General features: G+C 38.1%; 8 protein-coding genes and 1 long non-coding RNA gene across 16 annotated transcripts; 5 read left to right on the top strand and 4 right to left on the bottom strand.

Moving 5' to 3' along the window:
- Window positions 1–14,383: 14,383 nt before the first annotated feature.
- On the bottom strand, window positions 14,384–20,558 carry LOC113116034 (uncharacterized). The gene is made up of 3 exons (XR_003293967.1): window positions 20,005–20,558; window positions 16,283–16,347; window positions 14,384–15,952 (listed from the first exon to the last, which is right to left on the bottom strand). It is a non-coding gene; the product is annotated as an uncharacterized LOC113116034 (long non-coding RNA).
- Window positions 20,559–20,662: 104 nt separating this feature from the next.
- Window positions 20,663–38,324, top strand: mms22l (MMS22-like, DNA repair protein). Its single transcript, XM_026283860.1, has 25 exons — window positions 20,663–20,805; window positions 21,155–21,352; window positions 21,436–21,561; window positions 21,654–21,706; window positions 21,802–21,889; window positions 21,964–22,141; window positions 23,725–23,818; window positions 23,911–24,041; window positions 24,124–24,237; window positions 24,313–24,489; window positions 24,577–24,639; window positions 24,773–24,892; window positions 27,421–27,656; window positions 30,290–30,799; window positions 34,563–34,750; window positions 35,002–35,152; window positions 35,240–35,370; window positions 36,237–36,376; window positions 36,454–36,610; window positions 36,736–36,905; window positions 37,040–37,251; window positions 37,379–37,545; window positions 37,677–37,773; window positions 37,856–38,023; window positions 38,161–38,324. The coding sequence occupies exons 2-25, from the start codon at window positions 21,177–21,179 to the stop codon at window positions 38,234–38,236; spliced, it is 3,723 nt and encodes a 1,240-aa protein (XP_026139645.1). The 5' UTR covers window positions 20,663–20,805; window positions 21,155–21,176; the 3' UTR covers window positions 38,237–38,324.
- A 4,167-nt stretch (window positions 38,325–42,491) lies between these two features.
- klhl32 (kelch-like family member 32) lies at window positions 42,492–60,675 on the bottom strand. Of its 5 annotated transcripts, none has more exons than XM_026283863.1 (12): window positions 60,457–60,672; window positions 59,558–59,786; window positions 58,756–58,829; window positions 57,447–57,627; window positions 53,343–53,450; window positions 51,907–52,005; window positions 50,833–51,048; window positions 47,196–47,922; window positions 46,990–47,048; window positions 45,720–45,912; window positions 43,566–43,660; window positions 42,492–43,483 (listed from the first exon to the last, which is right to left on the bottom strand). In XM_026283863.1, exons 3-12 carry the CDS (start codon window positions 58,776–58,778, stop codon window positions 43,322–43,324), a joined length of 1,863 nt encoding a protein of 620 aa, XP_026139648.1. In that variant the 5' UTR covers window positions 58,779–58,829; window positions 59,558–59,786; window positions 60,457–60,672; the 3' UTR covers window positions 42,492–43,321. The 5 variants fall into 5 exon arrangements, with proteins under 5 accessions (XP_026139648.1, XP_026139646.1, XP_026139647.1 ...); XM_026283861.1 differs by having other exon boundaries at window positions 58,756–58,871; window positions 60,457–60,671; XM_026283862.1 differs by lacking the exon at window positions 60,457–60,672 and adding an exon at window positions 60,081–60,187 and having other exon boundaries at window positions 58,756–58,871.
- Window positions 60,676–61,482: 807 nt separating this feature from the next.
- Window positions 61,483–63,996, top strand: LOC113116037 (calcium homeostasis modulator protein 6-like). Its single transcript, XM_026283866.1, has 2 exons — window positions 61,483–62,368; window positions 63,318–63,996. Exons 1-2 carry the CDS (start codon window positions 61,829–61,831, stop codon window positions 63,744–63,746), a joined length of 969 nt encoding a protein of 322 aa, XP_026139651.1. The 5' UTR covers window positions 61,483–61,828; the 3' UTR covers window positions 63,747–63,996.
- A 677-nt stretch (window positions 63,997–64,673) lies between these two features.
- LOC113116038 (calcium homeostasis modulator protein 5) lies at window positions 64,674–67,851 on the top strand. The gene is made up of 2 exons (XM_026283868.1): window positions 64,674–65,394; window positions 66,483–67,851. Exons 1-2 carry the CDS (start codon window positions 64,837–64,839, stop codon window positions 66,870–66,872), a joined length of 948 nt encoding a protein of 315 aa, XP_026139653.1. The 5' UTR covers window positions 64,674–64,836; the 3' UTR covers window positions 66,873–67,851.
- A 1,430-nt stretch (window positions 67,852–69,281) lies between these two features.
- LOC113116042 (RWD domain-containing protein 1-like) lies at window positions 69,282–72,066 on the top strand. Its single transcript, XM_026283873.1, has 7 exons — window positions 69,282–69,478; window positions 69,893–69,958; window positions 70,495–70,625; window positions 70,737–70,880; window positions 71,360–71,492; window positions 71,583–71,645; window positions 71,763–72,066. The coding sequence occupies exons 1-7, from the start codon at window positions 69,406–69,408 to the stop codon at window positions 71,873–71,875; spliced, it is 723 nt and encodes a 240-aa protein (XP_026139658.1). The 5' UTR covers window positions 69,282–69,405; the 3' UTR covers window positions 71,876–72,066.
- A 395-nt stretch (window positions 72,067–72,461) lies between these two features.
- Window positions 72,462–84,522, bottom strand: LOC113116041 (amine sulfotransferase). The gene is made up of 7 exons (XM_026283872.1): window positions 84,399–84,522; window positions 76,833–76,994; window positions 74,789–74,997; window positions 74,487–74,613; window positions 74,312–74,406; window positions 73,226–73,406; window positions 72,462–72,626 (listed from the first exon to the last, which is right to left on the bottom strand). The coding sequence occupies exons 1-7, from the start codon at window positions 84,403–84,405 to the stop codon at window positions 72,496–72,498; spliced, it is 912 nt and encodes a 303-aa protein (XP_026139657.1). The 5' UTR covers window positions 84,406–84,522; the 3' UTR covers window positions 72,462–72,495.
- A 235-nt stretch (window positions 84,523–84,757) lies between these two features.
- Window positions 84,758–93,876, bottom strand: LOC113116040 (ubiquitin carboxyl-terminal hydrolase ZUFSP-like). Of its 3 annotated transcripts, XM_026283871.1 has the most exons (8): window positions 88,260–90,810; window positions 87,909–88,047; window positions 87,660–87,828; window positions 86,369–86,555; window positions 86,118–86,280; window positions 85,466–85,629; window positions 85,092–85,312; window positions 84,758–84,973 (listed from the first exon to the last, which is right to left on the bottom strand). In XM_026283871.1, exons 3-8 carry the CDS (start codon window positions 87,681–87,683, stop codon window positions 84,926–84,928), a joined length of 807 nt encoding a protein of 268 aa, XP_026139656.1. In that variant the 5' UTR covers window positions 87,684–87,828; window positions 87,909–88,047; window positions 88,260–90,810; the 3' UTR covers window positions 84,758–84,925. The 3 variants fall into 3 exon arrangements, 1 of the variants encoding a protein (XP_026139656.1); XR_003293969.1 differs by lacking the exons at window positions 84,758–84,973; window positions 85,092–85,312; window positions 85,466–85,629; window positions 86,118–86,280; window positions 86,369–86,555 and having other exon boundaries at window positions 87,683–87,828; window positions 87,938–88,047; window positions 88,260–93,876; XR_003293968.1 differs by lacking the exons at window positions 84,758–84,973; window positions 85,092–85,312; window positions 85,466–85,629; window positions 86,118–86,280; window positions 86,369–86,555 and having other exon boundaries at window positions 87,763–87,828; window positions 88,260–93,876.
- An 884-nt stretch (window positions 93,877–94,760) lies between these two features.
- On the top strand, window positions 94,761–106,464 carry LOC113116039 (importin subunit alpha-6-like). 2 transcript variants are annotated; one of them, XM_026283869.1, is made up of 15 exons: window positions 94,761–94,785; window positions 95,440–95,515; window positions 96,580–96,713; window positions 96,893–96,994; window positions 97,556–97,655; window positions 97,741–97,835; window positions 97,926–98,057; window positions 98,188–98,276; window positions 100,931–101,030; window positions 101,176–101,339; window positions 101,432–101,513; window positions 101,588–101,713; window positions 102,001–102,128; window positions 102,768–102,946; window positions 104,636–106,464. In XM_026283869.1, the coding sequence occupies exons 2-15, from the start codon at window positions 95,512–95,514 to the stop codon at window positions 104,821–104,823; spliced, it is 1,623 nt and encodes a 540-aa protein (XP_026139654.1). In that variant the 5' UTR covers window positions 94,761–94,785; window positions 95,440–95,511; the 3' UTR covers window positions 104,824–106,464. The 2 variants fall into 2 exon arrangements, with proteins under 2 accessions (XP_026139654.1, XP_026139655.1); XM_026283870.1 differs by having other exon boundaries at window positions 101,432–101,510; window positions 104,636–104,919.
- The last annotated feature ends 1,836 nt before the right edge of the window (window positions 106,465–108,300 follow it).

Here is a 108,300-nt window from a genome sequence, read left to right on the forward strand (position 1 = left end):
AATCTGTGTGTGTGTGTGGTGCGAGAGTGTGAGCGTGCATCTCTGTTTGTGTGTGTCAGTGTCTCGCTGATTTTATCTTCCTTTAGTTTCATTCTCTCCCTATATTCTCTGTCCCGAAGGTATATCAGCGAGAAGACTGCAGAGTAAATTGTCCCAAATTGAGTTCCCTCTCCTCGCCAGAGACAGGCCACATCTCTGCCGTTTAGAGGCGGTGAGAAAAAAAAAGGGAAAAACAATCTTGGCACAGTCAGGCTCTTAACAATTTTCTCTAATTTCCGTCTCTCTCCCCCAAAGTAGAGTTGCTTTTTAACTGATTCTCCATTGCTTGTCCCTCTCTTCCATCGTATTTCTCTCTTCCAGCTCCCTTTGTCTACTACGCCATCTATCTTCCCCCTCCCCCTTTCTTCCTCTCTCTCCTTCAGCTTGTGTTCTCTCTCTAGCTCTCCTCCCTGACACACTACCCATCACAGTGGACCCCCAGGCGGTAGAGTCTCGCTCTGACAATAATCACACAGTAAGTTTATAATGCTGCCAGGGCCGAGCCTAGCGCAGCGCACACTGCTCCCTCAGCTCTCCTACACCCCATTACGCTCAGTAGGAGCTGAGCTCAGGCTAGCCCAGGCCTGCGCTGATGGATAGCGGCAGGGAGATCTCTAGCACACTCCCCCATGCTGTGTACAGGGTCCGCGTCTGGTCACATGTGGCCGCAATGCTAAGGCTAGTGGACCAACTAAGTCTGTCTCCATTCAAGCTGTACTAATGCCGTTTAGCTCCCGCTGTCTGGCTGAAAAAATGATCACACACGCTTTATTTTACATTGTCGGTACGTAATTGTGAACAAACTTGCAGCACACTGAAAAACACTTTCATTTGACAGCGATAAACCCCACTGTGAGAGTCATTCTAATAGCATAGGCTTCCTTTCAAAGTGTTTTTGCTCAAATGTCAACTTCAATGACATGCTTGCCATCCTCAGAGTATATTATACTCTTTCAGCATGACTGACTCCAGTATAAATGACTGACTAAAATACCTGCAAACTGTAAAAGTATCTTCCAGAGATGAGTATACCTCACAGAAATGACTGTAACAGCAGGCCGTCTCACAGAGATCCCTGACTAAAATAAATGTACTGAGGCTTAGACTACGAATGGGGTAAAATGTGTTGGGGTAAACTGTGCTGGCCCCTTAATCTAGCATGTATTATTATTATTGAGCCTAAGAGACTATATATTTAGATAGGCGCTTCATATACAGATGACTATGATTATTATATATGCAAGTGATAAAAGTGGGAAAAAGTTTTTAATGTTAGAAAAACACTACCACTATCAACTAAAATGGATATACATTACATGTAGAAAAAGTGGCAGTTTACCCTGCTCACTCCATCTCACAAACACCATGCAACCACCCTTACAAACCTACTATGAGAAAGGCATTATACTTTCTTTTTACTGTAGTAAAGTACCACAGAAAAAAATATATATTGGTAACTACAGTATAACCATCTTTTATCTAAAAAGATACACTTCCAGTCCCCATAACATTTAATCCATTGGCCAATTATTTCTTGAATCGGTGAGTGAATGAATACATGAAGAGAGATTTGTGGAATTGTGGTGAATCATTCATAATCAGGAATGTGAATTAAGAATCTGCCTGTTTTTTATTTCATTGGGAAATGTCACTAGGCTATATTATTGTCCAGCTCTTTATATAAATTTGGATAAACAAGTATGTTCAACTTTATAGTCATGTTGGGTGATACTATAGCATATCTCAACTGCTAAATTGCTTGTATTGATGTAAACTGATATTAAGATATCATGGTCACACTTTATTTTAAGGTACAATAACTACAACTTAACCTTCAATAAACTCCTAATTTGCCAATTATTAATAGTTACTTACTAAGGTAGTAGTATTGATTATGTTTTGGGTATCGGGATGTAGAACATGGTCATGCAATATAAATGCTTTGTATTAATAAACAACCAATATTAATAGGCATGCTAATAAGCAACTAGTCAGTGAGAATTGGTCCCTATATTAAAGTGTTACTAATATTATAAACAAAAACATTTTGAAAAGTGCTCTATAAATAAATTTGACTTGACCTAAAAGAAATTAAGGACAATCGATTTTGCCCTCATGCTACCTTTAAAGGGGGCTACAATGGTGCTATATGTATTAAGAGTTGTTCACAGTGTTAAAGAGAGGGATTCTCATGCTAAACATGGCCAAATGGTGGCCGATGGTGGAACTCCTTATATGAGCCTTTCTCTCGGAAAAGAGAGTGAGACCATGCACATCAATGCGCTTCATCGGTAAACTGTCGGCAGCGCTGCATAGGATTTGTTCGAGAATTTCTCCAAATAAGTGTATTTTGGGATGTGAGGGAAAGTTTACCGTGTTCAGAAGAACCCAGCATTACATGAACAGTGGATGCAGTTTGTTTTTACGGGGCAGCAACGGACTGTAGCAAGTGCCTTGCAAGTGCAAGTGTTCTGGTCATTTTAGTGACGAATGGTCCACGCTGGATTTGCACATCATTTGCTATTAAAACATGGATCGGTCCCTGTGATAAAAGACCCAATTTGTTAAAGTACAACTGCATTAGATTTCTAGATAGATGTCTTTTGCTGGAATTCAGCAAATAAGTGAATATAGTTAATATATGTTAATGGAAACAATGAGAAACATCAGTATTATAGCTCCGCCCACAGTACTTTCTGGATATATGAAGGATGCAGTACTACTCTATAGAGCTGTTGTTGGAAATAGCAAACGTGTTTTAAACTTGAAGATACAAGATTGAGATAAAACAATCCATCATGTCGCAAATCAAATAAGTCATCTATCAGGTTATGAGAATCACAAGCACCCACATATACAGACATCCCACCGTAGGCCAATATGAATCCAGTGCGAGCCGTGTTGCCACAGATCTCTCAATGCTAATGAAAGCAGTTTGAGGAAGTAATCTGATTCATGGTCAGCAATTAAATGTAGGAGAGGACTGTCACTATCAATTACACACGCCTTCAGTCTCTGCATCTCGGCCAGGATCGGCCCTCAGACTGCCATCAAAACACTGATCGTCTCCATCAGCTCCTGCACAACACACACACTAATCATATCTGGGTTTAATGTGATAATCATATTTCAGCCTGAACGTTCTCGCAAATGGGCGTATCAGTGTAACACAATGCAAACGCACCCACAACATTAATTACAGTAGTGTTTGGTAAGTTGTTATTGTAGCCATGAAAATGGCTCTGTATTTACACAGTCTAGCAACGGTCTCTAGTAATAAATCAAACATTAGATTATTTAGATTATAAAATTTAGGGAAATTGAACTCTTGGATGATGCATTCTCATCAGATATTAAAATACCTGTGATGTCAGTTTTGTCCAGGAGTGAATAAGGTCTCCATCTCTAGCACAGAGGGACAGTAATATCATGGTTCTTTGATATACCATAGGTACTGTATTAATGCCATATTTATACAAGTAATTTCATGAGATGGGTGCATTTTGAACAGGTCATTTTTAAATGAAATTATATGTTTGTAGCTGCAAATAAAATAAAATACAATAAAAAAGCTTACTCCACTCTTTCTATCATGCAAACACCCAAAATGGTGGTAGTCTTGGTACAATGATGATATCAGAGGCCCATTTCAGAAGTGAAGTGAAGTGAAGTGAAGTGAAGTGACATTCAGCCAAGTATGGTTACCCATTCGTGCTCTGCATTTAACCCATCCAAAGTGCCCACACACAGAGCAGTGAACACACACACAATGTGAACACACAATCAGAGCAGCCATTTATGCTGCAGCACCCGGGGAGCAGTTGGGGGTTCGATGCCTTGCACAAGGGCACCTCAGTCGTGGTTTTCTTTGAAGGTGGAGAGAACACTGTACAAGCACTCCCCCCACCCACAATTCCTGCCGGTGTTCAGACGATTTGTCCTACGTGGTCAGATTTTCCTACCTCCCACTAAAACAGTGGGTAGTACAATTCCACAACGAAAAATGCTACTGTAAAGATATGGCTTATTAACGTCTACACCTACCACAACCCTAATCATACCCTTACAGTACTGAAAATACAGTAATTATGTGTTATATTCGCGGTTGTAGCTAGAAGGGATACAGCTACAGGAAACCAACAATAAATATTATTTTCTACCAATTACATTTCGTTTTTATTAAAGTCTACACATACCCCAACCCTAAACCTACCCTTACAGTAATGTACAGTAATTGATGTGCGCGTGCGCAGTAAACCCGGGTAGGAAAATCTGAAAGAAAACCCAGAGTTTCCTTTAGTCTCCTCCCCCTTTTTAAAGCGTAAGCGTATGTTTAAAAACCTCATTTATTCATTCAAGCTGTAAAAAATGCATTTCTTAGTGAGTATTTTGGAATTAAGTGCATTAAGTGCAACAAGAAAAATAATTTTAATGCAAATGGAAATAAGATTACCGTATGGAATGGAAGGATGCAAGATGGAAGGGTAGTTTGCAATATATGCTGTAACCACCAACGGAGCTGTTAAAATCATTTGGTCATCTTTATTTCTCACAAATACAAATGCAACAGTTTTTTTTCTTTCTATTGGATTTTAATATTCTCCCAATACTTGGTTACTCCCAATTGTGGCCAACTCCGCTTCATCTGTTTTTCATTATTTTTGCAAGCCTTCTTGCTGTTGGCTGCGTAGAAGTCAGATGTTAATTTAATTTACTCTAATTAATAAATGCAACAGTTTGGATTAGAGAACATTTAATTATGTGAAAAGAGCACTGGAATGTGGAAAAAGCTGCTGCGCATTGAAATAGACACTGAATGATATTTATTTAACGTCAAGTGATTGTAAAGTCATGTAGCCAACACTCATGAACCTTTTATGCTTTAAGCTTAACCTTGATTTTAATTATATTTTTATACTTAATTTTCACTGTTTTTATTCTTTTGCCTGTAGGATATCATAAAAAATAATATTACTTAAATAATGTATTGTTCTTCCACTTTTTACCTTTGATATTATAACAGTAACTAAGAATTAGAGTTAGGTATTGACTCTTAGGTATGCGGACGTCTTGTTGTCAGGTGCTGTTGCCATGGTTAATTACATTACATGGTGAATCATAATTTCAGGAGCTCTATTGATCATGGCTTTTCATAGTCAGGTGCACGTGCGAAACTCAGAGTCAACCAACTCAGAGTCGACTAAAGTAACTCAATTCAGCTGTTCTGAACCCGAAAACTCCTATCTCAGGGTAAAACAACTCCGAGTTGGTTGAACCTCCTTAATGAAACTACTCAATGATAACCTTATTTATAGTCAATGATACATACAACAATATATATTTTTTGAGAGAGAATTGTATTGTTGTCATATAGTATTTAAGGCATATTATATTTAATTTGATGAAGTGGTGCCTATAATTTTAATGTAATGATACACAATGTTTTTAAGCATTAACAAAGTGTCAAAACAAAACAAAACAGGCCTGTCATGTGACTTCCTCAGTCTCTTTCTAACAAAGTGGTGTCAAAACAAAACATTACAAAAATCGAAACTGCAGGTAAAACCTGGCCTATGCCATGTCCAGTTCTCATTTCTATGCGCTCTTCCCCTTTTTCTATCTCTCTTGACTTTTCTGAGTGTTACAAATGGGGAAAATCCATAAATATCACCTGGTTTGAGTGTATACATCTGCAAAAAACAAACTCTCAGGAATGGAATTGTACAAAAAAAAAAAAATGTAATCCATTATTTAGATGAACCACTCTTCTGCTTTCTGAAGTTTTAGGGAAAAGTCTGCATCAGCTGCATTGAACATGAAAAGTCCACTGGAAAGAATAAATCAATATCTGGCTCATAAACAAAACACCGCTAAAAATTTTGTTACTACACTTGAACCAATAATTGGTCTTAAATACAGCACCCTGAAATGCCGCCTGATAATTGAATACTATATAAAGGAAGTCAGGCAGCATTAATGCTTCAGCTATCCTGCGGTTCAGAGACCAACAGGGATCGGGTTGTGATGAATAATTCTAACCCGGCACAGCTGAACTCTGCATGTGTGTGCCAGCGCTTCATACCACACAGGTATTTTACACTCCTGACATGTCTATCAAGCCGCTGCCAGGAGCTGCTCCCGCTGTCAGATCTAAAAGATGACAGGAGGGAAGGAATGTGCGAGAAAAACAACAAAATAAACAAAGACATCAGACCTCGCGAAGGGGAGAGGCAGAACTCTATTTTGCAGTCCCTGCCTCTTGTGTTTTGTGTGAGTGTGGCTGTTGCTGTATACCTCACACGCTTGCTCGCCGCATCTTGTTTCTTGTTCCCCCACAGAAACCATAATCATAAACTATTTGGAACACATGTCCCCTCAGGGACATACAGACACATACCGCGATGCCACGGCCTGTATGCCGGGGCCGCTCTGTGGACTGCAGTGCACACTGTAACAATATACACACGTCCTGTAAACATTCACACACAAGCAGAACTAATGCCACTCTTGCTGCTGCTGTGGAGGTGCCATGGACATGAAGTCTGGAGATGATGATGCTGTTTATGTTTGAAACAGGTCTGTGTGAAACAGAAAGAGACAGAGGGATTAGAAGAAAAACTGATTCGTTTTCATTTTAATAATCTGTTTGAAAAGCATGTACAAAAACTTGTACTGTAATGACAATGATTAATTTAATTGCAAGTACATTTGTATTACAAGAACATTAAATATAATATAAAAATAGAATAAAAATATATATATCTTTACTTACTCTCAGGCTATTCTAGATGTATATGTAGTTTGTTTCTTAATCAGAACAGGTTTTGAGAAATTTAGCATTACATCACCAACGGATCCTCTGCAGTGAATGGCTGCCATCAGAACGAGAGTCTAAACAACTGATAAAAACAACACAATACTCCACACCAATCCAGTCCATCAATTTACGTCTTGTGAAGTGAAAAGCTGCATGTTTGTAAGAATTCTTTCATTGATGGACTTGAGTCATGTGGATTACTTGATCCTGATGGCACCCATTCACTGCAGAGGATCTATAGGTGAGTAAGTGACTTAATGCTAAAATTCTCCAAATCTGTTTGATGAGGAAACAATCTTATATTGAATTGCCTAAGAATGAGAAAATTTTCATGAAATGTTTTGTGTGTGTGTGTGTGTATGAACTATTCCTTTAAAGAAATTTAATATAATGTGGGTAAAAATATTTAGTTAAATACTAATGCCCATCACTATGATTTGATTCAGATATATGAATCAGGCAGCAGGGTGTTTATTAAAATTTTTGTGTGAATTTGTTTAATCATTTCAACCTAATTGAGAACCCTATTGTTTTGTGGCAGATAAATAGGGAGAGATGATGATGATGATGTGCAGCTCTTTTGAGGGCAAAAGAGAAGGCTAATGATGAAGCCATTTTGGTCTTTGCCTCCTACCTTCAACCTCTTTCTCTCTGTTGCTGTTTGTATCCTCTCACACTTTCATTGAATATTCATATGCATCTTTAGCAGGAGGTGAACTGAAAGAAGAACTTTGCTATGGGGTTCAGAGTCTTTATATGAAATCTCTTGTAACATTACATACGTAACATTGTCTTTACTGTCAAGTTTGATCAATTAAATTCATTCTTGTTGAATAAAAGTTTTGTTTTGTTTTTTTAAATCCCAAAACTTTTGAATGATAGTGTAACTAGTTGTGGAGTGGATCATCATCAATCCAGATCAGAATATGAGAAGTGAACATAATTAAGATAAAGGTTACGACAATAATAGCAAATAACAATAGATTTCTTTTAAAAATAAGCATTACCTCCAGGACATGTTCAGATGCTCTCAAGAGTCAACTTGACCTTCAAGCTCCTCCGTGATCGACTGCCAACTCATACACAGGATTCTGGTATAAAACACCCCAATTTTCAATATCCAGTCAATTCCTGATAGCTCAAATCTTGTCCTGTCATCAACTGTTTCTTATTGAGCAGCATCCTGTTTTACTCATAAATACGACACAATACAGAAGCCAAATGAGTTGCAGAGGCCATTTGACTTAGACTTACCCACATACTCTTATATTCTCAAATCATACTTTATAAAAACCAGCCTATTTTTTCCACCACCACTATATTATTCAAGGTCTTTTCTTCTGGTGCTCAGGTGTATTGAATTAAATGCTGAACAAATGACTGTAAATTTATGTAGATTAACATGCATTACCTGAGTCCAGATGTGTTTATCTGGGCTACACACTTTCTTTCATTCTGCATAGATGTGTGTGTGTGTGGAGTTTTATTAAAGACAGGACTTGGGGGTGGCGAAGAGCTCTCGGTAATTTTCCTACAAAGTGCTTTAATCCATCACACGGCCAACATGTGGCCTTTCCAGTCATACATCATCTCACCCTGCAGAGAGCATACAGCATCAGCTCTCTCCCGTTTCTCTCTCTCTCTCTCTCATTCACTCACACATTCTTTCATTCGCTCTCTGTCTATAAATCTATCTCTTCTGCCTACAGAGATGTAGACAAGTTTCTGTCTCTCTGTAGCCTCAGTCGGAGTGTTGCCCTCAGCACTTTTTCATCTCCATCCCTCTGAAAGAACACAACAGGAAGAAACAGCAAGTACATCGAGGGGAGAAATAAAATGGGGGGAAATACAGAAAATAACAGACGGAGCTAAAGAAAGAGAGGCGAAACACCACACTGTGTGTGTGTTTGTGTGTGTAATGGCGTTCCCTCCCTCCTTTCTGCCCCGGCCTAAACCTGTCTCCATCTCCACTGCACAGTAAATGGCACAGCCGCATCTATCACACAGCTCTCTGTAATAGAACACAAGCTCCCTCACTACCATTAGAGCATTGCCATGTGTCCACATGATTACACACACATATACACGCACACACGCTCCATTTTTCACTCTAAATGTGCTGTATATTTACAGCGTCTGACATCCACCAGAGCATTCACAACATTTGCCCTGCATTTGATGAGATATTATGTGAATCTAAAAAGGCTGATGGTGGGATGTTCGCACATGTTGGATACAACTGATTGAAATGTTCCTAGAAAAAAAAAACTGTAATAAAATAAAGAGGGGAAAAGTTTCAAATGCACATCAACACTTAAAGGCACAATGTGGATTTTTTTCACCGCTAGAGGGCGCGTATTCAAAATAAACAAAGACCAGGTAGCATAACGTAGTTTATTGACGCTGTGACTGAGTGTGGAATCATGGGAGTTGTTGTCTTCATCACCACAGCTGATGCAATCCGACGGACTCGGGCAGAAATCATGTTCATGGATGAATGATTTATTTTACATAGTAAAATAAAGCAGAGTGAGGCTGAAAGCTGTCGAAGCGAAACAAGGACGACACATGGCTCGAAAGCAGCGAAGCTTTTACTATGCCACATTCGACCGCTTCCACTCCTTCCGGTCAAGCGTGTGTGGGGAAAAAAGTGGCAGCATTTTATCATACTACATCGTCATCGGTCTATTAAAACGCACAACATATTAAAGCATCTTTGGTTTTTCCATATGTTTTCTACAAAACCTGAAATCGAGGGGTTGTGATGTCAATGGCAGGCAACACAATGACAATATGGACACAGTCCGTGTCACTACTTAAAATTGCTTATTTAAACATTCTTCCAAACATCTGTGATATTGTAATGTAATTAACACAAGTCAGCAAAATACTGTTCTAGTAGTTTTTGGATATTTTAATAAAAATCTTACATATTGTGCCTTTGATATCAGATAAAGAGGACAGGTGAATCCAAGATAAATGGCGAAACTGGTGAACGGAAATAGCCAAAACATATGTGAGAATCAAAACACAGATTGACAGATCATATCTCAACTATGAAACTATGAAAACAGAGAGGATGCAAATTACACTCGCACAAACAGCACACGGTAGAGGATGTAACCTTGCTTTCATACCGCTGTTGATGTTCTTTTCATTTCTTTTTTTATTATACGAACAAAAGAAAAGAAATCTAAAAAAAGAGGGTTGTCATTAAACATCCCATGTAATGATTAAACAAGTGCAGTTCTCATACATGCATTGATGCATTTACAAAAAAAGTTTACTTAAAAAATGTGCATTAAAAAAATTACAATTCTGACAGTCTAATAACACAAAATAAGTTCCTTCACAATCAGCTGTGAAAGTAAATAATAAATGTCATTAGAAAGTTAGAGAAATTATAAATGCATAAATAAATAATAATACTCTACAACTATGTCTAAATAAATTAACAGTCAAACACTAAACTGAAAACCAATTGTTTTGAATTGTGCAAGTGAATTTAGGCATCACAACATTATAATGTACAGTATGAACATAAAAGCCACAAAGAAAACAATATATCTCGGGGTGTGTAGTGATCAAAGACAAGTAAAAGACAGGTGTGTGGAGAGCTGAACCTCTTGATTAGGTAATACCTTGTCCCATACACACTAACCCAAACAGTGCTGAGGAAATTGCATGGTAATGATATGCTAATGAAATGCTAATCTGGAAACACTGTTACATATCAGAGGTGTGACAGGATTTCAGTCAGACTCTTCACCACTGGGTGGGAAGTAAAGACCTCTGTCCCACTGTGAACACAAACACACACACACTTTCAGCTCTCCGTATACTCAAAAGACAGGTTCAAAACAAGTTAAACAGAAACTAGCGGTTTCAGTAAATGCACAGTGATGCACATATATCGGGCAAAGACAATGTAAAGGACAATGCTTTCCTGTTTGGTTAATTTGCATGTATTTATTTGTTCATGTTTAAATAGTAAAATGATGCAAGATTGGTAAGTGATTTTCACACTAGTCATGTTATGTTTAATACAAGTCTAGTGGAATACTTTTGCAGTGGCGAAAAAAATCCAAACATATTCCAATACAATGCCTTGCTTCATAGATTCTTCTTAAAATATATTTTTTTAGCATTTTCCATCAGTGTTGCTTTTTTAAAACAACAGTTGATTTAACTGAAACACTCTTTTTACTTTAAAGGGGTCATATGATGCGTTTTCAGTTTCTCCTTTCTCTTTGGAGTGTTACAAGCTCTAGGTGCATGAAGAAGATCTGTAAAGTTTCAAACCCATAGAGATATTCTTTATCAAGTTAAGACTCTGCCAGTGTCTACGTCACTATGTGTAAATATTTGTGTAATGCCGCCCAAATGTTCACGAAAAGAAATGTTCACGCGTGTTCAGTAACCGCAATTAGTGTTGAAGCAGCCATGTCAGGGAGGTGCTGACCGTATCTAGGTGAAAGCAAAAGCACTTATTTGGCCTTCCGAAAGTAGATGCATTTAGCAATTTTTAAGATTACTTACAACAGAACAGCAACGCATTTTATGGACGACTGTTTCGTTAACCTAGGAGAGGAGGTCATTCTGACTTTGCTATGACAATATAGCAATTCTGAATCAGCTACTGTAAGTATGTTTTGTTATTAGTTTAAGTATTTAGTATTGGCTGTGCAAATGGAGTTTTGCGTGTCGTGTGTGTGTGTGTTTGCGCGCGCACGCTTGTGTGTGTGAGAGAAAGAGAGAAAGGGTCACATCACAGTGGAGTCAGCTGTCTTATCCTTCCGTGGCTTGTGTACTGCAAACACATACGATTTCCATCACTGTGTCTGTCATGTGACTCTGTTCCACTTCCGGGCTTGAACCGATGATAAAACTAAGGACATTATTAACTGTCTTTACATTTATTTTGAAAGATGAAGCTTGCGATTATGGAAAGGGCATTACATTTCCAATGAGTCCTTGCAGTGTTCGGCCAATCACAATGCACTGGGTCAGTTGGCCAATCAGAGTAGACCTAGTAGACCAGAGTAGACAGAGTAGACCTAGTAGGACCTACAGTAATGTACAGTATTTGAAAAATAATGTGTTTTTTGAACATTAAAGCATGTCAACATATGTTACACCAAATACACCAAATAATGATCTTTAAAAAAAGCATCATATGACCCCTTTGAACCAAATTCAAAGATTCACAAGCACACACTCAAACAATGACCTCTTATAGCACTTAACTAGCACATTGTGAGGGTTTGCATCTCACAAATTCGAGCATATGTGTAGGTCTCAAAAACCACCGGCTCTCACGTTCACCAGAGGTCGCATTGTGCACAAGTGTGAATGTGTACATCTGCACTGCAAAGGTGTCAGATATTTTCCTGGCCCTTCAACTCAAACCTCAAACCCATAATAGCTACCATTATCTGCCTGACGTGCGTCTGCGTGCTTGTGCCCACACTTCTCACACAACACACAGATCCCATTTCAACCCAACAATGCACAAACAACCTCTGGAACACTTCCTGACATGTGCCTGGACACTCATTACCACACTGTAGGATGATTACTGACTCATAACACGCACTAACAATTACACACGGATTGCATTACGGTACACACAGGTCCACGATTCAAGTCTCAGACTACACAGAAAACCTTCATATAAACAAACTCTCCTCTGTCTACACCTGTTTATTTAAGCCTTGCGTCAGCAGGTTTCAATGGGGTTTTCATTTAGCCTGCCAGTGTGTAAGCTGCTACGTTCAGAGATTTTAATATCGCCCTTGCAGACGAAGAGATTCATCAGTGACCTTTTATGATGGGACTGAGGAGGCTGGAAATGGTGACATAATGTCACCGAGAACATAATAAATCACATAAAATAAAAGCAAGCTCACTTTGACATCATATTCAGCCCATAACTGTTCCGAGTGAGAACAAACATATTGTAATGACCTTCAAATGCACATGACGTCGTTGAAAGGTTTGAGGGAGACGTTAAGCGCAAAGTGCTATGGCCGACTACATGGTGAGAGGATGTTAGCAAGATGGGGTGAAGATTTGCTTCACAGAGGGGTGGCGGCTCTGAGGCGCTACAGCCTATATATGCTATGGACGCCTTTCTGCCAAATCCCTCTATTACGACAAGATATGATCTTTCTTCCTGTGGCACAGCTGGTCAATCCCCATATGAATGTGAGAAGATTTTGTGGCATATGTAATGAAGCATATGTCAAAAGCCGCAATTCTGCCTTTACATTGATCTCAAACAAGGCGGGCTGACTGTACACTATTCCAGTCATTACACAGCTACCCACCACATGCATAAATAAATATTATAAATATGTATATATTTTTTTTTTATCATATTACCCGTGTATTAAACCAATCATAAATCTTCCACTAAAAATATTCTACTACAACCTACCAAACAATCAGCACTGTAACAAGACAAACACTGTAACAATATTAGTGTTAAATTAAAGAGATCATGAATTGAGAAATCTAATTTTCTTTGATATTTTGATATGTAAGAGGTCATTGTACTATAAAAACATCCTGTAAGTTTTCAAACTCAAAACTTAATTTTTAGTCCAAAAATAGCTTTTATTGACACCAAGACAGACAGTTGAGTGCATGAATGCAGTGATCTGGTCATTGCAGTTCATGATATGATCCCTTTAATACTGAGGTCATTTTCATAACTTCATGATGATGGGAACTGCTTTGGGTTTTTTTAGCAACCTTGGTTCTGGAAATATTTTTCTCTATAAGGATTTTAAAATAAGTCATTGTTAAAGAGTTATCAGCCATGAACCAACTAACCAGCTACATGGTGAATCACATTGCAAACTCAGATTTGAAGCAAAAACCTTTTTGAGAACTGGGGGTGGAGGTCAAAAGTACAAAACTGTATACTTAACAGCTTTAATGAAGAAAAGAACATGATCCAATTGTGAATGACAATCAAATGAACACTGACAATGTATTTTAAGTTTAGTGCAAAGAATTAGTGCAGGGAGACTTTCGTACATTATTCACAATGGTTCATGGAAATGGACAGGCACTAAAGTGTTATTTCAGCACGATTTACTCTAATCAGTGGAGACTTTGTTGCAGAATCATGGGTAATGTAGTTTTCCATTAGGAATTTCACTGTTGTACATCATTAAAAATCAGTTCCTCTATGGAGAAAATGAATAGGATTTTTGCATCCAGAACCGACTGCAGCACTTTATAGAGAGCGAGTTTGCTGTGTGACATGGAGACATGAAAAATAACATATGTTTCAGTTATGCATGGTCATGTGAGATACCAAACACTGAAATATCTACATTCCACAATTGACCAGTGCATCAAGTATTCCTGAGAACTGTTGCCACATTTACAACATATTTAAACTCACAATTTTCTGCATATTTAAATCTTTAGCTCTAACTTTTTGAATATACGGAAAGGTACTTCTGGATAATAAGGGAAAAGTAAGCATTTATTTGAGAAGGAAACAAATTATCCTTGATGGTGTCCTTGGAGATACTTTTGGTATAAAACCTTTCAAATGCAAATGTTTTCAAACAAATTATCAATATATAGAGATTTTGAAAGTGCCCATTTGATAACCACTCAAACCCTCAGTCTTAGCCGTGAAGGGCATGTTAATATTGCAAAACAGGATGAGCAGACATAACCCATTATAGAGCATAAGCTAAGGGAAATGGAACGAGCAGAATTTGACATATTTGGCCAGTTGAGGACAGAAATCACCAGTGACACAATTAAATCAGACTTAAAGGAAATTTAATGTCAATGACATTTAGCACCAGCCTAAGGCGACAGGTAAAACAGTCCAGTCAGCCATTTCATTGCGAAAGAGCTCATGGGACTGTTGGGATGCTGGAATCGAGGATTAATTGAAAACTAACGTAGTTCTAAAACATGCAACCAATTCAGAGCAATCACTCACTGTCATTCTGCACACTGGATTTACGTTAACATACAATATGTTTCACAGGGTAGACACACAACAGGAGGACGATCCCATGATTCTGAGCAACTCATGCTGGGTCAGAGGTTATGTTTAATATAGGTGGACGTAACAAACCTGACCTTCAAAACAAGTCAAAACACAAGACCAAGACACGGCGAGGAACTTTGATGGTCAAGACATTTTGTGTCCTCACACCTCACTTGGTGACAGCGAGAGAAGGCGAGGATATCGAAGGAGACGTGACTGAGAGGGGAAACAGAGCTCAAGCTGGGCCAGGCAGCAGGCAGGCCAGCAGGATGCCTTCACCCTCCAATAAACTTCAGCTAAAGGTCAAACAGATGAATTATTCATTATTCAAGGTACAGCCAAGGCCAGTATTGGCCTCCGTCCTAGGCTGGCCATTTTAAAGTGTTTTCGATGGGGGGTTAAAAGGGGAACTGCAGTGTTGTGCAGTTCGATAGCAACCAGAGTGCATGAATCGCTTTACGTGCAAGCACCAAACTTATAGCACAAAAGGCTAATGCTAGACACTATATGCCTAGGCTTTCATTACAGACACCTTTGAAATAATACAAGTGAAATGGTTGCAAAGGTTTCTTAATAAATACCTGAATTAAAGTGGGCATTGTGGGTCAATTTGTGCATAATGATTGGAGTTTTAAAAATTGATCATGCCCCATGTCGGCCCATGTGTATGTGTGCAGCTTGTAAAGGGCTTTTGATCAAATATGAAATATTCAAAACCCCAACTGTAATTTGATGAGGTCAGATATCCTCAAAATGGGAATAACGTTAGCAGTCAGCACTTTTCACATTTCTGCTTATAAAAGACCCTCAGTAAACGGATTTAAAAACGGGAGGGGAAAAAACAGGGGTCTGGGTTAGTGTAATAAAGGCTGTTTAAAATATGCGCTGACCCGTGAGATGAACTATAGTCCGTGTTGCACGGCCAGCGATCTCTCGACCGCCTTCCCTTTCCCCCCTCCCTCCGCTGCCACTGTGTTCCGGTCCCGCGCTGCCCTCCGGCGGCCAAACAGTGCAACTGCACCGGTGTGTGGGCAGCAGCAGCAGCACAGCGGGCCTCTCCAATCCATGCCCTGCCATTCACAATGGTGTCAATTAAGAGCTGCGAGCACTCTTTCTTAAATACATACATTTAGTGAAGCCTTTCAACAGTTCAAAAGGACTGATGACTGGTTGAAATGCATTGATTGGCTGAAGGGGGGTATCACCGCTGGTTCCGAACAAAAAGTACAGTCCTACAAGTTGGCCCATTGCAATTGAGTCGTATTATGTCAAGAATGTACCCTGCTTAAGCTCAATGTTAATATGACACTTTAACAGGTCTATGCTAAATGGATGGAAAATACATTTATCACTAATGTGGGCCAACTGGACAGGCATGATGAAAGAATTTGAATACCTACATCTTTACACCAGTGTTTTTCAAAGCTGCGGACATCTCACAAACCAGGGGAACCATGGAAAAATTCTAAACGGAGAACAAAAAACTAATTGGAAAAAAGAAATATGATAGAAACAGTGAACATTGATGTATATTTCCCATTAGTTTTCTCAATATTTCTTAAAGAATTAATCGTTTTTAAGCCTCGCAAGGGAATGAACAGCGAGCCATCTGTATTAAGAAATAAAATATAACAAGACCGATATAATTATTATGAAAAGTGTCCTGAGATTCTGAAAAGACTCTTTTACAGTAAAAAACTGAAATAAATTTATAAAATATACTGAAAGTAAAAAGAGATAAAGGTTGGGCTGAAAAAAAACAAATACTGCACCACATGAACATGTTCAAAAATGATGTGATGAGAGAAAAACAGCAATCAAACGTGTTTGACTTGCATGTGATTTAGACCCATGATATGCTGAAGTAATGCAGTGTCTGAATTGTTTTAGTCTACTGGTTTCAACATTCTGCTCTTGAAAACACCCTTGAGTTAAAAGGCAACAAAATCAGAACCATGATCTGAAAAGTGAGAGTTTGTGTATCCACATGAATATCTGTACTGGGCATATTCACTTCTGAAAATGCTTATGAACTGGAGAGTCCATTTGTGTTTCATGCATATTTCATGTAAAGCACCGTATAATAAACAGAGGAACAAAGGAGCAAGAGTAACATTCTGAATTGAAAGGGGATGTTTCAGCAAAGTAAAGAGATGAAAGAGTGATATTTGCTGGTAACATGCAGGTATGAATACAAAGCTATAAGCAAAGGTGGTGTGTTGGAAGTGTCTAAAAGTACATTTTTGGGTAACACTTTAGAGTAAGTTTCCATTAGTTAATGTTAGTTAATGCATTAATAAACATGAACAAACAATGAACAATACATTTATTACTTGTATTTATTAATCTTTGTTAATGTTAGTTAATGAAAATACAGTTATTCAGTGTTAGTTCATGCTAATTCACAGCATATTAACTAATTTTAACGAGCAAAACTTTTGATTTGAATAATGCATTAAATGTTTGAAATGAACATTAACTAAGATAAATAAATGCTGTAGTAGAAGGATTGTTCTTGCTTAGTTCGTGTTAGCTAAAGTAGTTAACTAACATTAATAGAACCTTATTCTTAAGTGTTACCAATTTTTGTAGCAGTATTCGTAAAAGGATAATACTAATTTAAAACTGATAAAACAATGAACAGCATGAACAAATATTGAAATTGCTAATAAATAATAATCTAATCTATTAAGGGTAGGCTTCGAATTTATTTTGAGAATAAGGAAAATGCAATTGCTTTTTTGAATTTAAAAATCCATTTTGTGATGCAGTTAGATACATAACAAAATTATATAATTTCTAAAGTAAAACTGTGCTTTCAATACTTTTCAGTGCTTTTAAATGAAAATACATTTTGAATTTCAATGTACAGACTTTTTTACAAAAGCATACAATCTCGCATTGCACGTCGTAAAACAATCTGAAAGTTTTCCCTAGAAAGATATGTTTCTTTCATACAAACACTACCTGTCCGCCACAGCAGCAAAATCCTGAAGTCCATCACCTTAGGTCACGGTTCTCTGACAGAAACGAATAACAACCACCCACACAACCTCTTCCTACACACTCTATCTACAGGTTTCGATGCAAATGTCTTTGGAAATAAGACACAGTGCTATCGCTAGTTGCTCTTGGCATGCAAACGATGCAACTTTACCTTCACTAACCATCTGCAGGGCTCCACTTTATTCTTTGCACAGAGTTCAGAAAGCACAGACAAATATTGAAAATGAAACAAGAGTAATATTTAGGTCTACTTTGCATAAACATTATAACAAAGAAATTAATGTTAAAAGGAATAATTTATGGACTGATTTGAGATGTTTCAGATTTATGGTTTAGAAGAGAACGGATGTGATATGAAAAAGCACATTCAAAATCATGTACTACATCAGTATTTCTGCGTGCATTTCAATACGGATGGAGTTTCCCTGCTCATCAAAATCGCCCAGTCAATCTTTCTGTAAAGCTGGGGCCTATTCCCACTAAGCTGCTCAGCCTGAGGAAGTGAGGAAGGAGGGGGCCAGGGGTCTGCCATACAGATGATCCATACCACAGAGCCAACATTCAGCACAAGTGTCCCAGGGCCTACAGGGACTCTGATAAAGCACCTGGACATTTTTATAGACAAACTACTTATTTTTCCCCCCTCATATCGCTTAGGACGACTGATAACTTTATATTTCTCTAAAGCGCTGTGCTGAAATGGCTAAGGAAAAGGGCCTTTCAGCAGTTTAATTGATCAAGACGAAGCCATGGGGGGCACCTTCAGATAAAAGAGACGGGAACGTTTTGAAGTACAATGGTGGAATCTTTTTTTGGAAGGAACCCAATAAGGAGTAAAATAGGAGTCATTACTTAAACTCATTGTGGAGCTTTAACTGTATGTCACTTTTAAAATACGCTTTTGTAGACCTATTAGAGACAGGGATTTATTCTGTTGAGTATTTCTTTACTTAACCCTTATTGTTTTTTCTTTGTATCTTGGGGGAACAGACATGGGGGCAACAAGCAAGCGGGTCCCATTTGTGAGAAAATATATTGGGTCCCTGCAACTACTCAGTTCTAATGACTTGGTATGAAAAATCTGGCATCAGCTTGCCATCTTTAACTAAAGGTATTCCAGCATAGTTTTAATTAACTTGACCTTCAGGTAAATGTGGATATATGTTGAATGTGTTTTTCATATAAAAGGTACAAATTGTAAAGGGGAAAGGTAGATAGACAAGTCTTACTGCATTGTAAAACAGAAATTAGCATAGAATATTTTTATGTCCATTGCCTTTTAATGGTTAACTAAAGTAGAATAGTTTTTGCAGTGAAAGTTCATTTAAAACGGTCAAATAGTTTAAAATAAATTAATGGTTTTAAATAGCCATAGGATGCCATAGGCATGCTTTTCCAGTCTGTTTGGAATTCTACTTTGTATTTGCCCTTAAACTATTCCTTGTTTTCTAAAGGCTCATATCTGTTGATAATAAAACGAAATAGGCTATACATCTGTATGCTCCAAATATATTGCAAAATATAGACAATAGCTCATCTCATCCTTCCAACTGCTGTGAGTTAACGCACACTAATCAGCATATTGCATGACACGTCCTAGTGCTCTGATTACACAGGAACATCATTTCATTCACAAATTATGGACGTAAATTATTCAGAGCTAATAGATTGAGACAGACTGCCGCAGCCTTAGGATAACCTAATCACTTCACTAAAAAATTGCTACAAAATGGGACTCACTTGAACATTTTGACTGTCTGAAAAATATGGACAGCAATTTCAGTGTTGTCTTAGTAGGGGGGCTTAGGTTTTGAGACACAACCTCTGTTTACATTTTGCAAAAAAAAAAAAAAAAAAAAAAAAGCAAAAAATAAAATTATTTTATTATATATTATATATTATATATATATATATATATATTATTCTCTCTACATGCATGCAAGTATTTAAAATATAAATAATATGCAAATGACATTCATTTTCAATGCAGTATTCTTGTTAGACATCACAAAATCACATCCAGAGAGGGTGGAGAGTGTTTTAGCGAGATCTCTCCTCCCTTTCGGGCAGCGAAAACAATGGTTAGAGTCAACATGACTTTAATTGTCTTTCTTACCTTCTGTCCGTGCGCTCGCTGGGCTGTAGCTACAGATTTTACCGCAAGACGAAACCATAATTCGGACAAAACGAAGAGGCTACAAAATGACATCAGTTCGTCTTTTGTCGTAGATTAACAGCTAAAACGGACGACATATGTTGCTTTGACATGCTGTTACACCCGCATATAAATCTAGCCAATGAGACCTGAGCGTCGAATAAACGATGATCAAATCGAGATATCTGCATTGAGATGCGGGACTGAAAAGATGCTTTTAAATGTATGCATGGTGATGGCCAAAGCTGCAGCACGCGGATATGCATATGGAAAGCGGGATAGCCCTGGGTCAAATTTTTACTTAAAAGTGATGTACTGGTTATTAATTAGAGCGGAGTAATGTGGGTCAGACCAAGGAACTTAAAAGACCTAACGTTAGCCTATTAATGCATCACGATTCAAAATCACCTCTCCTATTTCTTTAGTGCCAGTCTGCATCTGTGATTTAAACGGCAATAACTAATTTATTGCATGTAATGTCAATATATTGTCGTTTTATCTGTTTCGCGTTCTTTAATAAGTTTAATTACTAACAAAGACAAAATACACACAGTAACTTTACGACGTTTCAATCCCTATTTGCTATGCGTTAACATTACAGGTTCCGACCACGCCCCCGGAGAACTTCTGCCCAATCAAAGAGCGGTTTGAATGATCGACACTTCCGTGCGCATGCGCAGTGTTGCTCTGACTGTAGCGCGGGAGTACAGTGGTACAATGGGAAGGACGTTCATAGACACAGCAGTTGTCAACAGTGTCGAAGTAGGTGTTATTATAGAAGTATTAGATCCTAAATGACTAATATTGTTGTATCTGTTAAAAATGGTAGGTTTCGCTTTCTGCTGATACAATTCCCAGGTCAATAACTCACAATATAGCGCTGTATATCTAAAAAAAAAGAGAGTGGTTTTCACTGCTAAAAAACAACAACAACGGTGTATCCAACCTAAGATACTTGCTGGTCTTTCCTGATTTACGGCTGCCTTAAAGCCTAGCCAATACCATATTTGTGTATGTTAAATGGTTGTTTGATTAAATTCATTTGTCTAATTCGTGGTTAAAATATTTTTTATCGCATTATTTTCATTATCTCTTTCGAAACTCTTCCCAGTGGTCTGTTCCATCCTGTTGACATGGAGGAGGAATTCTCGCAGTCCCTCACCCCGCCTGTATCCCCATCTGCTCTGGATCATTATGGTGAATCTACTCCCAGTCGGCCTCCCTGCTTCACCTGTGCTTATGAACCAGGTAGAGAAGAGACAGGACGACTGTCATCAAATGGCTACATCAGCAGAGGAGCCCTGAAGAGGTTATGAGTCCTGGTGTTATAATGATGATATAATCTGTGTCAACCTGTCTGTTAACCTTACATCCTCTTTTCTCTATGTTTAGGTTGCTGTTAAAGCTCGATCCAGCTCCTGCGGATTTTGAGGGGGACATGGTTGATATTTTTGACTTCCCATGGGTGACAGAAACAGCGCTGGTAGAATCTACCAAACTTCTGTTTGGCTTGTTCAGGTAGGAGTGCAGGTGTGTTGGCTCTGGAGGATTGCCATGTTGTCTGCTGAAACAAGAAGTCTGCTAATTTGACAATCTGTCTTTGCTTTCAGACAAAAGGTGTTCAAACTGGAGACACTGGTGCAGTCCAGCTCACATGATTTTGGTAAGCATCTGGAGACAGACTTTTTGGGAAGTGGTGTTACAGTCTGACAGTACTTTGCAGCTGAAATATGAATAACTATATTTTGACGATTTCAGGTCAAGCGAGCAGTCTTCATTATGAGGCAGAGGAACTCAGACAGCAGTGTGTGCTGTTCCTCAGCTATATCAAGGTCTTCATTTACAGGTACAGATTGCTGTGGCTTGGTAGTAGCTAAATAATATCAGAAACTGGTTTTCACGTTGTGTTTTGCTCGCCAGGTTTTTGGAGCCCTCACAATCCCTAGATGAAGGTCCTGTTCATCCCTTTAAAGATGCGGAAGCTCAGCTGCCCTCAGTCTTGGTGGAGGAGCTCTTCAGTATCACACAGCTTATTGGACGAATCAAAAATCTGCCAGCCAACGTCCAGAGTGCTCTTACGATTCAGCATCAGGGAAAGGTACTGCAGAACACACTTGTGCCAGCTAAATGATATCTTTTATCCTATTGATGATATTCCTAAATATCTGGTTATATATTTACTAAATGTCTTAACAGGATAGTTCACCAAAAAATGAAAATTGTCATCATTTAGTCACCCTCTAGTTGTTCCAAGCCTGTAGGAATTCTTCTTCTTCTTCTGAACACAATCGAACACATTTTAAAGAAGGTGGGTCACTAAATGGTTAATGCTCCCCACTGACTAGCATTGTATTATTTTCTGTTTCTAAGTTCATGAGGACCAACAACTGTTTGGTTACCCACCTTCTTCAAAATATATTTTTATGTTAAACAGAAATCTCATACAGGTTTGGAACAGCTTGAGACTAAATGATAACAGAATTTTAATTTGTTGTTGAAATATTTCTTGAATAGGGAGATTTTATTGTTTTTTTTGTTTGTTTTTTTAAAGGAACCATATTTTGACTGAACTGCCATTGTTGCCAAGCACTAATAGGTTAAAAATGTTAAATGCAATTAAAATAATGTTGTTATGTTATATCAACACAAGAAGGGAGATATATTTTATTTTCAGTATATGAACATATATTTATGTACAGTAACAATACTTAATATACAGCTACATTCTTTTACACAAGACAATACTCCTTTAAAGCTGCAGTAGGTAACTTTTGTAAAAATATATTTTTTACATATTTATTAAACCTGTCATTATGTCCTGACAGTAGAATATGAGACAGATAATCTGTGAAAAAATCAAGCTCCTCTGGCTCCTCCCAGTGGTCCTATTGCCATTTACAGAAATGCATCCGCTCCCGGTAAGAAACAACCAATCAGAGCTGCGGTCCGTAACTTTGTTTGTGTTCAAAATGTAGAAAAATGTATAATAAGCGAGTACTCCATGAATCCATTTTCAAACCCGTGTTTTTAGCTTGTCCTGAATCACTAGGGTGCACCTATAATAAGTGTTTATATTCGGACTATTTTAGTTTGCTTCGGGGATACCGTGGCAGAGTAACCCAGGATCTTTGTGATTCTTCATAGACATAAACAGAGAGAAGTAGTTCCGGCTACGATGTTTTTCCGCAAGACGCAAGCAGTTCTGTTTATTAACCGCTAGAGCGTCAAAAGTTACCTACCTAAAAGTTTGATTTTCTAAAGTGTTTAAAATGTTTTTGAAAGAGGACTTTAATGCTCACTACACATATTTGATTAAAAACAAAAATAATAATAATATTAGGAATTAATACAGTTTAAAATAACTTTATTTAAACACATTTTTAAAATGTAATTTGTATTTTAATGGCAGTGGCTGTAATGGTTTCATTAAAAGGAGCAGTTTGAAAACATTTTATGGAAATGAAATCACAAATTAATCGCATCTTTATCAGCATTTTTTCTCTCTCTTTTAAGACATTCAGTCACCCTTTTAGCCTCTTTGGATGGATTTGATGGCCAAATACAGAGTGGTTTAAAATGAATACAACATTGATCTGCAACAAAAGAACATTTTATTATATTACTCTCCCTAGTAGTGAAAGAAAGTGGCATAAGGAAAAAAAATCTAACCCCCCTTTGCAGCTCTTTCCTCCATCTTGGCAATTATTGCATCTGCACCTGGACATCCACTGGTCTGTTCTGGAGATCCTGCACCTGTTGGAGCAAAGGATGATGGGTAAGTTTCAGTAGCTGTCTCTAGATTGCATATGTGGTCCTGAATCTGGGACTGTCATACTAACGAGTGTTGGGTCCTGGTGATTTTGAAAGGTCAGGTAGTTTATGCGCACCAGTTCGTGAATTTGACCGGCGAGACGCTCACAAACATCAGTCTGTTTGAGGACCAGGTCAACAGCCTGCTCTGTGATCTCATTGGCCTGGCCATGAACAAATATAATAAGGTGTGTGTTTTATAACAAACCTAAACATTGTGTTGTATAGGTTAGGAGTTAGAACAGTCTTTCCTTCTCTCGCTCTGTTTAGGTGAGACCAACAGAGACTTTGACCACCCATCACTATCACTGCCTGTGCACAAAGGAACTATGGATCCTACTCATACATTTACTAGAGCACAGGAGCAAAACCATACACACTCAGGTTAGCGCATACACAATCTCAGCATAGATGGTTGTTTCTTATGATTCTTGATTCTGATTTTTCTTTTCAATCCAGTCTTTTTGGAGTTACGTAAATGCCCTGCTGCAGACTGTCCTGAAGGGGATGCCTTCAGGAGACCGTGACCCAGGTCTCCCCATACACTGTAAAGACCCTGAGGGCTTCACCTGGTGGCTGCTCACACACCTGGCCCAGATTGGGATGCACAACCAGAACGGCATTGCTCAACAGGAGGTAGATCAACACAAGCTAGTAGTGCATTATGAGATTTTATTCATTTTATTAATGAATATTACATTGGTGAGTTTGCTGCTGTTTCAGAAACAACTTGAGGATAATTGGAACTTTGTGATGGGGCTGCTGAAGTCTAGCTGTGATCCAAAGGTGATTAAAATAATATTGCATATTCCAGTTTATTATGTGTTTACTTGGCTAATATGCTTGTTTATGAATAGCATTAGATATCTTTTTGCGCAGTGCACATTGTGAATTCTGAAAGGTAAATATTAATTTTCAGAAAGCTGCACAGGAGGAACAGATACGAATGATTGTTCACTGCTGCCTCAGCCTCAGCTTGATGTGGGCCCCAAATGTCAGTGCTGTCACAACACTCTGGGAGTATTACAGCAAAAATCTAGTAAGTCATTACTGCAATTATTTCGGTTATTAAAGCCATGATGTACAGTGGGATTAAGAGTTTTTCCCCATTTAAATCTGAATAAAAATATTGTTTTAAGAATTTAAATTATTATATTATATTATATTATAATATATTATATTATATTATATTAATTCAAACTTGGGGTGTCCATATCAGCTCATTACTGTAAGATCACTTAGACATTAAATATTACTTCTGTAACTGGATACATGACATACTGTGGGACCCAGCATTCCACATTTTTCTCCCATTTAAATCTGTAAATAAGTTTTATAAGTTAAAATTAATTAGTATTGATCATTTTAATGAATTAATTATTACATTTATATTTATATTAACTTTTAATGTCTATATCAGCTCATTACTGCAAGATCACATTCACAATTTAATTTAATACTATGTTTTAATAATTTAAATTCACTCAAGCTGTTGTTGTGCTGATAATATAATTTATTAATTGGAAAAATGTCAAATGAAAGCATTTTCTCTAGTGATCTCTACAATACCAGCTGTAGTTTCATAGTGACTAGATTCATGCTGAATCAGATTTTTTGCAGGTTTTCTTAGAATCAGAATTTGAAGAGTGTATTCAATACATTGAAAAAAACATTTGATGTGGCAAATTTTCATGTTGCGATTAATTGCTAATGCTTTTATCACGGTATACAGTATTATCACAGTATTGAAATCTAGTTTAAAAAAGTGGTCATAATACATTAAAATAGGTTAAATAACGTTTTTCTTATAACAAAAAATAACTGAACATTTAAATACAATAAAGCAATACAGAAAAATGTTATAAAAAGTTTTACACAGATTAAAGTGCAAAAGAACTATAAAGACCAATAGGTATCACTTTACAATAAGACCTTATTAGTTAACCATTATTCCATCATTCACAATGAGCAATAGCTACATTTGCTATAGAAGTTATTAATCTTTGTTAAAAAAAATACCTAAGATTAATGAATGTTCAGAATAATTTTTCATTGGCAGTTTTATGTTAACTCATGAAGCCCTACAGTAAAGTGTGAATTAACCATAAAGAATCAAAACAATATCTAAGGCATGTAGTCCAGATAAAAAAAATACAAATAAAAAGTCTGAAAATAAATAGCCTATTAAGACTAAATATTGTATAAGTACTTGGTATATAGGTACATAAGTACTTGGCGCTGTGATGAACACCATAGCAAATCTGAATGGCTATTTAAAATTATTTAATTATGTTTTAGAAAGTAGTGCAGCTGCTTTATTTATGGGGTTTCCAGGGTAACGGCTGCATTTTATTCAGTTTAGCGCCATCTACTGTCAGAGAGTGAGTGTATAATTATTCACAGTATTTAGAAGTGCCCACAATAAAAATATCTTGCATATTCATTACCGTGATATATTGGATTACCGAATACATGAACATGTTACCCTCTACATTGCGAGTAAATTATCTAATATTAGCCAATGGCTAATAAATTCTCAGATTTTACTCGCCAATGTGTTAATTGGAGGCTAAGTATAAGTTTAGTACAGATATATTTTCACTAGCAAACACTCTGACTCTGACTGAGGGCTTCAGAGTTACACTCTCCGTCAAGCGATCTGTGATATTTCAAAGTTCATCTTGATGGATACGCAGCGCACCTGTATTTGATGTACCGTAAACTCTAGTGTGAAGGCGCACAAATCTCTGTCGCTTCCTCTCACGCACATGCAGAGACCGAGAGAGAGAGAGAGATTGAGTGAGTGAACTGACTACATTTAAACAATATCCTTTGTTGTATTTTCCTGTCAAAAATGCCGTTCCTATGGAAGTCTTCAGCCAAACAGCCGGGTTTTCTGGTAGTGGGTGGTGTTAATACGCAAACCCAATCTCATTGGCTGGGGATCACCTATTATCGTCCCTGTTTTGATTTCAGCAAATCAGTTCAAGCTAACGCACAAAACCTGATTAATATTCATGAATCCAGCAGCTTATTAATCCTTAGTAATCCTGTGTTTTATAGTTCTTATTAATAGAATTCGTATCATTATTATCCTATCAGTTTTTTCGTTAGTTTTTTCACAATTATTTTTTTTTGTCAGAAACATTGAATGACAAAAAAACAACCACCTCTGAAGTTAAAATGTTCAATTAAAATGACTAATATGCATTCAAACATGGTTATCAAATTTACTTCTAATTAATATTAAATTAAGTTATATTAAATAATACTTGATTATTATAAAGCTTGACTGACTGATATCAAAAGTGTACTGATGTTAAAAGTGTATTTAAAAAAAAACTGCACCATTTTCCAAATATTATATATATATATATATATATATGTATGTATGTATCAGTCTGGCAAGTAAATTCAAATATTTACTAGCCAATGGCGATTAAATTGCCAAGGTGTCTGTTGAGGATTGACATGTCTAATGTGGACTGTACTAATGCTTTATCAGTGTGAAAGACACCCTTCAGTACTACTTCTAATTCTGAACTCTCTTCTTTTATGTGTATGCAGAACAGCTCTTTCACCGTGCCCTGGTTAGGTGTGTCAGGGCTGGGCAGTATCAGCAGGACTCCTCTCTGTCTGCTGCAGCAGGCTAAGAGCTGCTGTAGCCCTGCATCTGTCGGCTCCAACTCTCACACGCAGCTCTACCGCTCAACCAACTCCTTCCATATCTTCCTGCATATTCTGGCCCTTCACCTGAGCCAGGAACATGCTGGCGGCGCCCCCTGGAGACAGATCAAGGGCAGGTGAGAATGAGCCTTGAGACTCGCACCTATTTTCAAAGTTTAGACCTTGTCACCCCTACGTTCTGGTTTCAAATCAGTCTGCAATTCAGTTGGTCTGGTGGAGCTCCGGTAAAAGGCTGAAACAGACAGAATCTGGATAATAAATTTTTCTGTCTGGATCATGCTCAGCCGTGCGGCAAGCACGAAGGCTAATTAGCTAACGAGCATATCGGTTAATTCACCTTAACGCAGGCGTTCGGGCTTCCAGCAGTGCCATGTCGGGGGCTGACTTGGCCGGCTCCAGGACCACCTCCTCCTCCCCAATACATGCACAAACACACGTGCCACATGGGGAGGTGTGGGCTGCGCTGATGGCACTCGGGCTTGGAGCGCGCTCGGTGGGAGGCATGGCGCACGGTGCATTAATGAGATCGGCAGGGAGCACGTTCAAGCTCGTACTCTGGGAATGAGCAGCATCTGCTCGTGGCAGGCAAAAAAAAAAAAAAAGCTGTCCATGATAAACAAACAAACAACTAGGCAGGCACAAAAAACGCAAACAATATCTCGACTGCCTTCCGTACATCTTTGGCTCATTCTCTATCTCAGGTCAGTCTCTAAAAGCTCGCATCACACTTCCGTGCACCGCATCTATCTGTAGCGGCGACGCGGCTCGACTCCCCGCAGCTTTGCGTGATGTGTTTTTGTCCAAACATTAAACGGATGCTCAAAGGCCTGCTTGTAGTGCAGTGTGTTTGTTGTGGAACCTGCAGGGTTCTGTTTGGGCCAAACAGTCAACAGTAGAAAGAAGGCCGGGGGGAGCGGAGGGGGTCAATATTGATTTCTCCTTCTGTGCTGCAGCAAATTGAGCCGCACACGACAGTGCAGCTACCACTGTGTGCCTGAGTGTTTTTGACATTTAACATGGTCTTTTAAAGGCATTTCACCGTGGTGCCCGGAGGATCAAACAACACTCTCTCTCACACAGACACACACACATAAACAAACTTGCTCATGCTGCTCACAGGCATAGCTTTCCAGGAAGACTGAAAGTCTGGAGGAGGTTAGCGATGAGTTGAGTACTTAGGTTGAAACGTTTGATCCTGATGGACCCCAACAGCTTTTCGAAGCTATGGCAGCATTTGTGTGGTGGAAATATCATTGGAATGAATTAAAAAATTTATATTAGTGCAAAGTATCACCAACTACTCATCACAATATAAATTTCACAACAGTGAAGTCCTGAAGTCTAGGATGATTTTGAGAATCTGGTATTTTAAAAACAAAAAAATTATCATTTTTATCATTCGTTGTTATTAGGGCTGGCCAAAAAATTGATTTTTCGATTAATCTTTTTAAAAATGAAATCGAATCGATATCGATTTTCAAAAGCAGTGAATCATTATTTTCCGGTATTTACTTCAACATTTAAAAGCAGATCTGATTAATGTGAATCTTTTCATTAGTCTTCTCCACTAGATTTCACCTTCTTATTCACCGTGTGCACTGTTACAACAGAAAGCCTGTTACTCATTCAGTGCTCATCATGGCGGAGGTACTGTTGACAAGAACCAAGAACATCACGCGTAATGGCGTCATAATTCTGCAATGAATTAATGAATTGTGGATAGTGCAACGCACGGTTTTGTTTACACGAATGCAGACGACGCTCCTGGTATTTTCATCCTCTGTCGACAATGCTACTACTACTACTAAATATGAATAAATCTTTATTTTTAAAGGAGTAATCACGTTTATTTTCTTTTTAATTTTAACAGTAAACCTCTGTTTGTTCAGAACATTTTGTCCAAAAAAGGGGGGGGGGGTTCATTTGATTAGGATAAATTAAATAGTTTTATGCCTTCATCTGATTACCAGAACAATTAAGAAGAACATTTTATAAGGCCTTATTATTGTTTAAAAAACGACCCTATACAAAAAAAAAAAAAAGAAAAGGTTTAAAATACAGGCCTTAATTTGGCTCTTAATTTGTTTTTATAAATTCATCATTTGTATACTGTTGATTTTTTTACATTTCAATAGCATTTGTATTAAAACTATATTCACTGAATGTAATAAATTATAATAATTAAAAAAAGAGAATCGAATCAAGAGCTTGTGAATCTAAATCAAATCGAATCAGGACATCTGAATCAATACCCAGCACTAATTGTTATGTTTATTATATCATTTAGGGCACAACAAAGATGACCCACATTACCTATGTTTCCATCCAAAGTTACAGATTAAACTTTACTTAAAATTGGAATATCGCACAAAACATTTGTGAATAAAGCACCGTTCAGTTGAGGAGAACAAAATCATCACTTCCTGATAAACGTTCTAAATATATATAAAAAAATGTTTTTGCTGTAGTAGGGGAAGGCACTGTATATAAAAATGTTTGTATACAGAAATAAATAAATAATTATATACATATAACAAATATTATATTTGATGTATGCAAAATAATAAAATTTTACTAGCAAACACTAGATTTTAGACTCCATACATTGAGAAATTTCATAAAACGCTTTAGATTCAGTACAATCAGTAATTGAACTGTAGGAAATAAGAACATAATCAAATTATTGATTGATTGTATCTGCACAGTGTTTATTCCACATTATGACCATGTCTGTCTCATGTGTCCACAGACTCTACTCAAAGTTCCACCAGAGGAGAATGACGGAGCTCTCTGACACAGGCCTGCTGCACTTCCTGCTGCTTTTCCTGGTCCTGGCGCAGTGTGCGGAGCTGGAGGATGTGGCCAGCCGAGCGTGCGACTTACTTGCCATGCTGCCCGCTGACTCCACGCCCCCTGCCCTGCGTGCGCTGCAGTGGAGGGGCCAGCTGGCTCTCATGCTATTGTATTTGGAGAGGGGAATGGATGCTGGCGCACTTGCGGGGCAGTTGGCCGCCTACTTCAGCCAAGCGGCCCGCGAGTTCTACCTGAAGACCACCGAGCCTTCGCGCAAGCTAGCTCTCTGGGCACCACTTAGCTCGTACCTGGAGGGGGTGAGCGAGGTGTTTGAGACAAGTCCTAATCTTACGCTATCAGAGGAAAGGCTTCTGAACGAGGGCTTTGGACTGCTGCTGCCTGCCTGTCGTCAGTCCGAGCTCAGCTCCGCTTTGGGCTTCCTGCAGACACTGCTGGCACAATTACGGTGAGAGCACACACCAGCTTTACTTTAGACGTTAAGATGTGTTGGTTCCTCAAACACACAGCAACCCCTCGTCCCACCCCCAAGTGATCCCAGAAGCTTGCCCAGACCCTTGCCCTTACGCAGCTCAAATCTCTCCCCTGCATCCCTTGTATGTTGACAATGGCTTGATTGTGCAGTAATTACAACATAGTGTGGAGATAAGCTTATCCGTTGTGCACAGAGCCCCTGTAAGGTCCCCTGTGCATCTCTAGGGGCCCGCAGCACCCGGGTCAGCCCGTACAGGTGCTGGAAGAGAGCTGTGTTGAGTTTCGGCCCATAGGTCCGGTCCTGGCTGGAGACAGCTGAGTGTGGACTAAACTGAAAGGAGGGACGAGTTCATGGCAAGGACATCGGTGTGCCTTACACGTATAACACGGTCAGAGGTGGCTAGAGTGCGACTGAATAAGGTGTCTAAGGTAAAGGATCCACTGCTTAAGTCTCCACTCCTCTCATTTGACCCAAATCAAACTCTGAATCACTTTAACACTACTAATTCCCACAATTCCCAAGCAGGATCTGTGGGTGGGAGGCCACTGATTTGCACATTAATGAACGTTAAAACTGAAGCAAGCAAGTTTTTCCCAAACAAGCTCACCAAGATCCCTCTGACCCAGTTTAAAGAAACGGTGCGCTCTTCAACGTGTCCTTCAAATTACTCTTAATTTCACCGTGGTTCTGTTGTATCACTTTTATTAATGCGTTTTCACTGACACAATTAATGCGTTATTATCTGGTCCGGTAAATTGAACCCTGGCTTCATTACGGCTGTTAGGTTGGAGATGGCATGCGCAAGCCTTACATGAATTAGCCAGCACGCGGCTACGGGGCGATGTAAGGCAGACTGTAACTGACGGATGATTCGCGCAGATAACACAGGCCAGGCTCTAGTCACGCTCTAATTCTCCTCATCACATTCCCTGCCACGATCCTCTGTGTGTGTGGGCAGTGAGATCGCAATGGTGACCCCTGCAGCACGCTGGCGTCTTTGCCAAGTGACTAATCGAGTTCTCGCCAATCGATTAATCCGGTTCCTTCCCGCTGCGCTTTCACCGTGCACGCCGTCTCCCCTCAGGAGAACGGAGAGCACGGTGACACTGAGGGTAAGAAGGGAGGTGGTGAGAATTATCTCTGGTTCTGTGTTTCTGTTCAGCACAGCAGGGGCTGTTTGTCAATCTCATTTAAGAACAAAAAACTGTTTTTATTCATTTAAACTATTAGGACAAACTGGCTTTAAAAGGATGCAAGAATTGTGGTGAATTGAGACTGAAGGTTTATTAATGAGTTGAATGTATTCAGTGATTCACCTCTGACTATTTTTAAAGAACTAACAGGGTTATATTACATCACCGCTATGAACTATGATTTTCTATTTTTAGTGAGTTGCAGATGGTAAATCCAGATATTCTCATTCTTGAGCGCTTTTGTTTGGATATAAATCTGTGTGGTGCAACGGGAGTCTTCAGTGTTTTTGAGGAAGAGAAGGACATTTTTAATTATTTTGTCAATATTTAGGAGCACATTTGCACAAGATTTATTGGGAAAAGTGCTGTGCAACATTCAATTGAATCATTTTAAATGAGTAATTTGTAATATTTTCTAGTTTCAATTTAGTGAGAGTAAAGACATTTTGGAGCAATGGCTGCTGAACATTTAGAAGAGAGATATTACATTTAAATGTATATTAAAATAAAAATTATTTAATAGTTATATTCCACATTCAAAAGTAAAAAAAAACTACATTTGCATATAGCTAATAAACAAGTTAAATTTGATTGTTGCTTTTTAAATTTAGGATTAATGTTGCTGTTAATTAATATTTCGTATGCTTGCATTACATTAATTGTACTGAAATGTTCCCTAGAGCAAACCGGGCCTACAGCCTCACTAATGGGAATTTCACTCAATAACTCTTCACTACACAGTTCAACCCTTCAAACGTTGACGTTGATAGCCAAAAACCTTCAAATGGTTTGACATATTTAGTATTGAAATGGAAATCAAAATGTTTTCTTCTGTTTTCACGAGCACACTAGCATATAGATTAGCCTCAGAGCTTATAGACACAGACTAAAAGCCACGAAACTTGATTTGGATTTCAAGTCGTCTGTCCCCGCTCTGTTACTTGCTATTTAAAAGCCATATTAAGTTATACTATAACACATGCATGGTCAGAAATAAGCACCATTGCTTAATGTCACAGTGAAGGACGTGCTCCTCCATCAACGGGGTGTGTGTTGAGCGATACGGAGATATCAGAGCTTACGCACAGTGTCAGATGGCGTGCTCGTGATGCTTATCTGAGTGTGTGATTCCATGTGTCAGTTTACACGAAGGCACCCGGCGTGATGGTGTAAGTCGGTGTGTATGTTCCAGAGGTGTGTGTTCAAAATCTGTGCTGCAGTCCGGGAGAGATTAAACGAGTGTTCAGATGGTACAGGGTGTGTGCGTGTAAGACGCCGCAGTGAGGGGATTAAGTGGGGTCTCTGACGATGTCTTGTACAATGAGGGTTGATGGGTGTGAAAGGCCCATTCCGCCGCGGTAACGAAGCTAATGAATTCACTCTCTAATCGATTGTCTCAGCTCTCCGTGGATTAGATGCAACCTTGCTGGAAGGCGCGAAGGTGTGTGCGTGAGCGTCACGTGTGCGTGCACGCCGCGGCCCTTTCCCGGCGCTCTCACTTTCATCGCTGAGAATGACAGGACAGGGGGATCATCTCCAGTCTAAATGAGATTACAGCCCCTTCAGCTGCTTATCTGAGCTAATGCCAGCCGCTGCAGAGCCAGACTCGTGCTCTCAGCCTCCCATTCAGACCCAGCCTCACAGCTATCGCCAGGCCACGGAGGAACCGCTCGCCCCACACCAGCACACTCCATCTAATCCCTCTGTCCGGATAGATTCACAGTGAAAAGAGGGCAGAGGGGCCGGAGATAATACAGACAGTGAGAAAGGCTGCAGTCACATTTAAGAAGGTTGGAAAGAGAAAGGAAGATTGAAACAGAATGGATGAATCTGGATAGATGAGATGGGGGAATGAAACACAAGAACTGACTTTAGGAAGACAGGGACAATTATTTTGAAGCTCCTGACACTTCACTTAATCTAATGACACCACGATAAATTTCAAACTTGTCTAAAATCTGTCCGAGCAGTCATCAGGTGTGTGCACTGTCCTGATTATGGGGGGAAATGGGAATGGAAAACCACATCAAACTGCTCCTCACTTCGGCTTAACCATTGTCTCATCCATTTTTCGTATTATTTTAAGCTCCTTTTTCTCCTTTATAGTACAAGAACACTCACACTCACACTGCTATTATATAAAATATTAAGCAGTACAACTATTTTTTACATTTTTTAAGAAATGTTTCTCAAGCAACAAATCACCATATTAGAATGATTTCTGAACGATCATGTAACAATGAAGACTGGAGTAATGGCTGCAGAAATACACCCTTATTTTTTATCAAATAAATTTAGCCCTGTGAACATTAAAACCTACTTTCAAAAACATTAAAAAAAACATTTGCAAGTGTATTTATAATAGTTACATAATATTAATGTAATATATGTAACTGCTATCAATTTATTATAGATGGTTATTCACTGTTTTGTTGCTTCTGGAGTGATAATTGCATAAAGTGCTCACCAACACGACATCCGAAAAACTGCGAGTCTTCAAGTGTGTGCTTGGCATTAATCTGTTTCTCTGTTTCTCTCTTTAGGAGAGTTCACCAGCGCTGTGGCCAGCCGTCTCACTCTCTAGACTCTTTCAGTTGGGTTCCTCTCCCCAGCGTGGCTAAAGAGCGCCACCAAGCGGTGGCAGCAGCACTCTGGTCTCACTTCTTCCCCTTCCTGTGCAGCATGAGGCTTTCCCAGACCCCCCCGCCACAGCTCGCGGACGCCGCAGCAGGTCAGGGAAATAGAGAAAATGAACTCTTGTTCTCTCGGGGGCTCTCTTTGCATGGCTGCCTTTTCTCTAAAAGAGCTGAATAGAAGGGAATTGTATGAATGTGCAGTGTTTTTTATTTTTATTTTTTTATTATTATTGATTTTGAGAAATATTATGACCTGCTCTCACTTTCTTGCCCTATAATTGTAGCTATTTTAAGGGTAGAAATGTGGGAATGAATGTATAAAAATAATAGTATTTTATGCTATTAGGCTTCACATTGTTGGCATTAGACATGCCTGGCTCTGCCCCTCAAAACCTACAGCCCCACCCCATCCAGTCCATTATGCAAAGCTTCGGCTGGGATGAAATGCTCCACCCCCTGCTGGTAACCCACTATCTAAATCACCTGCTGCAAAATGGGTGAGTGTCTTTTGTCCATTTACTCTTTTTTTTCTCCAGTGCATAGTTGGACTGGTTTTACTGTGAGCTCAAAATTCTCTCTCACAGAGAGCTGGTCAGTTGGGTAAGCTCTGGGCCAGGTTCAGGTTCGGCCCAGGCTTTATGTGTGCGTGCCTGGATCCGCTGTGTTCTACAACAGTACCTCCATAAAAGCCAAGATGCTCCAGATACAAGAGCAGGTAAAAAGAGCTCATCAAGTCACAGTGGGCATGGTATGGCAAGTGGTTAAAGGGATAATTCACCTAAAAATGAAAATTCTCTCATTATTTACTCAACTACATGTAGTCCTAAAACGGTATGACTGGTTTTGGGTTTTGTAAAAACAAACCTGATGTATTAAGAATTTTTACCAGTAAAATTGTCACTATCCTGCACTTTACACTTAAGTCCCTTTCAGGGAAATTCATATGTGACCCTGGACCACAAAACCAGTCTGAAGTCGCTGGAGTATATTTTTAGCAATAGCCAAAAAACCATTGTATGGGTCAAAATTATAAATTTTCAGAATCATATAGTCCAGTGCGACTTACATGTTTTTTCCCTCATCATGACATATTTTTGGACTGATGCAACTTATACTCAGGTGCAACTTATAGTCCGAAAAATACGGTAATTAAAATAGTCTATGTGCTCTCGGATTTCATCAAAAATAGCTTAATGAACAAAAGTCTCACAGGTTTGGAATGAGGGTAGGTAATAAATAACAGATTTTTCATTGTTGGATGAACTATACCTTTATATATCAGGGAGTTATGCCCAAAAACCGACTGGAGCACAGCACTAGATAAAGGACTAAAGTGAGTTTCAATGTATTGTGATCAAATTCACCAAACTGAATATTCAACTAAGATTCAATCCTCTTAGAAGAAAAATACCTACAGAGGAAACAACATGTGCATTAGTAAATTATGACTAAATTATGCATTTACATTTTAATGTATGAATTATTCCTTCAACTCTAATTTGCTAACAAGTGATAGCGAATCGGCATTATTAAAATGATTTGGGTGTGTCAGAGAGAGCAGCTGTGGTATCGTGTGTACAGGCAGAAATCTGGATGAACAGCTGGCCGAGTTAACCAGACAGGTTCTGCGACTTCCAGAAGTGGAGTCTGTGCTGCAGAGAGCCGGCCTGCATCCTGCTGCTGCCAAAGATCCCAAACCTGCAATGGCTGTGTTCATCAAGGTACACACACTCAAACCAGAAGCTCTAACATAGAAGCCATACTGCATCTCCGACACTCTGTATTTGTAATTTATTAGGCTGTGGGTCGATCATACTGTGAGCTCCAGCTCCTCTCTGAGCGTTCTTCAGCGGTGTCCCGAGCACTGGAGTATGTAGGAGACATCCTCAAATATATCAAGCCTTACCTGCTAAACAAGAGCCGGGAGGGTCTACAGCTGGCATACTGGACTGCAGGTGAGTGATTTTAGACATAATGTACTCTATCTTTTGTTGAATGTTGGATTTCACTTGAAAATGCAAAAATAAAATGGCACTTAATGTGTACTGTAAGCTTATTGTAGTTTTGTAAATTTTTTCAGGCTACTTGGTCAAGCACTGGAGCCACCTGTTGGCCACCTCGAAAGCTCAGCAGCTGCTCTTCCGCATTGTAGATGTGCTGTTACTGTCCCACGCTCTTCTGCAACAGGACAGTGGAGCACACACTCAAATGCTTTCTGCCCTCAAAGAAAGCTTGCCTCTGTTCCTGCAGGTTTACACATCTCCTAATCCAATGCATACTCTGTATTCAGACTATTGAAAGCTTTCCCTGTATCCTGAGGTCATTGTTGAGGAAGTTCCCTGGCTTTGTCATACATGTAACTAAGATTGTCTTGGTATCTTCAGGGTTTGTCAGTGGCGGTGAGTGTGTCCCAATCTCAGGGGGCATACCTAAAGCAGCAGCTGCACAGTGTTATTTCCCAGTACCTGAGCCGCTTTCTCCCATCCACACCCTCTACTGGAGCGGTGGTCAATCATCCTGTCCTGCTGGCAGCCTGCGAATCAACACCCACTCCACAGGGGGAAAGACTCAGGAGGAGCATTCTGCATGTGCTGAGGTATGAGTCATGTGATTTCATATTTATCTAAATGAACACCAGTAAAAATAAAAGTCATATAGCTTCTTCATAGTCGTGAGTATAAAAGAAGATGAGCAACCTTTTAGGGATAACATTGTCTCTGCAGAGAGAACTTCCTCCAGTTTAAAGGTGTCGCTCCTCCACCTCGACTCGCTGCTGTTCTCTCTTTCCTGTTGGAGCTCCTGAAACGGAACAATGACAGAGATCCTGCCTTACTCACAGTTCCGCTTCCTTTGGTGCTGCGCTGTCTGATGCTGGTCAACGAACCACAAGGTAGACAAGGATAATATAAATTTACATATAGCATTTATTTAGATATAAAGACCTAGCTCCTGATAAAAAAAATGTAATACAATGTATTTGATTGTTTTTATTGAAGCAAATCCCTGTTGTGTTTCTCTCAGTAAAGAGGCTGAGCACGGAGGTTACGCAGCTTATTGTGGAGCGGTGCACTGCTATAGTAGGAGAGCAGCCATGTGAACACACCACTACTATTCTACGGTAAGTTACCCACATTGGTCAGTGCTGCCTTAGAGACTATACTCTTTCATTCTGTTGTTACCTATTTTCTTTTCTTTCCCAGGGCCTTCGTGGAAGAGAATGAAGGTGTATACGACCAGCAAGTGTATAATGTTCTAGAAGTTGTGGCTGTCCTTCACCCCTTCACAGTGACGGCCCTTATTCCCTTTCTGTCACTGAGCCTTAGAAAGACAGAGTGCAAGAGAGGTCTGGGAAAAAATACCTCACTCAGGTACAGCAAAAGTAACCTATATGTCAGCTGAGATCTGTGAAGAAACTTGAGCTAAAACCAGCACTATCCATTAGCATTCCCGTATGCTTTGTTCTATGCTTCATTTTCTCCTTCTTGAAAAATCTGTCTTGTTTTAGGAATGGCTATAGGAGGCTGCTGGCCCTGCTTGGAGACAGTGGACAGGCTGAGATGATTAGTTTAGAAGAAGACTGATTTGAATCAACTCTCAATACTCTTTTGTAAAAGGGTTTACATGGTGTAGACTTTATAGTGGATATTGTGAATAAACTTTGTTTGAATACCCTGTGTTCTGTGCTTTGTTGCTGGTTTAGGGAATCAAGCTATGTTTGTAGTGTGTTAAGGGATACCCCATAAGGCCCCAATACTAGATACAAAAAAAATTTAGATAGTCATTAGTCCCAGTTTTATACGTTAACCCTCTTAAACCTTTCAAGTGAATCATATGCTGTTTTCTGAAGGAATTACAGACAGAATGAGTGACACTGGCAGAGGGAATTATCCCAGCTGGCACTAACTAGACATCGATAAAGTGTAAAGTTAACGCTGGACCCTAAAGGCCATTGCACACGGAATTCGAAATTTTTGCACGTAAAAAAATATGAGCTTACGTTGTGTTAATCACTGTGTTAAACACTGCCTCCAATACTTTCGTCTGTCATAAAATAAAATAATTTCAGGTTCGATTTTCTGCTTTTTCCATCCGTAGCATCCACTAGGATAGGAAAGGCTGACAAAAAAAATAAAACGAATATTTCAGACTCCGTGTGCATAGACTTTAAATTCCGCATGAACTGAAAGTTACTGCCTAATTTATTTCATTGTAGTGAAGTATTTCAATCTGAAAATGAATAATGAATAGAGCTATAGAGGGCATGGTTTTATGTTTGTGCTCCTCCTCTCTCTGTCACTCATAGCAATTTAACGGTTGGAGGGGTGCAGGGTTGCCAACTCTCACGCATCTGGCTGGCGTGACACTTACGCTTGGACTTCAGCGTGAGATTGATGCTGAAAGCGTGAGTTTCACGCCAGATGCGTGAGAGTTGGCAACCCTGGGGGTGTGTTTAAGGATATTCTGCCCAAGCTGTCAAACTGACGTCATAAGAAAAGCAATGGCATTCCAGAGCTGAAGTTAATGTTCAAATTTTGATTAAAGATTATAAAGACAATCATTTTTTTTTCAGCGGATTAACTTGCATGGATTAATTGTTTACATAAAGATCCACAATGTGTGCCAGCAAAGTAAATAAAGTCATTTTCATTCCATGTGGACCTTATGTTTTCAACATTTTGGTTTGTCAATTTAGACGTTGACTTGGCATTGGATTTTGGTTACCTCACAGTAACCTAAAACAACAAAATATCTACGTCAGCTGATGGTCTTGGACATCAAATTACCCAATGCTGCAACCAAAGTAACCAAATATCAATGTCTTATGTCGTTGTGTGGCTGCTGGATAAGATGTGGGTGCTAAATGCAGTCCTTTGGCGGTCTAACATGTGCAGTCACTTTAAGAGGGCCTCACGTCGAAAGGACCGAGGGGGAACACTGCAGCCCACACCCAAGTGAAAAGAGCTATACAAAATTAGAAGGAGGTGTGATCTTTGGGTGGAGAAGCAGGGAATATGCTTTGGGAGATGGAGGGTGCTCATAATTCAACTGAAAACTTCTTCGTATAAAACACTTTTACAGCACTTTACAGCATGCCATATTTTTTCATCTTTTCACTTTTTGTATTTTGTTATAAATAATCAGAGTCTGACAGCCCCTCCCCCTTATGTCATAATTTAAGCTGTGACGACATTTCACATTTCGGGCAAACACAGTAGAACAGGGACAGGCAACGTCGGTCCTTGAGTGCCACTGTCCTGCAGAGTTTACCTCTAACCCTAGTCAAATACACCTGAACAAGATAATTAAGAGCAGATTGGTTGAGCTAATGATTTAAACCATTTAGATCCAGTCAGTCACTTCAATTGGAGGTTTCTGAATGAATCTGTCCTTAACAAAATTAAATGATTCCAAGACTTACAGGTGTTTCTCAATAAATTAGAATGTCAAGGAAAAGTTAATTTCAGTAATTTAACTCAAATTGTGAAACTCATGTATTAAATAAATTCAATGTACACAGACTTAAGTAGTTTAACTCTTTGGTTCTTTCAAATTGTGATGATTTTGGCTCACATTTAACAAAAACCCACCAATTCACGATCTCAACAAATTAGAATATGATGACATTCCAATCAGCTAATCAACTCAAAACACCTGGAAAAGGTTTCCTGAGCCTTCAAAATGGTCTCTGACGATCATTGACACCCTTCACAAGGAGTGTAAGTCACAGAAATTCATTGCCAATAAGCTGTCTGTTCACAGAGTGCTATATCAAAGCATCAAAGCAGGAAGTTGATTGGAACAAAAAAGTGTGAAAGAAAAAGATGCATAACCAACCGAGAGAACTTCAGCCTTATGAGGATTGTCAAGCAAACTGGATTCAAGAATTTTAGAGAACTTCACAAGGAATGGACTGAGGCTGAGGTCAAGGCATCAAGAGCCACCACACACAGATGTGTCAAGGAATTTGGCTACAGTTGTCTTATTCCTCTTATTAAGTCATTCCTGAACCACAGACAGCGTCAGAGGCGTCTTACATGGGCTAAGGAGAAGAAAAACTGGACTGTTACCATTGGTCCGAAGTCCTTTTTTCACATGATGGCAAGTTTTGTATTTCATTTGTAAACAAAGGTCCTAGAGTCTGGAGGAAGAGTGGAGAAGCTCATAGCCCATAGCTCATAAATGTTATGTTTCCACAGTATGTGATGATTTGGGGTGCAATTTCATCTGCTGGTGTTGGTCCATTGTGTTTTTTGTAAACCAAAGTCACTGCACCCGTTTACCAATAAATCTTGGAGCACTTCTTGCTTCCTTCTGCTGACCAACTTTTTGAAGATGCTGGTTTCATTTTCACCTACCCACACTGCCAAAAGCACCAAAAGTTGGTTAAATGACCATGGTGTTGGTGTGTTTGACTGGCCAGCAAACTCAACACACCTGAACACCACAGAGAATATGTGGGGTACTGTCAAGAGGAAAATGAGAAATAAGATACCAAACAATGCAGATGAGCTGAAGGCCACTGTCAAAGAAACCTAGGCTTCCAAACCACCTCAGCAGAACCACAAACTGATCACCTCCATGCCACGCCGAATTGAGGCAGTAATTAAAGCAAAAGGACTGTACTAAATGTACATTAAATAAACATACTTTCCAGAAGGCCAACAATTCACAAATTTCTTTTTTTTTATTTATGAAGTATTCTGTTTTGTTGAGGGTTTTTGTTAAATGTGAGCCAAATCATCACAGTTAAAAGAACCAAAGACTTATACTACTTCAGTCGGTGTGCATTGAATTTAGTTTAATACACGTGTTTCGTAATTTGAGTTGCAACTGTATATTAGTGACTGTTGCCACCTACTGGCGGTTTTAGTTTTATATTTAAAACATTTCATATTTTCAACCATTTTTATTTCTATATCAAAATTATTTATATATATATATATATATATATATATTATAATATTATATATGCAGTTATAATTGTATTGCAAATGCATTCATATCACCTCAGCAGCATGTCGGGCAGCGCTGTACAAATAATACATTTTACACGAAGCTACTCAAACCACAAACAAGAACAAAGATAGCGATTAATCTGAAATTCAATATTTTTACCATCACATCTAGAAAGAGGCTACATTAAGCTTTCATATGGTATTCTGCTATCAATCAGCACTTTTCTGGCAACTGCACAGACTAGTAATCAAAATCAGTCATGAAACCACAAATGTGACACCTATGGCTCCCTCAATCACCTTCACCCCAAACCTTTCCTTTAACTATTCATACTGTTTGCAATCTCCATGCAATTCTGAGCACAAATTGCCTAGAGCCTCTCATCACTCTATACCTCCTACCCTTCTTTTTCTCCCTTTTCTCCATCCCAATCATTCCTTCCATTTCCATCTCAGCTCTCGGTCCTCTCTTGCAGCCGGCACGCTCACACATCGCCCCGCAGTGTGGCACAGGCATCACACTTCATTAGAGCAGAGCCATCAAATGAGCCACACTGTCTCTCTCACCTCTTAGCCCCGTCACGTCGAGCTTTCATTCTCTGAGCTAATCAGAGTAACTATTTAATACGGATTAACAGTTATAAGGTATGTTACAGTATATGGTGACAAATTAGCTTACTTCCAAATTTTAGTGAGCAGCCTTACTATTGAACATATATATTGAACAAAATTACTAAGACCTACGTTTTATCTCCCCTGCCATATTTTAAGTTTCTCACTGAGTCTTTCAGAACTTCACCAGTAGAATAGAAATAAAGCTTCTGGGAATAAAGCTTTAGAGAATCTTTAGTTTCAGAGATTCAATGATTCAAGAACTCACTATCGTTAATCTTTATTCCACAACTGCATAAATGTTGTATTTATTAGAGGCATTATGTAAAAAAAAAGTGTGCCCTTACATGTTTTCTTATGGAAAGGGTGGTGGGATGGAGAACAGGCAAGATGCCACCATTGACGCAGATTTTGAAGTTGCTGTGTGTGCACTTGTCGTCATCTGTGGTCATACACATTCAGTAAACAATTGTACGGTCTTCATCCTGAGTTTTGATAAAAGTACAGTTTGTCACAGGCTGAGAAATGACAGTGGCAGAACATCAAGGTCAGAATGGAGAGTGGATGGAGTCCTAAGAATGTTTGATAACAGGTCATTAACACTTCGGCCCTGTCCCAAATGCCGCTCTTGCGTATTTCTTTTGATTTAATTCTGCATGGATTGTTGAGTAAAGTTCACCGTGAGGTATGAACACCCTTTTCATGTTAAAATGATAAATGGGACAACCAGAAATCTTGTGTACTTGACGGACCACAGGTTTACATCAAGTGCACCATTTGGGACTGGGCCATGAAGTGGCTCTTAATCATTCTGACAGATTTACACACTGCTTGTTAAACTGTATTAGCCCGGTGCAGCACCACAGCACATCCAGTTCAGAAATGCATGAATGTCAGTGAAGCCTGGCGATAAAAAACTCTTTAACTTCTTTTCGAAGGTTTTCACATCCATCAGAACACTGGCTCTACGAGATCAATGTATGATCAACAACAGTTTCAGCCACCAGTCACAATTTGTGGAAGTACAATGGGCTCTGACATGATTTCATTGGTTCATAGTGTGTTTGTGGGAATGTCCTTGAGTTATGAGCACAGAGGTTAGAGAGCTCCTATCCTGTGATGTGGCACTTGTAGGGTCTGCAGGTTGGGGCAGGTGAAGTATGGTGCAGGCAAAAAACATGTCGCCACTCCATTCGAAGCGAATGGGAGCGTCGGCCCATAAAAAACCTCCTCTTTCCCCTTGGTGCTCACATCTAGCACCTGCCAAACAGACAAATGATGGCATCTCAACACTAATTATCCAACATGTCATTCAAACATATGCACTATTCAATCCACTTACCTGAATGCAGGCAAGTGGTTCATTTGTCCAGATTGAATATCCACCAACCACATAGATTCTGTCATCATGCACGGACACTCCTGCCTCATTTTGGCCTAAAAGAAGAATATAAAGAATATTTCTCTTATAAAAGCAAATGTTTTATGAACCTTTAAGCACTTGTGAAGAAACTTTTTCTTATATTTTGAAAGTATGAATATTTTTTTTTATCCTTTATTTATTTAGCTTGGATGACTTTCATTTCTCTACCAAGGCTCTGATTCTAAAAACTTCTTACCAGCTAAACTAGGTTAATTTCTGCATATATTTTTCCTATCAAAAGTTCATAGTTATTGAAGAATAAAAGTTTAATAGGTAACATACTGCACAATGAGAATTTATAAAAAAATATATATATACACAATATGATACCATTAAAGGAGTAGTTCAGCCAAAAATGAGAATTCACCCTCACTCCATTCGATATGTATATGGGTTTGTAGAGATTCTAACAGCTGATTTTAAGAAATGTAGCATTATATATCACTTGCTCACAAATGGATACTCTGCAGTGAATGGGTACCGTCATAGCTAATTAAAAAAAATCAAAATAATCCACAAGTAATTCATTCCAGTCCATCAATTAATGTCTTGTAAAATGAAAACTACATGTTCATAAGAAACAAATCCATCATTAAGGCATTTTTACTTTAAACAGTAGTTTCTGGCCAAAATTCATAATATACTGACATATTTACTTAGAACTGTCTTTTTAAATGGTTAGACCATTTTCACTTGTAAATGATGATTGATGACTGGAGAAAACAATACTATGAATAGAGGCACTCATATTTTAGCCATACCTGAAGCAACGGTTTCAAGTTAGAAACATCTTTGGCTCCACAAGATTGACAGACTTGAATTGTGTGCATTGTCATGGCGCCCATTCACTGCCTAGGATCCATTGGTAAGCAGTGATGTAATGATAAGTTTCTCAAATCTGTTCTGATAAAGCAGCAAACTCATCTACATCTTGGATCACCTGAGAGTTAATTAAGGGATTGAGAGAGTTCTTTTTCAGCAAATTTTAATTTTTGGGTGTACTGTTCCTTTAAAGCACAATGTAAATATCACAGTATATGAATTATTCAGTACTAGTGATGCGCGGGTCGGCTTTTTTTTTCCAACCCGCGGGTCCCGCTTGTCTGAGTATACAGGGTCAGTTGGCCAAGAATGTAAATCTCGATCAGCAATCAGTAGATACAAACCGAAATGTTTAATTTTGCAAGAAAACCTTGTGCTTTGTTCATCTGAACAACTTATTTAGACTATTTATTTAATGCGATCATGCACACACTTTAATAAAGCCAAATCAGTTTTTGTCACAAGTAAATACGTTTGTTGACTTAAGACATAACACATAAGACACTCTTTTTCGCCACCTGCTGTGGCGTATTTGTGTGATATGGAGAAATGGTCACTGAACGAATCAGTGAACGAATCTGAACGAATCATTTTGGTGAACGAACTGAAAATCAACAAATCTCTTGAAATAATCAAAATTTCCTCCACTAAATTCCACGCAACATAAATTGATAAAAAAAATATATATATTTAGTGACCCGCCCCACTAATAAAGTGCCAATTTCTTAACCCGACCCGACCCGCGGGGCCCCCGGGTTATGAGACGACTTCGCGCATCACTATTCAGTACCATATTAACTATCCTCAACTATCACACATGGCATCACCTTAGTACATCTGACAGGTGTACCAGTCAGGGGAGTCTGGGCCTAGTGGTTAGAGAGTTTGACTCCTAACCCTAGGGTTGTGGTTTCGAATTTCGGGCTGGTAATACCACGACGTAGGTGCCCTTGATCAAGGCACTGAACCCCCAACTGCTCCCCGGGCACCGAAGCATAAATGGCTGCCCATTGCTCCGGGTGTGTGCTCACAGTGTGTGTGTGTTCACACTTTGGATGGGTTAAATGCAGAGCACGAATTCTGAGTATGGGTCACCATACTTGGCTGAATTTCACGTCACTTTAAAGTAGCACTAATACAATATAGTGCTTCAAAACAAAAACTGTATATGTAGAAATGCTAACTTTATGCAAGAATTGTTGAATACACATTTCTATTACATGGAGTGTGTGTGTGTGTGTGTGTGGTGACCTGTGAGGAGACTGAATGTGCAGCGTGTCCACTGGTCCATGTCTATGTCATAGGAGTCAATGTGTCTAACCAGGATGCGGTCATTGTTGTAGTCCAGATCGTTCCCCCCCAGCACATACAGATGCCTTTTTACTGCCGCCATCACATGGTACACCCTCCTCTGCAACATGGGACTGCGTGCTAACCACTGATTCTATGACAGAGGGAATTACAAAAGAAAGAAAAACACACTTTAATTAGTTAATAATAATAATAATAAAATAATTTCAAGCTATAGAATTAATTGAAACATTTAACATATTTCTTTAGCATATTCCAGTGCATGTGTGCGTGCATTTATTTGTGAGAGGTGTGTGTATACGCAGAGATTGCACGAGCAGTGGTGAGTGAGAGTGTGAATATACACGTGTGTGTTTGGCGACCATCTGTTGAGGGTAGTGTGGGTGGGGGGTTGCTGTTCCTGGCAGGTGAATGCAAAGCCACTTTGAATACCAATGAGCCTCTGCCTCCTGTTCTTTCCTCCCCTCTTCTTTCTTTATACCTCTCCCTTTGAAAATGCTCAGTTGCAGTGACCACAGAAGTTCTACGATACTTATTCTTATGTCTTTTTAAATGTAACATTAATAAATTACAGTGGTGGGTAGAGGTGGGTTTTTTTGTTTTTTTGAGCATTTGCCCAATGTGAATTAATATTTAATTTCTATTCAATGTTAAAAGCACTTTGTGTTAAAGGCGTATGCAACACCATTGACCTTAATCAGGGTAGATGCCATATTTCATTTTTCACAAATAGATGCACAATCCTTTCAACAGGTTGTAATGTTTTTACTTTGTTGTCAATCGTTTAGTTGATAAAGCACTAAAATATGTCTTAATTCTTGGTAATACAAAAATAAAATGTATAATACATTGTTACTATAATTTGGTAACTACATCAAGGTGTATGAATTATTCATAATTATTAACCAGCAACCATTACAGTATTTTTTTTTATATTTATATGAATTAAAATAAGTTACATTATATTTTTAGTAACTAAAATGTATGTCTAAAAAGTCTGTATTTTAAACAAATAACTCATTATATCTAAATGCTTTAACATGTCTATATTTATATTCATATAATTTTTTCTTTATTAATAAATATATTTAATATATAAAAAACATATTTTTCTGAAATATATACATGCATGTGTGTTTTTTCTTTTTTCATAGAGGAGGAAGATGCACTACCCAACTACATTGGACTCATATAAATACCAATATTTTACCTGTCCTGAGTCATACACCATCAGTCGATTCTGGTACTGAGCGGTGTTTGTGACACCACCTGCAGCAGAAGGAGTCATCATTATATGTTAAAAGCATTACTACAATCAGTTTATGTCTTGGGCCTAGAACTTCTGTGAGAGTCTTATACACATTGGGAGATGTCTGATATATGCCTGATATTGGGCTAAATGTGATGTATTATTACCTGAGACCCAGATCAGCCCATCTGCAACACAACCTGCATGACAGGACAGTGAGCGGTCAAACGGTTGCACATAGGTCCACTTGTTTCTCTTGGGACAGTAGCGCTCCACACTGGGCAGAACCTGCCTCAGTTCATTCCTCCCCCCGATGGCGTAAAGATACTGTCCCAGAGCTCCCAGCACAAAATGCTCCCTGCACGCCTTCATTGGTGCAATATCAGTCCAGCGGTTCACCCTTGGATCGTACCGGCACGCCGTCCTCACCGCACACGTCCGTCCGGTAGCGTGTTCCACCTCCCCACCGGCCACGAACAGGAAGTTCCCCATAACAGCCACACAGTGGTGACTTCGTCCAGCAGGCATGGGTGCCAACTCACTCCAGTTCGAACCCCCGGCAACGCGTAAGTGCTCCTGCGCGGAAGGGTTGAAGAACCGCAGTTCCCGCACACGGCTGACCTCCCGTTTGCGCCCGCCGGCGATATACAGGGTCAATGACTGAAAGCGCGGCGTGGTCCGTGCCGTCTGACGTAAAGGCTGTGCAAATACAGACTGGTGGTAGTCCAACGCCTCCTCCACCAGGGCGGCGACAGTGCTGCTGGAGTTGAGGAAGGGGTGGCTGTTAGCCACACGGTGCAGGGCGGAGACCTCCATCAGGCCATAGCGCACGTGTTGCAGCAGTTCCTCCATGTACTGGTATCTGCAGTCGTGCTCCAGCCAACGCACCAGCAACTAAAGCAGGGCAGAGTGGCTCATCAGTATTCAGCACTGATTCAGGATCAGGAGATCACACTGCTCATATTACAGGCTGCAGCTCACACCATCCACACAATACCGCCTGTCTACGCAGAGCCAACACTTTGTATCATTGCATGCTAATGCTTAAGATACTGTGTCTCTATATAGTGATGAAAAGACAGCTGCAGATGAGATGGGGGGGGGCTCTGTGAGCACACACACACACACACACGTACATGAGGTGTGCGTGTGAAGCATGCACACATACACACTCCGTCGCAGCCAAGGGAGTTAGACAAAGGGGAGTTAATTGAACTTGAGAGCAATCTAGACTGTTTAGCTGCAGAGGCATGCGAGTACGGCAGAGATGGCTGGAGATAAGCGATGCCACTCTTTTGGAAACAAAGTGGCTTTTAACACAATCAGCCCTGAGACAGAGAACTTATTATAGAAGCCCGAGATCATGGGCCACCACCTCTAGACGTCTCCTACACACAAATGGCAAATTTAAATGCTTGTAATATATTTTTCTTGGAGTATTTCATGATTACATTTTACATTTTAATGGCACAACATAACTGGTTTGATTTCATTACGCTTACATAAAATGTTTTACAGTACATTAATTGCAGGAAGGTATTTTAAGGAAAAATCAAGGAGCTTAAGGTAGAGTGTGTTTTTTCTGCACCACTAACAGAACCGAATTGCAGAGAAAATGACTGCTACCAGAAAGGTTTCCCAAACACTCTCCCCTTCTGCCATTGGTTGATAAACAGGAAATCCTGCCCCCAAACTGATTGAGATTATTTTGCTCTGATAGATGCAATAAATAGAGCCACTTTTGAACTCCTTAACCTACTTATGCACATTAGGCATCAAGAAATTTTAAGCCTATAATTATCTTCCTATTATGGCTGATAAAAGATAAATGGCCAGTAACTAACATTTTATATAATACGGTCTACTTTTTTGTTTGAATAAAACTCAGTAAAAAAAATCAATCAATCAATCAATCAATCATGCTCCAATTGAATTAAGGATATAATTATTACTTTTTTACTCATATAAAAATTATGTTAATTACCAATAAGCCTTTGATTAACTTTATGTTATGGCTGATAAGAAATAAATAGCCAATATATGTAATATTTTATTATATATTTTAATATTGTGTTTGTTTTTTTTTTTTTTTTTTTTTTTTTTTTTATAAAATGCAGCAGAATACCAAATCATTTAAAAAAAAAGTTTACTCACAATGTCTAATGCCAATAAGCATATAACAATTAATATGTTATGGCTTAAAAGCAAATAATTGCTGATATATAAAATTCTATAGAAATATAAAATACTATATTGTCTAAACAACTTACAAATATTTTACAATTATATATTTTTAAATGCTATTTTTGAATTTAGGCATCAAAATATTAATAGATTGCAATATGAGAAATGTATATTCATGTATTATTATGGATTATAGACTGATCAATTCTTAATGCTTTTAAACACTGATTACCTTGAAGTAAGCACCACTTCATAATTGCATGCACAATTAAAGATCTAATATTGGCCAAAATATTCAGTATGATATCTGTTAAATTAAAAAGTCAAATGATAACCATTGGTACCTATATCTATATCTATATCTATACCTATATAGGTACGTTCCTAAATAGTCACACAGTTAAGTTTTAAGTGCACATAGGTTTCAGCAAAACCCTCCTGTTCCTGTTCGGCGCCATTAGTCATGTAACGCTCTATTGTAGTTGTTTTTTCAACCCTCCTTCTTTTTATAGCCAACAGAAAAGGAGAAAGAGAATGAGTGAGAGGAAAATAAGAGAGGGAGGGAGAGAGAGAGAAAGAGTGAGGTGTGAGCGAGACAGCGTCTGTTGACTGTGAAGGTCACACTGGATCAGAGAACTTCCTCGGGGCAGAAAATAAATGAACACCCCCACCCACTCCCGCACGGAGAAAGACAGACAGAGGGTGAGTGCAAGAGAAAAAAAGAACAAAAAAAAAAACAAAGAGGAAGATTTGTGATTTCCAGAGCGTTAGACTCGGAGAACTCTGCATGACAATGACTGACAGCCAAACTATATCGAGGGTAGCATTGGCGAGCGCACGTTCGGACCAGTGGAAGGCAGCACCAGCCCCTGTGCCCATCACGCTTCCGTCTGATGCCCAAATTAACCTTCTCTGCAAAGTGAAGGAGGCCCAAAGCAGCCTAATCAGGGCCTGATTATGGCAGCAGCGACTGGTTAAAGGGTCAGGGTAATTGTGCCATCAGAGGCCTGATTGTTTTCAATCAGTAGGGCGGCTGGAGTGACAGCTGGGGGATTGAGGCGCTGATGGAGCCACGGTGGGCCTAATCAGAGAGAGGCTGGGTGTGGGGAGGGGGGTGGTGGGGTTGCCTGATTGGTGCAAATGAATAGTCACACCACAGCCCCCCCCACCAACTACAGCCTCCGCCCGTGTGTACACACACACACACACACGATCGAATTGTCCACACACCTTTTTCTCTCACTCTTCCACCATAAATTAAACAGGTGGCGTTTGTTTGTGAATATATTCTTAAGCATTCAGATTTACTTAACAACACATTATATTATACATTATTATATAGTATTAAATTATAATATATTACAAATTATAGTGAAAACCTGAACTAAAAATGTTGCCTTAATAGACCCTTGCATTAATGGACCCCTCTTAGTAGTTGGGTAAACTTCTACAGTGGTGAACGAAGTCTACAACATTCCCCAAAATAAATAAAAAACAAAAGCATTTCTATGACTTTCCAAAAGAGGAAAAAGACTGAATACAGTGGCCAGCTAAAGTTTTCCAAATTTGGAAAAAACAAAAACAATAACAATAAAGTCTACGAATCTGCGGCCCACACACCTGCCATATCTCCTCCTCACCGAGGGAGGTGAGGCGGTCGCTTTTTAGCACTTCCCTGAGGAGCCGATAAGGTAGAAGCAGAACTTCCTCTTGTCTGTTCCTCTGCAGCTCAGAGAGGTGATCCACCAGAAAGCTTACTACTGCTTCCTCTAGGGCCGGCAAGTGGAAGAGATCTGCCAGTCTGTATAGGTCCAGGTAGTTCAAACTGTTCAGCTCCTTCAGGCACAGATATAAATACAGATACACAGTCAGAAGGGCTGTTTTATTCATGCTAAAGTCTATGAACACAAACTCCTTGACCATTACAGTCTAACATGAAATCTTATATGCCCTGACTCGAACACACAAATGCAAACATTAAGATATCACCATGAATGCAGTTGTTAAAATATTGTAATACAGTAAATAGTGTAGTTAAAATAAATGATTACAGGACGCTTAAGAGAGCTGAATTCAAACAAAATGTCGACAATATCCATAACTGTAGTCTTGAGAATTCTAAGTTAAAGGACGAATAACAGAGAGAGAAATCCACTCAGGATGTTCCACAGAAGCATGATTAGGAAAAATGTCATACACAGAGACTGACTGCCATCTACTGGTTAAAATGAATAATCAGCACATTTTAAATGTAGTGATTGTCTGAGTTAATTTATGGGATTTTCTGGGCTAATTTATGGAGAAAACCTATGGAATTCTGATGAATCGGCTGAAAATCCTTAAGAAATAATGACTAAGATCTCTCACACAAAGGCTTCAGGAGAATATAACACAAAATCATACATAGTCTTCTATAAAATACTGTTATTTCAAAAAGCATACAGTTATTTATGTCTTTTTGAAGCTTAAAAGCTGTACACATTAATTGTAATCAAACTGAAAAGAGCATGAGGGTGAAGAGATGACAGATTTTTATTTCAGAACTACTCCTCTAAGAAGTGAACAGGAAGCAGCAAAATCGCAGCACTTTCAAAAAACAAAATCTAAACACAGTGATGATGTAAAACAAAGATCTGATCACACAGTGAAGTTCTATGTAGTACCTTTCAGGGCAGAAATGACTCTTCAACACACCTGAATGAGATAGTGAGAACAGAGGCTGAGCAGTTCCAGCAGCTGAAGGTGGCTTCCAGCAGACAGGACGTCCTGTATCACTCCTGGCTCCAGCATGATCTACAGACAAAGGACCGGAGTAAAACTATCCTAAAAAACAACAACCTTGCAAGCAGGGGTCTTTGACCTTTTTCATGCTAAGGAACCCTTTGTGAAGAGAAAGATGGAGCAGTGACCTTTTATTAAATATTTTATAAAAGCATTGCATTTTAAGCCAGCTCTATAATAATATGTATAGCAGACTACTATATTAAATGTCTTCACATACTTTATGATCCTTAGATTGAAAGCCATTAAACTATTAAACATTATATGATCATACAAATACGGTCTCGTTTTAATAAAAATGATATAAGGAAACACACACACACACAAAAAAAAAGAATAAAGAAAGAAAAAATATTCTTCTCAAAGCGGCTTAAGAGCTAAATCAAAATAAGCCACAAAATGTGTTTCACTCTCTGTGCCACAGATGGTTAGCTCAGATCATGCAAAAAACTGTATTTTTCAGGCTGGTGCAGCTAAAGCACATGTGCATCCAGGAACAAAAATGCAGGCAACGGGTTATTTTAACTGTGAAGGATAGTGAGTGCTACAATTTATCTAATTTAGTTACTGTACATCTAAAGTTAGGAGTCACTAAGGTTTTATAAATGTTATTGACAGAGGTTTATTATACTGGCCAAGGGTACATTTTTTTTTTGTATTAAAAATACAGTAGGAAATATTATTACAACGGAAAATACAATTTTCAACTTCATTATATTTAAGAATGTATTTTAAATTTAGATATTGCAATGATTATTTACTATTGTTTCATTTTTCAATGATTCTCAGATAAAAAGAAGGTTCAAAAGAACCCCATTTATTTGAAATAGAAATCATTTATAACATTATAAATGTCTTTACTGTCACTTCTGATCCACTACTGGCCAATATGATACATATTCATTTATATTTGAAAAAATAAATTTGAGCATTAGTATATATATATATTACTGAATCATGGGTGGCCTTATAATATATCTGCTAGCAATGCTATAATTTAAAAGTTGTATAGCAACAGAGAACCAAACACAAAACTAAACTAAAAAAGTATAAATGTATGTAAATATTCATCTAAAAACATGAACTCACAGTTCACAAATGTATAGTGTGATAAACTCAGGATTACAATTAACCAGAATTAGATGTTCAAGTGTGTAAGCCCATTTGTGAAGCTCTAGAATAAATATTATTATTCACAAGTATTTCACTTATCTGCTCCTACTTCGAGAGGGTTTTCATAATGGGGTCTTTCCAGAACCTAGAGACCCGTCTTTGCTTGAGGCACAGTCAATTTCATTTATTTTGCATGCTCAGGCTCTATGTAGCTGTGTGGGCTATGCTGAATTTACCTGGCCTGTGTAGGCGAAGTCCAGTGCGTGCTTCAGTCCCACGCTAGTCACACCCTGGAGAGTTACCTCATCTGCCTCACTCTCCACCATGCACAAACTGAACATGGCCTGAAGAGACACACACACACGCACACACACACACAAACATATAAGCAGGATTCACTACAGAACTAGAGTAGAGTAATTTAGCATCCTTTAAATAGGCTTTAAAACCAAAACATCAATAAACTCTTCATTCAAGTCTAAAGAGTCTCGTACTGAGAATGAAATTGAGTCCATCACCATCAATCAGTGCGTACTTCAGTTTCACACACAAAAAATAAAGAGAGCAAGAGGCCAGTGCTGTCCCGCTGTGTTCTCTGGCAGGAGTACACTAATCAAAAGCATTGATTACTGTCACAGAGCGAGCGCAGGATGGTCAATGAACAGAGCCCATGGAGGAGAGGAAGCCAAAGCACATTGGATCATCATTACAACAATCAAATTCAACTGATCAAACCTAACTGCTCCTAATGATGAACATCGTGCTGAATAAAAAAAAAAGTGTGATTTATCTATATACCTCTCAAACTCAAGGAGCAATAACTCTCAGATGCAGATTAAGTCTGGTTCAGGATAAAAATTTGTATCAGTGCATAGTCCAGTGAAAGAATCAATAGACATCTAATATAGGTCTTGGCTCAGTCTGAAGCCTCCGTGTGTTAAAATTAGATGCCAAGTGTTTATCATCTTATCTCGGTCACCCCCCCTTCAGAAACTTTTCCCTAAGTAGTATCTCACAATTGAAGTGCCTGGTACAAGTGTAGCCTGTTTTCCTATTTTTAATTTTAAGAGCAGCACTTATTTAATGCCTGACCTCGGCCTCAGATTCAGACTTTCAAAAGAAATCATTAGAGATGAGATTTGTTGACGCTACTTAGAGAGCTCCTTACTGGGACACTAATGCCCAGAAGCAAGACTTGCAGGGGTTTTCTTGCAAGGGGATTGTGGGTTCTAAGCATGACCAGTCCTGAGTCATATGCCTGGCTGGATGACTTCTGTTCTGACCTTGCAAAAGCACAGCATGCTGGTCGGACAGCAGCTTTGCAGGCTAATTAGTTTACAAAACTTGCTTTTTGAGCCATATGATAATGCAGAATCATTCAATGCCTCACATCAGTGTTTGAGGCCATACTGCACTGTTATTCTTCAGTTACCAGGCAATCATATTTCTCATGAGCTGTGAATCCAAGTTTTAAGTCTATACAGTGAACCACTAAAACTATGGCAAGAACAAAACAGACAAAAACAACACACAGCATTACCAGTGTAGTCTGATTCACAAATTACTCTTATGAGCTGTTTTTAATAGTTCAAAGAGATGAATTGTGGTTACAGAATCATCATCAGAACTTACTTGTGTCATGATTTTTGCTGATGTCATTAACTGTTTAAGATATACTTGTATCTTTAACAGCGTCTTAACAGCATTTGTCGAGATAGATAGATAGATGGATAGATAGATAGATAGATGTTTACTCAAAGAGCTTTGCTATACAAACATCTTTGGACTAATGTGTAATGTCATTATTACAGTGTTTGTCTTTAATGGTAGTGCCACAGGCACTGATTACACCGTTCACATTTATTCATTAGTGCCGCTGATATGTTAAAGCTCGAAAGGGTGCAATATCCTGTCATTTGTGCCAATACGTAAACTGGTATAGGTTTTATATATTCTGAAGATAATGCGACTGGTATTGAACTGTATAAACTCTGAGTGTTTTCGTCTATACATATAATGGTTTTGACACCATCTTTTTGTGTTTCAAATAACAAGTCTCTCCTTAAAGGGCACCTATTATGCCCCTTTTTACAATATTTAATATTAGTCTTGGGTGTCCCCAGAGTGTGTCTGTTTAGTTTCAGCCCAATATAAAATGTCATGTTTTGGGTGTATCTAAACAAAAATAAATGTTTTGTAGTGTATCAATTTAAATGCAAATAAGCAGCATTTTCCCACCCCGTCTCCAGAAGAGGGTTTCTGTATACGCCTCTCTGCATTGCATATCTACAGTAATAGATAGCCGGTAGAAGCAACATAACTGAGAGCAAGAGAACCGGGGTACAGCCGTACATATGGGAACTGCACTATTAGAACTAATCTCACGCTACAAACTGAAGCAATATTTTTAATTTTGCATAATAGGTGCCCTACTAAGGGTTAGTTTACCCAAACATGAAAATTAGCCCCTAAATAACGCAACCTCAAGTCATCCTAGGTGTATATGGCTTTCTTCTTTCAGATGAATCCAGTCAGTATTATATGAAAAATTTTCTTTGATTTTTTAAGCTATTTGATGTCACTTAGTGGGTGTTGCAGTGCTTCAGTCCAAAAGAAGTGAATTAAAAAGCGCACATCCATTAAAAATAATGTCTCACATGGCTCCGGGGGGTGAACAAAGGCCTCCTGTAGCGAATCAATGCTTTTTTAATCAATGCTGTTGTACACAGAAGCAGCTCTGGGCAGATGACGTAAGGAGGTCCCCTTTGTGCATGCATCTCTGGATGGCTGGGCACTTTTTATTTAACTTATTTTGGACTGATGCATTCAACACCCACTGAGTGGCATTAAACAGCTTGAAAGATCAAAGACCATTTTTAATATAACTCAGACTGGATATTTCTGAAAGAAGAAAGTCATATAAACTTGATGATGAGTAATTTTGGGGCTAATTTTCATTTTTGGGTGAGCTAACCCTTAAACAAGCCCTAAAATTGTAGGTATAATTCATGCACAAACAATGCAGGACCAATTTCGAAATAGCGGTCGACCGATATATCGCCATGGCCAATATTTGGCCACTTTCAAATATCGGCATCGGCCGATAAGTTTTTCTGCTTGGCCGATGTGTTTGAGCTGGGACTTTTATTTTTGATGACACTTTCTTGTTTGCTGTCAGCATTAAGCAAATACGCATTTACATAATTTAAGCAAATCTTAGAAAAATTGTGAACTGAACTTCCTTACTTCCTTCTATTTTTATAAAATAATTATCTATTTATTTGTGAAAAATACATTGTCATCTAAAGTATGCTTATTTTACACATTTATTTTTTTTAACCCATTGTCAAATGATTTCCAATTTCGTAAAAAATACATAAATAAATAAAAAATTATATAGCTTTATATTGGTCCCCTGCTTTCCAAGATATTGGCATCGGCTGTCAAAGAACCAATATCGGTCGACCACTACTTACGATTTAGGGTAAATTGTCTAACTCAAATAATTTTGTTATTACCAAGGGCTAAAATCAAAAACAGAGGGATAAAAATCTTATCATTCCAGCCCAACGGAGGTAGAGAGCTTCCAGGAGACATATAGAGATAAATATACCTGCCCTATTTAATTCTGTTCTTTGAACAGTGCAGATAATCTTTCTCTTGCAGAGCTGGACGTATGTCTTCTTTGTATGCTTCTGAACAAACCAAAATCTGATATGGTTTTCAGGACACTGCCGACTTTTCATTTCCTGTCTTGCGTTCCATGTGAACTGTACATATTTGGATCAGGATTGCACTGCTAAAAAGGAAAATCCTGTAATTTTTTACTCACTATCATGTTGTTCCAAACTCGTATGACTTGTGTGAGGGTCTAAAGAATATGTTAACAGTATGTTAAACATTTGAATGTATGTTAGGGTTAGGTTGACTTTTATAATAACTGACCCTTATCTAATAATTTTTAATTTTGTATGTCACAACTATAGCTTCATATCTCATATCTCTTATTGTTCATAATTTAGATTGTCAGATTAGATTGTTATATTGGTAGCTTCCTGACTGCTCTCCACTGTTGTATCATAATAAAGTCAACAATAATAAAAACAAAGATAAAAAAAATAATAATTCTGACTATTTTTATGTCATAATTATGATGTACCAAAGCATGATTTCTTTCCTATCTGGTGGAAATGGGCTAACAAAAATATATATATTTGGGAGAACTATACTCTTAAAAGATGCAAGCAGAAGTGTAACATACTGTAGAAACCTAGAAACTTGTGTGGCAGACACTCATTGATCATGTTTCATGAGATGGAATCTCTAGTGTAAAATCTCACCCGGAAGTAATCACTGCAGGCTGCCAGGACTGCCTTGTGAGCATGGAACTTCTGCTCCCCGGCGACCAGGGTGACATCGCAGAGCAGTCCGTCCTTACGCTGCTGATTAAGGGCAGAGAGGACAGAGTCCTGGTGGGATTTGGATTGACACAGCCTCTGTCCTGTCAGCATGTCCTGAGAGCTGAGACACAAGAACAATGCTGCAAGACAAGTCTATGCTTGGAAATCATGAACATCTCATCATGGAATCCTGTGACCAGAAACAATGAAGTGTGTATGTGTCTTTCTGCCTGCCACTGAACATACACATACACTAGGTCTATATCAATATATCTATTCAGTAAGTGAGATGTCATTGATTCTCACTGCTCCCGTGGCCCTGAATAGCTCTTTCCAGCTCAACACATTCATATTTAGCTCACACTCTCTCAGTCTGTACACTGGAAAAAAAATCAAAAATAAATGTTACAAAAAGAATGCATCGACGTTACAGTAAACTTGTTTATTTTTTGTTCAAAAGGGTACTGTACATGTAATTTTATTGTAACGATTTTAAGATAAATATAAATTAATCTAACAATTTTAAGTCTAAATGATAATGTTTTCATATATTAATTGCAGGCAAGATTATATTTATAATACTTTAGCAAGGCAATATATTCACTTTTACAATAAAATTATATTATTATAAGTAAAAAGCATGAACCTTCTTTGAATTAATATGGATATGGGCATTATCAAAAGTTGCTGAATGAACCAACACATTTGTAGGTATTTTTTGTTAGTTATGTGCATAACTGTGTGCATAAATGCTTCTTGAAATATACATGATTTACCCTGATGGCATATGTGGGTGACACTGTGCTCTGTCTGTTATTACTGACAACAGTTGCCGGGGTGGGGGTGGAGGGCACTGCTGAAGTCATCATGTTGCTCTCCATTTTAACTAACTTTAAGTGTTATTTTCACTATATTTTGCAGCTACAAAAATATTTTAATAGCAGTTCATTTAAATTTTTTATCATGTTAATCTTATATGTATAGGTATGAATTGTAGAATATAGTCACCAAAATGCCTCCACAGAGTAGTAAATTGAACAAAATTTTTTTTTACAGTATTAGTTAAAACAAAGTAATACTGCCTTGGGAGATTTGGAAGACCTTAAACATACTCCAGAGCTCTTTTAATAAAGCTGACCTGTCACAACACCTCCCATTAAATCCAGCGGTGTCTACATCAAATTAAAACTCACCAAAGCACTGAGGACACAGTCACCTCTCGAGGTAGACTGAGGTTTGCAGAACCTACCTGGGAGGAGGCTCAGAGGGCATGCTCCTGGAGGGGAGAGGAGGAGGAGGAGGAAGGACTGCTCCCTGATGATACTACAAAACACCAGACAGGCCCGACTGAGCATATGCAGCACTCTACAGTGATAGAACAGAAACAGCTAAGACTGAGAGTGAATAGGGACACAGCCTATATATCAGAGAAGCCTCTGATAGCTTGAATATCTGAGCATCTCAGTGGAGCTACTGAGATGAAGAACTTTTAAAGATTTAAACGATTTGCTTTTGTAAAACAATAAAATATCCACTGAGAAATGTATGTGATGCATATTACATGCTATATAAGCATTTATTACAACTAAGCACATTTCCTCCCACAATTCATAAACTGTAATACATACAATCATTATATAATATGTAAATTGTATGTATACTTTATGATAGCACTTGTTGCACTAGCTTTAAGCTGATAAAAATAATACTAATAAAATGTTTTACATTTTTAAACATTTAAAAATTAAATTATGTTAAAACAACAAAGAATTCAATAAAATAAAATCATTGTGTGATCAGACAGGATGACAACTGCACACTAGCTATAAATGAAACCATCCATGGATATTAAATTAATGAGAAATTTGGAAATGAAATGTGCATAACTGTATAAATTAAACTGCATAACCATCATAAATACAGGCTCAATTTTCTGTATGAAAAGCAAAGGAGTGAAAGTATGACCAGAAATATTTTTGAGAGATTCACTCATGGAAAATGCTCATCCAAAGCACAACAATTAAAAGAAATATAATAAAAACACCACTCACCCTACTGAAGCACAATGTGTTTGGATACAAAACAGCTAGAGGCAAAGTTCATTCTGATCCAAAATCAGTCTGTGACGCTCCTCTCATAAAGCCACATGTGATGGTCAAATGGTTTCAAGGCAGAGAGTAGGCAATCTGATGCAGGACTCATTGGAGCCTAATGGCCCATCCTGTCTGAGGCATCCCAGCATATATTGATCTGATTACAAAATGACCTTCAGCCAGCAGACTGTAACGTTAGTCCATGGCCGATGGAGGAGAAAAGAAGAGGGAAAAGAAAAGACATAAGAGCCATAATACAAATATCCATGATACAGTATGACATATATTTTCTCTACAGCTTGGTGTGTCACTCAAATGGTCCCATGTATCATCTTTAGCCTGTCACTGACCTACTTAACCAGAATACACCCTTAATCCATCAAAGCAGAGGTGGCTGAATAACAGTGTAAGTCAGATACTGTCGCGTTAAACACAAAGTGCAGGTTATATTACTAAAAAAAATAATAATAAAAACAACAACCTGTAGGCGGATGTTATATTGTCCATTATTTGTATTATTTTGACAAGTTAATTGTCACGAACACAAAGCAACACTGTCACTAAATGCAGATTAGAGTGATTGGTCGCCTTCACAATCACTTTTGAACCTCAACTGTCAAAGGTCTCCTAGCAACAGAGCAGAAGCAAGAATATTTGGGCAACAATAAATGTAATCCTCACTGAAGACCCGCCCAGCTGCAACCTCATAACATTCATCTGTGAAGTGTTTCAGTAACGTTACATCCATTCAGCATCCACCCGTCAATACACTGTCTAAACGCTTCTATGTGTTAGAAAATACACATGGTAAAAATACAAACATACACCGGGCTAAAAAGGGCACGCACGCAATGTACCTTCGCGTCCAGTGTCCTCTTCTCTCGGTCGAACAGATTTTATCTGACGTCGGGTCACTTGGTAACTTTGACTGACCCAAACAAATTATCTGCATCGCCCACGGGAGAAGAAACTGTGCAGAGACTGTGGATGTAGCTCGTCACGTCTGTGCCCGACGCATCTGAGCTACTGTAAACGCTAGTCTTAATCAGTCCCCGCCCCTCGCGGTCACATGCGCGAGATCATGTGTGTCGACGAGGCGCCAAGTATAAAGCGCAAAAACATTGTGAGATTTTCTTATTGGTTTTGAGTTAAGTATATTAGGGTATATGATATGTTGTTTTACAACATAATTAGTGAATAAATAGGCCTACACGTTAAAAAATGTACAATTATTTGTAAAGATTTATAGATTTTAACAAAAAAGCCAGCCACATGAAACTCCCTAATTTAAATTATTAGGATTAAAATATTAAAACATTTTATTGCATAAAACCTGTGAGTCATTTATAAGCTTGGCGACGACGAAGTTTTAAGATGATATTGATTTATACTATTTTTTCTTTTGTTTTTTTCAGAAATCACACTTTTAAAAGTATTTCAAATTAAAACAATTTAGGTCATGTTCAGGGCCCATTGGAAGTTTGCAGAGGCACTCTAGTGGTGGCCCCTGAATGAGAACCACTGGTTTATACTGTAGCCTACTATAGTTGAACTAATAGGCTTGGTGACCTTGGACCACAAAGTAGCACAAGTATGTATATTATGTATATGTTTTTGTAGCAATAGCAACAAAATGAATGAATTATGCCGATGAAGAAAAAAATGTGTTCCATGAAGATTTTGTAAATATCCTACAGTACAAATATATAATTTTTAATTAAATAAATATTTTTTTTATTAGTAAAATGCATTTAACTTCATTTGGACAAATTTAAAGATTGTTGTTTTTTGCACCTTCGTTTTATCTCGGCCAAACATTGTACTATCCTAACAAACCATACATCAATGGAAAGATTTTTTATTCAGCTTTGATGTACATGAAAAAAAGACCCTCCTGTTTTTGTGGTGCAGTCTCACACAGACTGCATCATCACACGTGACTGAAAACATGTTTTGCATAGAGTTCCACATTAGATTGCCTTTAAATTAAACTACTGTGTACATTTAACACTTACGTTGTGTTTTTAGTTTCTTAATTTTTCATAAAGTCAGTTTCCCATTACAGCTGAAAAGCTAACATTAACCCGTTCTTCTTAAATGAAGTCCAATTTTGTATCCTTTTATTGTCCGCACGCTTGAAGGTAACACTCAGTATCTAGACGGAACTGAGAGTCATTGTCGTGGTTTATAGTTTAAGAACAGAGAGCCTACGGTCATCAGCTGGCAGGCATGGATAAGTTCAAACCTTTGCTAAGCTTCACTCAGAAACAGCAGACCAATTTAGGATTCGGATTGATCGCTCTTATAACTGCTGGCAGCGAGCACATCTTCTCGGTCTTTGCTTTTAAGTGTCCTTGCAATGATTTGAATTTCGTTTATGGCAACGTCTGCCTCCTCGTACCCGCGCTTGCACTGCTCATCTTAAGTTACATGTTGAGCAATAAAACATGGAAATTGTTCACGGGTCTGTGCCTTAGGAAATCGAGGTTATGTCGTTTTAAACACGCGATTGGCTTTTTGTGCGTTTTTCTTCAAATCACCACGACAGCGATGGTCGCTCCTCTCAGCTGGATCGCAGTTGCTCTACTCAGAGGGGTGTATTTCGAGTGCTCGATGACTGGCGCCAACATTACACTTTTTAGACGTCAGCTTTGCAACGAAAAGTTTCCTCACTGTCGGACAGAGTTGGAGAAATTCCCGTGTGATGGAACCTCGATTCCGCAGAGTGAGAGAGTGGCTCTGCTGTCCATCATACGCGCAGAGTCGCAGGTAAGCACTGAGCAGAAAATCACTTCTCTTAGATTTCAAATATAAGACTCGGACAGACATGAGAAGTTTTACTTGTGACCTGACTTGGACTCAGGAGGCCTGTTAGTTGAATTGGGATTCGACTTTTGAGAGGATTTTTTGTCAGACATTGTCGGGGTACAATATGCATACGTTGAGAATATTTAAAGACATTTTAAATACCTTTTTGTCATGTATTTGTGATGCGTACCTAATCTGTAATGTAATTATAAATAATGGAAATAGTTGTGTTTCTTCAATGCACTGACGCTGATTTAAATCGCTGGAGCATCAGGGAAATCAAGGAATGCTCCCACCTAGCTAACAAAAACGTTCTAAGAACGTTTTTCCAACGTTTCCATTAAGTCAGGAAATATCCCGTTTTTATATATATATATTTTTTTTAAAAAACGTTATTTAGGTTAAATTAATGTTATGATTTGAATCCATTTTATCAAAAGTTAAAACGTTTCAGAAAAAAAATCCATGAACCATGTTTAAATAATTTAAAACCAGATGAAGTTAAACAAACTAGAATTATAACTGTTCATAAGTTTGAAAGAACGTTGCCAAAATTCTGATAACGTTTCCTGTTAGCTAGGTTTGCAAACTTTAGATCACTCCGACTAACTTGTAGTCTATTATTCATAGTCATGAACAAAAATCTTTAGGTCTAACACAAAAAAAATATTTTTAAATGCATTAATAAAGGAAATTTTCTCATTGACATTTAAAAAAAACAAAACAAAAAAAAAAACAAAGGCAGGAGTGGCATTTACAGGCAGAAGCCTAAACGTCCTTACCTCGTTTTAAGGTCCTCTACAGTCATCTTACCAAATCTATAGTGGTACTGTATCTTTAAAACATCTCAATTTTATTTTTCAGCAAATATGTCTCTTAATATTTGAATAATTCTGGAAAATACTTCTAGGTACTTGGTTGGATCCTGATAGGCTCTGTGATGGCGTTCACTTTTCTGCTCACATGCATGGCCAGATGCTATTCTCCAATCAGTTACATGCAGCTAAAGTTTTGGCGGGTGTACACTCAGAAGGAGAGTGAGTTTTTGGACAGCTATACAGATAAGCATGCTGAAAACCTTGCAAAGAGAAACATATCAAGTTTCTTTGATTTAACCAAACCCATTCCTATGAAGAGTCCACCCAGACAGGCCTGGGAGAAGATATCCTCCTTTTACAAGTTCCGAAGCATGGACAGATACTACAGCATCCTGCACAAGTATGTGTGCACTTGTGAGGACCTTGAAAATCCAGCAGTAAGGCCTTCGGTGAGGTCTGAAAATGATTTTTCAAACCCAGCAGCACTTGCTTTTGTGGATGAAGGCAAACTGGTCCTGTAGGCGCTGTCTAATTGATAGCTTTTCATGCTTTACCCTGTTATTATGGGCATAAACAGAGCTGTACTTGCTGCTTTATTTTCTGTGGCTTTTACAGTGTCTGTTCACTGTCCTTCTTGAATTGCTATTTGATATTTTCTTTTGAATACTACAATTGTATGATTTTAACATTACTGGGGTTTTGCTGTATAATTAGAATTTTGTCTGTCAAGATATTTTTATATATGAACAATAAAAAAGAGCTTTTTCATAATTGTCAGTTGTTTTCCTCATTCATTAGTATTTGAGCAGCTGTGCCCTGACCATTTCTAAAGGACTGTACGAACAAACAGTTACATTATATGCTAGGCTTTTGGTGTCACTTCATGTTGCATCATGCACATAATGATTAGTGATCTCATATTTCAACAGGCAGCACTTTCATGCTTTTTTCATGAAGTAATAATGTATCATTTGAAAATTACACTGCTAAAAGCTCACTCAAAAAAAAAATCAATATTCATTAAGTTCTACCATTTGCGGTTAGCGTTAAGGTTTAAAATCTTTATGGGAGAAGTGCAGGGCACAACAGTCAGCACTAGAGCAGAACAGAAACCGTCTCCTCATACAGAACCAGAATGAATCACTTCCTTTTTAACTAGTTTGAAGCATTATGTTGCAATACACCTCTGTTTGAACCAGCATGCATGAATCCTCTTTTCCAGCCTCTAGCTTTCCAAATTCCATTGCTAGCAACCTTCAGATTCTGGAATTCCAATCATAAAAAGCACACTGTGTGGCCTGTATTGCATTGTTAGGATTTTATATGTTTGACTGCTGTTGCATGATGTGTAAATGTGCCCAAACACATCTGTAGTCTGTTGTGACTTCTGGCAGAACCTGATGGGCTGGTTTAGGTCACGGTCCTTCACTGCATGGGAGGAGAAAAGGATGGACAAGGGAGGGATTTGATGAACTGTGGGGAAACCAGAGACAAAGAAGGAGGAGATAAAGGAAGTGTTGAAAACAAAGTGAAAATAAGAGACCGAGAAAAGGGAGTGCCGTAGCAGAAATCATCTCTTTCAGTACAGCAGCTTCTTTGAGTGTTCGAGTCATGTCTGTACCAGCTATGGATTCATTTAAGACTGTCCTAAAATTCCTCACCAATCAGAAGTCCACCATTGGCTACAGCTTCATGGCTATTTTTACAATAGGAAGTGAACGAATTTTCTCCATGGTGTCTTTCCAGTGTCCGTGCAACCCTAAACAGAATTTTTCGTATGGATTAACTTTTCTGATCGGCCCTGCGGTTGTCTTGCTGACGATTGGACTCTTTGTTAGTACACCTCTTTGGCGGTTATACACTGGGTGTTGTCTCAACCCTTTCAAACTTTGCCCCAAGGGTAACTTTATGGGATGTTTGCAGGTGTTTGTAAAAGTGCTATCTAAAGCCTGCATTGCCCCTGTCATGTGGCTTAGTGTAGCACTGTTAAATGGAACTTTTTATGAGTGTGCTGTTAGTGGCCTTAAGGAAAATATGGTGATCCAAATTTTCTGCAAAAACAAGACACGTGCATGCCAGGACGAGCTCCCCAGAGTACCCTGCACCAAGTCCCAGCAGCCTCCGAATGAAAATATGGAACTGCTGTTGATGTTACGAGCCCAGTCACAGGTGAGCATAGACTGTTAATGTAAAAAAAAAAACATTCTTATACAGTATATGTATATGTGTGTGTGTGTGTGTGTATTTTTTTTCTGGAATACTTAATTAAAATTGGTCTATCACAGTACTCAGCAGACTGATATTTCCTAGTGTTTTTTATCGGCCATGGTAACTGTTGATCAGTCCATTCATCTTATGCTATTTTTTGTAACACAACAGACTATACTCTTGTGTAATCGCAACTGTCACCATCTTGTGTTGTAATAAAATGACCGAGATGATTTCATTACTGTAATGTTGGTGCAATGTTCATCATGTTGCTAGGCTGATTTTTTACTTTTTTGTACATTGTAGTGGACAAATTTTTTCTTAGCAGAAGCTTTAAAGATGATTGGGAATGTTGCATGAAGAGGCAATCACAGATACATTTTTGTGAAATTTTGAGTGCAAAAATTTGTTCAGTGTCTTTTGACTTTGCAAATTAAATTAGTTAGAGTTAGGGTGAAGGGTTACTGTTTGGTGTAGCCGTTCATCAATGTGATTGATATGACCAACAAAACTGGTTTGGGGGAAAAATCTTGCCTGTATACCATAGTCAGGGTAGCGCCATATTGAAAGGAATAATTAAAAAAAAGCTTTGAGGGAAAGAAGTACACTAGTGTTCAATTGACTGAACAGGTGTTTACCAGTGTACTGACTGGGCAGCTAGTAAACTTATTTTTAACCTTAAAAATGATATCTAACACGATTCAAGTTTATTGTCCCTCATACCGAAGTCACTTTTTAAATCAAGCATCTTTCTGTTGGTCAGCATGGCACATTAGCAAGCAAAAGTTAGCCAAGCAATGATGAATTTGATCTTGATGGCAAAAGATTTCCCCCTGGCAAATTTCACAAACGGTCACACAATTCACTGCGCAGACCAACAGAAAGCTGTTTAAAAGTGATTTCTGTGTTAGTTTTGCTTCATGCTTCACTAAAATATTCACAAATACAATTGACCTTTTTGCATGCTAAATTTCGATAATAATGATTTGTTATAATAACTTAAAATCATTCCATCTTATAACATTCAACTGATTTATCTATGTTTGCAGATCCTCGGCTGGTCCATTATTATCATATCGGCAACAGTAGCCCTTATTGGAACCTGCTTTAAGAACTGTCGTTCTAAAGTAAGCTACCTTCAGTTAACTTTCCAGAAGATCTACATGGAGAAGGAACAGGAAAGGTTTGAGGTGTTTGCAGAAGATTATGCCACCAAACTGGCAGAGAGAAACCTTAAGAGTTTCTTTGACAACAAAAGCCCTGAGCCATTTCCCTTTCCAAATCACAATGCCTGGGAGGAGATCTCTGCTGTATACACTTACAAGGAACGTGAACAGTACTACAGCACACTGCAAAGATATGTGGAGCGTGCAGATCGGGACTACAGCCCCGAGAAGCATCCTGTTCTAGAGGGGCAAGAGTTCATAGAGATGACATAATAAGAAATTAGATTTTTGTGGCTACAACCTGTACTGAAAAGTGTTGACAAAGTGGTTGTGGCACAATTAAACCTGCAAATACTTTGTACAGTTTTAAACTTCTATATCAGTGAACCAACACTGATCTCAGATCTCAGGTTTTACAAAGTCAGAAAATTAAGAAAAAAAAACACTTCTCATGCAGGGCATTTTCATTTAGGCCTTGTGCACTCTTTGAATCTGTATAGCTCTCTTTCTCCTCTTAAAGTCTTATTCACCGTATCCTTATAAAACAGGTAGTGTGTTTGATGCACGTTTATGCATGATAACCTCAAAAGATTTTGGTGCTGAGATTTAACTGTCCAGCACTGATTCAAATCTACAATAAGGTCCCAATGCACTTATGTTAACCAACAAAATATAAAACATATAAACCGCAATGCTTATTTCCTTTGGTTTTAAACAGATGATTTGAAAAACAGGAAACCCACAAACAAAGTGCCCAACACACATTTCTTCATTAGTTTTTACCCAAAAATCAGCTCTGTATAGTGATCAAAAATGAGTTTCTCTTAGCATGGCTGTTCTAAAAAGCATAGGACCAATTACTACACAATATCACAAATATAACACATAAGGTGGGGGTTTCCGGCTTGTCTGTGGTATGCATTTCCTGACCTGTCGTGAAAGAGAAGTAAATATACTCAAGTTAATAGTCAGTGAAAAAAATTACAACAATATTATTTTATATTAAAACTGTGCTATTAGATGTAAGTTAAGTGTGAAAAATATTGCTTAGAAGTAACACAATGTAGCCTTATAACTATAATGACATTAAAACTGAGTCAAAGCCACATCCTTGCCCTTGTGTACAAAGCTATGAGATACAGCGGCTGACCTGAGTTTGAGTTCTGGCTCGAGGTCCTTTCCTTTAAAAGCAAAGCCACAGGCAATAACAATGGCAAAAAAAAAAAAAAAAACCACACACACACACTACATATAAGTTGTACTAATAATACTGTTAAAGATCATTTATATTTGTGGATTTGACTTTGTACCCAGAATATTAATAAAGCGTTCACTAAACTGAACTATAAATGACAACTCATATTAATAGGAACCACAAACACAGTCCATCTGCCTCATTTGATTGAAATGTAAGACAAATAAACAAAATGTTTTGCTTGTGTGTAGAAGCAATGCACATTAAACTGTTTATTTATATATCCTATAATGTTTTTTTTTTGTTTCTGCAATTTTGTACTGAATGCTAATACTTTTTGTATTTGTTTCTTTTCTTGCTTTATGTATTTATACTATATATTAATTTTTGCATTTATATTATGAATGTATATTGTTTACGCTTTGATAAAGAATACAGAAATTTTACCTTCTTCTAACCTTCCTAGTTTGTTCAACTGGTAAATGGCCAATTAAAATGTATTGGATAAGAGTATAAGGTATGTTTGTAAGCTTAGCCTCGTCCATGCCTTACCATGATGGCAGTGTTCAAGCTAATCTAACTGTAACAATAACAGCCTGTTACAGTAGCTACTTTCTAAAGCTCAGGTGTATTAAGTGAATTATGAAATTAATCTGGTCCAAACTGTTTCAACAGGCTTGGAGAGAAAGAACTGTACACAAAACCATATCAAGAATAAGGAAAGGCCTAGATTTTTGATCTTGCTTGTATAATCAATAATCAATAAAACAAATCTTGTAAAACAAATCAATAAAACAAATCTTCGACCAGTGTCTGCCCCTATGAAACAAAAATATATTGCAGTACATTGGAAAATAGCATGTAATATATTAGGCATATATTCTTATATATTGGATTTAATATGTATTTTTTTCATATATATTGCAATATATTGAAAGCGGCAATCATTTGTATATTTTGCAATATATTATAATATATGCATCATCAATATATTATTAAATGTATTCAAATAAATAATATATTAGAAAATAAAAAGGGAAAATAATATATTACAATATATCACAATATATTTTGAGAAATATATTGGTAAATATATTTTCCTTTTGTAAGGGTGATTAAACCATAAATCCCAATTCATCCTGTGAAAGGTTCTTTGCAGCTAAATGGATAAACAAAACTACAGATTAATAAGTAATAGTAGTAAAAAGTAAAAAGACACGGATTATAAATTGATTTCTGTTAACTGGGATTTAAAACTAATATAATGCGTGTATTTATTCACATATAGTACATACAAATTTTAACTTGCTTAGTGAAAAGGCAGTTTAGTTGAAAGTTGCTGGATCGCCAGGCACTATATAATCCATGAGAGAATCAAGCCTTTACACACGTTTATTTTTCTACATAATTACTTTTACATACAGCCTTTTTGTAATGGCTTCAAGAGTGTGGGGCATAAACAACTACAATGGTAGTTGCAGAGCAAGTAAAATTCACCACCCAGACCAAGCTCAGACATTACTGATGATCGCAGATAACATCGCTGCTAACCGGGCCTTAGCACACGTTTCTTCCATGCAGGCTCTAATCGATGGACATTTGTGACATAAAATGACAGACTACGGCGAAGAGCAAAGGAATGAACTAGAAGCAATAGAGTCCATTTACCCAGACTCATTTACAGGTAAGAATGGCAGAAAAGTTTATGTTTTGTGTCTTTAAATTCGCCACGTTGTCCGTTAGCTGACTAACATTAGCTTTTCATGAAACAAAGTTAGTTAACATACGAGCGACTCGGTCATCTCTTTGATATCATTCTTCATCGAAACAGATTAAGCTGTCGAAGGTTAAAAACCAAGTCACAAATTAACTGATGGCCAGCAATAAGATATCAAGCAGAAGTTGTGTCAGATTTATGTTTACGTGCTGCTTTGAATAAACTGTGGAAGTAGTAATGTTACTGGGTCAGTCTGTGGTCAGTGGTCTGGTCACTCATATCTGTTTACTTCCAGTCTGTGGGGAGTGATTAACTATAGCGAGCTCTGTATATGTCAGTAGTTTGTTTCTTTCTTTCCTTACAATATTTTCATTCACGCAGTGCTTTCCGAGAAGCCCACGAGCTTCACCATCACAGTTACTTCTGATGCGGGAGGAAATGAAGAGAGTAAGTTCATATGCTTTATTAAATGTGTCAGTGCACATAATATGGTAAAGTTTTTTTTTTTATGTCATTGACCCTGTGAACTGATATATATGATACCTCAGGCTTTTATGGCTTATACAGTGTGTTATAGAAGAATAGGAGGAGGAAAAAATACTGTACAAAATGAGCAAAAAAATGCGATTTAGTGCAGTTGTTGTCTTGCTGATATTTTTTGTAAGATGAAATTCTGATATCTTGTAAGTAACTTATACAGATATAGATATCACTTGTCACTCTGAATCTTCAGATAATGCTTAGTTTTATGATCAAAGCTCTGTAGTTTTGATGTTGGGCAAAATGTATAAGGCAGTTCGGTATGAAATCAGTTTCCACAGATTGTAGATCAAAAAGACGAGTATCACAGAAGGTGGACAGATAATTGAGCGGCCATTTGTGTATCAAATATGATACATAAGTAGACTGTACTTTTAGGGTTAAAGTGTAGCTCAAAGCAGCAATCTCAAAATCCCAACATTACTGATTTCTGTCTGTTTTAGCGGTGGAGGTGACTCTTAAGTTTACATATGTGGAGAAATATCCAGATGAACCCCCTCATTGGGAGATCTTCTCACAGGAGAACCTGGAAGATTCAGACACAGAAGACATTCTAACACTTTTAAAGCAACAGGTCTGCACACGTGACATCTTACCCTCCAAAAACCCATTAACAATTGATAAAGTGCACATACTGGTAATTTTTTGTCCTTTAGTCCTTCCTAATAAACTCTTTCTTTTGTAGGCTGAAGAAAACTTGGGAATGGTTATGATCTTCACATTGGTCACAGCTGTGCAGGAGAAACTCAATGAAATAATTGACCAGCTTAAGAACAGAAGAGAAGAAGAGAAACTAAGAAAAGAAACGGAGGCCGAAGAAGCTGAGAAGGTCTGTTTTGAGCATGTTTTCTGAATGTAGAGGAATAGTTCACGCCAAAATGACAAATTACTGAAAATCTACTCACCCTCAGGCCATCCAAGATGTAGATGAGGTTGTTTCTTCATCAGAACAGATTTGGAGGATTGTAGCATTATTACATCACTTGCTCACCATGTGAATGGGTGCTGTCAGAATCAGAGTTCAAAAAGTTTTTTTAGCCATAATAAACAAGAACTTTTGAACGGCTGTCAGTGAAGGCAAACAATGAGTGTGGTAAAGGTGTAATTACAGCTTCTAGCAGAAGGGGGCCATGAAGACTAACAAAAGGTTGACCACTTGAGTTGAGACAGACCCACCTAACTGTACTCAGATGTTGCTATTGTACACTTTATAGAATGAGTTTGCTTTGAATATAAGGTTTGTTATTAGTTACATAGCTATCATTTACATCAAAATGAAATGTTGTTCTTTTGTTTTGTTTTTCTTAGCGTGCATTCCAAGGCACTGTGGTCACAATTGAGAACTTCTTATCATGGAAAGCAAGATTTGAACAAGAAATGATAGAACTAAAGAAGAAAAGGCAGAAAGAAGAGGAGCAGCCAGGAAAGGGAAAACTTACAGGTGAGTTAAAAACTTATGAAAAGCAGCATATAAACTCAAAACTGAACCACTTTTTCTTATGTTCTGTTTATTGACTTTTTCATGTTACAGGAAAACAGCTCTTTGAGACCGACCATAATCTTGACACATCAGATATCCAGTTCCTGGAGGACGGTAAGCACTCTTAATTATTATTCATGTGTTTCTAAGTTATATTAGGATGCCATTTGCTTTTTGAAACGTAAGCTGGATTGTCCTTCATAGTTGTCATTTTCTGCTCTTTTCTTCTAGTTGGGAATAGTGTAGAAGTAGATGAGTCACTGTTTCAAGACATGGATGATTTGGACTTGGAGGAGGATGACCCTGATTTCAACCCACTGGATTTAGGCAGTGATGAAGACTGAATTGTGTTAACTCTCCACTTGACATGACTGATTTAGATGCCAAACAGCCTCATGGAGCAGGACTTCAGCTCACCAGTTCTAAACACAAACTTTTTTCAGTCACTACCATCTGTGTTGCAGCATATTTATCAATAACTGTCAAGCCCAGTGTCATTTGTCACAATTCATATTATTAAAACACCATTCTCTTATTCTGCTGAATGGCTTCATTTACTCAAGATTTACATTAGGCTGATGTTTCCCAGAGATGTGACCTGGCAGGTATTACAACCTGAGTTCGACTGCAATCATTCATAGTCTGTCTATATATAGTAAAAGCAATTAATAAGTTTAGCAAAAAGCTTTAGCTTATTAAATCAATTTTTTTTTTTTTTCAGAAAAATGAAATCTCAGAAATCGGATGAAAATTCTTCTTCTAAAGAGTTTCTGATTAACATTAAATTTATAATGTGTGTCATTATGTACATATTTGGGATTCATTTCGGTTTTGACAATTTATACAATTCAGTAAACAAATAAGATATTTGTTGTACTGTTAATATTACGGCTGAGAAGGATTAGGCTTTTTTTATATATTTTTTTTTTAACCCTGCTGAGTACACAGGATGAGACTGAATAAATCATGGTGTGACAAGATCACTCATGTCCCAGACGAAAGAAAGAGGAAAATCTTTCATCTTCTCTTGGTAAACTTCATCAAATCTCTCATTCTGAGCCACAGTGAAGTAATTCTTCCAGTCACCAACAGTTCCTGTTGAAGAGTAAAGCAAATAGATTTAGTTATCTAGTCAATAACTCAATTCAACAGGTAAAAAACATTCACATTACTCAATATAAAAGATTAGTGTCTGTATTCTGAAAGTTTATCTTTATATCATTGACATGTTTAAATCAGATATAATTCTTACATGTATTCAAGGAATGATAAGATGGGTGGGAAACACATTCAAGAGATGCTGTGGTTTGTAGGAGTCTTAAGAGACAGAGATAATCAACCCAAAACTGAAAGCTGTACACACAGATAAAATATAATTATTAAGTTCACTATGAGTAAAAATCCTTGTGATTATGAAATGAAGATTCTGTCATTATGTTTTCCAACACCTGTGACTTCTAAGAAACACAAAAGATCTGAATCAGCAGCCACCATTTACTTTTACTGTAGGGAAAAAAGGCTGACAGTAACAACTGCGTCATCAGACTGCTTTAGAACAGCATGAGGGTGAGCAAATGACGACAGAATCTCCATTTTCACAAGAATTTGATTCTGGTAGTTTACTGATGGAGAACTTTATAATTATTCTTAATCTGTTTGCTTGAAACAGTGAATTGGAGTGAGATATTATATACCTTTCCTCAGAAAGGCTCCCAGCTGGTGGTTCAGCAGGAGGGCAGGGACATGCTGGTAATTGGCCTGAGGATTGGTCTTCATATTTTTGAAGGTACTGTGCTCAACAACATCATTCAGCTGCTGTGGTGTCAAGTTTGTCCCCAAGAATGAAACAATCCTCTCAACCACTGACCGCAAGTCCTGTAAGCATACACTGTTGATAAGTTACAGTAACAATTCTGGACTGATCCTCCTACACTGAGGTTAAGAAATGTACAGGTTTGTGGTCAGATATTTAAAGATTTTTTTAATGGTTTTGAAAGAAGTATCTTGACCAACACAGCATATATTATTGTGTTATTCTTAATCTGGTATTATTTTACTTATAATATTATGCATAACTATGACAGAAAGCAATATACTGTCCCAAATACTGGATGTCATGAAGAGGGTCAGATGTATAAAGGCCCTCCCATAGGGCAGTACTAGTAGTGTTGAACGGGATTGGACACTGGCCACTGGGAGGTCCTGGTAATATTCCATTAAGTTGTATCTGCGACCTAAACTGACCTCTGAAATGCACCTGTGAACTAAAATAACCCTGTGAACTTTGGGTGATTTCCAAATGCTGACATCAGTAGTAAACAGACGTGGGGGGATGTCTCACGTGACCATAGCCAACCAATAGGGAGAGATTGTTTAATTGTTGACTTGGCCGAATTCCACCATTAAGAGAAATATAGTGATAAGGGGTGGCAAACTTGGCAGGCAATGCCAATTGAAAACCAGAACTACCAAATAAGGTATAGAGATAAGGGTATAAAAGGAGTGCACGGACAGACAGAAGATTCAGATGCAGTGCACGGCATCTCGGCTTTGTTGCTTTGTTACTTTGAGAAATAAAGTCTATATTCTGACACCTGGAACTCCGTCTCCCAAGCCTTATTAATTGAAGAAATTCATCATCAGCCCTAAGACACGACATAATCTGATCAAAAATGGTCTCTGCAGGTTTTATGAGGGTAAATTTAAGACTTATTCAGAGCTCTTCAAGAGAAATTAAAGAAAGTTAAAGGAATAAACGTATAGAAGCAAACCAGTCAAACCTTGATCATCTCCTCATATGTAATGTACAAAAAGTTCATCTCATCACTTTGGGAGCACCAGCCCTTGATATGCTCAAACCAGCAATTGCCAAAAACTGAAACAAATAATAATCATTAAGGGTTGTTGATCAGATAGAAACTGCAACTTAGATTAAAGAAAGGGTATTTTGTTTACCATATCCATCCATGAATTTCTCAAAAAAGTCTTCAAAGTCTTTTGGGGTCTCCAGCATATTGGCAAAGTTGTGAAAATGGAAGTAAGACACCAAAACATCCTTTGGATTTCTGGCCACATAGATGACCTATAAGTCATTAAGAAGTGTAAAGAGATAATGTAAACATTATGAATAATAATGAATAATTTTAAGGAGACTGCAAGAAAAAGCAGCGCTCATAATTATTCAGTCCATTGGTTAGTCTTGATCATTTCAATGAAGCCATATAGATGCAGTGACACCTTAATAAAAGTGATCTCACCTTGCCCTTCTTTTGTTTCAATCCAAGTGGCATGAATCTGTATGGTAGATGAGACACATGGATCCTAGGGGAAGGGGCAGAAACAAACTGTTTCTCAGATTTTAAAAGTTCCATCCATGGGATACGGTCAGAATTCAGCTGATCATTTATCGCTGTAGCATCTCCCTTAACCTCTATCAGACAGAGGATTTGCTGCAACCAAATAGTACCTGCAATGACAATCAACAGAAGGAAGAACATGTTTGCAAATTCACTTATTAAATGCACGTAGGATATCTATTAATATTACTGATCACAGAAGATTTTTTAATTGTTCCATACTCCGTAAGCATGCATGTTTTGTGATTACAATATAAATCTAATGTTTGTGAAGGTAGACAGAATCCCATAGAAAACTGGATTATAGGTGTCAGACTAAGACAAAGATTATAGCTACATAAATACAGATAAGTAAACAATACAATTTTTCTTGGCTGAAAACAGAAGAAATGTTACATACAGGTGCTGCTCATAAAGTATAATTAGAATATCATCAAAAAGTTGATTTCATTAATTCCATTAAAAAAAAAATGAAACTTGTATATTATATTCATTCACTACACACAGACTAATGTATTTCAAATGTTTATTTCTTTTAATTTTGATGATTATAACTGACAACTAACAAAAAAATCCCAAATTCAGTATCTCAGAAAATTAGAATATTACTTAACACTAATAAAGAAAGAAAAAATTTTAAAGAAAGAATTTTTAGAAATCTTGGCCAACTGAAAAGTATGAACATGAAAATTATGAGCATGTACAGCACTCAATACTTAGTTGGGGCTCCTTTATCCTGAATTACTGCAGCAATGCGGCATGGAGTCGATCAGTCTGTGGCACTGCTCAGGTGTTATGAGAGCCCAGGTTTTTCTGATAGTGGCCTTCAGCTCTTCTGCATTCTTGGGTTTGGCATATCGCATCCTTCTCTTCACAATACCCCATAGATTTTCTATAGGATTAAGGTCAGATGAGCTTGCTGACCAATTAAGAACAGGGATACCGTGGTCCTTAAACCAGGTAATGGTAGCTTTAGCACTGTGTGCAGGTGCCAAGTCCTGTTTGAAAATGAAATCTGCATCTCCATAAAGATGGTTAGCAGCAGGAAGCATGAAGTGCTCTAAAACTTCCTGGTATACAGCTGCGTTGACCTTGGACCTCAGGAAACACAGTGTACCAACACCAACATGGATTGTGTGCCTCTCCTCTCTTCCTCCACACTCTTGAACCCTGATTTCCAAAGGACATGCAAAATTTACTTTCATCAAAGAACATAACTTTGGACCACTCAGCAGCAGTCCAGTCCTTTTTGTCTTTAGCCCAAGCGAGACGCTTCTGATGCTGTCTGTTGTTCAAGAGTGGCTTGAATGCGACAGCTGAAACCCATGTATCGCATACGTCTGAGCGTAGTGGTTCTTGACTCCAGCTGCAGTCCACTCTTTGTGAATCTCCCCCACATGTTTGAATGGGTTTTGTTTCACAATCCCCTCCAGGGTGCTGTTTCCCTATTGCTTGTACACCTTTTTCTACCACATCTTTTCCTTCCCTTAAACTCTCTATTAATGTACTTGGACACAGAACTCTGTCAACAGCCAGCCTCTTTTGCAATGACCTTTTGTGTCTTGCCCTGCTGGTGCAAGGTGTCAATGGTCGTCTTTTGGACAACTTTCAGGTCAGCAGTTTTTTGAGTTAATTAGCTGATTAGTGTGGCACCAGGTGTTTTTAATATTGAACCTTTTCACAATATTCAAATTTTCCGAGACACTGAATTTGGGATTTTCCTTCATTGTCAGTTATAATCATCAAAATTAAAGAAATAAACATTTGAAATATATCAGTCTGTGGGTAATGAATGAATATAATATACAAGTTTCACTTTTTGAATGGAATTAATGAAATTAATCAACTTTTTGATGATATTCTAATTATATGACCAGTACCTGTATAAAGGTTCTGCTTGCTTTTTGTCTATTGTACTTTTGCTGCTATATGTTTTCTCTCTTACCTGATTTAGGGTAAGTAATGACAAAGACATCAGAGTCTTGAATCTCAAAGTTATGAATTTGATCCACCACCTCAGGAGAGTGGATTCCAGATATCAAGTGGAAGTCCCTGTGAAGGACCAGCTTATATTCAAAAGCCTCACAACTGCTGTGATTGAAACCCTCTGAGAGACCAAAACACATGTAAATAAAGACAGAATTAAATTTTAAACATTTTGTTATACATCATATGCCATCGTCTAGGCTACATTCAGATATTCAAGAGAACAGCCCTAGAGTATACTCACATCCATTCAAACAATCAGATATTTACACAAATAAAACAATATTAACATTTAAAACCTAAAATCTCTTAAGTGAATAAAGAAATCATAAATATAATCATGATACTGATATGATAGGACATTGGCTGTAGTGTTTTAGCGCTTGTGGAACCCATTTAATCCCAAATCAAATACGTGAGCATATAAAATTGGTTATGAGCACCCCAATAAAACAAACAGCATTAGTTAAAGGGTCGTTCACACAAGGCATTTTTTTTCTTGAAACATTGGCTTGGCGGAAGTCAAGTGTTTGACCTTTGCTCGTGCTTCTCATCTCTTGCAGCGTCTGACGCGTGGCACGACGTTCAGAAAGCGCGGTGTTCAAGTGAGTAGTAGTGCCCTTTTTTAAACGCCTCGAAGTCGTTTCTCAATATGCGTTATTGTTTGTTATTGTGGACTTGTGAAAGGTCATCAGTCGTCGCTCAAGAACTGTTCAAATTCAAAGTTTACATCTAGCCAAGTTCAGTTCAGATATGTCTATGGTTGAAATCCCCGGATTTATTTTTTCTCCGCCCCTTTTTTTAAGGATGCATCCAGAGGTGACTTGTGTGAACTTGAGGCAGCCATGATTTACACAATATTTCTGTTGACTTAGCCTATGTCCAACCCCTCTGACCACAAAGCAAATGTTTATCAATATGCGGATATCCACCTATTATAGTCCAGCAAAATCAAGTTCTTGGAAACTTAATAATTATTAACTGAAAATCGAATCAGTAAAAATAGAGATTACATGCCTTAAGTTTCTTTTAAAGGCTAATACAGAAAAAAATATATTGCACTAATTGGGAACTTTTTTTTTAATTTGAGGCTTCTAAATATTTAAGACATGTTGGCAGTTATGTTGATAAAGTTAATAAAGAACAGGAAGATAAAATTATATTTGGAATTACCTCACTCCTAAACAAAGGGAAACGAATAGTTTTTCAGATATAGATAAAATAAATATGGCAGAATTACTAAGCAAATTAGACAACATCTATAAGAAGAAGGCTGAAGGAGCCTTTATAAGGTCTAGGAAAAGATGGTTGGAGGAAGATGAAAAGAATACCTCCAACTTCTTTAGACTAAAAAAAAAAAAATCAGGCTACATGAAATGCTATTCATCAAATATATAAGGACCTTAAAGAGATTTTAGAGTTTTGTCCACCTTTTACTCTAAACCATATGTGTCACAATATGATGCTAAAGCCTCAAATGTTTTATTTCTTAAATTCACTGGGAGAGATTATAATTATAAAAATGAGTCTCCCGGAACTGGCGGTCTAACCTCAAAATTTGATAAGTTATTTAATAAGCAGCTAGCCTATTTATCTAAGTCCAACATCCCAATTTACCATGACTCAGGGCTTAATTAGCCTTATTCCTAAGCCTCAAAATGAACTATTTTTGATAATTGGTAGCCAATTAGTCTTTTAAATAATGACAAAATTAACTGACTCTGTATTTGCTACGAGAATTAAAGGGTTAGTTCACCCAAAAATGAAAATTATATCATTAATAACTTACCCTCATGTCATTCCAAACCCGTAAGACCTCCGTTCATCTTCGGAACACAGTTTAAGATATTTTAGATTTAGTCCAAGAGCTTTCTGTCCCTCCATTGAAGCTGTGTGTAAGGTATACTGTACATGTCCAGAAAGGTAAGAAAAACATCATCAAAGTAGTCCATGTGACATCAGAGGGTCGGTTAGAATTTTTTTGAAGCATTGAAAATACATTTTGGTCCAAAAATAGCAAAAACCACGACTTTATTCAGCATTGTCTTCCATTCCGGGTCTGTTGTGAGCGAGTTCAAAACAAAGCAGTTTGTGATATCCGGTTTGCGAACGAATGACTCGATGTAACCGGATCTTCTTGAACCAGTTCACCAAATCGAACTGAATGGTTTGAAACGGTTTGCGTGTCCAATATGCATTAATCCACAAATGACTTAAGCTGTTAACTTTTTCAATGTGGCTGACACTCCCTCTGAGTTAAAACAAACCAATATCCCGAAGTAACAGTTCAATTCAATAAACCAGTTGAAGAAAACGGTTCACCGGTTCTTTTGCGCTTGAAGTAATGATGTCATTGGTGATGATTGTCCTTGATTCAAGCCTTCAGTTTACCCACGTGTGGCGAGTGGGGCGGGGCCGAGAGGCGTGGGAACGAGGAGTGAGGCCAGGTGTAGTGATTGGAGATGAGCTACACCTGAGCCCCACCGCTAGTATCGAGTCCCACGTAGGAGATGGAAGGATATAAAACTGGAGTGACGACCGTGAAGGACGAGAGAGGACCAGGCCTGGGACATTATTTTATGTTCTGCGTTTTATTTATGCGCACCAGTCGTCCGTGAGGGGCTGGTGCGCCATTTTGTATTTACTTTTGAATATTAAAACGTTTTTGATTGTGCGCTGGTTCCCGCCTCCTTCTTCCCGATGAATATGGAGATATGTATCGTTACAGTGGTGCCGAAGCCCGGGAGAAGGAGGGACGCGCTGATGAAGATCCCTCGCCGCTGTGGTGAATCCACGGTGCACTCGAGCTGGCGAGGTATGTGCCGCCAGGGACGCTCGAGGCGGTGGGCTGGAGCGAGTTGCCGGGGACGGGCGAGCTCGCTGCTGGCCGCCCACGATATGGAGAGGCGGCTGCCGTCCGTGAGGGAGCGGAGGAGTCGGCGCCGTTCGCCAGGGGGCCGGAGCCTGCTGCCTCCGCGAAGGAATCCGGAGGGGCAGGGAACGGGGGACTCCTGCCGGCTGCCCAAAACCGGAGGAGCCGTCGCCGTCCATCGGGCGGCGGAGGAGTGTCGCGCCGTCCGCCGAGGGCTGTCCAGTGCCACCGCCAGGCACCGCAGAGGAGATCACCCAGCTGGTGGAGGGCCGAGCAGCAGTGCGTCTGGGAACCGGATTTTTTTTTTTTTTCCTCCCTCCCCTCTCTCGTCCCTGTCGCTCCTCCTTCCATCTCCTTTTCTCTCGCCTCGTCTGTCCTACCCCCAGGTTCCCGCAGGTCCCCGTGAGCGGTCTCCCCCGGAGGGAAGGGGGGGGGGGGAGTAGAGCGCAGTCTCGGGAGTACCCCCCGGCCTGCGAGGGGCGATGGGGGTATGTGGCGAGTGGGGCGGGGCCGAGAGGCGTGGGAACGAGGAGTGAGGCCAGGTGTAGTGATTGGAGATGAGCTACACCTGAGCCCCACCGCTAGTATCGAGTCCCACGTAGGAGATGGAAGGATATAAAACTGGAGTGACGACCGTGAAGGACGAGAGAGGACCAGGCCTGGGACATTATTTTATGTTCTGTGTTTTATTTATGCGCACCAGTCGTCCGTGAGGGGCTGGTGCGCCATTTTGTATTTACTTTTGAATATTAAAACGTTTTTGATTGTGCGCCGGTTCCCGCCTCCTTCTTCCCGATGAATATGGAGATTTGTATATCGTTACACCACGTTCATAACATTAGCACAGAATCAGTTCAGAATCAATCATCGAAAGAATCAGTTTGGTTCACCGTCTTTGGTTCAGGTATCATCAGCTTCTCGGTTATCGAATCAGACACATCCAACAGAAACGGTTCTTGACTCGAGAATGAGTCAATCGTTTGTTCGTTATCTGGCTCGGCTTGACGTTCCTCTTTAAGTTCTCTCTTCACAGCAATTCAGTCAGTGTACTGTTTTTTTATTACCTTTCTGGACATGGACAGTATACCATACACACACTTTCAATGGAGGGACAGAAAGCTCTCTGACTAAATCTAAAATATCTTAAACTGTGTTCCAAAGATGAAAAGAGGTTTCACAGGTTTGGAAAGAAATGAGGATGAGTCATTTATGACATAATTTTCATTTTGGGGTGAACTATCCATTTAAGAATGTATTAGAATATATTATATATGAAACTCAGTCAGGCTTTATGAAAAACAGGCACATTTTGAATAATGTAAGGTTGGTTTTAGATATATTCGATTATTCGTCTATAATTTATGAAAATAGTTTTATTTTATTAGATTTTCTTAAAGCTTTTGACACTTTGGAACATAAAATTAAATTTTCTTAAATTACTTTTTTTTTTGGTTTGGTAAATTATTTTGTGCAGCAGTTGAAACCCTTTATAATAATGCAAATTGCTCAATCAAACTCAAACATGGAACTACAATTTAAAAAGAGGTATTAGACAGCATTGTCCTATCTCTCCATATCTTTTCCTGCTTGTAACCCAATTATTATCTGTGCATGTTAAAAAAAAAAGTATTCTTAAAGGAAATTGTGTCATTAATCACTTACCCCCATGTCATTCCAAACCCGCTTACAAACAGTATTCTCGTCACTTCATAACGTTATGGTTGATCTACTGATGACTAATGGACTATTTTGAAGATGCTTTTTATACTTTTCTGGACTTTGACAGTGGAACTTACTTGGCAGTATATGGGACAGTCACAAGTCTCCTGGTTTTCATCCAAAATATCTTAAATTGTGTTCCAAAGACAAACTAAGCTTTTACACGTTTAGAACGACATGGGGATAAGTGCTTTTTTGTGACAAATTTTTTGTTTTGGGGTTGAGTATTTAATTGTTTGCATTTCTAAAACAATATGTTGAACACTAAAGTTGTAGCCTTCCTAAAAACAAACTAAACAGAGAGTTTGTTGGCCATTAGTGACTACAGGTCGAAAGATATGCAGTATCTGATTATAATGTGATGAAAAGCGTTTATCAGAGAAGGATTTGGTGCACTTGTACAATGTCCATATCAAATCAAATACAAATAATATCTATATATGATAAACTAAAACAGTAATATCACATTAAAACAGCAGTTTATAATTCAGAGATTTAACTTAGCTGCAGTGCCTTATGGTGGGATAAGTTAAAATGCTGACTCAATTTACCCCACAGCATTTGGCTCACTTTGCCCCATAGCTGCCATTTTGAAAAAAATATCCACTGTAGCTTACCAGTTAAGGATAATATTTAGCTAAATGATTTGCATGGTTTTATATGTTGCTATTTCACCTACTGTGTATGTATCATAAATATTACTTTTTTAAGTAAATGGGTGTCTTCCATTCCCCCACGTGTTTCTCCTTTTCACAGTCACAGCAGAAATGATGGGTGGTTCCAAAATACACGGTCACATGACAGTAAAAGTATACAGCTGCCAAGATACAGGGGGTGGGTAAACTTACCCTTTGGCTCAACTTACCCCACTCTCCCCTATTCCATTGAAGATAAGGCGGAAGCAGCATCAGAGAGTGAGGGAGAGCACACTCATATCAAAACATCTACAATAAAGTCTCCAACTATTACAGAGTGTACTGTCTTCTCTTTTAATTGTATTTGTGTTAACAAACACCCAAACCCTAGTGCCCATTTTTTTGGTTTGGACCACTGCCCCTCAGAATGTGTTCATGGTCCTGTACTAAAACCCTTGAGCTTTACAAAGTTAAACATGATAAACGATTTGCGTCCCTATTTGCAAACAGAAAACTGAACTATAAACACAACTGGCAAGAGACCACCATTATAGATACTAATCAGCTAACTTAATGCATTCCAGTCCATTCATACGGTGCCCATAAAATGACAAGATCGGTTAACTTAATTTTGTCTTGGCCATGACATCATAATACGTGGGAACGTGATAATATGTCGTGGCCATGATATATTAATATGAGGCAACCTCATATTAAAGCGATACTCCACCCCAAAATCAAAATTTTGTCATTAAACACTTACCCCCATGTTGTTCCAAACCCGTAAAAGCTTAGTTTGTCTTCGGAAAACAATTTTAAGATATTTTGGATGAAAACCGGGAGGCTTGTTGTAACTGTCCCATAGACTAAGCAACAAGAATAATTTTTGTATGTAAATAAAACAAAAACATTTACTTTATTCAACAATTCCTTTGTCAACAGTCTCCTTTGTCTATCTCCACATCACTCAAACTGGCTACGCTCTTCAGTGTCAGCTGTTCCACAAGGATCCATTGTTTCTACATGTATTTATGCTTTGATTTGAAAGAAATTAGTGCAATATTTTAGTTTTATTCTCTTACAAAAAGTATTCTTGTCGCTTCATAATGTTATAGTTGAACCACTGATGGCAGATGGACTATTCTGACGATGTCTCTCATACTTTTTGGACTTTGACAGTGTAACTTACTTGGGAGTCTATGGGACAGTCTCAAGCCTCCCGATTTTCATCCAAAATATCTTAAATTGTGTTCCAAAGACGAACAAAGCTTTTACATGGGGGTAAGTGATTAATGACAAAATTTTTAATTGAAATGAAACTACGTGAATGATTACTCAATGAAACAATATAGTATTATATATGGTCTATCTATTAGCTAAAATAAAATGAAATATATGTTCAAGTTAAACTGCATTCAGCAAAAATTCCAGTCAGCATAATCAAAGCTTTATTGGCATGTCGAGCATTTAACTAAGTGAACAGAACATGGCACCTTGCGGGCACCGTACATTCATAAGGGGCAAACTCCGTTTTAAAATACAACAATTCATTCTTATTTAATTTTAGATCAGTTCCATTTAATATTAACAGACGTATCTTGAATGTGTAAATGCTGAAACTAACATTTACTGAGATTCATAAATAATTGAAATTTTAAATGTTAATTTTAATGTGGCTAACAACGTTAAGAAACTTAACCTTATTGAGGAAGAAATCATGTAAAAAAAAAAAAAAGTCGTTATCCATATAGATATAAAATGCCATTTTTGTGGCAGTGTTTCTGCTGAAAAAATATTTTTGAGAGAATTCAGATTCTCCATAGTAATGTTTTGTACATTAGCCCATATGTATGTTAGGGCTCTCCCGAATTTTCCGTGTGTGTTTCATTGTATTCGAAATCCTAAGAATTCGTCACGCACAGAAGCCTTGCTCACGGAGTCCGACCCGTAGCATATTAATCCATTACGAAAAAAAATCGCAAAACAGCATTAAATGTGGTCTTCAAGAGGTGATGGTGATTTTGTTGACCTCTCGCTTCTTAAAAAGAAAAGACCTGTCAAAACACATCTCAAAATGCTTGCTACGGAAGCGAAAAATGGAAAACATCCGAATTTTTTTTTTTTTTTTTTTACGACTGACGAATAAATCGGAGGCACGTGTGTAAACGTGACTGACATAACATGAGGTCGTATTTATTTTTTTAACCTGCGAAATTTTCGGACGCTGTGTGTAATGACCTTTAGTCCTAAACTGTGGTGTGCTCCCTTTCTGATTAGTTTAACCATGCGGTTTACTTACCTGCCATCTCAGACTCTCTCTCTCCTCTGGAGTTACTGTGAGATATCTGTCCGTCCTGTGACTTGACGGTTGTCTGTCCTGATTAAATCAGTAGTTGTATTTTAACGTATTTGGTCAGAAAACAGGGAAAGGGGGGAGGATATGCAAATTACTTGAATTTTGCCTGTGGGCTGGGAAAAAGGAGTGGGACGATGAAGGCTCAGATTTTTATTTTTATAATGTATAAGGCTGATAAACATCCCTTGACCACTGATGGTGTTTACAATAGATACTATACCATATATATTCAACTGTAGTTTATAAACAAACAAGCTGATTATTCACTAAATCAAAATCTAAAAACTGAAGAGTCGCCATCATAAGTAGTAATAACCAGCTTATTGTGCAAGTAAGATAAAACTGCTATTTTTTATTGACATTTATTTATACAGAAATACAGTTTTTCCACAGTCTGTTTAAAGGAACTAGTTGATAAAAGTAGCAGGAATAGTAGATAAAATTGCAGTCTGCGGATGTGGACAGTTCCATCAAGGAATTTTCTCAGCACATAGTGTCCTTGAATTAAGAATGCAGCTCTGAAAGACACAAACATGGCAAAAGTATGTCAGCAGTTTAACAAAGACTGCACATATAACATCCAAATGCAATACATAACTTGAATTCCTGCAATGAATTTCTGTAGGTCAAAATTACCCGTTTCTCTTCGGGTGTTAGCAGCCCTTCTACAGCAACCACTTGATACTGTCTGTTTTTTAGGCTACCAGGGAATTTGTGCATACGTCGTACCATGGTAGCTGCTGTATCCTGTGACAGCACCTTCCTCATTTCCCTTGGTGCACACCCCGGATCGAAGAGGAGCAGGCATAGGTTGCCATTTACTTTCTGTTCCACTCCTACTATAGAGCAACTGTGGCCTGATCATAAAGACAGCATAACACGCATGTCATCTTATAAAGGCAAGTCTGTTTCTATGAGGATAATGCGATCTGGTATGTCATGAGGGAAAATAAATTAACTTGATTTTAATTAAAGGGCTGTTGTACTTTACAAGAGAAATCTTGAAAAACCTTGGTGCTGGAGGTATATAGGTGGTAATGTCGTCCGCACTAATTTGGGTGGCAGTCTTGCACCCCTACTGGCAGAATGTGAGAAATACTGTTTGACCCACTCATACAGTATGGGGTGTGTGTCTCCTGGGCCAGTGGGCTTGTGAAAATCCACAATTCGGGCTCTAAATTTTTTTAAGGAAAGTTAAGATGTGAACTTTATAATATTTAAGCTATTTACATATTCATAACTATTCAAAAGTTTGAGGTTGGTTAGATTTTTTTAAATGTATTTGAAAGAAGTCTCTCACCAATGCTACATTTATTAGAAATACAGTACAATTATTATTGTAATTATCATTTTTTTACTTGTCAAAATAACTATTTCACATTTTAATATTTATTAAATGTAATTTACCGCTGTGATGGTAAAGCTGAATTTACACAAATCATTTGCACAAGCACAAATCATTGTGATGTTCTACTGTGGTGCTCGCGAAACACTTCTAATAGTTCCCAATGTTGTGCTACTTAATTTTTTAATTAGAGAAAGCACCAATACATGTTTTCAGAAAACTTTTATGGGAATAAAAACAACATATATATTTATCTTTCCGACCCCAAACTTTTGAACAGTAGTGTGTGAGTGTAAACTTGGGGTTTCAGTACGCACTTCACACTAAGGGAGGTGAGAACTGCATAGATTTCTGTAGCTCCTATCCAAGCCCGTGTCCCCTGCAGTCGATGGTTGAAGTGTGAAGCACCCTGAGGATCTACGCCTTGATCCCACGACTCTTCACTTAAGGCTTGCACTCTCGGAATGCTGGGAACTGAAACTGCGAGGGAAAAATTTTATGATGTATAAAGTTACAAGGAAAATCAACATTCAGCCAAGATAATATCATGGTGTTACTGATATTATACCAGGCAAATGTTTATACTGCTCCATCCTGTGCAAAGATGAAAGAAGCATCTGAAAGTTTCTGTAGCCACATCCCCAACCTTTGTACCCCTCCTGATGAAGAGTAGTGATCAGTCTCAGCACAGAGCCACACATGTGCACAGTCAGAGGCGTTCCTCTGATAGTACCTATACAGAGCTCCCATAAGTCCTGAAATAGAAAGATTAAGTCTAATACCCATTTTCTTTATTTTTTTCCAACATTAAAGCTGCAGTAGGTAACTTTTGTAAAAATTTGTTAAACCTGTCATTATGTCCTGACAGTAGAATACGAGACAGATAATCTGTGAAAAAAAAAAAAAAAAAAAAAAATCAAGCTCCTCTGGCTCCTCCCAGTGTTCCTATTGCCATTTGCAGAAATACATCGCTCCCGTTAAGAAACAACCAATCAGAGCTGCGGTCCATAACTTTTTTATGTGTTCATAATGTACAAAATGTATATAATAAGTGAGTACACCATGAATCCATTTTCCAAACCGTGTTTTTAGCCTGTCCTGAATCACTAGAGTACACCTATAATAAGCGTTTATATTCAGAATAATTTAGATTGCTTCGGGGGTACCGCGGCAGAGTAACCCAGTACCTTTTTGATTCTTCATAGACATAAACAGAGAGAAGTAGTTCCGGCTACAATGTTCTTCCGCAAGATGCAAGCGGTTCTGTTTATTAACTGCTAGAGCATCAAAAGTTACCCACCGCAGCTTTAAAAAGTAATAGCTTTTTAGTTAAAAACCTAATGATAATTCAGCATTTTTTTAATACTATTATAAATTGATTTAATAAAACACATTTAATTCTGTATAATTAAATATATATTAATAAAAAATATTTAAGCACGCACTAAATTTCAATCATCAGTGAGATTAGTTTTTAAAATTAATTACGTTATTCAGCAAGGACACATTCAACTGACTGAATAGGACTGTAAAAACACTTATAAAAAGTTACAAAAATATCTATAAATTGTATTATTATTTATCAAATAATTCAATTATTTAAAAAAAATGCATCACTCTTTACCAAAAAATATTAAAAAGCACAATTTTCTGTAAAGTTGCTTTGTAACGATTCGTATTGTAAAAAAAAAAAGCGCTATACAAATAAACTTGAAATGAATTGAACAACCGTTTCCAACACTGATAGATATAGTTAAAAAGATAAAATAACTGAACCGATTTTAAGTCTAATAATTCACCAGCTGGACCAAATATGTAAAGATTATTGGTGTAGCTCTATGATGCACTCTCAATCAGACCTGATGTTGTGCTTCTGCCATCATCCACCCCGGAGGCCAGAGATTCAAGCATCTCTGCTTTTTTCCTGTGGAACTCTGCAGGAACCATCTGACCTCGAGACACAGCCCTCTCCATATTCCTCTCCATCTGCTTGCGATAACCACCACTGTTATCAAGCCCAAACTGCTTCTGTAAAGAATAGAAGTGTAAAGAAATAAATAAAAAACTGTTTGTAGTGGGTCGCCACAGGTAAATATGACAATTTTTACCTTTTAGGTGGATATTATCTTTAGCTAACCTGGAGCTACTTAAAGTCCTCAGCTTCCCGTCTAGTTGCAGCCTCCCTCCACTTTTGCTCCTCTTCCTCCTGAAGCTTCCTGGCCAGAGTCAGGTCTTCAGATGAATGTCCTCAAAACACCCAAACCAAATGAATATCAAGTCAGATGTTTTAAGAAACCACAAGTTTCGCTGCACCAGCGGCTACAACAGATTTCACATTGATGGATTATTATCGTTTTGATGCATTGTAGTTGTAAACAGAACCATTTCTCTAAACAAAAATGTAACAAACAATTCTAGAATAACATTCATAAGCAGTTGCACAATTAATATACACATACCGGTTACAGATGCGGAGCCATATTCCAGGTGTAGCTCAACGTGCTCTTGAAGGGAGGAGCTACTGGAACAACTCAGAGAACACATTGGACACGGTTACGCCCGTCTAGGGGTAAAGGCATAACATAAAAAGAGAAGGGAGGAAACGGGGATTCTTTAGAGGGCCAAACAAAAATACAACCAACAAAATAAGTAAATGGGGAATATTCTTCAGGAGTTGACCAGGCCAAAATAATAAACAAAACTTCTGTAGTTTAAGACCTGTTTCTTATACCCTAAACAAAATAAAAGTACAATATTTTAACCTAACTCCCTAACCAAAAACAGAGATCAAAAGGTTACAATAAACAAAATGGCGTCAAACTCCTTACTTCATAGACATCTGGAGTAGCGAAAGCGGAGATTTCTGAAGCACGATCAGTGAGTGGCACCTGCCAATATCCTTTTAGTAAATCAAGCTGTGTCACGAATTTGGCCTGACCAGTGCGGTCAACACAATCATCTATTCTAGGAATCTCAGTCTGATTTAGTCAACTGATTAACTTTTCGGTAATCTGTGCAGAAGCGTGACGTTCCATCTGATTTAGGAACTAAAAGACATGGGGAACACCAGGGACTTGAACTTGGCACAGCTAAACCATGCTCAATCAAGTACTGCGTTTCCTTCTGCATGATCTCACGCTTTACTGGGTTGATGCGATAAGCATTTTGCTTAACAGGACGATGATCACCCACATCAATGTCATGCTCCAACACATTTGTTACAGTGGGCACATCAGAAAACAGTGAATAATACTTTTCAATCAACTGCATTAGTTCCTTTTGAGATGAACTAGATAAATGAGACAGTTTTGAACTGATTACAGCAAGGGATTCAGAATTTTTCAGGAAAATGTCAGACAAACAGGTACTTCCAATTCGTAGATCATCTACACTAGGTGAATACTCAGAGGAGACTGCACTCCCAGCTACAATAACAGGTAGTGGAACGGTGCATTCGGGCTTAGGACGAGAAACATACAATTTTAGCATGTTAATATGACATACCCTCTCTTTCCTCTTCCAGTCAGGGTTTTTTACCACATAGTCAGTGTCACTTAACTTTTCCTCAATCACATATGGACCAACAAATCTAGCTTGAAGAGCTGACCCAGGCAAAGGCAGTAATGCAAGAACTTCATCACCAGGCTCAAATGAGCGTTGAACAGTGTTTTCATCATATCTACTTTTCATCCGAGACTGTGAACTTTCTAAGCTTTGCCGTGCCAACTTCCAGACAGAATGCAATCTTTCATGGAAATGACTCACATGATCTAATACATTCTGTTCTTTAACTGAGTGACTTTGAGAAAGAAGTTGTTCTTGCAACATCTTTAAAGGACCACGAGGAGAATGTCCAAAGACCAATTCAGCTGGGCTGAATCCAAGGGATTCCTGGACCGTATTTCTGACAGCAAACAACAAAAGGGGAACCTCTTCATCCCAATCCTTCTCATGTTCAAGACAGTAAGTTCGAAGCATAGACTTAAGAGTTTGATGGAACCTCTCTAACACGCTTTGTGATTGTGGATGATATGCAATGTTTGATATTCAATTCTTTCATTACCTTACGAAACACACGGGACATGAAATTAGATCCTTGATCTGACTGAATTATTTTTGGCATACCAAAAGTGGTGCAGAACTTAATGATGGACTTCACAATTGCAGGAGATTTCAAGGTGCATAGCGGAATTGCTTCTGGAAACCTGGTAGCAGAGCACATTAAAGTCAACAGATACGAATGGCCGGACTTAGTTCTCGGCAAGGGACCTACACAATCTATTACCAGTTTCTCAAAAGGTTCGCTCATTACCGGAACAGGCTTTAATGGTGCTGGGGCAACAACCTGATTAGGCTTTCCAGCAACCTGACAAGCATGACACGAACGACAATACTTAGTTACACTAGCTTTCATGCCAGGCCAGAAAAAGTGTCTTAGCAGATTGTTATAGGTTTTCTTGATCCCCAAATGTCCAGACAATTCATGGTCATGAGCAACATGTAGAACATATTCTCTGTAAGAATTAGGCACAACTACTTGGAAAACAGAGTTCCAGTTACATTTTCCTTCCAAACTCCATTTACGCATAAGTACTCCATCATCTAGAAAATAAGCAACAACATGATCATCTAACAAGGTTTTATCCATCACAGCATTAAAACAAGTCGTCAGTGTACCATCAGATTTTTGTGTTTCGATTAGGTGCTTCCTATCAAAAGGAAAATCAACATTTGGCCCAAAACTCAAAATTTGTTTGTCTATGTTTAAACTAGTCTCAACATCTGACTGATCAGAACACACAAATGAGTCGGACAGATCAAGTTCTTCTTCAAACTTACGAGCTTGTGCTCGTGTAACAACACAGGAATGAAATACCTTAGGAAACTCCTGTGTCAATAGCACATTACTCTTTGATACACAGTGTATATCAACTACTTCAGGAAGACAAGACACCTTACTTCCGGCTAAATCATTACCAAGAATGAGAGAAATGCCCTTCAGTGGCAACTGAGATTGGGTTAGTTAAAATAGCTGTACAGTCACAAGATGAGAACGCAAATAGATCTTGTGGAGCGGAACCCTAACTACCCCAAGTTCAATTCCCAGAACTAGGACATCTGAACCACAGCTGGACTGTGCCGAAAAAGGAAGTACATCTGTCAAGATGAACGACTGTGCCGCACCCAAAATCTCAAAATGCGTACATGTTTATGCTCCGTGTCTAACTCAGAAAACGAGACTGTACCATCACACACAAATGGTTCAAAGGTGGGATCAATCGCTAGCATAGACTCTGAAGGGTGGGTATGCACAAAAGCAACACTTTTATGTGTGGTCTGTGTTTTCCTCTGGTTCTTACGTTGTAACGTAGGACATAAAGCGATCAAATGACCTTTCTCATGACAGTAAAAACACTCACGAGAATCAGGACCCTGCTCATCATTCTGGCCAATCACAGTTTTAGAATTGGGATTCCGCTCAGTGACATGACGAGTAGGACGTAAAGGAAAAAACACAATTTTGTGTGTAAGCACAAATTCATCTGCAAAGATGGCAGCTTCGGTGAGTGAGGTCACCTTTTGCTCATTTAAATGAACTACAATCTTTTCAGACACACAATTCTTAAACTCCTCTACGAGGATTAACTCCTTAATTTGTTCAAACGTGCTGATTTTACTTGCTGCACACCACTTCTCAAACAGAGTAGTCTTTTCTCTGGCAAATTCAACAAAAGTTTGGCTGGAGGTTTTCATATGCTTTCTAAATTTTTGTCGATAGGCTTCTGGAACAAGCTCATAAGCTCTTAACACAGAGGACTTAATTACATCATAATCTAGACTTTGTTCTAAAGTCAATGCCGAACTTACCTCCTGCGCTTTACCCACTAGTTTACACTGTAACAGTAAAGGCCAAATATTCTTGGGCCACTGCAGAGTAGCAGCGATACGTTCGAAAACAGTGAAATAAGTATCGACTTCACTTTCTCTAAATGTAGGAACTAACGAAATTTGTCTGGAAACATCAAATTCAGTTTGACTCACCGGTAAAGTATACGATGCTGCAGGAAGAGGTGATGAAGTAACAGCCTGCACAGGAGTAGTATTTCCCTGCAATCCAGGAGAAGAAGGATGCCGTGTTTGACCAGACTTTTGCTCATTTTCCAGCTCTTTGAGCCGGATGTCTCTTGTTGTCTGAAGCTCCAATGCTCGGACCTGCAAAAGCTGACTCTGGTACTGCTGTCGGGCTAACTCCACATCTAACTCCTTTAGTCGGATTGCTAACATTTTCTCTTTTGGTGAAGAGGGATTATCGGGATCTATGCGCTTGTCCTCATCAGACTTGAGCTCCTTTTCTAAAGCGTTCAAGTCATCAGAAAACACTGGATTTGTTGCAACACCCGTTACCTCAGCTTCACCAGGTAAAATCCTTTAATTAATTAACAATAAGTCATCCTTCCGACACTTTTCAAACTGTTCTTCTGTAGGCGCGATCGTAAATTTCTCAAGTTCAAATTTTAACGACATTGTAAACCATAAGCTTCCTCCCACACTAGATGAAAACCACCAGGCAAACACAAGAAAAACACAACTCTGCAAAAACAGTGAGTACCCAAATACTCAACTTCATTCAGATGGAATAAAAAAGCTTCTAATTTCATCCGAATGGACGGACGAGCCCCCAATTCATGTTACGCCCGTCTAGGGGTAAAGGCATGACATAAAAAGAGAAGGAGACGGGGATTCTTTAGAGGGTTTTTAATTGAGCCAAACAAAAATACAACCAACAAAATAAGTAAATGGGGAATATTCTTCAGGAGTTGACCAGGCCAAAATAATAAACAAAACTTCTGTAGTTTAAGACCTCTTTCTTATACCCTAAACAAAATAAAAGTACAATATTTTAACCTAACTCCCTAACCAAAAACAGAGATCAAAAGGTTACAATAAACAAAATGGCGTCAAACTCCTTACTTCCTCCCAACCCTCTATATTTACAATAATATACAACTATTTACAGGATCAGGCAAACAGAGTTACAAGGAGAATCCAAATACACATCATAACAAGCAATAGAGTCAAAATACCAATCAGTTCCTACTTACAAAAATAGTATCAAAGTTCAACAGAGGCCAAACAGCCAAACAGCCAAACAGCCAAACAGCCAAACAGCCAAACAGCCAAACAGCCAAACAGCCAAACAGCCAAACAGCCAAACAGCCAAACAGCCAAACAGCCAAACAGCCAAACAGCCAAACAGCAACAATTCTCTCTCTACTCTGCACTGCACTGGAGAAAGGAAGTGACATCAGGGCTTTTAAGGTGTGCCTAAGATTGAATGCACCAATCTAGATGGGCCAGTCATTAACCTGTAGGAGCCAATCAGCATCCTACCTGGACACAAACACTTTCAAATACAAAAAAATAAAAGAGACAAAATGACAAGATGCAAAACAATGGGTTGTAACAGACACTCATAGCGCATCACACCTGGAGATGCCAAAAATACAGTTCTAGTTCAGTTTGGCCATTCACTTTTATTCAGAACTGCCAAACCGACCACCTTGCAAATTCACCTGATCTACCCCTGCTTGTAGAAGACACTTCTGTTGAAGTGGCGACCTCAGGACCAGCCCCTTAAGAAGACAAACCATATCAGATATCAGTCAAGCTGGTGATAAAAAAAGAGGGTAAAATGAATACTTGTAAACCTACAAAAATTTATGATATGAGGTAATACACCTGCAGCTTGGTCCTGTAGATGAAGCTCAACATGCTCCTGGAGAATAAAGCAGTCTTTGCAGACCAAACTGCACATTGGACATGCAAAGCACCCAATTCTTCTCATACAGTTTGAAGAACATCTAATATTATTTTGTTCTGATTTTAGTACGAAAAATAGACATGACAATGATTTTGACATATGAATGGTTTGGGTTTAATCATACTGTCTGAATATTTAAATAGAAAGTGAAGGATTCATGACCATATTATATTATATCTAATATAATATTAACCATACATAATTCTTTTTCCACAAGCAAACAAACAAAAATAAATAAAGCGGACCGAAAAAAAAAGAAGGTACACGTTTATTTATATTTTATTATAAATATTATTCATAATTATTATTTTATAATTATAATTAATGTAACTCTACCAATTTGCAATGTTTTTAAATAAAACATAAATAAATATATAAATATATAACGTTTGCACAATGACCTGATTATATAATATATTACAAAGTTTTTAGGTTAAACAAATTAGTATCAAATAAAGAAACATTCACTAAAAAAGAAATAAGACTAAAGTGGATGAGAAAAGAAAAATATGGGTAACCATTTGTTAATAGTTTTATGAAAAATATTATTCATAATACCTATTAGTTTTAAATCATGATCATTTTCCCATGTACTTCTCTACCCCTTTCGTTTTTAAGAAATCAAATATTTCATTAATAGCAAATATTGTGTGGCAATTAATACACAGTTAGAAGTTCATAATCGTAACAGGCCTTAATAAAAAATATTATATTACCAGATATTGTTTACCTTGTTAAACCTCGATAAACAGAGGAAAGAGATGCGTTTGTGTTTAGAATGCATTTAAAACGTTATAATCAACTTATAGCAAAACGCAATTTGGCTTTAGTTAACCTGAAATCTGGATTTTATCAACACGCACCTGACGCGACAGAAAGTATCGATTCTGTCAACACTGGGCCATCATGCTGCTAACTTACATTTATAACATCTTAAAGCCTTCTTCCACTGACTTCATGTAAAACATTCAACTCGAATCCATCTCACAATCGATATTTAAATGCAACGTACCTGTTACCAGAGGTAGATATGCCGACTTAAAGTATCACCCGTTTCACGTTCCGTTTGTTATTATTATTGAATGAGGCCGCTCATGAAAACCGGAAACAGCAGCGGAGGTGACGTTCCTTACCAGTGGACGCCATATTGCCCTCAGCTGGAGGAACCATAGACAGTAAAAGAAATGGACACAGCGACCCCATTGGAACTCAATTGAGACAAATGAATCCCAGTTTTAGCGTTTTTTAGCACTTCCGTTTCTGACGCGCAGACTCAAACGAAGCTTGACGACGTCAGCAACCTGTCTGACAGATGTAAATCTTCTAGTAGCTGTGCGTGCAAAACTGCCATCGTTAATCTTGCAGAGACGGCGAGCTTGAGCGGAGAGTTCTTTGTCGTGAGTGAGCAGGAGTAAGTATTCTGATTAATGATTTTGTATAGTATTTTAAAATGTAACGCCAGTACGCCATATTAAGTTAATTTGCTGCGAGCTTCTCCTCCTGTCTGTACGGTAATGCGACAGAGAGCCGAGTGTTTATGACGCAATCGTTAGCCTATTTTTTACAAAAACTGTTTATACGGGGCCATAATGTAACATAGAAGGTAATGGAGCCCTTTATACATTGTCGTGTATCTTTAGAAATAAATAATGGACAAACGGAGTCTTTAAACGCCTCAGATGTAAAGTTATTCGCTGTCAAAGTGACGCCAAAATGAATGGGAGTCAATGGGAATGCTAACGCAAGTGAAGTTCTGCTAAAAGACGGCAGCCCCCACCCGACTTCAACTTCCGGTCGAGTTACTTGCCCCTTGGGAGGAACTCGGGAGGGTCTTGAGAGAAATTTAAAAAACACGGCTAATACTTACATCTCTTTCCAATCTACGACTAATGGGTGAGATTTATAAACGATATGCGATTTTAAAGCCTTTTCTTTCCAGGGAGTAAATGAGGCAACGGGGCGTACTGGCAGAGTAACGTTAATGAACCATTTTGACGTTTAGTCCAAGCTAGCATAGCACACTCAGTATGTTAGCATAGAGAAGGTGGGCAGAGTTTGGGCTGAAAGTGAAATGACTGAATTATTTGAGAGATAATAAACCAATAACGTATTAACAGTGCGTTATTGGATCTATGAAACTGATTTGATTTGTGACGATAAAAAGTCTTGGTTTCAGCTGTCCACGAAATGTGTGCTAATACGCTACTGAAAAAAAATATGAATAACGTTACTAAGAATATTTAATTGTTTGATCAGCCAAATAAATTGTGTTGTATTAATATAGATGCTTAGACTTGTATATTTAGAGCAGTGATTAGCTTTGTAGTATGTATGTGATTAACTGTCTTTGTAAAATTAGTCCAGTCCCCCAGCCTCAATTCCACACAAAACCAGCTGATCCGATTAAAACACCAGTGTTTACAGGTGCTGCATTTATATAAAGAGATTAATTAGAAGTTAGAGAAGATGTCGACATATGTTTTGCATCTTAAAAGGAAAGTTCCTCCCGAAAATGACACTTTTGTAATCATTTATTTATCCTTGTGTTGTTCTATTGATTTTTTTTTTCTTCTGTGAAAGACAGTAGGAGATGTTGAGACTGACAGCCTCAGTCATCATTAAAATGTCTAATTCTGAACTGCTTGTTTTATATGAAAGAAAGCTGAATAACAAAAACATCGACCAGATAATGAAGGAAGTTCAGCATGCAAAGTGTTTGTTAGTGCTCAGAGGTGTTACACAGGAAATACTAGTTTTAACAAGCATAATTGCTTTCAAGCCATTTCTTTTGCCTCCACATGCTGTTTAGCAGAAATTATGAGGAGAATTTCATACAGGCTCAACCAATTGTGATTCTTTCCTGTAATGCTATAGGCTTACGGTTGATGTGCCAAATAGACAGCAGAAATTAAGTATCAGAATGTGCATCTGACCCCATTCGTTTCTTTGATCTGAAGACTCAATGGCAAGCCCAGGCAAAGAAAGCTATCGAATGAAGAGCTACAAGAATAAAGCCCTGAACCCCCAGGAAATGCGGAGACGGAGAGAGGAGGAAGGGATACAGCTCCGTAAACAGAAGAGGGAGGAGCAGGTTTGACATCATGTTTTCTTCCTTATTATACAAGCAAATTAAAATACAGTTTTGTTCATTAAGGGTTGATGATACATTTTGGAATAAAAGTGAATATATTAAAGGGGTATATTGCCGGATCTGTTCATTTAATATATAACTTTTGTGTACAAAAGTAAATCGTTCTGTCTACTCTGCAGCTGTTCAAGAGGAGGAATGTGTCTCTGCCACCTGGTGATGAGTCCATGCTTGAATGCCCCATTCAGGACCCTGATATCAGCTCCACTGTACCTCTATCAGGTGTAAGTAATTCAGGCAGCAGACCATCTGTGATAATTTCTAGAAAAACGTTAATGCCCTGGCAGTGGAAAATAGCTTGTTTTAGATTTTATTTGATTACATCAGTGTTATAAGGTGAGATTTACAATAAATATTTTAACTGCTACTATGTGAAAGGACTTCTGCTGTAAAAAAGCACCTTGTTTGTTTAAAGTGCTTACAAACCAAATGTTATTGCACTTTTGTTCAAATAGCATATATTTACTTTTAAATGAAAAAACGTGTGCAATACACTTCTTTTGAATGCATAATTGAATTTTGTGAATGACAATGCAAGTAATAAGAATTAAACATTATAATCATTGTCCTGCGCTTATATATATATGTATGTAATATATGTATGAATGCATCGGTACAGATATAATATTACTAGGAAAGCCATTGATTTATGTTTGTACAAGACCAGTATTTACATCTTTTGTAAAAAAATAAAATAAAATAAAAATGTTTTGGTGAATTTAAACTATTTTATGTTAAAAAAAAAATCACATCTTGGATAAACACTGTTATGTCAATCTGTGCAGGAAGGAGTTATAACCCAAGACATGATTCAGATGATCTTCTCTGAGGATCCAGACCAGCAGCTCATAGCCACTCAAAAGTTCAGGAAGTTACTCTCTAAAGGTTGGTGTCTTTATTTCTACATCTCATCAACACATGGATGACAATTGTTTAAAGTCAAGATTAAGATTTTATTAATTTCCTTTAGAGCCCAATCCTCCCATTGATGAGGTCATCCACACACATGGTGTCATCAACCGGTTTGTTGAATTCCTAAAAAGGAGTGATAACTGGACTCTGCAGGTAAGAACATTTCATAGCACAAGTCTTACGAAAGCTACATTTGCCATTAGAGCCCAGGTTTAAGAGGCTATTGTTGCTTGTTCTGACCAGTTTGAAGCTGCCTGGGCCCTGACCAACATAGCGTCAGGAACATTCCAACACACCAAGGTGGTCATTGAGACAGGGGCCGTGCCCATCTTTATAGAGCTACTCAACTCTGACTATGAGGATGTACAAGAGCAGGTGATTTTTTTTTTTTTTTTTTTTTTTTTTTTTGCAGAATGCAGCGTGGTTCATGCCTTTCATCCAATAGTTGTTTTATCAGAACTCCAGCACCATGAAAGTGATCAGTTGTGTGTAACTGTTTTTACAGGCAGTGTGGGCATTAGGAAATATAGCCGGGGATAATGCAGAGTGCAGAGACTATGTCCTCAACTGTGGCATCTTGCCTTCTCTTCAGCAGTGAGTGTCCTCTATTGGTCCACTGTGGTTGCATGTTTATATTTGCTGCTTTTCAGCAAGTCTATGACACCTGTAGAAAGCTATACATTTTCTGAGCCCTAAATGTAATATCCTGCAGGAAAAATGACATTTAATGGCATGAACGCACACAGTCCCAAACCTTCACTAGCAAGTATTCACTAGCTGTGATGTTAAATGCAGACAGGGTAAATAAGTCTGTTTCATGCTTTTAAGAGCCCTCCAAAAACTGGACACTGTTAGAACATCTATTAGGCTATATACTAAAATGAAATATAAGTGAAATACACTGTTTGAAGTTTGAACCTATTTAAAAAAAAAAAAAAATCTCACCAAGGCTAGTAAGCTACATTTACTTAATCAAACATATATTCAAAAGTGATATATATTCCTTTTTACTATGTTCATTCATGTGATGGTAAAGCTGAATTTTCAGCAGCCATTCAGAAATTGTTCTAATATGCTGATTTGATGTTCAAGACACATTTTCTATTATTCTTAATGTTGAAAAAGGTTGTGCTGTTCAATATTTTTGTGCAAACTGAACAAATTGAAAAAAAAGCAGCATTTATTTTAAATCTAAATAATTTGTTACATTTATAAATGTCTTCACTGTGAATTTTGATAAATTGTTTGATCCTAATAGTATTATTGACCCAAAAATGTTAACCAGTGTCTTTTACTGTATTTTGCTAGCTAAAACTATTTAGTCTGCATACACAGCAGTTTTGAATGAACATTAATGGGGAAAAACATATTGGCTCTGTGGACCTTGCTACCTTGCAAATCTTGAGGTCTAGGTTGGTTTAATTTCCAATCCAAAAAAACCCTACTTTCTGTTCTTTTCTCATTACAAAGATTCGGAATTAATGAAATCTCTGTGTTCTAGGAATTTAAATCTTGTTCGTAGAAGTCTAATGATTAGGGGCCTTATCCTTAGAAAAACAGCTGACACTGAATAAATCTCACTTCCTAACGTCATTCTGATGTCACACACAGTTTTTGTTTCCCACTCTTAAACCTGCTGGTATGTGCTTTGTGACTTCAGCCACTGGCTTATTTCACTACAGGTCCTTCTCAGAAAATTAGAATATCATGGAAAAGCTCTTTTATTTTTTTGTAATTTAATATATAAAAAAGCAAGCTTTCTATATTCATTGCACAGAAACTGAAATATTTCAAGAGTTTTTATGTCTTACTTCTAATGGTTATGACTTACAGCTTAGGAAAATAAAAAATTCCCTTTGATTCCCTAAGTTTGATTGGATTGATTAATTTTTAGTATAAATACGGGGTACCTCTTGGGCTAGTTTAGAACATGCAACCACAATTATGGGAAAGACTACTGACTTGACAGTTGTCCAGAAGACAGGAGACAGGAGGGTAAGCCACAGAAGGTCACTGCTGAAAGGGCTGGCTGTTCACAGAGTGCTATATCAAAATATATTCATAGAAAGTTGACTGGAAGGAAAAAGTGTGGTAGAAAAGGTGCACAAGCAACAGGGATGAACACAGCCTTGGGAAGATTGTCAGGAAAAGCCGATTCAAGAACTTGGTAGAGCTTCACAAGGAGTGGACTGAAGCAGGAGTCAAGAGTCACCACACTCAGATGTCTTCAGGAAAAGGGCTACAGCTGTCACATTCCTAGAACCAAGCCACTCCTGAACCAGAAAAAAAAAAGCATTTTACTTCGGGTAAGGAGAAAAGGAACTGGACTGTTGCTCAGTGGTCCACAGTCCTCTTTTTTTAGATTAAATAAAATGTAGCATTTCATTTGGAAATCAAGGTCTGGAGTCTGGAGGAAGACTGGAGAGGCACAAAATCCTAAGTCCAATGTGAAGTTTCTGAAGTCATTGATGATTTGGGGACGTCTGCTGGTATTTTTCCATTGTGTTTTATCAAGTCCAAAGTCAATGCAGCCATCTACCAGGAGATTTTGGAGCACTTATACTTCCATCTGCTAACAATCTTTATGGAGATGTTTATTTAATTTTGCAGCAGGACATTAGCACCTGCCCACAGTGCCAAAACCACTTCTAAGTGGTTTGCTGACGATGATATTACTGTTTTTGACTGACCAGCCAACTCACCTGACCTGAACCTTACAGATAATCTATGGGGTATTGTGAAGAGGAAGATAAGTAATATCTGACAAATATCTATCAAAGCAACCTGGGCTTCAAAAACACCTCAGCAGTGCCACAGGATGATCGCCTTCATTCCATGCTGCACTGAAGCAGTAATTCGTGCAAAAGGAGCCCCAACCAAGTATTGAGTGCATAATTAAACCTGCTTTGGAGATCTTGAATATTTCTGTTTTGTAAATCTTTTTTTGATTTATCTTTAAGAAAATATTCAATTTCTTTCTTTTCCTAAGCTGTAAGTCATAACCATCAGAGTATATAAAGTATTTCTGTTTGTGTGCAATGAATCTAGAATATAAGGAGATATATAGAAGGTTAGCCTTTTTAAATTAAATGACAAAAAATAAAGAACTTTTCCATGATATTCAAATTTTTTGAGATGCACCTGAATGTGATGGCATTTTTTTTGGTGTAGTATGTATGTTATAAAAAGGACTTTACCATTACCACCATCTAGTGGTTTGATTACATATTCTTTCCTTGTCTTTGCAGGTTGCTTGCAAAGTCAAACCGGCTCACTACCACCCGGAACGCAGTGTGGGCGTTATCCAACCTGTGCAGAGGGAAAAATCCACCTCCGGACTTTGCAAAGGTGAGTCTGCAAAGCAGTTCTAGGTAAACCACATTCCAGTTGCATAGTTATCAAATTTCAGTGGTGCACACAAACACACTCTCCTTATGTAAACCAGTGTTTTTTCCCCTTGTAACATGATCGAACAACTGTTGTTTCTTCACAGGTGTCACCATGTCTGAGCTTTCTCTCCAGATTGCTCTTCAGCAGTGATCCTGATGTTCTTGCAGATGCCTGCTGGGCACTTTCATACCTGTCCGATGGACCCAATGACAAAATCCAGACAGTTATTGACTCAGGCGTGTGCCGCAGGCTGGTGGAGTTGCTCATGTAAGGACCAGACATGCTAACTCAATCAGTAAACCATGTGATGTTTTTATCACTGACTTAGAATAACACACCTATGTGTTGCCCATTCACAGGCACATTGATTACAAGGTGGTGTCCCCTGCACTGAGAGCAGTGGGGAACATTGTAACCGGAGACGATATTCAGACCCAGGTAGTACAGGTGTCGTTTATCACATGGAAGGCTGTCCGCATTTTTCTGATCTGTTGTGATCCTCTGTTGTATGGCAGGTGATTCTGAACTGCTCCGCTCTGTCCTGCCTGCTCCATTTACTCAGCAGTCCAAAGGAATCCATCAAAAAAGAAGCCTGCTGGACCGTCTCCAATATCACCGCTGGGAACAGAGCGCAAATCCAGGTACTTTAGACTGAGCGAGGCATCATAAGGTTATGATGCCACACACACAAAGACATACATACATATATATATATATATATATATATATATATATATATATATATATATATATATATATATATATATATATATATATATATATATATATATATATATATATATATATATATATATATATATATATATATATAATATAATATGCTTGTGTGTGTATATATATATATGTGTGTGTGTGTGTGTGTATGTTGTGTCTGAACAGCCATGACTTGATGCTTTTTCTGTTGCAGGCCGTTATCGATGCCAACATATTCCCAGTGCTAATTGAGATACTGCAGAAAGCTGAGTTCCGCACCAGGAAGGAGGCTGCGTGGGCAATAACCAACGCCACTTCGGGAGGCACGCCAGAGCAGATTAGGTGCACTGTGGGCTTTTTTTTTTTTTTTACTTTGTTTTTTTTTTTTTTACCTATTCTAGGAATTTAAATGGATTTATTTTGATTAGGGACTTAAATTTTCTGAGAATCTTATATAATGCATGCTAAACCACCTGAATACTGCCTTAGGTTATCATTTACCCATAATCTGTTTTAAGACAGACTTGAAGAGCTTAGTATCATTTAGACAGGGATTTTGGTTAGACTAATCAGTCATTAAAGCACAGAGGGGAATCAAAGCATATGACACATTTCTGGCCTGTAGATGGCAGTAATAGTCAGACCATCTTTAAAGTGATTTTTACTCATTCCCATCTTGTGGTTATGGAAGTACTAGGGATGTCATTATAACACATAACATGCACTTAAACAATGATAAAAACCCTTTAAAAAAATGAGAACTAATAATTATAGCTTTTAAATTCCATAGAAAATGAGTAAATATCAATTTACTTTTGAATGAGAATTTTTATCTGACACTCCAGGAAGTCCTCAGTTGTTATGCTAGCATTGTTTTCCCCCATATTTAACCCACATATAAGCCTACATTCTAAGAGTGAAGGGTGCTATTAAGGTGGATGTTTAATAAAAAGGAAGTGGATACTTGTGCTTTACATGCAGATACTTGGTTTCTCTCAACACCATAAAGCCCATGTGTGACCTGCTGACAGTGATGGACTCCAAGATTGTGCAGGTGGCTCTGAACGGTCTGGAGAACATCCTCAGACTGGGAGAACAGGAGTCCAAACAGAACGGAACAGGCATCAATCCTTACTGTGCTCTCATCGAAGAGGCTTATGGTAGGCATGCCTCACCTACCTTAAATCATCTAATGCATTTAATATAATGCTTGGTTTTTCCAGGTCTGGAAAAGTCATTGTAGTCATTATAAATATTTCTAATTATGGTCAGCTATTTAAAGGGTTAGTTCACCCAAAAATCTAAATTGTCATTAATGACTCACCCTCATGTTCTTCGGAACACAGTTTAAGATATTTTAGATTTAGTCCGAGAGCTCTCAGTCCCTCCATTGAAACTGTGTGCATGGTATACTGTCCATGTCCAGAAAGGTAAGAAAACATCATCAAAGTAGTCCATGTGACATCAGAGGGGTCAGTTAGAATTTGTTGAAGGATCGAAAATACAATTTGGTCCAAAAATAGAAAAACTACGACTTTGTTCAGCATTGTCTTCTCTTCCGGATCTGTTGTGAGATTTCAAAACACTGCATGTTATTGATATCCGGCGTAATGTCATTGTTGGCACTCGCGTCATTGGCGATGATTGCCCTTGAGTCAAGCCTTCGGTTTACCCACACTCATAGCACTAGCACAGAATCAGATCAGGATCAATCACCAAAAGAATCAGTTCAGACGCTCTGTGTGTCGGTCTGCTTCACGCTAAATCACACATGCGCAGTATCATCAGCTCCTTGGTTTTCGAATCGGACGCGTATGGCAGAAACGGTACTTGACTCGTGACCGAGTCTATGTTTTGTTCATTATCTGGCTCGGCTCAGTGTTCATCTTCAGTTCTCTCTTCACGACTGTTCAGTCAGTGTACTGTTTGAGTAAATTAATTACTCTGGGATATTGGTTTGTTTTAACTCCGAGGGAGTGTCAGTCACATTAAAAAAGTTAACAGCTTAAGTAATTTGTGGATTAATGCGTATTGGAGACGCGAACTGTTTTAAACGATTCAGTTCGATGAACTGGTTCAAAAAGATCTGGTTATCATACACTGCAGTGAACGTGCTAACAACAGACCCGGAAGAGAAGACAATGCTGAATAAAGTCGTTGTTTTTGCTATTTTTGGACCAAAATGTATTTTCGATGCTTCAAAATATTCTAACTGACCCTGTGATGTCACATGGACTACTTTGATGATGTTTTTCTTACCTTTTTGGACATGGACAGTATACCGTACACACAGCTTCAATGGAGGGACAGAAAGCTCTCGGACTAAATCTAAAATATCTTAAACTGTGTTCCGAAGATAAATGGAGGTTTTACGGGTTTGGAACGACATGAGGACGAGTTATTAATTACATAATTTAGATTTTTGAGTGAACCCTTTAAGTTCAAAACTGCTTATTTGTTAGCAATTCTATATTTAGAAAATCCTTATCCAGGAATCTCAAACGATTGGACAAGTACTAATGATTCACTGCTTAAAAGGTGCAGGAATCATGTTTTTTTATTATTATTATTATTTTTTTATCTGATTTGTTTTTTATGTGGTTTCCACAATTTCGGATTTGTCTGGGTTTGAAGAATATTATCAATGATGATAAAAGTATTATTAAAGATAACAATTATTATTATTATGTAAAAAAAACATGCACAAAAACATCAGCAAATGAAATAATTGTATAATTTTTTTTTTTAATAGTGGGAATTATCATATGCTTTCCATCCGTGCAGACGGTGTTTACCGTGCTGTTTGTTCATTTGTTTCTATAATTGTTCTACTTATTGTTCCCACACAGGCTTGGACAAGATTGAGTTCCTGCAAAGCCACGAGAACCAGGAGATCTACCAGAAGGCCTTTGACCTGATCGAGCACTACTTTGGTGTGGAGGAGGAGGACGCCAGCATCGTTCCGCAGGTGGATCAGAGTCAAGGCCAGTACATTTTCCAGCAGTCTGAGGGTCCGATGGAAGGCTTCCAGCTCTAACCCGTATCGCTGTGCTACTGGCCAAGCTTCAGGACTTGCTTCCTCCATCCTGACCGGAGCCTCCGCAGCGCAGGACCACAGCTCCAGCCTTGCTCCAAGACACGGAGGCCCGTACCCGCTACTCACAGCAGAGATGACGCCTGCGCCCCCTAAACCCAACCCACTAAATCGTCCATTTCCATCATGTCCATATTCCAAGCTCCATTATCGAGAGAGAAAATCTGTGAAATGGACCGAGGAAGGCAAAACTCAGAGTCTGTAGTTTAATTCCTGTTGAGACTTAAAAAAAGCATCTTGCTTTTATTATTATTGTTGATGTTGTTATTATTATTAGACATTGGCACTGATGTCCTGTAAAGTAAACTTTACTCCAAATCCCTTGAGAAATGTGAAACTACCTCTTCAATCAGAAAACGAAGTGTGTGACAAACACCCAGCCTTTAGCTCTGACAGTTCTCTTCTCTTGTGAAGTAAATGCTTCTATGCAAACATGTATTTTCAGCATGGCAGAAATAACACGGCCAGACAAAGTAACTAATATATTTGCATTGATACATTTGCATTGGATGAATTCCCTGACTTTGTGTGCCAGCACACCAACAGCTCATGTCATGCCATGTTTGTTCGCAATGCATCCTGAAGGCATGCCAAGCCTAGTTACACTATTTATTCTGAAGTTTTGTTAACTAGCAGCGAACTGCTGACCTGGGAGATTTAAAGCCGTATTTATTGTGCTTTTTACAAGGAACCGTTCTGTGGGGTCGGGCTGTTCAGAGACCAGCGCACAGCCCGCTTCCTCTCAGCCCTCGCTTTGCTAATGCTGTTTAAGCATTGCAAGCGTTGCATGCAATTATTTAAGTGTGGTCATGCGATCACCAAGATGGAGTTGTTTGTATGTATGCATATCATTGGGTTGTTTCTCATGATTTATTTAATGTTCACATGGTTAGAAAGTGTTGAGATTTAGTAAAATGTGTATATTATATATACATTGAGGGTAGAAGGAGGATGTTTTTTAGTGAAATGGTCTTGGTGTGCTGTGAAATACTAATGTAAGGAAAGCGTCTTTCATAACATTATTAATTCAAAGAGCTTTTCTTCATATGGTCCCTAAAAGCACTCAAATTTCCTCTGAGGAACTTGTGTTCTAATTCATGTAATATATCCTTTTTTTTAATGCTTCAAATGAACTTAACTTGCTGGAGATTGCCTTAGTCATGAAACTTGTCTGGCAGAACGTTCCCCTCAGTTTTCTGTTTTTGGTGTGATTTATTTACTTCCTCTTTATGTTCTGCCTGTGACTTGCACCCATTTTCCTTTGAAACAAGCTTGATTGATCCAAATAAGTTATAATAATGGAAAGTCAGTATATTTACAAAGAAAAAAACATCAAGATTGTAAAATTAAACTTTATCAAGCACATTTGTGTATAGTTTTGTAAAAATTCTCATGTTTGTACAATGTTTTCTAAGTTTGGGTTTTTTCGCATCAGAAAAAAAAAAAAAACATCTGTGTTTTAAGTTATCATTGGTACAAACGTACAGAGGAGATCATTGCTTTCCTCAAGGACAAATGTTGATATTGTGTGAAATTATGTAGACAAATAAACAGACAAATAAAATGTTCTGTTACACATTTGAATAAGTTTACTGTGCTTTAAATAAGCAAGGCTGGTCGCAACAGCGGTTTAACAGTGTTTGTCAAAGTCAAAATGATTGAGCCAACACCAGGAAGAGTTCAGCTGAGATTCTTTGATATTAAATGAAATATATATGTGTATATATAGGAAAATTTGAATCATTTATTGATCATCAAAATGTTGCAAACGTATGACATTTTTCTTCTGTTGATCATAGAAGATATTTTGAAGAACGCGGGTAACCAAACAGATATGAGGGGAAAATTATGATTGTCAGCCGAGACCAGATTCTGTTAGGTTACCCACGTTCTTCAAAATATATTTTGAGTTCAGTCGAATAAAGAAACTCATACTACTAGTTTAAAATTTATTTACAATGATTAAATGGTGGCATAAATTTCAAATTTTTATTTTTGGCTGATTTATCTCTTGAAGGGGTAAAAATCACAAAGTCCCTCGCACAGAACGGTTTCAGCGCAGCCTCAAATCCAAGAACTTCAGAGATTTCGACCAATGCGCTTTAAACAACTGACTAACTGTTTACTGCCAATTCAACCTCAGCGGTTAAACACGTCCATCTAATGAAAGATTACATAAAAATAAATAAAATGCAGCGCAGTGAAACACAGAAACTCCCAACTAATGAACGGCGAAATCATGACGGTGAATACCGAGAGAACACGCAAACAGAGGTACCAGCATCAAAACACGGAGATGGAACTACATTAATGGTAAAATAATACGCTAACATTATATGATTAAAATATCTAATAAAATATATCATTGGATGTCATGGTAATTTACCACATAATATGAACATAAATAAGCACGGTAAGGACACAAATGATCGTTAAAACATTTTTAAGCAAAGTGCCTTCCGTTGGACGATATGTAAAATTGTCAAAATATTAATTATATCGTGGAGTATAACGTCACTGGAACACCATATTTGTTTTGTGTTACATAAACGTTCATATATTTACAGTACAATTTTAAAATAGGAACCTAATTGTCAAACCAAGAATGTTTGATTCATGACATTGGAATTACTTTATTGTGGTTTAGTCTATCATGTGAGATAAACGTGCAAGTGTGACTTGCAAAATGTTGACAGGTAAGAGGAGACTAAAAATTAGTCATTTGTCTGTTTTTGTGCCTTTCAGGTTTAGCAAGATCTTCATCTTCAATTGCTGAGTACTAATAAAGGCATGACTAGGAAGTTTACAAAAATGTGGCATGGAACAGTACTGAAAAAGATATGTGAACCAAACATAATTTACAGGTTTTGCTATTTCCAGTAAAGATCACTATCAGTGCTACACTATCACAATGAGCAATGATTTTACTGTTGTTGCAGGAGGGTTGTTTTTCTTATGAACAAAGCAAGATCAGATAAATGGTTTGAGTCTGGTGTGCAAAACCATAATGATAACTGACTTGCACAAAAGTCCAGAGCTGAATACCACTTGGGGATAAATTGAAATGCCACTAGACCCAGCATCAGAGTATGAATGGAAATAAACAGACTTTGGCTTAGACTTCATTTGCTTGTGTACACATAACTACTTTTAAACATGGGTGCCATTTCACATAGAATATTGTGTATTTAGATCATCTCAATCATCTCAGCAAACATTTGACAATAAGATGTAAGCAGCATGATCATCCAACATCTCGAGGATGGATTTCAGTGTAACATTATCTAACCATCTGAGTAAATATTATTATTGTAAAGAATAGTTTGTTTAAGTGACAAAACTGGACATGCTATTTCAGACAGGGGAATACCACAACACCTGAAGACTGCATGCCACTGGCAATAACAAGTCCACTGTCTT

The sequence above is a fragment of the Carassius auratus genome, chromosome 16 (assembly GCF_003368295.1).
Source record: "Carassius auratus strain Wakin chromosome 16, ASM336829v1, whole genome shotgun sequence".
Classification (NCBI taxonomy): Eukaryota; Metazoa; Chordata; class Actinopteri; order Cypriniformes; family Cyprinidae; genus Carassius; species Carassius auratus.

Bases quoted from the DNA above. Each gene is read 5' to 3' on its own strand.
- mms22l (XM_026283860.1), top strand. From the start codon at position 21,177: ATGGAGGAGGAATTCTCGCAGTCCCTCACCCCGCCTGTATCCCCATCT. The intron at 23,819-23,910 runs GTAAGTTTCAGT...TGATTTTGAAAG, and splicing joins GTTGGAGCAAAGGATGATGG to GTCAGGTAGTTTATGCGCAC. The intron at 24,490-24,576 runs GTAGATCAACAC...CTGCTGTTTCAG, and splicing joins ACGGCATTGCTCAACAGGAG to AAACAACTTGAGGATAATTG.
- klhl32 (XM_026283863.1), bottom strand. From the start codon at position 58,778: ATGCCCTCTGAGCCTCCTCCCAG. The intron at 53,451-57,446 runs GTGAGATTTTAC...GTGTCTCTTCAG, and splicing joins CCTGCAGTGATTACTTCCGG to GCCATGTTCAGTTTGTGCAT. The intron at 47,049-47,195 runs GTAATAATACAT...CTTCTGCTGCAG, and splicing joins TGGGCTGATCTGGGTCTCAG to GTGGTGTCACAAACACCGCT.
- LOC113116037 (XM_026283866.1), top strand. From the start codon at position 61,829: ATGGATAAGTTCAAACCTTTGCTAAGCTTCACTCAGAAACAGCAGACC. The intron at 62,369-63,317 runs GTAAGCACTGAG...AAATACTTCTAG, and splicing joins TCATACGCGCAGAGTCGCAG to GTACTTGGTTGGATCCTGAT.
- LOC113116038 (XM_026283868.1), top strand. From the start codon at position 64,837: ATGTCTGTACCAGCTATGGATTCATTTAAGACTGTCCTAAAATTCCTC. The intron at 65,395-66,482 runs GTGAGCATAGAC...CTATGTTTGCAG, and splicing joins TGTTACGAGCCCAGTCACAG to ATCCTCGGCTGGTCCATTAT.
- LOC113116042 (XM_026283873.1), top strand. From the start codon at position 69,406: ATGACAGACTACGGCGAAGAGCAAAGGAATGAACTAGAAGCAATAGAG. The intron at 69,479-69,892 runs GTAAGAATGGCA...TCATTCACGCAG, and splicing joins TTACCCAGACTCATTTACAG to TGCTTTCCGAGAAGCCCACG. The intron at 71,493-71,582 runs GTGAGTTAAAAA...TTCATGTTACAG, and splicing joins AGGAAAGGGAAAACTTACAG to GAAAACAGCTCTTTGAGACC.
- LOC113116041 (XM_026283872.1), bottom strand. The intron at 73,407-74,311 runs GTTTGACTGGTT...GTATGCTTACAG, and splicing joins CATATGAGGAGATGATCAAG to GACTTGCGGTCAGTGGTTGA. The intron at 72,627-73,225 runs GTATATAATATC...ACTCTTCAACAG, and splicing joins GGGAGCCTTTCTGAGGAAAG to GAACTGTTGGTGACTGGAAG.
- LOC113116040 (XM_026283871.1), bottom strand. From the start codon at position 87,683: ATGATGGCAGAAGCACAACATCAG. The intron at 86,281-86,368 runs GTATAATATCAG...TTTCCCTCGCAG, and splicing joins GCAGTATAAACATTTGCCTG to TTTCAGTTCCCAGCATTCCG. The intron at 85,630-86,117 runs GTGCGTACTGAA...AAAAAAATTTAG, and splicing joins CTCACCTCCCTTAGTGTGAA to AGCCCGAATTGTGGATTTTC.
- LOC113116039 (XM_026283869.1), top strand. The intron at 96,995-97,555 runs GTAAGTAATTCA...CAATCTGTGCAG, and splicing joins CCACTGTACCTCTATCAGGT to GAAGGAGTTATAACCCAAGA. The intron at 101,514-101,587 runs GTACAGGTGTCG...GTTGTATGGCAG, and splicing joins ACGATATTCAGACCCAGGTA to GTGATTCTGAACTGCTCCGC.